Source organism: Lygodium microphyllum, chromosome 3, assembly GCF_053477565.2.
Source record: "Lygodium microphyllum isolate KBCC chromosome 3, Lygodium_microphyllum_v1.1.10, whole genome shotgun sequence".
Classification (NCBI taxonomy): domain Eukaryota; kingdom Viridiplantae; phylum Streptophyta; class Polypodiopsida; order Schizaeales; family Lygodiaceae; genus Lygodium; species Lygodium microphyllum.
The window spans coordinates 162,882,614-163,026,792 of record NC_141137.1 but is presented as its reverse complement, the minus strand read 5'-3'; the positions used below and the strand labels follow the sequence as shown (position 1 = coordinate 163,026,792).

The 144,179-nt window shown below is 42.4% G+C and overlaps 2 protein-coding genes across 2 annotated transcripts; one reads left to right on the top strand and one right to left on the bottom strand.

The window, feature by feature from the left end:
* Positions 1–50,850: 50,850 nt before the first annotated feature.
* Positions 50,851–115,205, top strand: LOC148039109 (uncharacterized). The gene is made up of 5 exons (XM_087674995.1): positions 50,851–50,931; positions 51,087–51,267; positions 73,639–73,891; positions 104,160–104,881; positions 114,097–115,205. Exons 1-5 carry the CDS (start codon positions 50,861–50,863, stop codon positions 115,003–115,005), a joined length of 2,136 nt encoding a protein of 711 aa, XP_087531121.1. The 5' UTR covers positions 50,851–50,860; the 3' UTR covers positions 115,006–115,205.
* LOC148039110 (uncharacterized) lies at positions 91,786–96,849 on the bottom strand. Its single transcript, XM_087675577.1, has 2 exons — positions 96,753–96,849; positions 91,786–92,276 (listed from the first exon to the last, which is right to left on the bottom strand). Exons 1-2 carry the CDS (start codon positions 96,847–96,849, stop codon positions 91,786–91,788), a joined length of 588 nt encoding a protein of 195 aa, XP_087531703.1.
* Positions 115,206–144,179: the final 28,974 nt, after the last annotated feature.

Here is a 144,179-nt window from a genome sequence, read left to right as displayed (position 1 = left end):
AGTGAGAGAGGCTTGCAAACATAGCGCTTGGGCCGTAGTTAGCAAACCACTGCCGGCTGTGACTAATAAGTCCCAGCTAATTTATCGACCAAAGGAATCGCTAAAATCCTCAAGCTTACCTCACTCAAAAGAGTTGAATACTTCCATGACTGTGCACTCAGAACCCAGCACAACTTCCATGCCACCAGAGCTTCCTACAACACTTCAAAGTGCTTCGGAGTGCAAAGCCACACCCGTGACACCTGCAATGGAGTCATTGCTGTCCAGCTCAATTGCACCATCACCACCAACAGGTCTTAGGCCTTCCTATGCAGTACGATCTTTTCTTTCCTTGGCTAAAGACCTTGCTGAAACTTCGAGAGATGACCTTGTGACCTGCATTAAGGTGTTAGACCACACTTTCACCACATTTGCTAGGAGTTATGAGCGGTTGGACCTAGGTCTTCTTGATGAACCACTTGCTTCCGATGTTCGTGCATTACCATGCACTTGGGAGGAATATGAGTTTATGACTGTCAAATTCCCCAAGATTGTTGCTGAACTAATAGCAAATGAAGAAATCTCAAAGGAGCAAGATATTCTTAGGTGACTAATCACCTCATATCGTAAGCCTCCTCGTTCTGCTCCCGAACAAGAATTACATGAGCTCATGCAACTTGCAAGCTCAACTTCCTCGTTCTTACAGCAGTGGTTCACTTTGCGGACCCAATGGGAAAAGAAAGGCTGTCGTATCATGACAAATGTTGAACAAAGGAGGGCAATCAAGACCATTGAGTATGATCCTACTTATGTGGCACCTCTTTCATTTAGAGTTTTGGCCATTACCCAGAACCAACACTTAGATGACCAGGTCCTAGCCCATCCTTACATTGACCAATTCCTTACGGAAGAAGAACTGCACGTTGCAAGCCGCCTTAATACCGGAGATATTTTTCACGATGTCTTGACCTATATCTCCCAAGTTTCTGTACAACCCTATGAACTCGGTCTTCACACTCAACTTGAGTACAACCCTGCATTTTTTGAGTGGCTGTTGGCCGGAACACCCCATCACAATCACCTTTGATATCCTCACCACTTCGTTCAATCCTAGGAAGGATTTTCATGTTTTTGAGGGGGAGGAATAAGGCTAAGAAGGCATAAATAATTGTTGAAAGGTTGAATTCAGTGATAAAAAAAAAAGTAGCAAAATGTTTCAAGTTCTTTGCATTCCTGTTTTGCGTATTTTTCATGCTTAGCTTCATTTAGCCATGTTTTCCTTTTCCACTTGTGATTAATGAAAAGTATTTTTGTTGGGCAGGAACCCAAGATGGCTCATCAAGTTCGCGCTCATAAGCTCCCCTTCACGGAAGAAGAAAAGCAAAAATATATGCTGAGTCTGCAAATTCAAGCTTACGGACGGCTGAATTTTCGAACTGTCCACAACCTATCCAGGGTTGTGGAAACAAAGGAAGCAGCTAAGCAGGTCATAGAAAAGTGCAATATGACCAAGTATGTGGAGAAGGCGGAGCAAAATGTGGATCATGCAAGGTGTGTTGAGTTCTTACGAACTTTTGACTCTGCCTCCAAGAGTGCCACGGTGACTGTGGGAAGGGGGGATGCTTCCAGGCAAGTCAGGGTACCCTTAAGCAAGGAACTAGTAGAAAAGGCACTGGGCCTCGTAAAGAGACCAAAAAGGGATGTCTTCACCATGCTAAAAATGGACAGGGTCCAGGTGCGGTCCAACGACAGAGTCAATATCCAGGACATCCTTGATGACAAAATCCGCATGCGTGCTAAAGTCATGCATACCCTCTTCTCTAGCCCCATCGATACATTGCCTATATGGGCAGAATAAATGTGCCTATGCTCGAAAGCCTCGCAGCCAATGCACCAGAACAGATCGACTAGAATGATTATGTAAGACACACAATCGAGAAGGCTGTCGTAGCGCTTGATCTGGGAAGTCAACCTGCTGGAGGTGAATCCCCAGCAGAGCAAAAGATAGGAAGAAGGCCGCCTCCAAAGCATCATTCATTGGATATGGAGGTGTACTAACCGCCCTAATTGAAGAAGCAGTAAAGGAGGCAGGAGCAGCAGAGGAGGAGCAGGAGAGACCGCCACCCTCACCACACAATGAAGAATCCTCTAGCTCTGACGAGGAAACAGAAACTGACGAGAGTAGTGATGGAGAAGAAAAGCAAGAAGAACAGTGCGAGCAGCAGCAAAGAAAGCAGTGCACTAAGCGCTTCCAACAGCAAAGGGAAGAAGAAAGGAGGAAGAAAGAGAAAGAAGAACTACAAAAAGCGCAAAGAGTGTCAAGAGCCCAGGAAACAGAGAGGAAAAGAAAGAAAAAGAGGATGCACAAAGAGTGGAAGAGGAGTCTAGAAAGGCAGAAGAGGAAAGGAAAAGAAGGGCTGAGGAGGAGGAAGAAGCCTTGAGGAAGAAGGAACAAGAAGATATAGAACTTGCAATTCACCTATCTATGGAACAACATCAACGACAAAGAAAGCAAACCCCGCCCCAAGAGGATGAGAACCTGGACACGAGCTTGAATGTGCCAGATCCCATCCCACTGCCGGTCGCAGAGGGCAAGGGCAAGGAGGCCATCACGCCTGTCCCTACCAGTTTTGTGCCAACTAGCCCTGCTGCTTCCATAATAACCATCCCCGCCCCAGGAACTTCACCAAAGGTCGATGAGAGCAATATGGTCACATGGCTGCAGTTCCTGGTGGAAAGGGAGTTAGCAAGAGAAGCTGGCGTAGCCACCCCAGTGTCAGGAGTGAAGAGGGTAGCCACGGCTGATGTGGAGCCAAGTCCAGAGCTTAAAAGACAACAAATAGAAGCTACTACCACCGCCGCCACCATGTCCCATCCCCCACCTCCAGCAGGCCAGTACAATGAGTATGTTAAAGAGCTGCTCTTGCAGCTAGAAAAGGCCAAGGAAGAAAAGAGAACTGCCATGGAAGAGTTGGCAATAGAGCGAGAATCAAGAGCCACTCTCCAGCTGGAGAAAACTAAATAGATAGCAGAGTACCAAAAGGAGATTGCTATGCTAAAGGAGGAAGCCAGCAAATAGAGATGCAGAAGAAGCAAAAACCCTAAAGGAACATGATGCTACCTAGGAGAAAAGAAGAAAAATCCTAATGGATCACCTCAATGGAGAGAGGGAGACCACTGCTCACTTGCGGCACAAGAACGACCAGCTCATTGCAGTCAACCAGGAGGCACAAGACCAGCTTGAGAAGATCAAACAGGAGACTGCAGAGCTAGAAAAGCTAAGAGAAGAGCAGGTGCAAAGAATGAAGGTGCAGTTGGATCAGCTCAGTGCGCAAATCGCCAATGAAGACCAGGAGCAGTCCTGTCTACACCGCGAGCTCGAAGACCAAGAGCAACGACTCATGGCTATGACCCTCCATCAGGAGGAGAGCCTGGAAGATATGGAGAAGAGAGCGAAGGAATGGGCTGACCACAACGAAAGGAGGATACGAGACCTGGCACATCGATTGGCCAAAGCAGAAGGAGATAGAGTGTTAGGGCTGAAAATCAGACAGAGGTTGCCCAGCTCTCTATGATGGCCCAGCAGCACACTTTCCTCAACACGCTGCTTCACTCCACCAAAACAGAAGAAAATGAGACCAATGATTAGCTCTGCAGAAGAAGCTAGCCATTGCATGCAGAGCCCTAATAGCAGGCCTGCACGTACCGCTGCAACTAGGCGGCCCACCGTAGTGCCTGGAGGAGCAAAGAAAATACCTTACACAGGTAGGCCTGACGGTGCAAGAAATTGACGAACTTGGTTTCACAGAAGAGAAGGTGCAAGAAGAAGTGCAAGTAGAAGGGGGTGGACCAGAGTGATCTGGGACCTCAGGAGGAGGACTACGTCCCACCACCCTCTCCTCCACGACATGATGAAGTGTAACCCACTGACACATCTACTGAGAGGAAAGCAGCCCTGGCTAAGCGCAAAAGAGAAATGGTGGAGAAGGCAAGGAAGAAGCTGAACGTTAGACCTGTCCCAAGGCAACTTGCTCCTCTCCCACCGTGCCCTGAGGACCTCCCCGCTGGATTCCATGCTGAGCTAATCATCTGGGAACATCAAGAATGTGCACGCAACCCCTTCGACTTGAGCTTCGAGCTTCCCACTAAACTAAATAGAGTAATGCCCATTGAAGTTGTAAACGATGTAATCGCTATGGGTGCAAGGCTCAAGGACAAGTGGCTAGCGGAGCGAGAGGCCAACCCAACTGCTTGGGGAACCGAGGACCGTGAATTTTGGCATGATAAAGTCTTCCAGGTGCCTAGATTGGTGGAGGGCTACAATTGCCAACCCACCTGGAGAAGACACATTTTTTATGTCAACCTTGATGCTTGGATGGCGTTTTGTAACACCCTTCCTTCTGAGAGAAACGACCCCACATTCATGCCGTATCCTCGAAGGGTAGGCATGGATTTTAATCCGTCCATCCATGGCAGGTTTGACTTCCGTATCATCTATAACGCCAATAGCACCTCCTATAAAGATGCCCTTGTATTTACCCTTCCTAATTTGTACAGTTCCATAGATAGATTCCTTAGTGAGTTCACATCCTGTCTTGACCCCGCCTTCATAACAACCTGTAATTATCTTAGACTAATTAGGATCCTAATCTACCAAGAGCCTGCACCTCAAGAACGCCACCTTCCACCCCTTTACTTCGACCCCAATGCCATAGATAGCAGCACCATGACTCGCCTCATGATGCGCGCTACTCTTTTGCCATCCTTCTGTATTGCACTGCTTGAGGATATGAGCGATAGTAAATTCACACAGTGCAACCACCCTTTCCTTTCCACCACCACTCTCAAGACCTGCCTCAATCTCAAGGGCTACATGCTGAGCCGCAGATTCCTTAACAAAGCCCCTCGCCCTCCACCATCCCCTACCCGCCATTTGGATGACGAGGATTAAACTCCCATCATGCCCTTGTATCACATGCATCTATGTATAACCTCTTTAAAAAAAAAAAGCCACAAGGCAACAAAAGAAAAGGTGAACTGGAAAGAAGGGACAATAGCAAAGAATAGAAAAGCCAAGGGATGAATCTACTACTAAGCAAAGATAAGAGAGAGAAGACTTCACATGATGAGCTTGCAACTTCCCTTTGCCTTGTTGTGCACCACAGTCACTGCATCTAGGGTTCTCCCTAGCCCCTTCCCCACTTCACACTTAGGGCACATCAAGGGCAGGACTTTCAGACCTGTCACCCTAAGATTTGCACCGCACCTCCAACGACACACGAACTAGGTCCTCAAGTGTGGGACATTACCAAGGGCTTGCCCAAGGTTAGACCCATCTCCCAGTTTCACTGCCATGGGCACCATGCACTACACGGTGAGGCAAACACACCCCTTAGGGAGTGCACAACTTTTCTTGCAGGTTATGTTCGTGTTTCAAGAACTGGCTACTCAGCTAAAGAAGATCATCCACGGCATCCTTTAATGACCAAAACTTTTTCCATGTGTCGGATATGACACCATTGCTGTTGTTTCAGGAGCTTTTCTGCATTGGATTGGATGGACCAACATGCTTCATGTCGCCAACCATCTGCCTGCTGATGACTACCATGACTGAATCAAATCAAGCAAAAGGAGTATTCAGTAATAGATCCGCCATTGGCATAGATTTTGGAACCTCATCTTCCAAGTTGCATGCCTGACGCCTCAAGATCTACGGAGCGCTTATTGATTCCACAAGCCTGAAAATTTTCAATGCAAGGTTGAAGATCTTCAACGCAACACTGATGATCTTGAAATCACAGACAAATATCTTCAAATAAAAGACAAAGATCTTCAAATCAAAGACACAGATCTTCAATGCAAAGGCAAAGCATATCTTTGTCAAGGCAGAGTTTGGGGGGGCTTCTCCAGGATAAATCCCTCCAACGCCATCCTCCTAAGGGATTGCTTATTGATCAAGCATTTCTGATGCTCAAGGGATGACCGGCTACATATTTTTCACCAGCCAACTGGAACCCCTATCAGCCATCGTAGAATGGAAGCCACAACTGTGTGAGAAATGTCGAGCATCTTCATGAAGCCTAAAGCACGCCGTAATCTCTCCTGGTCATCGTCATTAAACTCCATCACCTCTCATTCACACCCTCACCTTTGAATCAGTGTCATCTACCCACCAGTTCCGCTTAGCAGCAGACCCAACTATCCCACTACTTCCCACCGCAGTGCCATGGGACTGGGACTTGGCTAGGAGGGGGGTAATGTTTACCTCAGAGCCCCATATCGTGTTCAGCCCCTTGGAGCATCTACTAGCTCATCCACCTTCCTCAAGTCGCCCTCACAAGGGTCCTCCTCAGCATCCCCACAAGAAACGCAAGTGGAAGCTAAGTACTGTGGCCTTGAGAGAAATTAGAAGGTATCAATGCTCTTTTGATCTCATCATTCCGAAGGTGAGCTTCTTGAGACTTGTTCGCGAGATTGTGTAAAATCTCTACCGCACAGAAAGCAGGAGGTGGTTTTTGGTACAAGGTCAGGATAGACCTGATCGCTTCACAAAAGAATGTCTTCATGCTCTACGGTGTGCTGCATAGGCCTTTTTAGTTGACTTGATGATTGATGCTCAACGTTGTGCAATACATGTGAAGCGTATCACTGTAACTCCCAATGACTTTCAACTTGTAAGAAATCTTCAAGCAGTGAAGGATGCATTCGTTCCAATGGAATGAACATAGTTTGCAATGTTATCTTTTGGCATAGTGTTATCCTCGTGCATTGGACATATGACTATGTCCTAGTGCAAAACTATTGTATGCACCCTTAAAATATGAATTAAAATTTTACACTTGTCCTCGCTCTCAACTTTGACTGTGCATCTTCACTATATTTTCAATTTTTACTTACAGTTTTTGTTAGCACTGTCAATTTCAATATGAATAACATGCAAAAATTTGCCATTTCTTGTTGTAGACTTTACTCCTAATGCCTCTGTATAGTTTATGTGGTGCGAAGTTTCTAAGGGCCAATAGTCGTGATGTTGATTTCTCAATTATCAATCCATCCATAATTTTGGTGTGGGATAATTTTTAAAATACTAAACTGTATCGGAATGTGACCAAACTCCATACACGTACTCGTTGGGTGGCCAAGAGCCCAAATTATTATTTTTTTGAAAAAAAAGTGCCTGCAGACCCTTGGTCCAAAGTCTGGCGTCTAGAGCCGCTTTCCTGGCATGCCAGACTTCGGACCAGGGGTCTGCAGGCACTTTTTTTTCAAAAAAATAATAATTTGGGCTCTTGGCCACCTAACGAGTACGCGTGTGAAGTTTCGCTGCATTCCAGGAAAGCTGCTCTAGATGCCAGACTTCGGACCAGGGATCTGCATGCACTTTTTTTAAAAAATAATAATAATTTGGGCTCTTGGCCACCCAATGAGTACACTGTGAAGTTTCATCGCATTTCGATACAAGGTTATGGATTTACGATCACACGATGGACAGTGCGTATGAAGCTCCATTAACCCAGTTTTGGGGTTTAAATGGGTTAAAAGTTCATTCTTCTTCTCATTTTCACATCTTGATTTCTTTGCTTCCTCCATTTTCAAATCCCTAACCTCTGTCTCTTCTCCGTCTTGCCCTCCTTGAGCTTGCATGGTACGGACCAAGCAAGCATGTCGCTGTTTTGGCCCCAAGAAGACATCACGCCAAGGCCCGCCACCTGGAGCACAAGGTGGAGCCTCCTATAGTGCAGCAACAAGTGCTCCCCGTAGAGCACAAGGACCACCATAGAAGAAGAGGAGATGGAAACCGGGCACTATCGCTCTTCGAGAGATAAGGAGAATCCAATGCGGATACGAGCTTCTCATCCCAAAAAGTTCTTTTCATAAAGTTTTTCGAGAAGTCATGCAAGAATTGGAGCTGAAAGGGATGGGAAGATTTTGGGTACGAGTGCGGGATGGCCCACCAGTAGGAAGGTGGACTGTTACAGCCATGGAGGCCCTACAAAACTGCTGTAGAGGGGTTTCTCATCGACTTGTTCGATGATACACAGCTTGTAGCCATCCATGCAAAGCGTGTTACAATCACAGACAAAGGCATGAACTTTATCATTCGGCTTCAACACGGCAAGGGGACCCCGCCATAGTTTACTAGGTTAATGATGCAAGGTTTGTAATGAGTGTTACAATGCCATAACATCTTGGAAGCCCAAAAAAATTTGTACTCTGTCACATTTGAATATTTATTTATATATACATAATATCTCATGCGATGTGTACTAAATTCAAATAATTAAGTAAAGTTGTTTTGTTTTGTTTCTTGAACCGCATGACTCTTCATTTTTGTTTAACGTACGAACGCATCAAAAGTAGTAATACGTATGGATACAAGTTATGTTATTGCTTATACACAATCGCAAGTACAGTACTACGCATTGAATTATATTAATATATGCGGATGCGTCATTCACGTACCACACATTATCGTCACACTTAACACAATCACAAGTGCAGTACTAGCGTTGAATTATGTTAACATATGCGAATGCATCATTCACGTACCACACATTATCGTCACACTTATACGAACCACACATTTATTTAATAAATATTTATTTGTAGGGACAAAGTAAAGTATCTTATATTTATCAAGAAAAATACGTGTGATGGTTGTTAGTGATGGTAGATACAAAAAGCCGATAGCCAACAAGAACTCTCAATTGTTCCTTGGCTTTTTCTCCAGTGGAGAGGAGGGGCTAGCTTCCGATGAAAATATAAGTTATTTCTTTGCTTCAAAAATGATGCGCTCCCCCTTCATCTCTTTCTCCAGGAGAAGTGGATCCGACACTTTAGCGAGGTTGCCTAATGTCGCAAGCACACACATAGCTCCACCCCGCGTTTGATCAAAACAAATAAAGAAGCTTTGACCGCTTGATTAGCAACACCTTCTCTAAGCTAGATGTCACAGCTATCGCTCGAAAAGGTCCAAACTTGGTCAAAGCTCGAATTTTCATAATTATTTCTTGCCCTCCTGGTAAGCACTTCTTATGGTAGACCACCAAATCTGTAACAAGGTTACCAATATACTCCTTAAGAGCTGAATCCTTGCATCGGTCCGCATGTCGATCTCCTTCTTGCCTTGATGCAAAGTCATCTATATACAGTATGTCCTGAATGACAAAGTTAAATCAAACAATATATTTAGCGACTAACCTAGAGTTATCAAAAAGTGATGAAACTTGATGGTAGGGTGCATTGGGTCCCCCGGAGTCCACAGGTGAAATCTTGGCCAAAAATGATGCCTGCAGCTGTCCTGTCTGAAGTTTGGCATCTGGGGCCGCTTTCCGATGAAATTTTGGCCAAAAATGATGCATGCAGCTACCTAGAAAGTGGCCCCAAATGCCAGACTTCAGATAGGTGCAGGCATCATTTTTGGCCAAGATTTCACCGGTGGACTCGAGGGACCCGACGCACCCTACCATAAAGTTTCATTGCATAAAAATATATGGTAGTTAGAAATCTCACCTTCTCCAAATCATCTTGTATCTTCATTTTCTCGTGTGTCTGGGAGGCACCTCTTTGGGTAGAGGGATCTACAAACTCTTTGGTAAGAAGTTGGGGCCTTGATCCGAACAAATCATGCTATACTGCTTCAAATTCAGCATCAAGCACAAGGTAATCTTCTTCAACCAAGGTAATATGCTCCTGTGCTGCTATGATCGCACTCATAGTATCTAAGCTTGTGCCATCATATCTTCCAATCTCTGCCATTGTTGGACGCACATCCATGTAATCATAATCGATTAGGCTTCCATTGAATCCCTGACTAGGATAGAAAACAACTCTTCTTCCTTCATTTCCAAGTATTGCAGTACATCTGATAGAAGTAAGTATTGTACACCATCTACTTCAATGGGTGTCAAGGAGGCAAGGTTGGGTTTGTCGACTTGTGGCTGTTCTGAAGAAGATGGCACCATGAGAGCCAACCCTTGCTCTATCACCACTTGATGTTCCTCTTCAACATTTATGAGCTCTTCAATCGATTCTTCTCTCGTGTATGTGATAGAAACAACCTGTGGAGTTGTATCTTCATCTCTCTCCTCCTCTAGGGGTGTATCCAATGCAATGAGGTAAATTGCCAATGCACAATCACACTCCACACGAGATCCAAAGGTGATGTACCTGGTGCACTTTCCATGGGAACAGTGCATACTCTATGCGAAGGATCCACATGGGCCAGACACCTACTCACCACTTTTTGGTGATTCTTCCCTACCTAAAATACCATGAGCTATTCCAGAGGCACCCAAGTCATGTCGGATCCCTCAATGGAGTATGGGCATGTAGCAATGGTGCTCACAAAGTCTTACAAAACCTAAAGGGGGGGATCCAACGATGAGAGCACGCTTTCAAGGTTGAAGTTCTTAGAGAAAACCTGGAATATCTCGTCACCCTGGTTGGCAAAGACAATCTCGTGAATCCACTCATCAAAGTGTGTGCGAGCATCCATCGTAACAGGTAGAAGGGATGTGGTGGATATAAAGAGATGGAGAGAGAAAGTGTGAAATGAACAATGAAACAAGAACTAAACTAGTTCTACCTTAAAAACCTTAAGTTTTAAACCATTAAGGGTTGTTCGCATACGATATTTAGTTATGCCTTTACTTACATCTTTGTGAAGTTTACATGCATATGTAAATGTGTTGATGTGAAAAGTGTATAACAAGTGTATGATTTTACATAAATATCATAATTTTTAAATATTGTAAGTTTGTAAGCGACAATATTCTATTGGCTAAAAAAATCCAAAAATTTACAAGTGTTGGATATTACAACTTGTGGTGTTGGGATTTTTAGGGAAACTCTACAATTTCTAAAATATATGGAGCCATACACTTTCCGCTGGTAATAGTATCCTCAGCTTGGCTTCGAATTTTCCTACCATCTAGTTTAAAATAGAAGCTAACAGGTGGATTCTGCATTAACATTGTAATTTCCTGGCGCATTATACTCAAGGGCCAATCATCCTCCATTTGCAACACTTGGGACTCGCGACCCTCACAAATGACAGTAACATCCACAGTTGCACTTTCACGCATGTCTTGATCAAGGCACAACCATTTACCCTTGAGCATCCTCCATCTACAATACTTGAACACTAGGCATAAAGTTTGTCGTGCGACAAAGTACCTGTAATTGGAAAGGAAAGTTAGCCGATTCATCACAAAGTAAGATAATAGTCAGCTAAGAGAGAAAATTTTTACCTTGTTTTTTATGTCCAAGTTTTGCCTTGAATCCTTGTTACATAATCCTCTGATGTATTTTTTATGACATACGTGCTTTTGATACATCTCAAACCCTTACATTCCTTGAACATGTGTGCGAAAATTGCAATCGGTATGAACCAGCTTAGATATACATTCTTTGAGCCGGTGCTTGGCTTCATAGAATTCAATATGTCTGCTGAAATTTTTGTGCTATAAATGTGCAAAATGTCGCTACTACACAATGGCCATTCTATGCTATTGAGATTTGATATGTGCATATACTCAAGGGTTCCATATTCTCGACTCCCCTTAGGTAATATGTACTTGGAGTCATAGAAAAAAACAAGGTCATCTGCGAGTTGCTTAGCTGTACGCCCCTCAAAGAGCAATATACCAATTTCGAGGTGGTAACACTTAAAAGAACCACTGAAACTCTCAACATTTTGCCACTCACAGCAATCTGAAGGGTGTACTTCTGTAAATACATAGGTATCATGAAAGTTCTCATTCTCAATGAGTTGCAAATACTTACTGTTTGCAATGTTTTGTTGAAAGGGCACAGTGGACGCAATGTGTATTTGTTTTTGTATGAATACATGTTGTACAAACGCCTCTGTTACAAGGTGAGAATCAACATTCCTTTGTCTGAGAGCTAAAATTTTACCCTTCCAATGCTTTGATACATCTGCAATTGCAGATGCTTTCACCCTGAAAGCTCCCTTCATACTTGGACGCATACGAGCAATGATACACATCGGTGATCCAATTCCCTTCTTCATCTTTTTTGTTATGTACTTCTATCGAGAGAATGCTTGTTCTTCTCTCAGGCATTATAACCTACGCATTAGATGTAAAGAAGTATGTATTAACCACTAAATAATAAGCATTTTAAGTCTGTCTAGTAATCACCAATATGCCATATAAATCAACATGGCATTAAGATATGTTTACACTTTTGTAAATAGACATAAACATCGATATCGAAACGCATATGGATATATACATCAACAAAAGTATAGATTTAATTTCAAGACATCACTTTAATCATACCATTTACATGAAATATAATGAAAAGAATAGCACAAGAATACTCAAAGAAATTCGTAAAAATAAATTTTATTATAATGAAGAGGAGTCTGATTTGACTCAATACATTGTATGAAATGTGGGTATTATAGAGTAATTGTTATAAGGATAGCAACCACATGGCATGTAAATCTTAATACGCACATTCGATTGACACCTAAGATATTCTAAGACTCAACATATTGTGTGTTATATGGATGATATAATACAAGAGTTTCATGGATCATTGCCAATTGGCATAGAGATCCAAATGGACACATAGGACCAATAAAGCAAAGGATTTTTGAACCATCAACTTCCAACAGATCCAAATCATCCAACACAAAGGAATCACTCACCACATCAAAATAATTTATGGAAAATTATATGCTTCACCTAAACCTTGTACAATACCTGCATGTACAAAAAAACACATGCATGAATCCCTTTTAACAAAAATACTTGTATGAATCCCTTTTAGCAAAAAATATCTAGATAACTGCATGAATAGAAGCAATACAAAATAGGGCCAATTTACCTATAAGCTGATTTGATGAAGATACGATTGAATCATTGCTAATCAAAACCCATTGCAAATTATGGACATAATAAAACATCAATCCCATCAAATATAAAAGTCACTAATTAAATGAATAAATTTTGGCACCACAAAATATGGTAGATTTACCTGTAAATTGAGCTACAAAATATGTGCTCTACCTTGTGTTAAGTGGTGCAACAACAATTGATCATTAAGTTAGAACTAGCATAAAATCCTATTGTAAAGATAGTAGAAAAGGGATAATGCAGAGAGGAAGAAAGAGAGAGTTTGTGTGAGTACGTGGAAGAGAGAAAGAAATGAGCACCTATCCAATCTTGCCCAAATTGATCTCTGCAAAAGAAAATTTTGCAAGAGTTAGTATTTACATGAAGGTATACTGAAAAAACAGTAGAAAAGAGGAAACATAGATAGAGAAAGAGAGAGGGAGAGAGAGATAAGCACTTATGCAATGTCACCCAAAATGTTCTCTGCAACAAAACAACAACAAGGGTTAGAATTAACATTGTGTTGTATTGAAAAGATATCAGCAAAAGAAAAACCAAACAGAGAGATAGATTAACAAGGGTTAGAATTAACATTGTGTTGTATTGAAAAGATATCAGCAAAAGAAAAACCAAACAGAGAGAGAGATTAACACCTTTGCCTCTTGCTCCAAATAAACTCTGCAAGAAAACAACAATTAGAACCAACATCAAATTCTATTGAAAACACAACATAAAAGAGAAACAACACATAGAGAGAGGGGGGAAAGAAAGGAGAGAGAGATGAGCACCTCTGTCTCCTGCCCCAAACAACCTCTGCAATAAAACAACAACAACAGTAAGAAACGACATCAAATCCTATTGAAAAAATAGCAAACAAGAGAAAATGCAAAGAGAGATGGGCACCTGTGTTTTGCCCAAAATCTGGAGCTGGAGGTAAGCAGAACGCTCAAAACCCTAATTACTCTCAGCAGGGAGCTTCAATGGAGGACGAAAATTCACGAGAATAGAGAAGAGAGGGAAAGTGGTATGTTGCTCAACTTTTGGGTCAAATTGATTTCATGAAAGGGAAAAAAATCAAAATTGAAAATTCTCCAAAAAAGGGGGGAAAATACGAGGTGAGAGAAACTCAAATTTTGTGTACTATTCATTTTTCCTTTTTTTAATCCCCCACTACCCTTTTTTTAATAGAAAACCCAAGATTTGGAGAGAGAAGATTCACCCTCCATGGATGTCAACATCTAGCCTTCCAAAAGGCCCACATCTTAAACTATATTATTTTAAAGGGCCCATTTATGAGTTCATTTTTTTTCCTAATGTTGCTTTCTGCTTTGACTAGATGCCGTCTGAATGCAACATATACGCATTTTCGCAGTGTGGCCTTTTTTGCCCTTGTTGGCTAGATTGGTCCATTGAGGTTCTAGGGTCTCTGTTTGTCTTTGTTCGCGTATGGGCTTTTGATTGCTCCTTTGCAAGTGAGAATCCATGCTTGTGTAGAGCCATTACTACACTATTGTCTAATTTGGAGGACCTGTCACGGCGTGCATTTTCTCTCCAACCTACTTGGGGGAGGTGCAGAAGGGGGCAGAGCCCCCTCTGTGGGGGTCCGGGGGGGCAGTCCCTCCCGGCCCGCAGGGCCGTTACTGTAAATGCCATGCGCGATTTGAAGGACCGTTTATAGCCAAACTTTGAACTACTTGCTCTAAATTTTAGCCTAGTGATCAATCTATGATATGGGTTTGGCTCTATATGGTCTCTCGGTTAGTTTCAGGATCTACATGTTAAAATTTAGAACAGGTCCAAATTGCAGGGGCCGAATGCCCGATTCGGCCCGTTCGAGGGCCGAATGTAACTGGTCCAAATGTCAAATTCGGCCAGTCCGAGTGTGGTTGTCCAAGGGCCGAGTGGCTGAGTGGGCCGAGGGGGGCCGAGGGCTGAATGGTGAATTTGGTCGGGCCGAATGTCAACTTGTCCGAGTGGGGTTGGGCCGAGTTGGCAGGGCCGAGGGCCGAATTTTAAAGTTGGTCTGAATGCTTCACTCGGACGGGCCAAGTAAAAGGCATCCGAGTGTAGTGGACCGAATGGTTGAATGGTCCGAGGGTTGAATGGCCGAGCAGTCCTAGGGTCGAATGGCAGAGCGGCGGTCCGAGGGCTGATTCTGGGACTCAGCCCAGAATCACCATCACTCGGACGGGCCGAGCGTGACGCATTTTTTCACCGGGCTTCAAGGAATTCGTCGCGCCGAGAGATGGAGGCCTTCCTATTGGTCGAGCACCTCTAGATCCAACCTACTCATGTAGGGGAAGGTGTGGAATTACTGGGATGGCCAAATAACTCTTGGATGGCCAAATCGAAGCGGATCCACTCAACAAAGCTTTCTCCCTCTCTCGTGCTCTCCTGAAACCCTACAATGCACAATGTGGCCTTTTTTGCCACTCTTGGCCCCTTATCACCCTGCCCAGGCCTATACTCACCTTAGTCTTGCTTCCCTTGCTAACACCAAAATTTATTTATTTTTGCCCTTCTTTTCCCTATTTCAACCTATTATACAACAACAGAAAACCCTACTATTTTCTCTAATGTTTTGCTCCTAACCTTCCTAAATGCAAGAAAAAATCATAAGGAAAATACCTACACTACTCCATCATACTTTCCCAAGTCCAAAAACCAAAAACATACTTGCTAAGGAAATCAAATACCTCTTCAAACTCCCTTGCTTCCTACCTATCTACTTCAAGCACTGGTTCGGGGGAAACCCTACTTTAATGCTCGATTCGAAGCACACAAGCACTCAAGGCTTGAATTCGTTGGTCCTGGTAACAGAACCAAAATGTGGAAGCTTTCGCTCAACCGCTAAGACCCACAGACCACTTATTGTTTTAAGCATTCCAAGCCGAGCACTAATGGCTACCTCTCACATAGCCTATGCGCTACCTATCCATGAGTGTAGTGAGCTTACCTCCATGCCGATCAAGTTACCTCCTCTCCCGCGCACTCCGGTAGCTCCATGATCCAAGTACAAGCTTCAAGCAAGCTCCATTCCTCAAGCTCCATGCTCCAAGCTTCATTGCCGTGAGTAAGACAAGAGAAGAGAAGAGAAGAGAAGAAGAGAGGAGAAGATGGAGAGCTTCTCCTCCTCGGTCCCTCACCCTCATACACTCACTCCCTCACACTCTCACACTCCCCCTCTCAAGCACAAGCTTAAGCAAGCAAGAAGAAGAAGAAGAAGAAGAAGAAGAGGAGACCCACTTTTCACCACACACAAGAATGAGCTTCTCATTCACTTTTCAACTTTATATACAAAACCCTAAATCCCTTTTGGGCGGTCATCCCCTTATCCCCTTTTCTACATGGCTGGCCATGGCCTAGGCCCTTTTTCCCCTTGTCCTCCTATCTTCCTAGCTTCCTTCCTACCGCCCATCTACCTTTACAAATTGCATGGGTGAGAGCCCGGCACTCTTAAATTAAACCATGGTGTGCCTTGCGCTTTTTCTCATGTGCATTTTCCCTTGATTTAGGACTTTTCTGCACTTCTTATGTTTCCAAATTCTTCTTAGCGCTCCTTCGTCTTCTATTTCACTTTTGCCTTGGCCTTGTCTTCTGCTTTAGATTTTCCATCTTTTCCACCTTGTTCATTTGAGGGTTAACATAGGCAAAGGAAAAAGTGAAACAGAAGACGAAGGCGTGCCAAGAATAATTTGGAAACACAAGAAGTACAGAAAAGTCCTAAATCAAGGAAAAAGACGCACAAGAAAAAGCGCAAGTCAATACTTTTGTAAAAGAGGGCAAGCACATCATGATTTAATTTAAAGAGCGTCAGGCTCTCACATGTGTAATTTGTAAATGTAGACGGGCGGTGGAAAAGAAGCTAGGAAGATAGGAGGACAATGGGAAAAAGGGCTAGGCCACGGCGGGCCATGTAAAAATAGGGATAAGGGGATGACCGCCCAAAAGGGATTTAGGGTTTTGTATATAAAGTTGAAAAGTGAATGAGAAGCTCATTCTTGTGTGTGGCCAAAAGTAGCTCTCTTCTTCTTCTTCTTCTTCTTATTCTTGCTTGCTTGAGCTTGTGCTTGAGAGAGGGAGTGTGAGAGTGTGAGGGAGTGAGTGTGTGAGGGTGAGGGACTAAGGAGGAGAAGCTCTCCATCTTCTCCTCTCTTCTTCTCTTCTCTTGTCTTGCTCGCAGCAATGGAGCTTGGAGCTTGGAGTTTGAGGATGGAGCTTGCTTGAAGCTTGCACTTGGATCGTGGAGCTACCAGAGTGCACAAGAGAGGAGGTAACTTGATTGGCATGGAGATAAGCTCACTACACCTGTAGATATGAATGGCATGTCAGCTATGTGATGGGTAGCCATTAGTGCTCGGCTTGGAACACTTGAAGCAATAAGGGGTCCATGGGTCTTGGTGGTTGAGCGAAAGCTCCCACACCAATACCTCTACAACGAATACCCTCCTAAAGGAGATGGATACTACTACCCTGAAGATTTTCCCATTAACTACAAGTTAGAAGGAGAATACATCTACACCGACTACCCTTATCCTGAAGAATGCCAACCCAAAGGAGTCCAAGAAGAGGAAGAAATGATGGAGTATTATGTGTGAACGGAGAAACATGGAGAATGAATGTGCCTTCAAAGGAAGAAAGTATAATGATGTAGTTAGGATACAATAAAGAAAACAAAGATAGGTGGACATATCAAAAGAATGAACCCTTGCACCCCACAGGTTGCAGCTCAAGAAATGGAGTTTGAGAAGGGCGAGGATGAGATCGATCCTGATCTTGGAATACCTCCACCCATTGAGATTGAGGGTAAGGTGAAGTTGGTGCCCTCTTGTGAGGGACGAGATACCTTTGATGAAGAGGATGATGAATAAGTAGATGAGGAGATAAACTTGGAAGATGAGAATGGAAGGGCGAAAGAAACTTGGGCAAGGCATTCGTGACATGGATCCAAGACTTCTACTTTAGATGATAAGATAGGTGAAGGAGAAGAGAAAAATAAAGAGTTAGAAGATAAAGAAGAAGAAAAGGGAGAGGATGAGTTCAGCAGACCACATCTTGGAACACCTCTACCCCAACAATCCAGAAAGAAGAGAAGGGCAAGGAGGAGCTCACCCTAGATCTTGGAACACCTCAATCTCAATAGTCCCAACCCTAACAACCAACCAAACCCACAAGATTCAATGATGATAGGATAGGAAGAGAGTTGAAGAAGAGAATCATGAAAATTTGGGAGGAGATAGAAAAAGATGATAGGAAAGAAGAAGAAAAAGACTTATTAGATGGAGCCATGGAGAATATCAAGGAAAAGATGAGACAAGAAAAGAGATAGAAGAACAAGTAGAGTTAGCTAGGAAGAAGTTAGAAGAGAAAGAAAAGCTAGGGCAAAATATATGGAAATAAGTAAAAGAAAACAAGAAGAAGAAAGTTAGGAGCAAGTAAAAAGAGGCGGAGGAGCCAAGCTAGAAGAACAAGTGTGGAGAGCTAGGAAGCCAAAGGAAGAAGATAGGCTCGAACAAGAGCCAAGAAAGATAGATCAAGGCATGAAGGCCAAGGAACAAGAGATAGAAGATAACTTAGACTTAGGTAAAAATAAGAAGCAAGAAGCATAGCACATAGTCACTACTACTCCCTATATACATGTTTCTAGCTTCAACGCCATGGTATACTCTTACAAATTTCCAAATCCTCACCCAAAAAGACTTGAACAAGTTTGGAATAAGCTGGAGTGAGCAAAAGATCAATGTGACTTATTGATACCTCAGGGTTCATTGCCATGAAAGCTTGAAATGAAGCTTTTTTTCTTGCGCCTAAGCAAGTGATGAAAAAGCTCATTAAGTAATACTTTTTTGATTTGATTATATTTAGCTTTTGCAATCAGGTTATTTTTAGAAAATCTGATGCACAATTTTTAAACGGAGTGTACATTACATTGGTAAATGAATTATGAAAGAATATTCAATGTATATAGCTAGAAGGGTGGAAGGACTACATGCCCTGCCATCTAATTTCCCCCCTATAACCTTTACGGTTTGCATTGAAAATTTGATTTGCAAAAACCGTCGCTATTAGCATCGCTATTTACGTCCTTATGCATCATTATTTGTGTCCTAATGAGGTTGCAAATAGAAACGCATATAGCAATGCATATAGTGATGCTAATAGCAATGAAAATAGTGATGCTGGTAGCAATGGATCTATTGTGTTGCTAATAGCAACACGAATATCGATGATGGGGGTAATTGTTCCATGAATAATTCCATCACTTTAGACGTCGGTATTGGGTCCATGTGTTGTATTGCAAGTACACCTATCTCTTTACATACTTTATTTAAGATGAAAGGCTTTGTGACAGATTTTGATGTTACTATTTTGCATGATGATGGTAATTCTTATTATTTTATTTCAAAAAGATTGGTTAGGAGGTTGCAACTAGAGACTAGCCCTTCATTGCACAAGGTTAAATTTGTATTTCAAGGTATTAGATGTAATGGAATAGGAAAAATCAAAGGGTTAGAAAATTCTATGGGTGCATATAAAGAGAAACATGGTTTTCTAGCTACACCTCTCCAGTCCTCAGACATCATCCTTGATATGCCATTTAGACATCAATTTAACCCCTCGAGGAATTCACTATATGTATACCCTTTATATCACGTGAATTCAAGGCCTATTTATAGATATCCGTATATGTGAATTTTTTGTTAATAAAACATAACTATTTTTTATTCAATCTGTAAGTAACTCCTTTATATGAAACCCTTTTGTATGTAAAAATTGTGTAAAAATGGTATTTTAAAAATCTGTTACATTGAACCTACGTGACACATACATATATCTATGATTGACCTTAACCCTTGGATTGACTATCATCATACTTACACTATAACTTTTGAATTCCAAGGCCAAACTATTTCTTTGACTAGTGACCTTGAGAAAAGTCCACTTAAAAAGCAACATAAGGAATGCATCATTTTTGTGACTCAAGAAGAAACTCTTAAATATTTTGCATTGACCATTATGTAAAAAACTTCTTAGATTCATATAAATGTTACTTTGTAGATGATTATCCATTTGAATTGCCACCATCTTGAGAAGACCTAGATCATAAAAGTGAACTTTTCCTAGGGTAACTCCACCACATAAAGCTCCATATCGACATAGTCCTTTAGATCAAAAAGAAATTTAAAGACAAGTAACTAAATTGTTAAATAAGAGTTTCATTCATCCTAGTTCTCCTTTTGGTGAGCTTGCATTGTTGGTCAAGAAAAATAAAACATGTAAGATATACATTGATTGTAAAGCTTTAAATAAGATGATTATTAAAAATCGATACCCTATTCCAAGTGTCGGTGATTTGCTTGATAAACTTGGGGGGACAAAATTTTCAACAAGACAAATCTCAAATCAAGATATCATAAAATTCATATGGATTTTATGTACTTCAGATTACATTTGGGACACCATTTGGAGATTATGAATTTATTGTTATATCGACTTATGCACTAGCTATGTTTGTATGGATGATGAATAAATTTGTTTGGATCATCTACAATTTGTGATTGTTTTCTTTGATAATACACTTGTTTTTTGCAAGTCAAAAGAGGAACATAAGAAACATCTTAATATTCTCTTTGTTTTACTGCATACAACCATGTATATGCAGATCATGATACAAGTTCATTCTTTCAAAGTCAAATTGATTATTTAGGATACATACTTTTCACTAAAGGTATCATTGTTGGCTCTATAAAGATTCAAATAGTTAAAGATTAGCCTAATCCTAAGAATGTGCATGAAGTTTGATCTTTTCTTGGATTAGTAGGTTTTTATTGAAAGTTTTTTTATAAAAAAATTGATTGATTGCTTTATCTTTAACTATGTTGTTGTGTAATAATATTATTTTCCATTGGGACCCTAGCCAATAAAAATCTTTTGACACTTTGAAATATTTTTTGACCCATGCAACTATCCTTCAATTGTTAGATTTTTCTCGGACTTTCTTTCTTTTTGTTTTTGATGCTAGAGGTTGAGGCATAAATATAGTTACACAAAATGATTACCCACCTATGAAATTCGTAAATTGAAACCTTCTGAACAAAAGTACTACAATACTTATGATGAAGAATTATTTATTGTAGTTCATGCTTTAGATAATTTGGGAGTATTACCTTATGGGATCTAAAGTTCTCATTAAAATAGATCAATAGGCCATAAAATATTTACGGAACCAATCCCTTAATTCAAGTCAACACATTAAATGTTCTTCTTTTATTCAAACTTTTCATCCAATGATTCAATACCAACTAGTTCATATTAATGTGGTTGTCGATACATTGAGTTATAGACCAATAGAAAATATTGCCTCTCATTATTTGATTGGTTCGATAAGATTAAAAGTGTGCATTTGAATCATGTTTCTACTATTAAAATTTAAACTTTTGATTTAATGATTCCTACTTATGCTTTAAATTTTAATTATCCTTTCATTTGGCAAAGATTTTAGAATACTAACATCATTGTTTTTTATAATTAAACTTGTGTAAATGGATTTTTGCATTATTAAAGAAAGTTGTCTCTTATTGTACCTTTTAAAAATATTAGAAAGACTTAAATGCATACATGTGCTTATATGAGATATAAAGAAATTTGGTCTACTATAGCTACATGTAATGAATATTTTTATTGGCCTACAATGAAGCATGATTTTGCAAAATTTGTGTTTGAATGCATTGTGTGTCAACACATTAAGCATCATCACAAAAAATCTTATGGATTACTTATGCCTTTACCTATACCTAATGAACCATGGGAATGAATTTCTATGGATTTTATTATTGGTCTCTTCTCACAACGTCAGTACATGATGACATGATTTAGATAATAGGAGATAGATTCAATAAACATGTTTGTTTTATTCCTTACAATCATTTCTGGGTGGCATTTCTTAAAAATCTAGGTTCTAAGATGGACTTCATCTCATTTTTTCACCCTAAAAGTAATGGTTAAACTAAAGGAACTAATACTATTATCCTTGACCTTCTTAGATTCTATACAATTGATAGACCAAATGATTGGGATCAACACTTGTGTATCCTTCAATTCACCTTCGATAGTATCCCACATTCTACTCTAAGTAGAGAACCTTTTGAAGTTGTTTATGGAAATAAATTACCTATTCCAATGACCACAATTGCTATTGATATTTTGTCTATTGATACTTCAGTTAGTGACTATAGAAAATTTCTAGAAGAAGTGATTGAAAAGATTAAGCACTCATAATTGAGATATACAACCTAATCAAACAAGAAATGTAATGTTATAGAATTTAAAGAGAATGATTTAGTGTGGATGTGTGAATTGAAAAGAGGAGGTTAAAATCCATTAAAAGATATTCAAAAATTAACTAACTTCGAGGTACTCTGACAATTTCATATTTCTCATAAAATTAATGAGAATGCATTTAGATTGGGCATTCCTCCTCATTGACAAACTCATAATTATGTCCATATTAGTTTGTTGAAACCTTTTAAGGGAACTTCTCTAGTTACACGTATTATAGATGACCCTCCGTTGTTAGAGAAAGATATAGAAAATATAATTTAAAGTAATTCTTGACCAAACCACATCTAGAATTGAAAATCCATATCATAGGTATGTAGTAAAGTACATAAATCATTCTTTAGAGGAATCTCAATGGATTTAAAAATGTAGTGCTAATTCTAACTTATGACTATCTAATAAATGTCTATGATTGACAATAATTAAATATCCCATGGACATATATTCACTACATGAGACAACGTTTTGTTAAAATCCATGGAACTTTATTTTCATAGAAAGGTATAGATTTGTTGCATGAGACAACACTAGCATGTGATTGGCCACCCTTGCAGTTTTCTTTGTTTTATCGACTCGGGCTATGCTTGTTAACCCCCAAGAAATGTTATGGAATTATGATATTTACTAAAATTCACTCAAAAAATAATATGATTTTTTCTTTTATCTAAGTTGGATTTTTTAAATTTATCACATGATCTATGACTTATTACATGAGTACACATGTGTGACACTAGTTGTATTATGCCTGGTAGATAGATGGAAGAATACTTCCCAAATGCTTATGTGTTTTGTGTTGTGGTGTGAGTAGATTATTATACAGAGTTATGTGGAATAAATATTTTGAAAAGCGCATTTTAGCATGTGAAAATTATGTGCTTCATAACATGGAAATATTATTAGAAATCATGTGCTTCCTTGCTTGGAAATATTTTTAAAAATTGTACTCTTCATAGAGTGGAAATACTATTATTATTTAGGCAATCCACGAGTGCAAGAACTTTTGCATGTGTATATGCACAATTGGTTTATTTATTATAACATTTTAAAAAGGCTAAAATATTATTTTTAGATGTAAAGCTATTAGAATATGCTAGATTTATTTTATTAAAAAAAAGTTGTGCAAGAAAAGGAAAAGCAACAATAGAAAAAGATGCCTTCAATGTATTTGAACATAGAAAGCCTATTATAATTTATAAATACATGCATGGGGAAGGTGCTCACCCATGAATGGGGGGAGATTATATCTAATGTCTTATATCATGTAAGTTTTATTTACCCTCTCTTATAATTTGTTCTCTTCTTATTTTCTTTCAATTTTTGGCTATTGTGTGATGAAGGCTTGCAACATTTTGATCGTAATTATTAAGATATGTATTCCATGATTTATCATGCTTATGAATATGCTCAAACTTGGATTGCTCACAGTGGTTATGTTTCCTCAAATTATATTGATGATAATTGCATTTATGGTTTTCTTAGATGATTGCATACAATGACTTATTAGATATGTATAGATATAATATGTATTTATTTAGTATTGATGACTACTATCACTACCACCACTATTACTATCACTTGTTTTGAGACAATGTGATGTCCCTCTTTTTAAATTCATTGATTATCTTGCTTGGTGAGAATTCATTATTTGAGGGGGATTGATTTAGTTCTATTGTTTTTGGTACATGAACTCCAACATAACAAAGTACAATTGGTGGCATTTCAAGTAAGGTAGAATCATCATATGATGATTGGAAAGTTCTCTTTCTTTGTGGTTTAGAAAAGAGAAAGCAACTTGCTAATATGGTTTTAGTGCTATTAAGAAACAAGACTATCATAATGTTAAGATGTCCTTGGAAAAGCTCTATAAAAACTCTTGTTATGGAAGTTTTACATCTTAAGAATGTTCTTGAGAATCTTTCTCACTCAAATATTGGTTGGTTTTCAAGGTTCACTTAGATAAACTTAGGAATATTATGAGTAAAGTTATTGTTGTTAGTGCTTATATTCCAAGGGACCAACTTGTTCCTAAGGTTTCAATACTTCAAGTTGATAAAATTCGAATTATTTTCGTTGACACTGAGACAAAAAGGATGGATTGAATTTTGACAATGTATATTCTTCTTTGCTAGAACCTTTTAATGACTTTTACGAAGGCCTTAGATACTGCATTAAAATATTTTTATTAAAACTTTTGTCATCATAATTTTTAATATTTGTAGTATGATAGAAGACGCATTGTGGCAATTTTGTACATTTTACTACAACGTTATACATCCATTCAATGATGGTGATGGTGACAAGATCACTCTTGTTCTTATTGCAAGCTATCTAATCACACAAACTCGACTTGCCTCAACATTATGATGAAAAGAAGTTGAATAGCTCTTCAAATGGGCATTAACATGTCTTTCATTAAAGAATTACTAATGCATGGAAATCCAACATCCTTATACCAAACGTCTATTTGGTAATTTTTTGCAATCACTTGGGTTTCTTCCCTTATTTCTCCACAAGGGGTATTTTTATTTGAGTGAAGGCCAAGGTATCTAGAGGGGGAGAGAGGGATTGCACTCTATTTTACTTCATATTTGGTCCTTGTATACAATGTAAGATTACTAAGAGAGTGTTGGAAAGGAGAGCTAAATGTTGCTTTTCATGTGGACAAGCATGTAAGTAAGCATTGTGATTCTTGGGAGCATATCTCTCTCTCTCTCTCTCTCTCTCTCTCTCTCTCTCTCTCTCTCTCTCTCTCTCATACATACATACATACATACATACATACATACATACATACATACATCCTCCACATGCATGTAAGTAAGCTTTGTGATTCTTGGGAGCAGCGCGCGCGTGCACACACACGCGCGCGCGCGCACGCACACACACACACACACACACAGCCATGTAGTTGGAAATAAGGATCATAAAATTGCAATAAGAATGAATAGAACATTGATGCTATTGGTTTGAGATGTTGTATTAGCCTCATATATAACTTGGCTCATGGTGGTAACTAACAATGATAATGTTGATTGTCACAAATTGTATACCTTATGAGACCATCTCTACCATATCTATCACACAAAATAATGTTCATTGCTTCCATAATACCTCTAAACAACACCTTATGAGACTCTCCCTACCATATCTATCACACAAAACAATGTTCACTAGTTTCATAATGCCTCTACAATACCATTGAGTCCCTCCATAAGTGCATGTATGTTGATCCTAGAAGCAAAAGAGAAGTAGTGGATAAAAGCATAAGCTATATTAGATGGTTACCTTCTGGCACTACAACATAGGCTCAATACTAACGTTTAAAGCAATGGAATAAGTCATGTCCTCCATTGTCACTATTATCATGTCTAGAAAACCTTCACTATTTGCATCGATATTGTGTTGGTATTTGCATCACTATATTTATTGCTATATAGAGATGCAAATACTAACCTATATGCTAACAAACATGCTGAAATTGTAGTAAATTTGTGAGCTAGTAGTGACAGTTGTTTACATGTAAATTTTTTATGCAAATGAAGATGGTTACTGTGGGAGCTTTCACTCAACCACCAAGACCCACGGACCGCTTATTGTTTCAAGCATTCCAAGCCGAGCACTAATGGCTACCTCTCACATAACCGACGTGCCATCCATATCTATGGATGTAGTGAGCTTACCTTGATGCCGTTCGAGTTACCTCCTCTCCCGCGCACTCCGATAGCTCCACTATCCAAGTGCAAGCTTCAAGCAAGCTCCATCCTCAAGTTCCAAGCTCCAAGCTCCATTGCCGCGAGCAAGAGAAGAGAAGAGAAGAGAAGAGAAGAAGAGAGGAGAAGATGGAGAGCTTCTCCTCCTCGGTCCCTCACCCTCACACACTCACTCCCTCACACTCTCACACTCCCTCTCTCAAGCACAAGCTCAAGCAAGCAAGCAAGAAGAAGAAGAAGAGAGCTACTTTTGGCCACACACAAGAATGAGCTTCTCATTCACTTTTCAACTTTATATACAAAACCCTAAATCCCTTTTGGGCGGTCATCCCCTTTTTCCCTTTTTACATGGCCGGCCATAGCCTAGGCCCTTTTTCCCATTGTCCTTCTATCTTCCTAGCTTCCTGTCCACCGCCCGTCTACATTTACAAATTGCACGGGTGAGAGCCCGGCGCTCTTTTACAAGATTTCAGGGTGCGCCTTTTTATTTTAAAATGCGCCTTTTCCCTTTTGCCTTTGCCTTGGACTTTTAAGGTTGCCCTTGCGCTTTTGGCCTTTTCTCCTTTTCTTTCTTCAATCGGGCTACCTTTTTTCCGCCTTTGCCCTGCGTCTTTTCCACTTCCTTTTGCTTTCTTCGTGTTGGGGTTAACATTACCCCCCTCCTAGACGAGTGCCAGTCCCATGGCACTCACCGTCGTAGGTAGCAGGCTGTAGCATGCACCGAAGACGTGGGTGACAAGGACGCCTGTGGTTTCCGTGGAGGAGTGTTGGTGGTGGTGTGGCAGAAGGTCCTGGGGGCCTGGTGGTGGCCAAGGTGGCTGGTGGAAGGTTGTTGGAGTTGGTGGTAGGGCGATGCTATGTTGGGGATTGCATTGATGGCCAGCACAAGTGTTGGTTTGTTGGGAATTCTGCACATGACGATTCTTTGCGGGCTTGTCGGATGGTAAGGGACAAGCATTCAAAGTTGAGTGTTGATGAAGAGCGAACAACACCTTATACCTGCAATTGGAAAACCTCACATGTGGTCTCTCCTTAAGGGGTAGTGCTAGGCTTCTCATCGTGCACAAGACATATTTTGATTAGTTTGGGAGACAGGTCGAACTCTAAGCAAGCCTAGAGTATTGTCCTGCACTTGAGGACCCAAACTGTGGATACACTTTGGTGCAGATATTATGTGAGTGCTCGTGCATACTTAGATATTACATAGTTAGAAGACCGTGGGCTAGTTTCTCATAACAATGCGTGGATGAAGCAAAGTTGTCCATGTGGAGAAGGAGTACACGTGAAGGTATATGAGACATCCTTTGCATTGTGACTGCACGATGTAGCATAATTGAATACAAGGACACCACACTTTCAGTAGCTGGAAACTATTGGACTTGCTTGATGAGTACGGTGTACTTTTCATGGCCAATCGTGCGGTGCTTATCACCACTGATTGCAATGGTACTAAGGCAGAGTGCAAAAGAAAATTGTGCAAGTGGGTCAGGGTAACAGGTCTAACCCTAGGCGAAACAAGCTCCCCAGGTATGTCCTGCCCTTGATGTGCCCTGAACAATTGTGGGTGATTGTAAGGGGCTAGGGGACTAGGGACGAAGCCGGTCGACCAAGGTCACCAGACGTACCTAATTTGAGGACCCCTAGGTGCTGTGCTGTGATCGTGGGTGCTACTTATCTTTCCATTCTTTTTTTTCTTTTTTTTTGCCTGAGTACAACCATTACAATATGTTGAGGCTATCAGCCTTTCAATGGGTTGGATAAATGTCAAGCTTCAAAGGCTCAGAAAATGGATAGTACAATGATGATTGTGCCCTAGTCTCGTTGTTAGAGAAGCAGTTGGCGAAAGGAGGAGATACACTTGAGATATTGCAACCCTCCTTGCGGCACATGCGATGTGGGTACAATTGAGGTAACGACTGCCGTGAGCCAACTATAGAGCTTGACCCAGAAAGGGGGCGTGGCCCAGGAATGTGTTTTGGGCCATGCAATGTGGGCGGTTGGCAAGGGTGATTCGTGATTTCGGCAGGGTGGCTTTGCCGCGGCTCCTTGGGGGGTCGATGGTCTTGCGGTAGCATCCACTTGTCGCTTCATGAGAGTACAAACATGGCATATGCCGCAACTATAATGAGCCAGTGCAATGCAAGGAGACATCACTAATCTGAATTCTATGGTGTTGACTTAGACATTTATCACCTGCGCTTGATTAGCTTTGTCTTTTGCTAAAGGCGTAAAATATATTAAACGCAAATATGAAACGTTCATACAAGTCGGGAGCATGTCAACACTTAGCAAGTCGGGAACACTTAACCATTTAAAAACAAAAAGTTATGGCCAGCTATCATTTGATAAGCCCTTTATGCATCATGGGCTACTTGATTTGTACAAGGCGGGGCGAGTTTGGGTGGCCGGGTGATTGGGGCTCTGCTGGTGTGGGGCTCCGGTGGGGATGAGCAGGGAACATGTCGGCCGGGACATGAATGGTGTAATCCCGGCCCGCTACCGTCTCCAGAATGTCTTTAAATAAATCATTAAATTCTTCTCTTTCCCGAGCTACCCTTTCTGCCTTTGAGCATCTGGGGCCCGAGCAGAAGCTGGGAGTTCGTGCCACTAGTGCTGCCACCTATTGCGCGTTTCGAGTCTCGACTTTCTTGACTCGAGGATTCTTCGGCCTTCGCCCTGGGCAGTGTCGCTTAGGGCCTCGCTTCTTGGCATACCTCTTGATGGTGGGCACATAGCGCTCTGGTGGAGGGGCGCGTACCACATGCTCCCGCCTTCTGCGAAGAGCATCCTTGCATGCTAGATCTCCATGATTCTCCATGCGTTCCGCCGCAAAAGGAAACCTGCACCAAGGGTTAGACCTTGATACAGGATGCAATTGTTTGCATGGAAGGGATTTTAGTGTGGTTTATGAAGCACAAATGACAAGAAGGGGAGGGGTGAGGCATGCGGTGTTTGTTGTAGAGGAATGGCCCCCATGCTGATGTTCGCGTGGCCTCCAGTCATTAGTGGATGTTAGTTTATGCTAGGTCACGTGGATGGTTATTGTGGAGTGGGACAGGGCACATCCTCGAAAGAATAGACCAAAAAGGGAAGCAGGTGTATTGGAAAGAACTACACCCTGCCTACATCATCAGAGTTGTTGGTCAAGGCTTCTTATGGTGGCACTGTGGGTTGCATGCTCTCACCTAGAGGTGGGGCTGGTCACACACTTTTAAATGCATGATGAGAGGAGGACTTGAGGAGCTTAGTTTATCTAACCCCACTCTTCTCCCTGCGCCTGACTATCATTGCTTGTGTGTGTTGACGTTGTTTATACACGGTGACACAAAAAGCAGTGTTTATTTATATACATATTTATGAATCCACGTCACTTCACGAGGATAAGAACCAAGTGTAGAACTCGGGGTTGTACCGGAACGTGGCACACGCATCTAGTATTCGTGGCAGCTTACTTAATACCGATAGATATTTTGCCACATCGAGTAGCATGGAACCTTGTCCGAGTCTACTGGCTATATGTAACTCCTCCTCAGTGAAAACCTTATCAAACAGAGCGTTCTCTTGGCTAGTTCTAGCTAAGTCCATACCCCGAATGGCAGTCAGAACTCGAAGGGATGTTGGTGCCACATAGGTTGGGTCTCTTTGAGACCGCCACTTGGCCAATCGCTCCTCTGAGACTGTCATGATCTGAGCCCCTAGTTCGGCCATTACAACGCGGTTTTCGCACCAACGCTGCTCAAATTGACTCTGGCCTGCTGACAGTCGCTTTAGTTGCTCTATGTCTACGAGATTCGGTCGGCATAGCATTTCATTGAGCGTGATGGTTAAGCGCAGTTCATCAGTCTCCTCGTCAGGGATGAGTCGCATGCGTTCATGTAGGAGCCTGTCGTAGTGCCCGTTAAGATGTTCTTGTTCTTCCCATGTTAGAGGAAAGGTCAAGTAATCTCCGAACTGCTCTTTGGGGATTGTTCCCATGTCCGCAAGGACGTAGACACGTGCGACCACTTTGAGCTTAGCATCCAACTCAGTTAAGCATTCTGTGACACTCCTATGTTCAACGAGGGCTTGCTCGGTTGCTATCTCATGCAAAGTTCTAAGAGTTTCCTTAGGCTTTAGAATGGCTGGGGGCTCAGGCCTAGATGAGCAAGATTGGTCAACGCTAGGATTTCTTATGCTCTTGGGGTTCTCACGTTTCTCCTGAGGTTTTGCTGCTATTTCGTCATGGTTCTTCTCAGATGTGACTGGCATAGATTTGTCACCTTATTGTGACAACGTTGTATCCACTCTTGATTGATCAATGTGAGTTCTATTGTCAGTGGATAGAGTGTTGCAAGCAACTGTTGATGGCAACTGTTGCTTTGGTTTGTCAGAGCACACAGATGTGTCTAAGGTTTCACCGCTCTTAGGAGAGGCATCAGTGGGTTCATTGGTGGATGGACTCGATGCTTTATTCATCAGCTCTCCAGCGCCCTTCGTCTCAATACATCCACCTGCAATTGTTGTTGTTTTCTCTGCTTTCTCCTCTTTTTCTTGGTCAATGAAGGTGCCTCTCTCAACGACTCAGAACCCTGGACTAGGTCAGCCGTTGATGTGCTTGGTCGGGCCTCAGCATTCTCTTTCTCTAGTGTGTCCTTATGGGACATGGCTGTGGCTTGTTGAATAGCCTCGCTAGGTTGTGAGAGCACAACTACCTCCCTTTTCGGAGATTCTAGCTCTTCAGCCAACTCCCTCGAGTTTAACTCCACCAACCTAGGCTTTAGGCACTTTGAAACTGCTGGAGTTGTCGAGGAAGTTGGTTGCGACACCTCCTCCACAGGTAAACTACTAAGGACACGTTCCGCAAGGGGTCTTGTCACAGCCAAGGGCTGTGACTGCTGTGGTCCCTGATTGGAAGTAGTGGTGGCTAGTTCAGTGGACTGGCTACCATTGGTAGACTGCGGTGTCAAGTCCTTAGGCAGATCAAAAGTGGCCGTGCCTTTTTTTGCCCTTTGCGTATTCACTTGTGCAGATTGAGTAGTGGTTGAGCTAGCCATGGTGGATTTCACAGGCACATCCTTAGGCTGAGAGCTAAGGGTGGTGTCGTGTCGTGCCTCCTGGACATTTGGAAGCTTTGATGTGGGTCGAGATTGGGATCGAGTAGCTACACTTGACAATTGTTGTGCTTCCTGTGTCCATTTGAGGGAAGAGGGTGTAGGAGACTTGGGACTCCTAAGTGGTTTTGACTCTGGCTGGGCGATTTGCTCATGGCTGTTAGATGATTTTGCTATTTGCTTTGTTGAGCATTTAACCTTGCCATGAGCAATGTTGTGCCTATGATGCCTGCTATCCTCTTGGGGGATCAAAGGCTCCTTGGGCGCTAGTGGCTTTTGCGCATCCTCAACGATTATATCTGATGTCTGCTTGTCAAGCACACTAGGCTAAAGATCTACCCTTCGATTGGTCCCGTTTCGTTCCTTGATTTCGACCATGAGGGGCTCGGTCACTCCATTGTTGTTAACTTGAGGCTTGGTTTTCCGTTTAGATCTCCTCCTACGCTTCTTTGCTCTTGATATGACCTGGACTTCAGTCGACCAGGGAGGTTTAACAGGGGGTTTTGGTACCCAAATCCATCGTTTGCCTTCATAATACCCTTGAGCACGTAGCAACGCTTTGGATATCCATCGTGGCATTGTGCTAGCTCCCCATCAATGCCTTCGCCTATAAGGCTTGGGCTTCTTTCGTGGTCTTCTATGATATTTGTAAGTCCAAACCCTATCCCTGGCCTTGTCTCCTGACCTTTTTGTTTCAAGTATGGCCTCACTCACTGGTTTTCTTCGTTCGACTTGTGCTTGTATCAACTCTTCCAACAAGTCCTCGCCCTCATTTGTAGGCTTGACTGTTATGTCAACACCTTGCTTGCCTTTCCCTCGAGGTTTGATGAGGTCACCCTTGCAAAAGGTTGTGACTATCCTCACACCCAGTAGTGTCAGGTGTATCCTCTATGCTACATAGTCGGCCTCACACTTGGTCGCCCTTTTGAAGGGTCTACCTAGGAGGGTTTCTTTCCCGCAGCTCTACTAGCACTATTTGGAGGAACATGAAATAGGATAGGCAAGCTTTCTGTTTCAATTGTCGCAAGGATTTTGCACTTCCCTATGAGTACTTGTGGGTGTTCCCCATAAGGGCTAAGAGTTGCACTAGTCGGTGTGAGCTCTGGTTGGCCTAGTAGGGTCCATGATTCATAGGTCAAGATATTAAAATCTGCTCCCTCATCAATTAGAGCATCAATAGTATGCTCTCTTTTCGCGGTGAGTTTGACCCTAAGATAAGCAAGTGGTACTATGTCTTCATCTTCCGGGTCTTGGCTTGTAAATTTAAGCCTTCTGACAAATGCCCTTGAGTCCCCGACTACACGATCAGACGTGGATTCTCCACCAATGTCTTGGGTTGTCTGTGCAGTGTTGCTCAAGGTACATCTCTTGTCAAGAGTGTCATGTCTAGTCATCCTGGCATTTGTAGCTTGTTGATGTTGCATTTCGCTCTGACTAGACATGGTACGAACACAATGTACATGTGTTCTTGTGGTGTGGCCTTTTTGCCCTGGATGGTTAGATTGGCCCATTGAGGTTCTAGGGTCTCTGTTTCTCTCTGTCCGGGTATGGGCTTTTGGTTGCTCTTTTGCAAGTGAGGATCCATGCTCGTCTAGAGCCATTACTACACTAGGGCCCAATTTGGAGGACCTGTCACGGCACGCATTTTCTCTCCAACCTACGCGGGGGAGGTGCGGAGGGGCAGAGCCCCCTCTACGAGGGTCCGGGTGGGGCAGTCCCCCCCGGCCCGCAGGGCCGTTACGGCAGACGCCATATGCAATTTGGAGGACCGTTTATAGCCAAATTTTGAACTACTTGCTCTAAATTTTAGCTCGGTTATGGATCTGTGATGTGCCTTCAGCTCTACATAGCCTTAGGGGTCAAACTCGGGGTTTAGATGTATCAAAATATGTGTTCTAGACACGTGTCCGATTTTGACAGTTTTCTGTCCGATTCTCAGATGTCCGATTTTCAGGAGTCCGATTATCAGAATCAGACGTCCGATTTTGGGTGAGTCCGATCAGACCAGTGGTCCAATTTTGGTCGCGTCCGATTCTAGGAGTCGGATCAAAAAGCGGTCCGATTTTCAAAGTGGTCCGATTCTGGGAATCGGAATCGGACAGGGTGGTCCGATTCTGGCAGGTCCGATTCTGAGCTGGTCCGATTCTGAGTGGTCCAATTGTGGATTGGTCCGAGCGTCCGATTCTCAAAATCGGACGGGTTGGTCCGAGTGGTCCGAGTCCGAGTGGTCCGAGTGTCCGAGTGCCACGTGGCACGTCCGATCGGGCTAGTCCGATTCTGGGAATCAGACCAGACTGGTCCCGACTCACTCTCAGTCGGGCGGTCCGATTCTGGAAGTTGGACGGTCCGACTCCAGAACTCGGGTGGTCTGACTCTGGGAATCAGACCACTGCGAGTTGGTCCGGACTGCATCGGCGGCGAGCGCGATTCCTGCGCGTTTGACCCCTCCTCACTGTCTGCTGCACACAATCACCACAGACTTTCTAGATCCGATTAGGGCACTTGTTGGAAAACACCAGACTCACCTGGAGCAGCACGAATCCCCGGCACCTAGAAATCAAGGTAGCGCTTCCTCGTCCTGTGAACCAGAAGTTCTCTCTCTCTCTCTCTCTCTCACAAGGCAAACCAAGGAACTGAGGTCTGTCCTGGCCTCCCAGGCCTCTTAAGGTCCTTTCCCAGCACTGCAGAACCTTACAGCTAGTTCCCTGTCCCTGTCTCACCCAGAAACTTGAATCTGGTCCCCTGTTTCCCTGTTTTAGCCTGTTATACAGCAATAGAGAACCCTACTGTTTGCTTGTTTTTTTTTTCTTTGTTTTTTCCTATCCTAAATGCATCCAAATCACAAAGTAAATACCTACACTACTTCATTCCACAACATAAACCTCAAGAAAGCAAAAAACCTACTTGCCAAGGAGATCGAATACCCTCTTCAACCCCCTTGCTTCCTACCTATCTACCTCAAGCACCAGTTCAGGGAAAACCCTACTCCAATGCTCGATTTGAAGCACGCAAGCGCTCAAGGCTTGAATCCGTTGGTCCCGGCAACGGAACCAAAATGTGGGAGCTTTCACTCAACCGCCAAGACCCACGGACCGCTTATTGTTTCAAGCGTTCTAAGCCGAGCACTAATGGCTACCTCTCACATAACCGACGCGCCATCCATATCTACGGGTGTAGTGAGCTTACCTTGATGCCGTTTGAGTTACCTCCTCTCCCGCACACTCCGGTAGCTCCACGATCCAAGTGCAAGCTTCAAGCAAGCTCCATCCTCAAGCTCCAAGCTCCAAGCTCCAAGCTCCATTGCTGCGAGCAAGAGAAGAGAAGAGAAGAGAAGAGAAGAAGAGAGGAGAAGATGGAGAGCTTCTCCTCCTTAGTCCCTCACCCTCACACACTCACTCCCTCACACTCTCACACTTCCTCTCTCAAGCACAAGCTCAAGCAAGCAAGAACAAGAAGAAGAAGAAGAAGAAGAGAGCTACTTTTGGCCACACACAAGAATGAGCTTCTCATTCACTTTTCAACTTTATATACAAAACCCTAAATCCCTTTTGGGCGGTCATCCCCTTTTCCCCTTTTTACATGGCCGGCCATAGCCTAGGCCCTTTTTCCCATTGTCCTTCTATCTTCCTAGCTTCCTGTCCACCGCCCGTCTACATTTACAAATTGCATGGGTGAGAGCCCGGCGCTCTTTTACAAGATTTCAGGGTGCGCCTTTTTATTTTAAAATGCGCCTTTCCCCTTTTGCCTTTGCCTTGGACTTTTAAGGTTGCCCTTGCGCTTTTGGCCTTTTCTCCTTTTCTTTCTTCAGTCGGGCTACCTTTTTTCCGCCTTTGCCCTGCGTTTTTTCCACTTCCTTTTGCTTTCTTCGTGTTGGGGTTAACAGTTACATACCACAAAAAAAAAGGGATGGCAGGGCATGTAGCCTTGCCATCGTTCTAGCCACATTGATTGAATATTCCTCCATAATTCATTTACAATCTAACATATAGCCAAGTCCCAAAAATTGTACATTATAATTCACAAAAAACAAGGAATCCATTGATTGAATGTACAAACAAGTACAATGATAACATCACACTTTATAGTCCTAAAGCAAATGATAGGGAAGAAAAACAACAATAGAGAAAATTTTCTATAAAAGTTGTTCAATGTGATTTGCATATAATGAAGGAAAAATGTATATGAAGAAAGCTAGATACAATCAATTGGAAGAAGTATTTATAGAGCTCTGACAATAGTTGGCGATTGCCATTCGATAGCTCTCTTGATGTAACAAATCGTTAAAAGGAGTCTATAACATAACCAACGATCAATTCCAAAGTACTCAATGTATTGTAAGAACTAAAAATTGAAAATATTAAAGAGGCATGATAGATCGGACTACTGTACATATATAGCTTGTCGATAAATGTAGTTAGACCATGTCTTTCTACATATCGTATCTCCAAGTCTATACAGTTGTGATTTGTAAATAATAAAGTGTTGCAATGAAAAAGACAAAGTAGCATTGTTAGAATTAGATTATTACTACAAGCAACACATAAAATAAAAAAGTTAGTAAAACTAATAGAGAACTTACAAAATCCTCCAAGTAGGTCTTGTGGCCGCCACTCCCAAGGTGATGCATAACTTTTGTCTCCAATCGTGCCCTCTCAACCTCCTCCTATTGCCACCATCACCCTGGAGAGTCCATGGTCTCCTCTTTGAGTCTTCTCTAGTCCTCTTGGTCTAGACACTTGGGTTTTCCTGTGCCACTCTTTACTGCCTTTCATGCGTCCGACCATTCGTGAGACATGTAGGCATGCATAAGCTCCATCATACATTTGGTAGAGAAACGATTGGCTGTAGTAGGTGTTGGAAACTCCTCATGCAAGGATACTATTATATAGTCCTTGCTATCCTCTAGTACATTCTTTTAGTGATCCAATATATTGTGCCAAAGACTTGCTAGCACAACTCGTGTATAGGCATAATCAATCTCTTTCCCTCATCATTTATATATCTAGTACAAGTGCTATGCTCCACCAAGTATTTGTCACTGGTGGGGTAAGTCTAGTGTACGCCTTCTTGCATCTACAATCACACTCTTGAGCATAACTAGGAGATCCCTATATATATAATGTACCTATAGGAATGGCACCTATAGGAATAGCACCCATAAGAGTGGCACCTACAAATAGTTAAGCAAATCCTGACCTCACAGGAGTGGTGTTTATAGGTGTAACCATGCTGACAGATGATGTGCATCCACTCTATTGATGAGAGGGGGATGTTTTATCAGTGTCTTCGCAGCAATCACTAGAGTTTCCTCTCTAGAACTATGAGGGGAGTGAGGTGATATATATGCTCAATGCCCTACCCTTGTAAGATGCCATCAATAATCCATGGTGCTCAAAATTGTAAGGCCCCCATTATGAGGAGAAGATATGTGTAAGCTTGGACATTGGTGGGTCCTGACTTGTATGTCAGATGAGGTCTATGTGACAACTGGATGGCCAAAAGGTGACCGTCATTGCAAGTCTAGCCTTTAGGTTAGACAGAGTAGTTAAAGCTAGTCGCAACTTGAGGCACACCACATTGAGTTGCAGGCTAAGGAAGTTATTAGGGACCCCTATTTTGGATTAGAGAGCTGTGGAAGTAGCCCTTGGCTAGGGATAGGGAATATTCCCTGGCTAACTTGTGGAGATGCACATGGAAGGTCAACAAACACATGTATATGGAAGGTCAACATACACATGTGCACATGGAAGGTCAACAGATACATGTGCATATGGAAGGTCATCCATCATGACTCCCTTCATAGGCTATAAAAGGTAGTCCCCTTCATAGCTTTCATGATCCATTCTTTCACCCAATTACAGTTATTCTAGCTAGCCTTAAGCTCTTCACCTATCTTCTGTCTAGATTGCCATCTAAGCTTCATGTTGGAAGCACACAGGTGGATAGAGCCATCTTTGCATTAGCTTGTTTGGAGTTAAAGATTTTTTTTAAAAAAAAAAAATCTACTGTGCACTCTCTTTCTCTATCTCTTGCTCAAATTCTATTTGTTGTTGTGCCATGTACTTTTTACATGAGGAGTATCAATTGATTGTAGGTTGCAACATTCATATATCTGAATACCCCTCAGAACCACTCCTAATATGAGGAGAGAAAGTTTCCACCATAGCCACCACCTCCACTAGTTGAGCGAGGTGTACTCGAGCTATCTCCTTTCACAAAGCTAACTTAAAGTGTTAACTCCACTTACTAGAGATTGATGCATTGAAGCATACCAAAATAGAATGCCTAGATGTCGATTAGGACAAGTCCACATTCGTTATCCCTAAAGCACACCATTTGATCTAGAGACATACGCATGAAAATCTCCTCTAGCTCCTCATATTGTCGACTCATCCTACTCTCTGGACAGTTTGTAGTGACCCATATAACAAAAAATAGATGTCAAAGCATTTAATACAAAGGTAAAAGTAAATCACAATAATAATATATATTTGTGGACTTACAATTAAGTTAAAAAACATATAATAATGTATCAACATAAGTGAATAGTTAATGACTCTAACAAGTGGATGTAAATATGATCAAATTTACGCCTTCATAACAAGCTCTCAGCACAGCTCAACATACACCAAAAGGTTTGTGTAGAGGTCTCTGCAAAAAGAAGAGTCTATTTCTCTCTCAAAGAATTCTTGTACACATGTTTCCTCCATTTGATTGCCTATACTTATCTCTTTCATGTGCCACAACCCTCGTCATCCTCCACTGTCTACAATAACAACTCACTTATCTACATACTCTCCACGTCCACACTAGGAACATTGTTTTTATCATACACTTGAGACATCTGAGGTGTTACAGGCATAATATATAATCGATGAGGTTGTTATGGGTTAGAGTAGAAGATCACTTGTTTAGAACCAATTAAGAAATTGTTGCAAAATAGAAGGTAGTTGTGGTCTATATTTTGCTAAATTAAAATGTTTAAAAAAAAGGCCACGCACCTGCTCATAATTACTCGACAAGACAAATGGGTCTCACCAATTGTTCTATCTTTTCTCTTGGAATAATCTACCTCTAAGAACCTAAATAATCCTTGTCGAATAGTTGCCCCCACTCCTTCCAATACCACTTTAAACCATTGCATATTAAATATGATCATAGAGAAGATACAATAATATACTAAAATCGTACTTTACAAGTTGCCAAAGTACTCCATCTTGTCCACTACAATATTCAGATCTATGGCCCGTTATCGGCTTTCTTGCTCAAACTTTACCATGACACTAGAATCCATTGTCGGGGGTAATTTATCGATGTCCTCTACTCGAAAATATCACCCACATGAACATGTTGCATTGTAGACTTTGTACATTGCATTGAAACTTTTAGGTTAGTTGTCACTTATAGCTGTTAGATAGAAACTAGGATTTAGGAAAGGTTAGGACCCAAATAGCAAGTCGAAGGAGGAAGATCAATGGATGCAAAATCAAGAGGAGAGAGAGAAGCCCAAGGTAACCAAGGGAGAGTCCATGTAAAGATGACTTGAGGAGCAAAAGGAGAGAATGCAGAAGACAGGGAAGAAGGAGAAGACCATAACACTTTTTCCTTGATCCTTGTATAGCTTGCAATGCTCGTTCTATCATGAAGTCCTTTTGTCATAATCCTCAGCTAATGGTGCTTAAGCCTTGAGTAGTTCTTTGAGGAGAATATCAACCCCCCTCCTTGAAAGGTATACTAAAAGATGTTGAAGCAGATGTTTGCCTTTGGACTACATCCCTTAGAGAACTCCCACTCCTGTTCTCTAGTGGCTTTCTTCCCTTTGGGGATGTTGTGTTGTTAGTGTATCATGCAACAATCTCATAGCCATAAATAGTGGCAACTCCTCCAAGCCCTCGAGGTATTGAACATGTCACTAATGCATACTATGCCGAAACTCCAATCGTGTTATCTCTCATTGCGTTTTGGTAACCTTATACCTATTCAGTCGCTTCTCCATGGATGCATGGTGCAACATGCAAAAATGATTCACATTCTTCTCCATAGTTCCATCCATCTGCTTCTTTATCCCATTTCCAACTACACTACAAGGGACTGGGGCAATAGCGACGCCGATTAGCGACGGCGTTTATCGGCGTCGCTATTGGCGTCGCTATTGGCGTCGCTATATGCGTCGCTATACGCGTCGCTATTTGCGTCGCTATTTGCGTCGCAATAGCGACGCAAATAGCGACGCGTATAGCGACGCATATAGCGACGCCGCAGGAAAAAAAAAGCGCGGCCGAAACCAGAGCGCCGTTTTCATTTTGTTTTCTTCGCCTTTTGAGAGCGAGAGCGAGGGAGAGAGCCAAGGCTTTGTGAAAGAAGAGGAGGAAGAGACTTGTTGCCGCCGCCGCCGCCACCGCCACCGTCGTTGTTCGCGAAGGAGAGGAGGAGCCCTCGTTGCAAAGAGAAGCCGCCCACGCTCGCCATATCTCATTGGTGAGTCTCCCTCTCTCTTTCTTTTACTTGTTGAAGGTTTAAATCGTTCTCTTTTGTTTATTTAGGAGAGGAAAAGAAAGAGAAGGAGAGGGAGGGGGAGAGAGAGGGAGAGAAAGAGAGGGAGAGGGAGAGAAAGAGAGTGAGAGTGCATTCTCTCTCTCTCTCTCTCCCTTTTGCTTGTTTAATGTTTAAATTACTTTCTTCTTTGCTTGTTTAGGAGAGGAAACGAGAGAGTAAGAGAGAAAGAGAGGGAGAGGGAGAGGGAAAGGGAAAGAAAGAGAAAGAGAAATAGAGGGAGAGGGAGAGGGAGGGGGAGGAAATAGGAGAGGGAGAGAAAGAAAAAGAGAGGGAGAAGGAGGGAGAGTGCATTCTCTCTCTCCCTCCCTCTCCCTTTTGCTTGTTTAATGTTTGAATCACTTTATTTTTTTCTTGTTTAGGAGAGGAAATGAGAGAGAAAGAGAGTGAGAGGGATAGGAAGGGGAAGGAAATGAGAGAGGGATAGAAAGAGAAAGAGAGGGAGAGTGCATTGTATCTCTCCCTCTCCCTTTTGCTTGGAGGATGTTTAAATCACTTTATTTTTTGCTTGTTTAGGAAATGGGAGAGAAAGAGAGATAGAGAGGGAGAGGGAGAAAAAGAGAGGGAGAGGGAGAGGGAGAGGGAGGGGGAGGGGAAGGAAATGAGAGAGGGAGAGAAAGAGGGAGGGGGAGGGAGAGGGAGCGAGGGAGCGAGGGAGAGGGAGAGGGAGAAAGAGGGAGAAAGAGGGAGGGAGAGGGAGAGGGAGGAGGAGGGAGGAAATGAGAGAGGGAGAGAAAGAGAACGAGAGGGTGAGGGAGAGGGTGAGAGAAAGAGAGGGAGAGGGTGAGGGAGAGGGAGAGGGAGAGGGAAGGGAATGAAATTTAAGATAATATACGTATCGATAATGGTATGCAATGTGCTTTGCATACGGCCACGTACTTCATCAAAATTAACCCAAAATTATTGTTATAGAAGTGGAGATCCCTTAAATTGAGTATAGGATAATTTCTCTCAGGTCTTATGACTATGAGTAGAATTGATTGAAATAAATTTTATTACTATAGTTGTAAAATTTCATAGATGGCGCGCATTAATTTTAAAATGGATTACTTATACTCAAAGCCGAGATATAACAAAAAATTATCTACCGGGACAAACAAATCGTTGAGCATGATACAAGGCCGAGATATAACATCGGAAAATCTCTCGACTACTATATACAATGCAAGGTTTATGGTCAACTTGCAAGTTGACGTACATCTCCAAAAAGCTATCCATTTAAGCCTCGTTTGCTGTAATGTAGATAAGATGGCAAACGAAGAAGGTCCTATTGTTCAAGACCGCGAGTCGTATCTTAATCAGCGTGTCCCATGTCCTTGCTCTCAATGCAAGTTGGCAATTAGACGAAAACGTCGATTGTCTATAGAACACGTACGACGATTTGGCGAGTTTCAACCTGAGATTATTGATCAGGCGATTGCAGATTTTCAGCAAACGGTATTTTCAAGTTAGCATTTTTCATGCATTGTACTCTCAAGCTAATTGAAAACCATACACAATAAGATTGGGTCTTGTTGGCAAATTTTGTGTCCAGGGGGGTGATGTCTCGACCCAAGGGGGAGAGCACCCTTTGCGGCCAATTAGAAGAGTTCGTGGACGTGAGATGGATGGATGGCAGGAGCCAATAGACCACTCGCAAGGCCCATCTATATCGTCAATGCCAGAGGAGACAGACAACCTTCCCGACTTGCCTACAATCTTGGAGCCTGAGATGGAGGCAATGATCGATGCATTGATTCCCATGGATGTTGAGACATCTGACCCGCTTAGAGAGGAAGCATCCATACCATTATATGATGGGTGCCGAGTATCTCGGTTGAAGACATTGCTTGCACTCTTAAGTGTGCAAGCGAAATACGGTTGGAGCGATACGAGTGTGACTGAGTTATTCAGGTACCTTGCATACAGACTTCATTGTTTTTTTTTAAAACAGTATTATTGTAAATATGGATGGATTTTTCAAGGTGTTTTATGATGTTTTCAGGTTATTGAAATATCATATATTGCCACCTGCAAACACCATGCCTGAGTCTCGTGATGATGCACGACATGTTTTACGGAAGCTTGGCATGGACTACAATAACATCCATGCATGTATCAACGACTGCATATTGTTTCGAGATGAATACGAGACTATGGAGACATGTCCAAAGTGTGGTGCTCACAGGTATCGACAGGACTTGCAAGGGCAGACCATCCCTCAAAAAGTCCTCAGACACTTTCCGCTCATCCCCCGCATAAACCACATGTTTCGCACGTCTGCCATGGCAAGCTTGACAACGTGGCATGTGCAGAATAGGTCTACGGATGGAGTGCAACGAATATCAGCAGATTCGCGCGCATGGAGCCACATTGACTCTACCTTCCCAGGCTTTGCGCGAGAGCCAAGGAATCTTCGGCTCGGTCTCGCCATGGATGGTGTGAACCCATTCGGTCTGCGCTCGACTTCTTACAGTGTGTGGCCTATAGTGCTTGTCAACTACAACATTCCTCCATGGCTTTCTACGAAGAAAGGACATCTCATCCTTAGCTTGCTCGTCCCGGGCCGCTACAAAGTAAAAAATATGGACGTGTATCTTCGTCCATTAGTCGATGAGCTTAAGATTTTGTGGGAGGAGGGGGTCACGGTGCAAGATATGAGCAGGCGCGATGGTCGGCGGTCAGCCAACATTCGAGCCATTCTCATGTGGACGATGCATGACTTTCCGGGATTGGGAGAGTGCTCAGGTGAGCAGACATTTGTTCACGCCGGTAATATCTATATTTTATTTCATTCAATCAAGTATTCACTAGGTCGTGGATCGCCTTGCAGGTCTCGTTACCTCAGGTTATCATGCATGTCCATTGTGTGGGCCACAGTTAGACGCCCGAAGGTCACGAACCATGAAGAAGATGGTATATCAAGGACACACCACTTTCTTGCCGGAGGATCATGAACTCAGGGAAGGTTTTCTTGGACGACCTCCAGCACGTATGAACGCTGCAAGCTGGTACGAGCTGAAAATGGTAAACCCGGAATCACATCCAAATGGAATGCGACGGTTCTCAGTTTTCTACGAGTTGCCATATTGGACCCACTTACAGGTCAACCACTTGTTGGATCCCATGCATATTTTCAAAAATGTGGGCAGCTTGCTATGGGACCACATCACAGGAAAGAGAGACACTATAGGGTCACGAATGGATTTAAAGGAGGTAGGTAAGATGGAGGCGCTTTGGCCGCAGTCGAGTGCTGAAGGGGGAGTGCAGCTTCCTCGCGCTCCCTGGGTTTTGTCTACCAAAGAAGAGCGCATTGTGAAGCAAGTAATCAAGTCTATCCGCACTCCGACGGGTATGATGCGTTCTCTCAGGTCCGCATTTTCTAAAGATGACCAAATGTCTGGGCTAAAATCCCATGATTGGCATAAGATATGTCAGGTTTGTGAACAGAATGGATTTTAATAAGCGTGGACATTTTGAAATTTGAAAAGTGACCATTATTCTTAATGCTTTCTCATTTGTGGCAGTTTGTCCTACCGATCGCGATCGCGGGATGCCTAACTCCAGAAATTCGTGGGGCCATTTACAAGCTGTCGACTTTGGTGCAATGGATCTCACAGAAAGAGATTAAGACGTCCTCTATTGAATCCGCAAGGCGGGGAGCAGTTGAGACGGTCTGTCTCTTTGAGAAATACCTGCCCACTAGCATGCTCACGATACAAGTTCACCTTCTTGTGCATCTTGTGGACGAAGTGGAGATTGCCGGACCTGTCCATACGCGATGGATGTTCTTCCTGGAGCGCTTCATGAAAACCCTGAAAGGCTTTGTGCGACAACGAGCTCGTCCGGAAGGTAGCATGGCGGAGGGTTGGTTGGTGTCAGAGGCATTAGTGCATATCTCACAATGGCTACCAACGGTGGAACCAGACAATGAAATGCTATGGACGCTCAAGGACGATGACAGGCTGACTGGAGATGTGGTGGTTGGAAATGGGGTAGAAAAAAGAATGGATGCCTCAATGGAAGAGAAAGTGAATCGCTTTTGTATGTTGCACCATGCCTCCATGGAGACGTGGCTCGCCAAGTACCAGATTGCAAGGCAAGATCGAGAGGAAGCGCGAGCTGAATTCCGACGCAGTACGCGTCACCGACCGATTCGATATCCCGAAGGCATGGAGGAGATGCCGCGGTTTATGTCAACACGATGGTTGCATGGAGCCTTGATCGCAGCATCCAGCGAAGGGGCAGAGGTCTCAATGGAGGAGTGGGAGTTCTCGAGGGGATGTAGTCCAAAGGTAATGAGGGGTTTAGAATGTGTCGTATCTGAATTTGTTTGCTACATCTAATTTGAGTGTTTCAATGTGCAGTACAAAATATATAGTGCAGCGTGGTCGCGCGGACGGCATTTTCGGGTGGAGCGTATTGACAAAATGCGCTCCACAATGGACTGTGGTGTCATGGCAAGGTTTGAGCAAGAGAGCCGGCGACGAGCAACGGATCCGAACACGGTTGTGGATGAGATGGAGTATTTTGGGAATTTGCAAAGTATTATTACGGTGGATTACCGTAGCTTCTCCATGATAATATTCGATGTGCAGTGGTTCAAAGTGGTACTTGGAGGAGCTGGCGCAACGGTTCGACGAGGTCCATCTGGATTTCTCGAAATAGATTCCGAAAAAAAATGGATGGATTTGCGCGACACCTTTGTGTTGCCGGCACATTGTGAACAGGTAATCTTCTAGTCATTTGCTTGCTAATTGTAATACGACATGCTTTATGTCACAATGGTTTGAAGACGGTTTGTAAGTGTTTGTGAACAGGTAATCTTCTATCCAAATCCCCGACAACCTCGATGGTGGTATGTTATACCTTCAACTCCTAGAGGTGCGAGAGTATACGATCAAAGCGATGTTCCAGGCATAGATGAAGAATATATGCAAATAGAGGGATCGAAATTACAAGGGGTGGAGGCCACCGCAAGCTTGGAGCCCGCATCGGCTAACAATGATGGAAATACAGAAGTCGTAGAATTTTTTGAGAACGAGGCAGACTCGTTCTTTTGTGGTGACATGTCTATCGACCTTCCAGTGTATGCAGAGTTATGTCATGAGATTAACATGGGACCATAGAATACTTCATTCTTGGAGAATTGTATTACTCAATTCGTTGTTTAGATCTTCCATAAAGGTAGATAAGATATGCATTTTAAGATGGATTTTTCAAAAATGATTTATATTAATGCGCTTTGTATAGTTTCAATTGATTATTCTAACATTATTTTTTATCTCTGCAGGTATCTTTATTTTCAGGATGAGTCGAGGGATGAGCGATGAGGAGTTTCAGGAGATGATGGCACGTATGTCTCCAGATCAGCTCGCGAGATTCAGAGAGATAGCAGATCAGGAGCTGTCTCGTTCTTCGTCAGGGCGCTCTGCTAGATCAGCTTCAGTGCGATCAGATGCTTCAGCTTCGAGCAGACGATCTCGACGCTCGCGACTTGGGCCAGAGGGAGGGACTGCGACTGCAGGAGGATCAGGGGGGTGCTGCTGTGGAGACACGGACGCGGTGTCTCCGTCTCGTCGTTCAGCTAGAGCTCGGTCACCTCCAGGATTTGTCACACCTGTGGGGACGTCCACTCCAGTTACTCCGGCTTTTGCGCAACCGTCGGCAGATGTCACGCCTTTTGGTGGCACTCCTTTTGGGGGCACCCCCTCTGGTGGCACTCCTTTTGGTGGCACCCCCTCTGGTGGCACCCCTTTCAGTGGCACTCCGGGAGAGGGTACCCCCGTCGGTACACCGGATGTTCAGGGGTCTCCTGGATATGCCCAGGAGCGTGGACGGAGATGGGAGAGGGCCCATACGAGGCACACTCCTAGGGATTATGGATACCTAGTGGATGGCAGGTCAGGAGCTATCATCATGAATGATGAGGGGAGGAGGGTGATAGCTCGCATGAGGGAGTTGTGCCAACAAGTTTTTCGGCACAACGTCCTGGATCATTGGAGGAACATACCGGAGGGGAGCAAGGAGTACATAGTAGCATCCTTGCATGAGGAGTTCCCGGTGCCAGCCGCAGTGGATAGATTCTCTACGGGCTGGATGATGGATTGCATGCGTGCATACATGTCACATAGACGATCCGACGCACGCAAGGCAATCAAGAGTGGGGCTCCAAAGCCCGAGTGGTTAGATGCAGAGGACTGGCGCCGACTGAGGGAGGAGGCTACAAATTCGCCAGGACGTTGGAGTCAGCAGCGGGAGGCGGCGAGGGCACGAATCGAGGCCGGATCGGTACATCATCTTGGGAGTGGCGGCCACAGGACATATTTGGAGGACTTTGTAAGTTTCTCTTTTGTTTTGCTTATTTGTTTTTTTGAGATATTATTTGTACTGACAATCATATTTCTAACAGTTAGCATTTTGTTTTCTTTGCAGCACTCCATTACAAATCGTGATCCGCAAGGCCTTGAGACTCAATATGCAGAGAGGCACGGTCTCAGATCATTGATCGACCGATTGTACAGACGCGGCGGCCCAGTAAGTCTCTCATCTTTCATGTCCGTAGTTACCATGAGATATTTGAATGCATTATTGTATGGTGGATTGATATGTTGTTTCTTTTTCTGCAGAATCCGTTTGATGCTCCTTTGCAGAGGGACGAGCTTTCGGGGGACGACGATTTGTAGCTCGCCCTCGGATCCTTAGCGCTCACATACCTTTAGTTTTTAGTCGCCCGATCTATGTAGACATTTTCTATGTATTAGTGATATTGTTTTATGATTGTACCAATCGCATTTTATGCGATATCATGTATTTATTTCATCTATCAGTTTTATGATTTCAGTATAGATTCTTTTTGTTTGCAAACGCTTTGTATGCAGCAGTGCAGAAACTATTTTGTATGGCTCTCATACAGCACACAGTGCTATATGTGGCAGGGCAGCTTGCTGCCCTGCCACAAAATTTTTTTTTCCTCTGTTACCGTCGCTATTTGCGTCGCAAATTTACTGCAGGCGTCGCTATTGTCGTCGCTATCAGCGTCGCAAATTCTCTGCAACCGTCGCTATATGCGTCGCTATTTGCGTCGCTATATGCGTCGCATTTGCGACGCATATAGCGACGCAAATAGCGACGCAAATTTGCGACGCATATAGAGACGCAAATAGCGACGCAAATAGCGACGATACCATGGCGTCGTCAATAACGACGCTTTTTCCGACGACGGGGGCAAATTTTGTTGTTTGTATTTTCGTCGCTTTAAACGTCGCTATAAGGTCTATATCTTGTAGTGCTACCATATCTCTAGGTAGTCTATCATCATCCATAATATTCTATTATGTGTATCCACTGTTGGTAATGGCTCCAAAAAGAAGATCCATTGGGTATGGACTGTGATCCTACAATCTCCACTTTGTCTAGAATATGTACTAAGAGGTGGATCTATATTGTGAGTATGCTTGTGGGTGAATACTTCTCAAAGAGATAGACTATCTATACTACTGTCCTTACTTTGTGGATTTAATTGAGAATATCCTTATCTCCTTTTGCAAGATCAATAGCACTAAGTTTGACAAGATGGATGCATGGTGCAACATGCAAAAATGATTCACATTCTTCTCCATAGTTCCATCCATCTGCTTCTTTATCCCATTTCCAACTACCATATCTCTAAGTAGTCTATCATCATCCATAATATTCTATTATCTGTATCCACTGTTGGTAATGGCTCCAAAAAGAAGATCCATTGGGTATGGACTGTGATCCTACAATCTCCACTTTGTCTAGAATATGTACTAAGAGGTGGATCTATATTGTGAGTATGCTTGTGGGTGAATACTTCTCAAAGAGATAGACTATCTATACTACTGTCCTTACTTTGTGGATTTAATTGAGAATATCCTTATCTCCTTTTGCAAGATCAATAGCACTAACTTTGACAACTTATAAATCGTTGAACGTACCTTTGGAGTGAGGCAACATGTGATTGCAATCTATAGTATAAATTGCCACAAATGTAATGTATTATATACCATAGATTGATGCAAAATCGAAAATACAAGGATAACTTAATCAAGTTAGTGACTATGCATATATTATGCCAGTCATGGAATTTGAGTCTTATTAGTTGGTCATCTTTAGAAAATGTAGACTAAGAGAGTGCATCACACCTGTCGGCGTGTGGATAGACTTGATGATTTGCTTCACTGTGTGCTTCTCTTTAGTGGACAAGACCCAAGGAGCATGAGGATGGCCCTTATATTAGTGGACTGCCTCCTAAGATGCTTGCTCATGTCTTTCACAATGATCCCCTCCTTCCACAACATCTTAAGCTCCTTAATCAATAAATAGAGATTGACATCTTCTTGACTTTATAGCATCTAGGCACAAGCAAGTGAAGGATAAGGTATTCTTTCTTGGTGAAAACCATGACGAAATGTTATAGTTAATAATTGACTATAGACTATAAATGTTATAGTTACACATGGTCTATGGACAAATGATATTTTTGACAAATTGCAAACTTACATTGTGTGTAATGACATGGGACATATTGATACGCCTCTTGATCTCCAACATCATGAATGTGGTCATTCGTTGGTCATTTTTGCTATACTACAAGTAATACATCATCAAATTCAATAGATTTTCAACAAAAACTCTAGAATTTAACGATAGACATGTTTCTATTCATAGGCAAGCAAGTATTTTTAATTTTTGATTGTAAAAGAAACCAAAATCTATAATCTATGTTCAATTTCGCTCTATCATCAATCCCATTCCTTGATTCCATTGATAACTCTCTAAGTCCAGACTCTCCATCCTCAAAAGCTCATGCATGAGTAGTCAACTCCTTTGTTTACATTCTTCAAAGTCAAAAGCAAGTGACTCTCTCTCTCTCTCTCTCTATCTCTCTCTCTCTCTCTCCCCGTTCTTCATCTCTACTTTTTCTCTCTTTTTCAAAACTTATTTTATTTTTATCTCTCCCTCTGTATTTTATTATATCTCTCTTTCTCTATTAACTAAAAATTAATAATTTTTCTCACTCTCTCCCCTTCTATCTCCCTCTTCTTCTCTGTCTCTCTTTCCATATCCCTTTCCCTCTTTCACTACTTTCAAAACTCTCTCTCTCTCTCCCTCTAAATTTCTCTCTTCATCTCCTTCTCTCTTTATCTCTCTCTCTCTCTCTCTCTCTCTCTCTCTCTCTTTAATTAACAAAAAATTAGTAATTTTCTCTCTCTATCTCTATCTCATTTCTTCTCTCTCTTTTTATTTCTCCATGTATCTCCATCTCCTTTCCTTCTCTCTTTTTCTTCCTTTGTCTTTTCCCCTTTTCTTTTTTAATGTATAAACATTTACTAATTTTCTCTCTCCATCTCCATCTCCATCTCCATCTCCTTTCCCCTCTTTTGGTCTCTCTCTCTCTCTCTCTCTCTCTCTCTCTCTCTCTCTCTCTCTCTCTCTCTCTCTCTCTCTCTCCATCTCCTTTCCCCTTCTCTTTCTCTCCCTCCCTCTCACAAGCACAATGCACAAAGAAAACAAAAGAATAAAAAAATAAATCATTTATCACTCCCTCTCTCCTTTTCATTACTTTCATAACCCTCTATCTCTATGCATCTCCATCTTCTTTTCCCTCTCTTTCTCTCTCTCCATCTCCATCTTCTCTCTCTCTTAAATGCAATGCAAACGAAAAATGCAAAAAGAAGAGAGAAAAAGACTTACGTGAAAGCTCAAAGAAGCATTCCTTCACCCTCTTTTTCTTCTCCTCCTTCATGATCTTCCTCCTCCTCTTCTTCTTCTTTTCCTTGGGTGATCTTCCTCCTCTTCTTCTTCTCCTTCATGAGATTGTCCCCATTTTCTTTATTTGTGTGTGTGTGCTCCTTTTTCTCTTTGTCTTCACACTCGCTTGCTTGGACTAAAAATATCATGCTTTGCATTTGGCATTTCCCCCCCTCCATAGTTAGCCATCGCTATTTCTATCGAAATGCACATTGATAAGACCGTTGTATCAACATCCATATGACGATTGCTATATGAGAGTAGTGGTCATATCGATGCTGAGATTGATGTGTATGCAAGGACAATGAAAAAAAGCATCATTGTAGTCTGTCACTATGCTCTCATTCCTTTATAGTGTAGACAATTTGCAAAATGTTTGCAAATTTGAGATTGGTTAGCAAGAGACTCGAGCACATGCAAGAGGCAGCCTCATGCATGCTTTCACTACATTTTTGTGACAAGTTTATGTCTACTTGCCACATAGGTTGGGGCACATTTTTGCTTATGTGGTGGTTATGGATGTAATAGTTAATAGATTCTATGTTGAATTTTTATATAGTTGCCATGTCATTTGGAGGTAGACATGTGCTTCATTTTCTCCATGGCTCACATTTTGAATACCACTGAAGGTCTGTCAACAACATCTACTCTATTTAGCAAAATCTTACACTTCTATGCATAATCTTGCACAAGCTTGGATTTTTGTTCGATTTGTTTTAATTTCTCTAAAACATTCATGCCTATTTTATTCTTCCAACAACTCCTTCAGAATACATTTTTTAGTGCATCATAAGTTGAAAAATGAGGAAAATCATAAGTACTATATGTATCCATAGGTTTCACCTTGAAAATCGAAGCAAATTGTTGAACATTAACTTGATCCTTGTACATATTATTGAAACCATAGGCAATCCACCTTTTTTCAAACTCTTATTTTGAGCTAATTACACAAGAGGTTTCTGACATTTTTCCAAGTTGGGAAAGGGGCTCTTTTTTATTAAATTTTCCCTATAGTGTTCAACATTATGAGCCCCTTGTGAGGGAAGCATTGCATTAGTGAGGTGGGAGTTTGTGGTTAGGAAGGGGCTATCTATGACTTCGACATATGACTTTTTCTCAATAAGCAAGCTTTTGAATAGAAAAAGGTTGCTTATTGAGATCCACTTTTCTTTTCCTTGTTTGGAATAGATACTATTTCCTAACTAACTCTTACAAACCGGATATTTTGTGCCTTTTGCCCCTATACTATTCACTGAGGATAGAGGGACTTGAGTCCTCAAGGTTCTACAATAACTAACCGTTTTTCCTGCCGTGTATCCGACAATCGGAAAATAAGGCCTAAAATAAGCAGGAATAGTGCCGGCAAATAAACAATAATAAGGAGAGGTGGTTGACCAAACCCACCTAGCTTGGGGAAGCTCATAATGATGGTGTTGTTGAGAATGTGAGAATTATAGTGGGAAGTTGGAACGGATCTAAAAGTTATTGTGGCTCACATTTTGGAGATCGATATAAATATTATTCGAGCCTCTATACCAACTGCCTTCAAATTTGCTTCGTCGTCGCCATGCAGACCCAGGAGGGTGTCGATATCTACACTCGACACGAGCAGCTCTTTAAAGAGCGTCGCTCTCTCATGTATGCTCACTGCTCTCTCCCATACCTTACCAGCACGCACGTGCGCTTGCACGCGCTCGTGCGCACACGCACACACGCGGAGAGAGAGAGAGAGAGAGAGAGAGAGAGAGAGAGAGAGAGAGAATGCATCCAATGATTATCCCTCCTAATTACAGAAGGGCGTCTCAAGACCTTGTTGAGAAAAGGCAGAGGCTAAGGAAAGACAGGGCTTCTTCCGATCACGGGTTCGCAGCGATTCTCTCAAGATTGAAACAGAATGAGACAGAAACTGAGTTTGTCAAAGGGAAGCATTTGCAGTTGCATCGAATGGTCGAAGATATGCTAGCAGACAAAGAGGTGTGTTCTAACCTAATGCCAAGGCCATTTTTATCAGTGGCTCTCATCTTCGGAGGTGTTCTTGATAAGCAATGGCTTATAGACATGTATAGCGTAAAATCATCCAATCAATCTTCATGTTTCAAATCAGTGCAACTGACCTTGTCGTTTCATGTTTATTTACATTTTTCGTCTGTTACACTTAGATCTTCTTTCTTTCATGACCTATGTTGGTTGCCCTACCATATGCCAATTTAGACATTCACTTGGCAAGCCGGGTTGGCCTTGTCGTCAAATAGCCATGGTGACATCCGCAGCTTGGACCGTTCGAGGGTTTGAGTTCAAAACTGACTTGCCATTGAAGAAGGCCTTGTCCAGAGAGTTCTTTTCTTTTCCTTTTTTTTTTCCCGGGGGAGGTGGGGGGGGGCGCCGTTTGGTTGGGTGTGTGATCATTATACAAGAGAACACAATGGCCCCGTAATAGCATGGCTAAAGCTAAAGGGGTGACGTGGGGAAGAGAGCAACGCAGGAGAGTGTAAATCTAGCAGGGGATTCCAATAGCACACAGAAAAGGCTATGCCTCCTATAGGTGCAAAAGAAGATAATGAATCTCCTTGGCTTGCTGATGCCCAGAAACCTTTGAGGCTATGGAAGATGGAGCTTGAGTGCTCAAGTTCTACTGGCCAATGAGACATATCCTCTTGCTGAGCTTGTTGGCAACAGGCTAGTACGCCTGCCAACTTGCTCTATAACCTTCCTTCAACCGAAAAGCATCCAATAAAAATCAAGCGCTTTTGGAAATCTTTCTTTGCCAGCTGGAAAGATGATAACACAACCAACATCCAAAGAAACTATTAGCATTGTCAGGTACATAACCACGAATAAAGTACACTGATGGTAGACTGGCATACATAAACATGATTGATGGCTGATGGGCACACCTAACATACATTGTAGGAAACTTGTGAACTGATGTCATCCGATGAGATGCATGAAGTGAGTCTGTGAAGAACCCCTTCCTGTGCTCTGGCAGTGATCTCCCCTAACCAAATGTCTAGATTGAGTACCCATTGGAGTACAATGCTTCCCAGGGTTTGTATGTTGATGAATTGAAATAAGATTCTTTGCGAGTTTAGGAATGTAAAGGACATCCTGAATGTGCATGCACAAACCATCAAACGAGTCCACTGGAATGCCACCCTCTTCAAGTAGATTATAAATATCTCCAAACTCGATCTTCTGGTGTGTAGAACTAATCTGATGAAATCAATGACTATGTGTGCAGTTGTGGCAGGTAACACTACTGTCCACCACTCAATTGTCCTCTGTAATAGGCAGTGACTAAATAAACCTGGTAGGACAGCTAGTCTCCATAGGAATAGTGAAAATCGGAATCTCTGTTAAGTGCCAGGATTCCACTTTACTTCTGAAGTTTTTCATTGTTAGGTTCATCAATCTTCATATCCAACAACTTATCCTTGAATTAAAAATAAGGAAGGTTGTGCCTACCTTTGAGCTTATCCAAGGTGCCATCAGTCAGGTATTTGGTCTTATAGACCCACTTCACCCTCTTGATGCTGTAGAATCTTGGGCGTAAGGGCATAGTTTACACAAAGTGAACGACCTTGCTGTCGAGCTAAAAAATGCATTATAAACTGATTAGCTCCTTATTACAGCTCCAAAACTCAATTATTACCAAAAGTGTCATTAAATTGACCGCTCTCCCAGAGATTGAAAACAACAAAGGTTGTTTGTATTGAAAACTGACCCTCTGATTGAAAACAATGAAGGTTGTTTGTACTGACATAGTCTCAAGATAAGTTTAGAGTAAGGAATTAGTTTTGTGTTTATGTGCAGATGCAAATGCCTTCTCTGAAATGACAACAATAAGAGCAGCTAGGTCTGCCTGATTTTTCCAAGTCCTACTCCTGAGCGCACTGTGATTCTGGGGTGCTGGCTCCTAGCCCTTAATCAGTTCGTGGTGCTGATGCATCTTCAGGTGGGCTTTTACCAACACCTTCTGAAAAGTCTAGTTGCCATCAGTGAGCTTGATCATGAGTATTAGTGGGAATTCTGCCATGGTTGCATGGCCAAGTATCTGCAGTAAAATGCAAAACAATTGAGAAAATTCTGCCAAAGAAGCAACAAACTATAGCAAGTTGCAGCTGTATCTAGCTGCAAATGACCTTCAAATAAGGATCTCAGTGAAGAAAGTTGGCTGATGCAAAGAATAAGCTGGGACAAGTAAAAACACAGCTGGACAAGCTTGCTACAAAACACAGCAGTGTTTACCTCAAAAACTGTGTCGTTGATCTTGAAGAAGCTACACCAGTGAACTCAATCAGCTAAGAAGACTTTTGTTGTGAGAAAAGCAGGTTTGGATTGCATTATTCCGATTTGCACTAATTCCCTGTGCTTGCTCCTCGTGCTGTGATCCAATCCGTTTGCAATCCTCTGTACTCCTGCACTTTGAATCCATGGAATCCACTTGCTCTTATTGTAAGCACATATGCTGAAGTTGAACGCAATGAGATAGAAAGAGAGAACCAGACAAGAGAAGAACCACAACCTAAATGGAATGCTGAAAAGCAAGCTGCATGCAGTTGACAGTGTCTCTGCATGGGTGTCAGATGGACACATCAATGAGGGAGTAGGATAGGACAGCGGCATGAGAGTGTAATATTTCCACGCAATTAAAAATTAGTTGGTTAGTTTGAAAGTTAGTTAGTCAATTAATAAATTAGTAAGATTACTAACTAAAGACTAACTAAGGTAAAACTAACTAACATTAATGACTAACAATTTTTATTTAATTAAAAATATTTTATAAAAAAAACAGAGAGTCGTAATTCGACATTTTTCTCGGATCGACAAGGACTGTGACCACCCTTCACAGAAGTTACAACGTGAATGAGAGTTATGAGCCATATTAATCACTAGTGTTAATATGTATAGTATGGATGGTCCAAAACTATTGGATTTTTGGGCAAAACTAGCATATTTTAGATATTTTAGATATTACTTATTGAAAATATCCTAAAAAGATATGGAAGTTTCTAGAACTAGATGTCATGTAAAAAAAAAAGCAAGTGATTTTTAAGCTAGTTTCGGAGATTTAATACAAAAAAAAGAGAGATTTACGAAATCGCGCGTGCCGTAATTGCAGTCTACAGGCAGTGAACAAGAAGCAAAAGAAAGAGTGATCTAAAAGATTTCTTATCAAGTATCTTAGGGTTTTACCTCCCTTTCGGAGTCAATGGAACCATCAGATTTATGATTTGAGCATTAGATCCCTGATTTTTCCAAGATCACCTCCACGAAGAGCTATTCTTCTCAACCACAACCCTTCTTCTCTTGTTAGCTATAAATATGAGGCATGGGGAGCAGTTAGAGAGACACAAGGAAGCAAAATGAGACCCCGAGAGGCTCACAAAGAGAGAGAGAGAGAGAGAGAGAGAGAGAGAGAGAGAGAGAGAGAGAGTATATTAACGTCTCTAAAAGGCCAATGTGGCCTATGAGACCAAAGCAGTACATACAATGATGGTGTGTTTCTCATCTAGAACGAGAAAAAAGATGAAAAACATGCCTATAAGACTGAAAAGGAAATGAAATAGTGTCCCATAAAAGGGAAACATGTCAGTGATCTGAAAGTGAGAGTAGAGAAAGGAAAACTCTCCATCAATGATATGTCTGTTCTCTAGGGAGGTGTATCTCTGCATAGCTGAGGCGTCTTGGCATCTGTCTCCTGTGGCGCTCAATGATGGCTTTAATTTGTCTGTGGTGTGGATGTCTAGGCCTTCGTCCGGGTGGACGTGGGCGCCTAGACCGGCTAAGTGCCACTGCTCTATCCAAAGGGACACCTACGGAAGATGAGGTCCAATGATGATGTACTCCTGTAGGCTGTGTGGCAGTAGTAGTGGTATCTGCCATACTCTGTCGTGTATCCATGAAAAAGTCAGTGACTGCTCTCTGTCTATGTGAGCCGAGCTGTGGGGGCCTCCTACTCCGTAGAATTGTTGCTCTGCGCCTCTGGAGCTCCAAGAGGAAAAATCCCAAGCATCTCTGATCCTCATACTGCATGATCCGTCTCAGGGGTCCAAAACCCTCTCGAAACAGACAGTGGTATCTACCTCGTATGTCGTAATATACAGTGCATCGGCAGATGTAGTGTTTCTCTGTCTCTGGCTCTCTGTCGCATAGTGGGCATATGCGTTCTTCTGTCTGTATACCCTCCCATCTGCCTGTCTCAATCCTCAGGTGGTGGGATGAGGTGTGGATTTGACCAATAACTGTGCGTAGTCCATGAGGCAGCTGTGTGTCCATGTAATTGGGTCGGGTGATGAAACCATCCTCAGATACCTGGAGGAAGTGGGTCTGGTAGTGTGCCATCCTCGTGCCATGGGGCGAGGGGGGTCGGATCCAGGTCTTCTCTGTATCTAACTTCAGTATGTCTGCTCTGATCACATGGTTTAGCTCTGATCGGCTTAGGTCAAGTGTAGGGCAATCCAGGCTATAGTCAAAGGGGGGTAGTCTGTCAATCTGCAGACCATGTAGACGCATCCATGTACTCATCTGAGCATACCAACAGTGTCTGTCACCGTCTGCTGCTAGTTGTCTAGAAGAGGCCAAGGCTAGCCGTGGGTATCTATCTTGGGGGAGCTTCCATAGTCTATGTATGAAAGTCACTGCCTGAACCAAGGCCTCAGCCACCATGGGTGATGCCCCCAACTCAGCTCTGATAATCTCATGTGGGGTCGAGCTCTTCGCTCGTATCATGCGTGAGATCATCATGACCAGTGGTCTTTCCATATGCTCCCATCCATCATAGTATTCCTTCTCTGGTCCATCCTGGTCTCCCAAAGGCTGTCTCCTCGTGTGAAACAGACTCGGACCCCAAATAGCTGCCCCAGATAGGAGTGTGGGTGTAACCAAGGTGTCAAAAAAGCCACAGTTTGGTGCGCGGCTCATGAAATTGTATGTGAGCACATTGCCTCTCCAATGCCCCTAAGGCTGCATATGCTTTTGCTAAACGAGCCTCTGATGTCTCTCTCCAAGAGAACTGTGGTCCCTTCAATGTGACCCCCAAATAAACATACTGCCTAACCATCTCCACTGGCTCTCCGTCAAAAGTAAACTGGTGCTCAGCTCTTGTCACCCAAGCAGCTGAAGTGTTAAATACCATAACTTTAGTTTTCCCAAGGTTCACCTTAAGATCTCTATCTCTGCAAAAAGCTGATAATGCATCCAAGTGTCTATTTAGTCCCTCAGGTGAGTCAGATATAAGTACAATATCATCGGCATAAAGCAGTAATGGTATCAGCACTCCAGCTAGGCTGGCTCCGGCCCCACCCGTCCTATCCACATATTCTGAAATTTCATCTATATACAGCCCAAAAAGTGTCGGTGAAAGTGGACAGCCTTGTTTCACCCCAATGGTGCTATTGACTGTATCTGAGATGCCCTCAGGTGTTCGTACTCTGCCTGTCACTGTCTCATATAGGGCATAGATACTCCACTGTATCTCTACGGGCACATCAATGTTTTGCATTCTTTTCATGAGTCTAGCACGTGGCACTGTGTCAAAGGCCTTGCGAAAGTCCACAAAACAGCAATAGATCTTTTTCTTGAATGCCTTGCCTTCTTCAATGATTGCCCTCAACGTAAAGATATGGTCTAGAGTTGTATATCCCCTCCTGAAGCCAGCCTGGCCTTTTGACCTCAGGCCATGCATCTCGGCCCATTCACTCAACGCTTGTTCCACGATAGAGCCATATATCTTGGCCAGCATGTGTCCAATCATGATAGTTCGGTAGTTACTAGGTAGCACGGGGTCTCCACTCTTAAAGAGCGGCACAATAATATGGTCTGACCAACAGGTTGGAAATCCCTCACAAACTGTCCTATTAAAGATGTGAGCCAGCGTTGGTGCCAGAATATCACAGGCATGCGTGAAGTGTTCAGCCACTAAACCCTCATGGTCTTGGGCTCTTCCATTTTTCAGCTTCCATATGGCATTCCTCACTTTTTTTTCTGTGAAAAATCTGCAATTTGCTGGTCTTGAGGTTGAGGGGAGTGGCATAGGCTCTTGGCCAGGGATATCATAGAGTGTGCAAGCATATCCATGCCAATCATCCGGTCTAGTAATTTGTAGGGGTGGCTGGCTCTCATGCATCTTTTTCCATGCTCTCTTGCTGTCCTGCCCCAAGAACATGGAATACATTTCTGTTTCTAGTCTGCTCAGGTATTCCTGCTTCTTTTTGCGTACCAACCGTCTGAAGAGTGTTCGAGCATGCTTATGGGTGCATATACCAAGTGCCAGCTCTCGCTGAAAACGTGCTCGTGTCTCTCTGCACTCATCATCATACCAGCCATTCTGTGGAGCATTACCTCGTGGAGGTTTATCTGACGGTGTAGTGTGTGGGAAAGCGTATGCTGCTGAAGTGTGTATTATCTCGGCCAACTGTCCTGTAAACTCATCCAGAGAGGCCTGTGTGTCTAGCTCCCTCAATGCATCTCGCACAGTAATGCTGTATATGTGTGAGGTCGCTTCCACAAAATCATAGCGTGGTAATTTTGGTATATGTGACTGTGCTTCATGTATATGCCCATATTGCATTGTGAAGGCTAGAATAGCATGGTCTGCTACTAATCCAATTGGTCTGTCTGAGATTTCAAAACTTTTTATGTCAGGTAGCAAGTTGGGTGATCCAATCAAATAGTCCACTGTGCTTGACCCCTTCTTGTTATTCCAACATGTGAAGCCATTAGATCTTGGCCACTGTGGTAGCCCGTTAAGGATGGCCAAACCATGTGCACTTCCCAGTGCCAGTAGGTGTGTTCCATATTCTGTTATCTCTCTATCTTGGGCTGATCTAACTAATCCCACTTCATCTAATGCAATATCTCTGAACATCTCATCACTAGTGTCAAAGAAAGCAGATTGGTTGTTTCCTGTGCGTGCATTAAAGTCTCCTGCTAGTAGAACATCCCCAATTCTCATGTATCCCATTATGTCCTCATATAGTGGTGTATACGGGGATGCCTCTTTAGGGGAAAACTTAGAGTATGCAGGGGGAAAATAGCATATGGCAATATACATGTCGCGAGTTCTGCTTGTACGTAACCTGATCCACATGTATCTTGCCTCTACATCTCTATGTACCACTTGGACTGTATCTCGGAGCTCTTCTCTAAATAGAATTGCCACACCTCCTGATCCCCTCGTCCCTCCAGGCCGTCTAGGCTGAGGGCGATATACACTTTCCCATCTATATCCATATACATCAGGTAAACGGCTGTCTTTACATTGATGTGTCTCAGTATACATAGCAATGTCTATACCTTTGAAAGTATCCTCAAAATAACCTACATCTGTCTTAAGGGAGCCATTGCAATTCCATAGTGTGAACTTCAGGGTCTCATAGGCCGCGCACCGTCATGCCGTCCTTTTCTCTGTGATGATGACTCTTCCATCTCTGTATACAGCCCATTTACCTGCTTTCCGTGCCTCTAGAACACGTGGCATATTTTCCCTCCTGTGGGCTAACTGGGCTGGGGTGAGGTCTTCATCTAGGTAGATCTTTTCTCCTTTGAGAGCGATCCTCTTAGAGAGGAAGGCTCTCTTCTTTTCCAGGTCTCCAAACTTCAAGATGAGGACTTTGTTTTTGTGTCAGCCTTCCCGACTCGCCAAGCCCCAATGATGGGTACATTTGTAGCTCCAATTTTGGTGGCAAGAGTTGTAGCATCTTCAATTGGGGAGCTTTTCTCGTCTAGTCCAACCACTCTTACGTGGAGTGCGCGTACCCGCCTTTTTGCCTCTTCTTCCAAGGTGGCATTCATGACTTCCACTTTGTTGCCATGCGTTCCTTTGTTCTTTTTTGCCACATCTATCCATTCTGCATTTTCTTTGACGGTATTCTCAACATTCTCCATTTTCTTTTGGGTGCCTTCCACCACACTTGCATAGGTGTGCATGTCCTTTTTTAAAACATCCATTTCTTTTTGTAGTTCCGGTGTGGTTTGTGGTTCCTTTTGTGTGTCCAGTTTCTTTTTGCATTCGTCTAGTTCTTCTTGTAGATTAGAGATCAATGAGTCTTTCTCTGCCATGCGTGCATCCAAAGTTTGTTGCATCTCCTTTTTTAGTTCTTCCATCATTTCAGCTCGAACCTGCTCTTGTATGTCCTTTTCCATTTCCTTCCTCATGGTACGTATTTCAGCACGGAGTATGGTCAACATCTCCTCATATAGTGTTTCATTAATTTTGCGGGATGTCTTCCCATATCTACTCGACCCTGGAGAGACATTCCAATCTCGGGTTTTACGCCCATAGGTTTTGTATCTCGTGTTCTTTGGCGGTGTATGAAACATTGTCTCCATGGTTGGTTTTGTGATTCCTTCATTGTCAGTTTCTTCCATCGTAATTATAGTATGCGCTATAGCATAAAACTGTTTACAGTCTGGGTAGAGTAGTAAACCAGTGACATAAACTATCACTCTAGCATGAACTAGAGACAGTATATCATAGACTGTCAATGTGACTGCATCATAAGATATGACTGTAGCATGAGATGTTAATGTGCGTCAGTCTGAGATCACGCAGGTTTCCAGTCCACACAGCATGCAAGGTTCACATCAGTCTGAGTACATCTGCAATCTCAGTGCATTCACAGCGTCTGCATTCATGTCAGTCTAAGAGAGTGTCTGCAATCTGGGAGAGTGTATGCATACGTCACTGCTGCCACGATACATTCACAGTGTCTGCATTCATGTCAGTTTGCATTCATGTCAGTCTGAGAGAGTGTCTGCATTCGTCACTGCTGCCACAGTACATTCACAGTGCCTGCATTTATGTCAGTCTGAGAGAGTAAGTGCAATCTGAGAGTGTCTGCATTCGTCACTGCTGCCACAGTACATTCACCCAGGACACAGCAGACAAGCCAGCATTCATGTCATTCTAAGTACATTCGTGTCCTGCAGGACAGTGGTTGTCTCCCTGTGTAGAGACGTGACCTTGCAGAGCAGCTCCTTCGGGTCAGCCCTCACGACAGTCCCGCCAGACTATTGTCACTACCGTTGCTCCCACTAGACTGCCGCCTCTTGTAAGACAGAGACATGACAGTCACGTCAGCTCTTATCACTCGCGCCAAACACGTCCGTCACGCCAGCATCCCGTCGCTCACGCCAGACACGTCCATCACACCAGGTACGCCTCGTCACGCCAGCATCACACTAGGTACGTCCATCACGCCAGACACGTCCGTCACGCTAGACACGACTCTTCACGCCAGCATCCCGTCGCTCACGCCAGCATCTCGTCACGCCAGAGAGAGAGAGAGATACGACGTAGACTCCCTCCGTCACGCCAGCATCCCGTCGTCACACCAGCATCCCGTCGTCACACCAGCATCTCGTCACACCTTCAGCTCACGCCCGTCACACCTTCAGCTCACACCCGTCACACCTTCAGCATCCACACAGAGAGAGAGAGAGAGAGAGAGAGAGAGAGAGAGAGAGAGAGAGAGAGAGAGAGAGAGAGAGAGAGAGAGAGAGAGAGAGAGAGAGAGAGAGAGAGAGAGAGAGAGAGAGAGAGAGAGAGAGAGAGAGAGAGAGAGAGACAGAGGCTGCCTCGACCCTTTCCACGCGTCGAATCTCAAACGGCAATTGTTTCTTCTGTGCCACTACTGTGGAATCGGCCCGACATCGATTTATTTCTTGCCTGCTCGCCAAGAATATCTGGTCGCTCTTGTCACAGGTTTGGCGCGCAGTGGCGGGGTCCTCACTAACCCCTTTCGATTGGGTTTTTGTGCGCCCAAAATACCCCACGCCGCCACAGTTGCATATGAAGATCTTATTCCACTTTTTCAGATACTGGGGATGCTGGCACATTTGGACCACTCGGAATGCCTTTCTTTTTGATTCGGCCTCTAATGTACCGAGACACATTGCTCGGCTTAAAGGTCTCTTGCATTGGCAGATAGATCTCATTCGGCACTCGGACTTGCTCCCTCGGGAGGACTTGCTTCCCTGGCATATGGCAATTTCCTCTACGTCTTTGCCATCACTTGTGTAACTTTTTCGTGGCCTAGTACTGGGATTTTACACATGTTGGCTTAGGGCCCTCGTGTATCTTGTAATCATGTAAACTTGTACCTTTTTTTCGTAATTAATACAATTACCTTTTACGAAAAAAAAAGAGAGATAGAGACTGCAAGGGAGAGTTAGCTTAATTTCCCCTATCTCACTCTTCGACTAAGCCATCTTTTCTTGCGCTCTCCCATCTCATATTCATTCCTCATTCTTTATCTCTCGAATCTACTTTGCAGACGATGGCTCCCAAGCGAAGAATGTTGCATGTGGATGGAAATCCCACAACCAGCAACGAAGCTTTGGGTGAGGGCATCACTGTCAATCCAACTACGGTAGGTGTGACAAGAGCTGATGGAACTACGAGCAACACCCCACCTCTAGCCACACAGGTCCAAGTTCTTCGTTCTCTCTAATAAAGTATTAAGCATTGATAAGTCTTCGATTAGTCTTTACTCAGGACAATAATGTTTAAGGTTCGCAAGGTTATCTTGAGGGTTATGCACATAGACGGTACATGCATGGGAAAGATTATATAAAACATACATCGATGGTACATGAAATGATCTTGCATTAAAAGTCTTGCATCCATCCTATGAAGGATTCGCATTAAATAATGGTTAAAGAGTTTACCTTGTGTTGCCAAACCATGAGTGATTACAACTTGCACAATAATTCGAGAATTATTTTACATTGAAAGATAGTTTTGCATTGTTACAAATTTGTCTCGTATTCCTTGCCTTGGGAGAAAGGAAGATAAGGTCAAGTTAAAAGTTTTGCATAGTATTGCGTTAGGGAAAGGCTAAAAGATAAATGTCACTTAGAGAAGAGGTATAAAAATTCTTGCCAGATTGATTATCTCGCATTGAAATGATAGGACTTACGCCTTGTACAGTGTTTGAAACCTTAGCATATGCCTTAGCCGAAAGAAGGAAGTGTTAAGTAAATTTTACATAGAATCGCTCTTTGATCCCAAGGGGGAGAGCAGATATGCGATGAAAATGTTATCGCATCTATTCTTGCATTGTTTGGAAAAATACAATTGGTTTTATTGGTTGATCAAACAACATCTTAAATACTTTCACATTCAACAGCTTGTTGGATTGTCGTTTGGATGATTATTCCAAGTGCTTGTGATTTATGGTAAATTCATGGTAGGAGTTTGTGATGACAAATTGCCATGAGGATAAATGAATGTTTTCCTGGAAAATGATATTAGGGTTGACTGCCTTGATTGTGCTTGATTCTTAACTGTATTAATTAAGGAAGGATATTTTGCATGGGTGGATTACCTCCATGATCGCACCGTGGATAAACTCGAGAAGAGCACTGCTCGATTCATGGGCCGAAGGTTGAGTGGTAAAAAGACCAAACCACGGGAATAATATTTCACTCTTAAGACAGCTTGCGGGTCAGGTGGAGCTTTGGACACCCCTTACCAAAGTCCAGACGGAACTGAAGACCTCCGTGGACCCTAACATCTGAGGCGTTGGGAGATTCTATTCTAGATAAAGGATAGAAATTGTTGTGCCATGTGATTTGGACCAGTTACTTCTGCAAGAATGGATATATAATTTCTCCTGTATGGGCAGGAGACAAAGATTAAGTCATAGTTGCACTCGTACGTAGTACGAACTGGTTCGTACTATACGGTTCGTACCGTACCGCACCATACGAAATCGTACCAAAAAACAAGTTTTTTTGTTTTTTGTTTTTTGTTTTGTTTTGTTTTGTGTTTTTTTTGCGTGGTTGTTGTTGTTTGTGGTGGTTTGGGTTGTTGACTGTTGTTGTTATGGTAGTGGTGGTGATTTTGTAGCCTTGATCGATCAACCAAGAAAGGGGGTGGAAGCTTGATTAGACTCCTCATACATGTTTTGTTATGAGCCAAAGGCCATACATAAGGTATTCAAGCAGTTTCAAACGTTTCTAATTGATGTCTCATCATTTTTCACAATATGTTAGTGTCATCAATAAATAAATTTAGTACCATTTGAGAATCATCAAGTAGCTTAATCCTATTGATTTTACCTTTGTTCACAGCTCATTTTGCACCACCCAACCCAAAGCATTAGTACACATTGCTAATAAAACTAGGCCAGAGGATAGCTTGGCCTAATGTACCTTCTGAGAGTACACGAATTAGTGAATGTACCATCGGTAGCTTTAGCCTTAGCAATGCCAAATAAAACCATAACAAATTCATAAATCTTTTACCAAAATCTTTGGTGGTTTGTTTGGTAATTGGTGGTCTCACAGGTCATTTTGGCCTCTTATAGACGTTAATAAAGTATCTCATGTCATTTCATCTCTCTCTCTCTCTCTCTCTCTCTCTCTCTCTCTCTCTCTCAACCTTCTCTCTCTCAAGCAAACATGCCTCTTATTTGTATGATCATTCATACATGATGTATCCACTCCTATGTATGTACTTGTAAGTTGTAGCGCATGTTGCGCATGAGGCATATGCCATAGAGGTTTTGGCGTGCTACCCTCAAATATTCATCTTATATACTCCAATAGCATTGCTATTTAGACTCTTAATATTTGTTCTATCATCTATAGTTCAAAATAATGAAGTTAATTTTTTTTTTGTACTAATATCGTATCGTACCTTATAAAATCTTAAGGTACCATTTAGTATCATATTTTATCGTACCATACCGTACCGTACTTTTTGTACTTGACAACTATGGATTAAGTTGAAGATAAGTTAAGAAACTTGTTTGAACTTTTTTGTTAAAGGATTGCTTGCTCTGTATTCGTGTTTGTGCTATAAATTATGCGAATAAACTCTGTTTCCTAAAATGCTTAATTAAGGAAGCTGATTTTAAATGTCATACATAAATATGATAGGACCTAATTAGATAACTAAAGAACGCCCATTGAGGGAAGCGGGTGGGTGGAATGGCAGGGTGGTCCTAGAGAACTGGGAGGCTTCTCACAAGGTTTTACCGACAACTGAGCCTTAGTAAGTGTTATGTTAGAACCCTGATTCATGTTGTTTTAGGGGACCGGAATGGGACTATGCCCTACGGGTAGAGAGTTGAGCGGTACATTCCTCTTGTTTTCCATTCTCTTTGAATCAAGTGCGGTATGGATCTACTTCGGCTTGGATATCTTTGCGTAAAGTAGGATGTCTAAGACCTGACGCGAGAATGCTATCAAGAGACCTTGACCACTAGGGACCCAGATTTCAAGTCGATCCCAATGGGTTCGGCCGCGAACGTTCCATTGCGAGGCAGACTTGAGAAACCCTAGGTGACAAGCCCCGTAACATTCCATGGGAGTGCTGGGCGGCGTCGCTTAGATTTGTCTCTCGATGGACCGCTAAAAACGTACTTGGACAACCGATAGGCGGGTACCTTACAGTTGATATATTAGAGCAAAACTTTGTAATGATACGTGATTGATTAATGTATGGTTCGTAGACATATTCTAAAACAGAATAACCTAAGTGGTGTGGCTTGATTGCCATGCATCTTCTGCACCCACGAATATTGACATGCAAGAGAAGAAATTCCTTCTCTAGCAGATTAAGGCACCGGAGTTTGGTGGAAAAGGGATAGATGTCGCAGCGGAGGCAGAGATATGGATTGAGTCGATGAATGATTATTTTTCTGCTGCAGGAATTGCTTCTACCAATCAAGCAATGATAGCCAAACTTAAGTTAGTTAGCCAGGCTTGAATATGGTGGAAGCAATGGTGCAAAGATCAAGGTTTTTCTGAAGCCGCTGTCACTTGGGCTCAGCTGAAAGATGCTTTACATGGACGATACCTTCCGCCAATCTACTAGACTTTGAGGATGAATGAAAATTTCAAGCTCAAGTAGTTGGAATTAACCCTTGGAAGCCTACTACTTAAAGTTTGTAACCCTATTAAAATACGCACCACCTATGGATATTGCGCAGCAAGTATCCAAGTTTTGCCATGGCTTGAACACTCCTCTGAACCACTGTCTTGAAGCAATACGTCCAACAGACTTGCAAGATGCATTACTTCAAGTAAAGCCAATCATCCAAGAACTTAAATCGGGCAATTGTGACAAAGATGATTCCTGAGGTCAGGACAAGAGATGCTACACGTGCAGAGAGATAGGGCACATCCATAGGAGATATCCCAACCGTCGATGCTTCCACTGCAATGAGCTAGGGCACATCTAAGCAGACTACCTTGACTTAAGCCCAGAAGATATTGAGCCTCCAAGAAAACAAAGCTACACAAGTGCAGTCTTTGGATATATAGAGGAATCAGATGAAGAAGAAGACCTAGAACCTACTACATCTCTTCAGGATGATTAGAAATCCTAGGAATTTTATCGACATGTAATAAAACTTGTATTGGAATAAACCTTACTCTTGTAACTACAGTTAACTTGAGTAAAATAAGTTGCCTAAATTTTGAACCTAGAACTTACAAGTGATTAGAGATACTTTAGCAAGGAATGGCAGTTATAACTTACAATGAATTTCTCTTAAGTTGTGTTCTTCTCAACTAATATAGATTGGGTCTTACCAGAATGTCGAAGCTTGGGAGTATTCTTTAGTATTACAAGCAAAGCCGATTGTCCATGGATCTCAATCCAGATCTAAAAAGATGACAATTTGGAAACGGAGTTTCCCAAATAAAAAACCGCTTTGGTCCGCTAAAAGGATCCTAGGGCAATTTGGTCTAAATAAGAAAATCCTGCCAAGGACAACCAAGGATCTTGTGACCACAAGTGATAAAGCTCCGTGCTGTTTCTATTGCAAGGAGTTAGGTCATTTCAAAAGGGAATGTCCAAAGCACCCTAAACACCGATGCTTCTAGTGTCACAACATTGGGCATATCTACGTCAATTGTCCCAACAGGACTCAAAGAGAACTTGAACTTATAGGAAATGAAGTTGTACAAGCTTCACTGATCCAGAACCTACTAGAAACTTATCAGATACTTAGAAAAAACCTAGAAGATATTCATAAGATGTAAAGAGAATAAATTTTCTCTTGTAATCTAGACTTGGATATATCAAATACAATAAGTTATTGTCTTAAAAGACTGCATATTGATGAGTGGTCAGAGTGTCGCAACGAATGTGTGATGGGTCTTACCCCACAAGTTCTAGAATGAAACCCCTAGTGTCTCTCGAGATGAGGATATATTGATTTCTTTAAGGGAAGGAGGATGCAATATTTCCACGTAATTAAAAATTAGTTGGTTAGTTCGAAAATTAGTTAGTCAATTAATAAGTTGGTAAGATTACTAACTAAAGACTAACTAAGGTAAAAACTAACTAACATTAATAACTAATAATTTTTATTTAGTTAAAAATATTTTATTAAAAAAATAGAGTCGTAATCCGACATTTTTCTCGGATCAACAAGGAATGTAGCTACCCTTCACGGAAGTTACAACGTGAATGAGAGTTATGAGCCATAGTAATGACTAGTGTTAATGTGTATAGTATGGATGGTTCAAAAATATTAGATTTTTGGGGAAAACTATAATATTTTAGATATTACTTATTGAAAATATCCTAAAAAGATATGAAAGTTTCTAGATCTGGATGTTATGTAAAGAAAAAAAGCAAGTGATTTTTAAGTTAGTTTTAGAGATTTAATACAAAAAAAGAGATGGTGATTGCCTCTTGGGTGGGGCGTATCAGGATGTCGTAGGGGGGAAATAGCATATGGAAACATACAAAGTGCGTTTCTCACCACGCACTCTCATCCACATGTATCTGGCCAGCTCATCTCTGCAGACTACCTAGATCATCTGCTGTAGCTCCTCCCTAAATAACACTGCCACTCCTCCCGACCTGTGATTACTATGGTCTGTATGTGTCTCCTTCCTGCAAGCTGACTCCCACCTATAGCCCCTCACCCGTGGAAGTGTAGTATGTGGTCCTTGATGTGTCTCTGAGTAGAACACTATATCTCTCCTCAAAAGCTCCCACATCCAATTGGAGGGCTCCATTACAGTTCCAAACTGCCTATGCAAGGCTAGTCCCATAGGTCTCACACTGTCATTTGTGGCGCCTCTCCATGACTGCCACTCTCCCTCCTCTGTAGAAGGCGAGTTTGCTCTCCTCCTTGGTTGCCTTAATTTTTGGCATGCACTTCCTCATGTGTTCTAGTTGGGTTGGTGTGAGATCGTCACCCAAAAACACACCGGTCCCCTTCAATGTACGGCGTTAGGCTAGGAAGTCTCTCCTAGCCTCCATGGTGAAAGAGCGGAGAATGAGTGCACGCTCTTTTGAGCTCTCCCCTTCTGTGCTTTTCTTGCCCACTCTCCAAGCGGAGATATGTGTGTCTTTCTTAATATTCATTAATGTGTATAGCACCTTGGTGTCCTCATTCACTTTTTCATGCATCTTCAGCCCCGTCACCCGAACATGGAGTGCCCTCATTTTCCTTTTTTGTTTGTCCTTCAATGTGTCATTGATTATGGTTGTTGTAGGTGCATGTGCTAGGTGTTTTCTGTTCTTTGCAATTTGAATCCATTGCTCCGCCTCCTCTACTTGCTGTTGGGTTTTCTTGAGCATCTTTGCCCAAGAAACTGCCTCCTTCGTCGTCTCCTCCTTTTTTTGGAGTTGTTGTACTTCCTCTTTGATGTGGGTGAGCTCCTCGGTCATGTTAGATTGAATTTCTCCTTCCTCTAGCTTGGGGTTGAGCTGAATGTCAGTCAGTAGCTACCTAAGTGATTGAATCTCTCCATCTTGGGCTTCGTTCTTCAATTCCAGCTTTTTAATCTTATCGTTCAGCTGCCTGTTCACTATGCTTAGTCCGTTGTTATACTCCTTCTTGACTTTGTTGATGGCACTGGTAATCATCTGCTCTATCTGGACCTTCTCCATTTTGGGGGCAAACTCCGTCTTATTTTGTTGGGCCCATGGGGAAGCTCAATTCAGAGTTCAGAATAGAGGATAACCATTTTAGTGTATGTGAGGAATAGCCATTTCATGACAGGTTTACTGTCTGCAACAGGAGGGACTGTGGGACTAGGAGATGGCAGCACGGAACTGGGGGTTACAGAGGTGGTGGGTGGGGAGCTGATGGATGGTGGGAGAGGCTGGCGTTAGGTGGCGCAGATAAAGCAGGCGATGAATTGCAGGATGGCGAGGGATCCGACTGCAGGGTCGACGGGTAGAAGCTGGCTAGCAGGTGCTGTTGGCGGAATGGGATCGTGACTTGATGTGGAGTTGTAGGACGAAAACAACCTGTCCTGTTGCACGTGTCCAGTTGATGTGGCCTGAGAATAAGAGAGAGAGAGAGAGAGAGAGAGAGAGAGTATATTAACGTCTCTAAAAGGCCAATGTGGCCTATGAGACCAAAGCAATACATACAATGATGGTGCGTTTCTCATCTGGAACGAGAAAAGATGAAAAACATGCCTATAAGACTGAAAAAAAAGAAATAGTGTCCTATAAAAGGGAAACATGTTAATGATCTAAAAGTGAAAGTAGAAAGAGGAAAACTCTCCATCAATGAGATGTTTGTCCTCTAAGGAGGTGTATCTCTGCATGGCTGAGGCGTCTCGGCATCTGTCCCCTGTGGCGCTCAATGATGGCTTTAATTTGTCTGTGGTGTGGGTGTCTAGGCCTTCGTTCGGGTGGACATGGGCGCCTAGACCAGCTAAGTGCCGTTGCTCTATCTAAAGGAACACCTACAGAAGAGGTCCAATGATGATGTACTCCTGTAGGCTGTGTGGCAGTAGTAGTGGTATCTGCCATACTCTGTCGTGTATCAGTGAAAAAGTCAGTGACTGCTCTCTATCTATGTGAGCCGAGCTGTGGGGGCCTCCTACTCCGTAGAATTGTTGCTCTGCGCCTCTGGAGCTCCAAGAGGAAGAATCCCAAGCATCTCTAATCCTCAAATTGCATGATCCGTCTCAGGGGTTCAAAACCCTCTCGAAACAGACAGTGGTATCTACCTCGTATATCATAATATACAGTGCATCGGCATATGTAGTGTTCCTCTGTCTCTGGCTCTCTGTCGCATAGTGGTCATATGCGTTCCTCTGTCTGTATACCCTCCCATCTGCATGTCTCAATCCTCAGGTGGTGGGATGAGGTGCAGATCTGGCCAATAACTGTGCGTAGACCATGAGGCAGCTGTGTGTCCATATAATTGGGTCGGGTGATGAAACCATCCTCAGATACCTGAAGGAAGTGGTTCTGGTAGTGTGCCATCCTCGTGCCATGGGGGGGGAGGGGGGTCGGATCCAGGTCTTCTCCATATCTAACTTTAGTATGTCTACTCTGATCATATGGAGAGAGAGAGAGAGAGAGAGAGAGAGAGAGAGAGAGAGAGAGAGAGGAGTTACCCCGAGAGGCTGCAAAGGAGAGAGTTAGCTCAATTTCCCCTATCTCAGTCGTCGACTAAGCCATCTTCTCTTACGCTCTCCCATCTCAAATTCATTCCTCATTCTTTATCTCTCGAATCTACTTTGCGGACGATGGCTCCCAAGCAAATAATGTCGCGTACGGATGGCAATCCCACAACCAGCAACGAAGCTTCGGGTAAGGGCATCATTGTCAATCCAACTACGGTAGGTATGACAAGAGCTGATGGAACCACGAGCAACACCCCACCTCTAGCCACTCAGGTCTAAGTTCTTCATTCTCTCTAATAAAGTATTAAGCATCGATAAGTCTTTACTTAGGACAATATTGTTTAAGGTTCACAAGGTTACCTTGAGGGTTATGCACATAGACGGTACATGCATGGAAAAGATTATATGAAATATACATTGATGGTACATGAAATGATCTTGCATTAAAAGTCTTGCATCCATCCTATGAAGGGTTTGCATTAAATAACGGTTAAAGAGTTTACCTTGTGCTACCAAACCATGAGTGATTATAACTTGCACAATAATTCGAGAATTATTTTACATTGAAAGATAGTCTTGTATCGTTATAAATTTGTCTCGCATTCCTTGCCTTGGGAGAAAGGAAGATAAGGTCAAGTTAAAAGTTCTGCATAGTATTGTGCTAGGGAAAGTCTAAAAGATAAATGTCACTTAGAGAAGAGACATAAAAGCTCTTACCAGATCAATTATCTCGCATTGAAATGATAGGACTTACGTCTTGTACAGTGTTTGAAACCTTAGCATATGCCTTAGCCGAAAGAAGGAAGTATTAAGTAAATTTTACATAGAATCGCTCTTTGATCCCAAGGGGAAGAGCAGATATGCGATGGAAATGTTATCGCGTCTATTCTTGCATTGTTTGGAAAAATACAATTGGTTTTGTTGGTTGATTAAATAACATCTTAAATGCTTTTAGATTCAACAGCTTGTTGGATTGTCATTTGGATGATTATTCTAAGTGCTTGTGATTTATGGTAAATTCATGGCAAGGGTATGTGATGACAAATTGCCATGAGGATAAAGGAATGTTTTCTTGAAAAATGATATTAGGACTGACTGCTTTGATTGTGCTTGATTCTTAACCGGATTAATTAAAAAAGGATATTTTGCATGGTGGATCACCTCTATGATCACACCGCGGATAAATCCGAGAAGGGCACTGCTCGATTTATGGGCCGAAGGTTGAGTGGTGAAAATGCCAAACCACGGGAATGATGTTTCACTCCTAGACAGCTTGCAGGTTAGGTGGAGCTCTCGACACCCCTTGCCAAGTCCGGACGGAGTTGAAGACCTCCATGGGTCCCAATGTTTGAGGCGTTGGGAGATCCTATTCTAGATAAATGATAGAAATCATAGTGCCATGTGATTTGGACCAATTACCTCTGCAAGACAGAATGGATATATAATTTCTCTTGTATGGGTAGGAGACAAAGATTAACTTGAAGATAAGTTAAGAAACTTGTTTGAACTTGTTTGTCAAAGGGTTGCTTGCTTTGTATTCGTGTTTATGCTATAAATTACGCGAATGAACTCTGTTCTCTAAAAGACTTAATCAAGGAAGCTAATTTTAAATGTCACACATAAATATGATGGGATCTAATTAGATAACTAAAGAACGCCCATTGAGGAGAGAACTGGGAGGCTTCTCACAAGGTGGGAAGGTTTTATTGACAACCGACCCTTAGTAAGTGTTAGGTTAGAACCCCGATTCATGCTGTTTTAAGGGACCGGAATGGGACTATGCCCTACGGGTAGAGAGGTTGAGTGGCGCATCCCTCTTGTTTCCCATTCTCTTTGAACCAAGTGCGGTATGGATCTGCTTCGGCTTAGGTATCTCTGTGTAAAGTAGGATGTCCAAGACCCGATGCTAGAATGCTATCAGGAGACCTTGACTACTAGGGACACAGATTTCAGGTCGATCCTAGTGGGTTCGGCTGCGAATGTTTCGTTGCGAGGTGGACTCGAGAAAACCTAGGCGATAAGCCCCGTAACATTCCATGGGAGTGCCGGGTGGCGTCGCTTAGATTCGTCTCTCGATGGACCGCTAAAAACGTGCTTGGACAACCGATAGGCAGGCACCTCAAAGAGAGGAATTGGTGACAACAAAGAGTTAGAAAGCTGATGTTGAAGATAATTAGTGAATTGCATAAAAGTCCCAGCTTTTTAAATAGGCAATGGAAGCACAACTTGTCGACCTGATTTAGCGCAGGTGGGACTTGCCAAAATTAGCGATTGCATAGATATTCTAGGTGACCTGGTGGTTGGCTTGGTGGTGGGAAAGGGCTGAAATGACCAATGCAGTTAGTGCTAGAGCTTCTAATGTCTCCATTTGACTTAGACCAAGGCTCACAAACAGGAGATGATGCATGAAAAAATTGAAATAAATTATGAATGCTAACACGCCCTCTCAGATCATGGGAGTGGCTGAAGGCTGAGAAAATTCATGTGATGATGCATAGAAAGCCATGAAACTTGGAAGGACTTTCGCGAAGTTTGGATCCAATATTGCAATTGGCTCAACATAAATCCCAGAAACTATATCCAAGAGCTCATACAAGTCTAGGATGGCATTGATCTTGAACTTCACACGGTATAATTGGTTCCATAAGTTTGCCTTTGTGATGGTGGGTGGACGAAATTGTAGGGCTTACATTGGCCCAATGACATTGCTGCTCCTTCCATAACTTTTGCCACTTGCCAAAATCACTCCTAGTCTTTTTCTACTATAAAAGCCAATTCTACTCATATTGAAGTCATTTACTTAAGGCACCTAGTGCTCTAATACCATAAAAGAAACCATAGCACAATGGAAGGTAACAATTAACACAAGTACATGAGAGAGAATAGGAGAGAATAGAAGATTTCCATTACACAAAATTAATACAACTGATGCTAAAGACTTTGTCCACTTGTGCACTCCTACGAGCTTCAATGATGTTCTAGATAGTGTTGGATGGAGGACACTAAGTGTAGAAGGTGTGAGTGCTGAATAGCTATGATGTGGTGGAGGGTAGCATTGCCTATGTATATATGTAATGTTGGAGGTTGACTAGTCATAGATGCCATGGGCGGTTCATCTTGACTCACTGTCCATGTTGTCTGATTGTCCCACCAACCAGTTCCCACATATATGATATATGATAGTCCAAGGAGTATTCCCTATAATTGGCGGGGTTAACTCTTTCCCACTTGACGCAATGGTCAAGTCCACATAGTTCATATTATAACCATTTGATCTGTAAGGCCAGATCCCTTCCAACTTCTAAATTGGGAACCCCACCAATGTTTACCACCTATTATGGCTTCTCCTTCGTTGGCGGCCTTACAACATTCAGCACTCTGGCAATTGAGTCGTGGGCAATGAATTTTGAGTGACCTCAAAAATAGGTCATTATGGCCTGCTAATTCAAAGTCCCATAGGATGTACAAGATCTATATTTTGGCCCTACCAAAGTGATAACATGAATTTAAAAGTAAAGCACTTGGTTTAAGACTACAGATATTTAGCTCATATGACACCACACCTTGAATTTGGATGTATGTTTCTCTCTAGCCCCTATTTAATTACCATGGTTTCATAGTACCACTTTAGGCCAACGATGCATCCTCTTCCATATGATATCCCTTCTAAATCTTAATATTTGTTGGTAATAGTTTAACTGTCAAGTGCCTTTTCTGTAAGGGTTGGAGTAGAAAGATTGCTTCACAGAGTGTTGGGAGTATAAAATTCTTGGCTTGACTGGCTGCTGCCCACATAAGCTTGCACTACGTGGATATAAAACTCTAGAAGTAGAGCTTTAATGCTCAAATAATATAATCAGTTTGAAATTGACCTTGTAATGGTCTTTTACTATGCGATTTGAAGTGCTTTTTGAGATCAGCCTTGCAAAATTCATTTCAAAACCTTGCCTTGTCATTTATTTCAATGTTGATATGTATCTTGGATGAACATTGTGCTTGCAGGTAATGGAAAGAGAAGAGAAAACACTTCAGAATGGTCCTTTGGATGAGGAAACCAATAGTACCATGAAGCTGTGTAGTTGGAACTTAACAACTCAGGAAGACATGGCAGTCATGAATAGAGGTGACCTGAACAATGTACCGACTCTGAGAGAGAATGATATGAATTGCCCATCATCTCATACAAACAAAACACCTCAAAACTCAAGGTTTCCTACTGAACAAGATGTCACAAATCAATGGCGACATGCAAAAGGTATCTTGATACTATCATCAGGGATTACTTGATAAGAAAAACGTTAATTTTAACCTTTTATTAGATTATAGTTAGATATTTAGAAGATTGAGTGCAGTTCGTTTTTTGGTTTTCAAAGATAAGACATAGAACCTAAATAGCTATAAAGAAAGCACCGGGAAACCCTATAATCACAAAGAAATGGTAGGGTTTGCAATGGCGACAATAGATTGTATGACAAACATTGATCATGAATGAAACCAGAAACACAGAGAATGGAAGAATGATGAATCAAATCCAATGACAGTACAATAGGTGCCCCTGGCCTTTGTGTCTCTGGGACCAGGGACAGGGCATGAACCATGGAGTTTGGAGTTGCCAAAGTGGCTTGAGATGATTGCACCATCTTGGCTAATCAGGTGGTAGCACTTGTGAAAGGGAATGCTCTGTGGAGGGAGCAAAATGGAATCTTTTGGGTAGGGGGAAGTTGAAGAAGACACTAGATAAAGATGGAAGATAGTGAAGGGGGTTAAATGCAGTCCTCCATAGCTGCGGGTAAAGATGAGGATGATCTCTAGGGGCAATAGCAACAAAAATGAAATTGTCTGCTGATGGAAGGACTTGTAGCAGAAAAAATGCAAATGTCTGCTGTCTGGAAAAGCCACTTGGAAGGTCTCTAGGGGCATCAGTAGCAAAGACGAAATTGTTTGTTGATGGAAGGATGTGTAGCAGCAAAAATGCAAAATGTTGCTAGTTGGAAAAGCCTCCGGGAAGGTCTCCAAAGGCATCGACAGCAAAAATGAACTTATCTATTGATGAAAGGTCGTGTAGCAGTCAAAATACGACAATGGATGAAGATTAGAGCACCTAGATGATGGATGCAGGTGGGTAGCAGCAGTTGGGAGACAAGCAATTTGAGATGGCAGCATCCAGAATGCACCAAATAGGGCAGCAGCAGCTTAGTTGTGATGGCATCCACTAGGCGCCCATAGGAGGAAGGGGCAGCATTCAGAGAAGAGGAGAGTGGCTAGGAGAATGAAGACGAATGATCTAAAAGTAAGAGAGAATGGGATGCCCTAACATGCCCTTTTATAGGGGATTTTTGGGCATTTGTGTCACTATGCAGATAAATGCCTTTTATACGTGAATAATGCTTTTGAAGATGAATTAAGGAGCAATAATTAGGCAATAATACACTAACTAATTATTAATGCTAGCCTTGATTTTGGTTTCTCAACACCCTTCTCAAGCCCGAAAAGGTGCCTAAGATGCAGAGAAAGTCATGCTCCACCCAGTAATTAGCTTAAAATTTCAAGGCAATAAATACATACAGTAGGACCCCCCATGAAGGACACTTACATGACAAGCGAGTTGGTGAAGAAAATTGTTAGTGCTTGAGATGGCAGTGAAAGGCACTCCACTCCTCACATCCAAGAGAGGAAGACTGAGAGAAAATACATGTACCATAGTAGAAAGCTTGAAGAAGAACAATAGACAAGATGATAGTTGAAGTTGCCCAAAACTAAACCTTGGGAGCTAAGCCACTAGCTTCATCGCCATGCTAGACAAGATACAAAGGTTGTGGTGTAGGTAGGTCCTATAGATCTTCGGTGTTCGTGTCCAAAATGGTAGAGAAAAAAGCTAAGGCACTTGTCAAGGTGTGCATATGTTCACATGTGGAGGGAGCAAAACACTATCCTCCAATGAGTGAGGCTGGGATGGAAGAAGTGAAATGTAGTCCTCTAAAGAATAATGATTTGAAGGTCAGTGACCCCCTTTGAAGCCTCCTCTAAATCGCTCTCTGAAAGAGATAGGAGATTAAAAAAACTCATAGGTCATTGTACTAGAGGTGGCCTTTTGATGCTAGAGGGTTTGGGGGAGGGGAATCACAAATAATCTCCTCGATGCTCATGGTGGAACTTGTACCCATGGAGTCATATGAGGGAGTAGGGATGTGCAACTCATGTGGAGCCATGGGTGGATACTAGCCTCTATCTCTCAATGGAATGGACTTAGAGTTGAATTTGATGGTGAAGAATTGCGAAGCCGAGGATCGTGGAAGCCACTAAATCCAAAAGTAGGTGGGACAAACCTTTAGAGTGCATTTTGGCAATCTCTAGGAGAGCTTATGCCTTGTGAGGTCTTAGAGCACTTGTTGCTTGTGGCTCTAAGTGTGCTAGGCTTGCGCTGAGTAGTATGCTCTCTCCTTTGTTGTTGGAGTCTCACTAGAGTGGAGCTAAAGAAATGCTACAAAAAAGTTGTAGGGGTGCAGATGAGGGTCATTGAGAGTGTGAGTAGTATGTAGTGGATGTGCCATGAGAATGCTAAATTGAAGGCTAGATTGCTAGTTCCTAGTGCTGAGGGAAAGCTAGAGAAAGCATGAAGATAGAATGAGAGTTAGAGAGTACGGGTGGGAGTGACCTAGAGACAGGTGATAGGGAGAGGGGAAGATGTCAGAAGTGGTGCAGCAATGGAAGTGTAAACATAAGCTGTAATAAACTGCTGAAACACAAGACAAAAGAGAAAGGGAAAGAAAGAACACAATACAGATGATAACTTAGATGTATGCTCAGGAAATGGAATCCATATACCAAGACATGAGACAATACAGAAGCAATGTGAGTCACCGGTTGCGGAGGCACTGGCACATGCTCCCTCCCTCAAAGAACTGTCAGATGATGAATGAATGAGGAGGAGGGAGCCTGACAATAAATAGGGCAAATAAATGCCAAAAATATGACTAGTTGGCCAGCATTAAATGCTGGCCGACCGGCTGCAAATAATGCCAAACCACACTACATAATGGCAAATAAAATGCCTAAATAATTTTTGAGCCCAGCTTGTTGTACCACAAGTACAGACTCAACCATAAACTAACTAATCTGCTAACACCCTCTCTCAGATCATGGGTGATCTAATACAATATAATATACAATGATAATGTCGCATCATAGTACATACAACAATGTCCATCATAACCATGGATACCCAAGCAGTGGGTGCGCAAGCCACCATCAAGGTGCCTTGGAGAGAACCTGATGTTGATGTCGATCGTACCAACTCCTGAAGATAGAGAAGATCATAGCAACTCTCAATGTCTTTCAACAATGCCTTTGATATAGCATATGTGACCATGAATTCCCCTTCTTTGGCCAGACCGCCAAAGTGTCCCCTCATGTGAGCTCCAGACAAAAGCCACCCGCTCTTTGTCAAATAACTAGGCCATCATGAATCTGGATGTCAATCCCAGCTCTAGGATTTGTACTTGCCAGACTTCGGTGGATGCGCCAGACTTCGGTGGATGAACCTCCTGTAGTAAGAACACAAACCCAAGAAGCTTCTAACATCATGGACAGTCTTCAAATCTGGCCATGTTCTAATTGCTTCAACCTTAGCAGGATCCATTCGGACACCATCCTTTGACACTATGTGCCCCAGAAACTGGATTTCTTCCAAGAAGAACTCACTCTTCTTGCCATTGATAAGCAACCTATTACTGCAAAGCTCATCAAAGACTGCTTTCAAGTGTTCTCTATGCTCCTGTTCATTCTTTGAAAAGACAATCATGTCATCAAAGAATGTACCAACAAACTGCCTGTATGGATGAAAAATCCTGTCCATCATTCGATTAAACGTAGCAGGAGCATTAGTAAGTCCAAATGGCATTACCAAGAACTCATAGAGACCAAACGTGGTCCTAAATGCAATCTTATGCACATCCTCTTGCTTAATCATGATCTGATGGTATCCACTCTTCAAATCTATCCTGCTGAAAATTGACGCTTCTTCCAAACGGTCAAGGATGTTGTCAATCCTTGGAATGGGGAACCTGTTCTTGATGGTACTCTTGTTCAACGCACGATAATCTATGCACATGCGCCAAGAGCCATCCTTCTTTTGCACTAAGAGCATTGGTGAGCAAAAAGGAGATGAACTTGGTTGAATCAGCCCTTTTTCTAAGAGCTCATTCACCTGGCTCAATATCTCTTTCTGTTGGGCTGCACTAACCCTATACGGAGGTCTATTTGGTGGGGTACTGCCTGGCACCAAATCTATTGCATGATCCTCAGACCTCTCTGGTGGCAACTGTGATGGTAATGAGTCAGAAAAACAATCACTGAACTGAGACAAGAAAGCAGACCTGTCTCTATCTAACATAGAAAAATTTGACTCATCATTATCCTTGACATCACGTGCAAAAATCAAGTATGCAGAAAGATGATTCTTTATTACAGATGTAATGGCAAAAGCCGATACAACAGGTACAGACTCTCCTTTAAGCTTCACATCAAGCACATGAGTCTTTCCCCTATGTTCCAAAGTCAGTGTCTTGTTAAAGGCATCCAACACACCATGCTTTTTGAACATCCATGGCATTCCCAACAAGACATCACAGCCTTCAAGTGACATGATATAAAAATCTTCTGCATCAACATAAGACTGTACATGAAGACATAGCTTTCCAAGAATGGGTGTCACAGACTCTGAGTGGCCAGGACATGCCAACCCTGCCTCTGCTGTGTAGCCCATCTCATCTGCTCTGATGCCCAAAGTAGAAGCCAACTCTGGTGAGATAAAGTTTGCCTTAGCTCCAGGATCAAAGAAAATAAGTACATGTTGATCCCTAACTTTACCCCAAGCTCTGCAAAGCTCATTAGCATCCGAGTGTGGCTTGTCTCCCAGCATGTCTGGTACTAAACCTGCTGAAGGTCTGGGCTTCTTTCCTTTCCTGTCCTCTTTATCATCATCAGCTGATCTCTTATTCTTGTCCGGACAATTAGACGCAATATGACCAGTCTGCTCACAGATAAAGCATTTCCTCTCAACCATTAAAGCCTTTCTCTCTTCAAGAGACTTGCGCACAAAAGGTTTCTTCTGGTCCTTTGGCTGCTGTCCAAAGGACTTGGATGGCTTCTTCTTGAACTGCCAAGATTTACCTGTGCTTTGAGAAATCTGAGAAACCTGTTTACCAAATGGCTTCTTTGCTGAAAAATTTTCAGATTTGTCCTGTTTAATGCTGCCGCCAAAACCACTTGACTATCCCAACAATAATGCATTTCCTGTAGTGGCATTCTCAATTAACTGAGTCAAAGTGGTGACCTTTGTCTTTGTACAATAATTTCGGAGTTTCTTGTGTAAGAAGTGACTGGAAGCAAAGCCTCCCAAAACTTCTTGTTATAGTCTTCCAGATCCTTGCATTTAGATGCATCCAAATTATGCCAAGCTGACATAACATCAATCTCAAATTCATTGGTCAACCAAGCAGAAGCAAATACTTGCTTAAAGTAAGTCCAAGTGGCAGGAGCCTGTCCTTGCATCAACAGTATACCCCACCACTGACTAGCATTTTCCTTAAGGAAAGTGGCAGCTTTTCGGACATTAGAAGGCTCTATAAAGTTCCCTCCTGCAAATGCGGCATCAAACTGCTGTAAGAAAGAGAGTGCCTTAGTCATATCTTCAAACCCTCGAAAGATATCAAACTGTATGGCTGCACCCCCTTCCTTGTATGGCTTTGGCTTCTCATGAGCCATCAAGGGATCCATAGGATATGCCTGTAACATAGGAATACTAACAGATGGCATAGGAGTTGCCGGACCACTGAATATAGGGCTTGTAGACACAATACTTGCTTGCTGATTTTGATAACCAGCCATACCAAAAGTACCCTATGGCATCCCAAAACTGCCCTGAACTCCTTGAAATCCAGGCTGCATGCCTATATTACCATACATGGGGTTTGGCATAAAACCCTGTGTACCCCCAAACACTATTCCTGGTACATAAATCTGGTTTCCAGGCGCATAACCAGCCATACTCTGAAATATAGATCCACCTCCAAAGTACCCAGGATGTACAGAGGTCGGTGGGAAAACCTGTGGTAAAGCCTGAAAACTGTTTCCCTGTCCATTTAAACTAACATTTGGCTGCTGTAAAGTGGCGAGCTGAACTGGCAATGCCTATGTAACTAGTGTTTCCGCCACCTGTTCCTGGACAGTCGGAACCAATCTTGGAGTCTCCATTGACTCCGTAAGCTGTCTTGGTGTTTCCACTGAATCTGCAGCATGCTTACCCTTATCTTGGACCTCTACTGGATCCAAAATCTTTGCAGATGGCTGCAAAAATGCCAAAAACCTTGGATTCTGTATCACTTGAGTAAACATACTCACAGCAGCAACTAACTGAGTCTTGAAAGTGCCTTCATCCATAGAAGAAGCCATAAGAACTTGTGGCTCAACCATAACAGGAGGAGTAACAAACTGTGGAGGTCTAGAAGACTCTCCCACCTCATGAACAATAGGAATCTCCTGTGATGCAGACGCTTCCTCTCTGGTGTCTTCCTTTCTATCAGCCATAATGCACAATTCTGTGTTTTACACCCAAATAAACCCTGGCTCACTCTTTAGGGAAAAAGTGATTCGGTCCCGGCAATGGAACCATGTAACCGGCCTGTTCACTGGAAAGGGCGGTAGTGTACAACCAAAATACATAAATGCTTTCACCCAATTTACAGTCGTCCACTTTACCTGAACTTAAAGACACAAAATTATGAAGAAAATCAGGAAGCTAAAATGCTCCTGTTGCCAAACCGACACCCTGTTGGCCCCTAAATTAGGCGCCCCTTGCGGTATTTCTTTATTTTTAAAAGGAGAGAGAGTACAATGGGCTGTCTTTCACCTGTTCTGGGTGAAATTTGGCAGCATAACAGTACAATTATTGACCCAAAACAAGCCGACCAGGAGGGGAAACTCTGCCCAAGTCTGAAACTTCTGGTTGGAGTGCAGAATTGACCATTTCAGCCTGCTGTATTTACTGGTTCAGACCTGTTCTGACACCTATTTACAACTCATACTGTTCCCTATACTGTTCAGCCCACTGTATTTACTGGTTCAGACCTGTTCTGAAACCTGTTTTCAGTTCATACTGCTCCTTGCACTGTTCTGCATCATCTGTGCCAAGTGCCCCTTCATTCTGGTATCAATTGGGCTCTGAATTAACCTCTGAACAGTCCAAAAACAGTACTGATTCAGTGCTGTTTCAGACACACACTTGGTGAGGTTACCACCCTCACCTGTCCCTGCTTGTGGGCAGCAAACAACTGCTCTTGTTCCTGGAGAAAAGAGGCTCTTGCCTCATGCAAAAACAGCATATTCCACACAGCTGAACCTGAATCAGAAGAAAGGCCCTTGATTTTGCAGCATAACCATACTGTCAGGGAGAGAAAGAGAGAGAGTAGGAAGCAAGCTCAGCCCTCTGTGCATCATAGACAAGGTAGACCAGTTCTCAAGAGCTCTCCATCTGCAGCAATCCATCTCCCTTTCACAAAATGAGCCCCCCATGCATTGAAACTCGTTTTTGTGCTGCCCTCTCTCTCTCTTTTGGGAATTTATGCCCAAATTGTGACACATGGCATACATGTAACAATTTTCCTGTTTAAACCTTTCGGTCTACAATGCTCCATCCTCGGTTCAAAATTTGACCTCGGCACAGACCAGAGGATTAATCCTCGTACAAAAATGAAGATAATGACGCGAACAGATTCTGGGGTCCAAAAATAGTAACTCCCTAAATTTTAGGAGTTGCTTCCATTGCATCCCCACTAGTCTTCTGACCATCTTTGCAGACTATGGCTACATCCAGATTTGCAATGTAACTCAACTGAAAGTGAATTTCCACTGATGACCCCACATGGACTAATCTCTTAAAGAATTGTCCATCTTCACTTTGAACTTGTCTCTTCCAGGCTAGTTCTTCAACACACTTGTCCATATACACTTTCACAAGTCTCTTCTAGACTTATCAATCTACACTGCCATCAGTCTCTCCCAGACTTATACTGGACCTTAACTGTCCAGTCTTGACTCACTAGACATTCTTGTCCGTTTCACAAACTGGCCATGCAACTCAGGCGTTTAGATTTCAAGAGGGATCCTTCCAAAAAGAAAAACCAAATAAAATATGTAATAAAGAAATCAACAAAAAGGTAATAGTTGTCACAGTCTTGTGACAGAGACAGCCAGTGTGACTCAACGAGAGAGAGAGAGAGAGAGAGAGAGAGAGAGAGAGAGATGCTGTCTTCAGAGCACACTTCTCATGCTATGGTTTCTTCTGGTCCTCGCAATCAGCCCACTAGGAAAGTATATACGGATTGTTCGAAGGGCCCACCTGCTAAGTTGGCTTTTGATGCTAGAGGTAATGTGATTACTCCATGGGATTGTCGTTATCCCCGTTCCTTTCCCAAGATAGTGGATACACCGTCTACCTCTAAATCTGGTCGTCGAAACTCTTTTGCCATGTTAGCTGATTTTTTGGATGAGGGAGTCCTTGACATTCTAGCAAAAAAGGTTAAATCGAGACAAGCTTTGCCTTGTTCTTGATTTTCTTTTTTGAATACACATGAAGATAGCCACGTGGAATGTGTGAGGCATTTGTTCTCACAATAAGCAACATGCCATGTGGAGTTTATTGCATGAGAATCAGTGGGATGTCTTGTGTGCTGTTGAGCACAAGAGTCACGGTGAAGCAGGCAAAGTTATGGATTTCGCTTGTTCTATGCAGGGACACATGCCATACATTATTCTGGTGTGCTTATGATTGTACATGAGAAGCCTGTTCTTATTAAAAATGATGTACATGGTCGTTTTGTGGTGATTGAAGTCTTATTTGAAGGAGAAATCTTATGGTTACTTGGCCTCTATGCTCCAAATGACCCTTTATCACGCCGGGATCTTTGGAATACTTTGCAGACCTCCTTGTCACTTGGCAGACGGGGTTTTTTGATAGGGGATTTTAATATGTGTTATGATCCTTCACAGTCCACATCAGAGCATTTGGTGATGGATGCTCCGGAACGTCGTACGTGGAATGCGTTTGCTCTTGCCGTACTCAAGCAAGATCTCTGGTCATGGCTACACCCTTCTTCTAGAGGGTTTACTTTTCATTTTGCGCAGTATACTACTACATGGTCGCGGTTAGACCGCATGTACATCATGCAGGATGATGCTTTTCTTCCTGAGATGCTGGAAATGAAAGTGTTGTAGCAATATGCCTTGTTGGACCATTTTCCTCTACAGCTGGAGATGATTGCACAACCCATTGCACCTTTTAAGCAATTTCTAGATACTCCCTTTGCGTTTCAACTCTTCTTATTTGAAGCATTCAATCTTTCAGGGTTATATGCAGCAATTGATTGATAGATTTTTATTGGATTTCTCCTTTGAGGGCAATGCTTCTTTTGAACGATTGCTCTCTAATGTGCAGCGGGTTGTTCGCCAGTATGGGATCCATCATGCCTCCCTTTGTCGGTGGCGTCGACAAGCAGTGGAGGAATTACTGGCTTTGGTTCGTTCCCTACTGGTGGAGACTCCAGATGATGCATTTCTGGTGCCATTGGCTATGCGCTTCATTGATCTTATTAAAGAGTTTCAGTTGAAATCTTATCAGCAGGCCAAATTGCAAAAGTTGACTGAGAATTTACAAGATAGTGCTTGTTAGACTCATAAGTTCTTTCAAGTTCTCCATGCATCCCCTGCTCGAGAGAATATGACTAGGCTCCAGGATGCAGACAGTCAAATGGTCATTGATCCTCAGACTATTGTGAATATGTGCAGGAATTATTTTCTAGACCTTCTTGGTTCTACTTCTCCATCTTCTGACCAAATTACTCATGCCCGCTCAGTTTTCTATGATTTGGTCCGCAATCAGGTTCCGCATGACATGCATACTACATTGGAGACAGATATTCGTGAGGAGGAGGTTATGGATGTTTTGTTACACTTGCCCAAGGATAAAAGTCCCGGTTGGGATGGTCTCACCAATGAATTTTTTGAGGTCTTTGCTACCTGCTTGGTGAAACCATTGACGGCTATGTTTCAACAGGTTTGGGAAATGGGGTTCATGCCTTCCTCATGGAAAGAAGGACTTATCAAAGTGCTTCCAAAAGTTCCTTCGCCGTCTATGTTGAAACATTGGCGTCCAATTTCTTTGATGGGTTCTATGTATAAAATCTTTTCCAAAGTGATGGCAAATCGGCTCCACAAGTATCTTTCCACCATTGTGCATCCTCTTCAATATGGTTTCATCAAGGGCCGAAACATTTTGCATAATGTCTTAAATGTGCAAATGGCTATTGACTATGCAAGGCACTCTCATCAAGAGGTGGTATTGATCCAATTGGACCTGGAAAAGGCTTTTGATTATTTAGACTGGTCTTTCATTGTAGAACTTATGTCTACTATGGGCTTTGGCACTCGGATGTCTCGTTTAATCTACACCATTAGTGCTGCGGCTTCTTTGCGAGTTATGCTGAATGGTGGTGTTACCAAGCCTTTTGTCCTTGCATGCTCTGTGAGACAGGGTTGCCCTTTGAGTCCTCTCTTTTTTGCCCTTGCGACTCATTCGATTCTTTCAATGTTATCCCATATAGTAGCTTCTACTCATTTGGCTGGATTGTCCCTTCCTTTTGGACAGCACTTCATTAGTCAATCCTTGGCTGATGACAGCTTTATGATTTTGTGTGCGGACAAGGATAATCTTCGCAAAGCATTAGATGTTTGGAATCTCTTTGGTCATGCTTCTGGTCTTCATATCAATGCTTTGAAATCAACCATTCTCAGTTGCATGGAGTCAGATTTGCAGTCATTGGACTGGCAGGGAATTGTTGTTCCCCGTGGTTCCATTGTCTGGCATCTTGGGTACCCTTTGGGTGTTGATGTTCGGCCGAAGCAACTACTAGATTGGATTTCACAGAAACTGGCAGCTAAGTTTCTGTATTGGAAGTCACAGGCTTGGCCCTTCCATGTTCGCCTCAAAGTGGCTCAGACAATTATGTTGCCAATGCTCACATATTTCTTGCCATTGCTGCCTTGGACTACTACTACATTGAATGCTCTTACTCAGTACATTCGTTTCATGTTATGGAAGAAGGACTCCTTGCATGCAGGCATTTCATGGATTTCTTGATCGCATGCATGTACCCCTAAACGCATGGGTGATGGGGCTATTTTGGATGCCGAAACTCATATACTGGCACTCCGTTAGTCTCTTTTTTGTGCCATGTGCTTGGATCATCACCCGTGGGTCTTTATAGCCTGTTATTTTCTTGAGGATCACGGGCTTGTGCATGGTAATATCCAAATTCGGAGCTCTTGGTGGCATGTTCTTAATGCAGATTCTCGGTTTTCTAGTCCTTCATTATCCCTGCTTGCTCATTTGGTATGTTCCTGGAAATTGGTTCTCAAGAAGGTTCAGTGGCATCCAGCGGAGGACCGCTTAGCTACTAACTCTTTTCAACTGGAATTGTTGGCAGCCTTGCAATTACTTTCTTGGGAAGGCAAACATGAACTCAGACCAAAATTCAACCGTATGCCACGCTTGGGATTGACTTCAGTTGCAGATGCCACCCTTGCGAGTCGTAATGTGTTGATCTCCTTTCGTATAGCCAGGAGGCTTTTCAGGATCCCTCGTGGATACTGTGATTTATGGGGACAGCTTTTGATGGCGCTCCAGAGCAGACAACTCTTTCTTGCCCTTGCTTCGGATCGTCCCTGGCAAGATTGGGACCTTGTAGGCCGTTTGAATTTGGAAAAGGCCTCAGCTAACCAGGTGTATCATCTTTTGATTAAAGATCATCAATGGCTGGCTACTAAAGCTAATACTGTATGGGGATTGCGTAAATCTTAGTCATGGTGGAAGGTAACTGCGATGGAGGGCTGGTTGAACAAGACACCGTTCAAATGCAAGGTCTTTCTTTGGAGGGTGATGATTGGTGGTCTTCCTCTTGCTTTAGCCCTTTCCAAGCGTCGAATCTCCAACGGCAATTGTTTCTTTTGTATCGCCAGTCTGGAATCGGCCCGTCATCGATTTATTTCTTGCCCTCTCGCTAAGAAAATCTGGTCACTCTTGTCAGCGGTTTGGCGGGGGGTGGTTGGTTTCGCACTAAGCCCTTTTGATTGGGTTTTTGCGCGGCCCAAATTCCCCACACTGGCACAGGCGCATATGAAAATCTTGTTTCACTTTCTTAGATACTGGGGCTGTTGGCACAATTGGACCATTTGGAATGCTTTTCTTTTTGATTCAGCCTCTAATGTACAGGGACATATTGCTAGGCTTAAAGGTCTCTTGCATTGGCAGATAGATCTCATTCGGCACTTTGACTTACTCCCTCGGGAAGACTTACTTCCCTGGCATATGGCAATTTCCTCTACGTCTTTGCTATGACTTTTGTAACTCTTTTGATGTTTAGTACTTTATAAATATAACATCCATTACAAAAAAAAAAAGAGAGAGAGAGAGAGAAAGATCAATTAACGTCTCTAAAAGGCCAGGATGGCCTATGAGACCATAACCAATACAACGGGTATCATCATCTCTCACCAGATAAGAAGAGATAAAATTTATGTGTAAGAGAACTGCCATGTAGGTTGCTGTGCCCTCCCTATCCTATGCCCAGTCACCAACAACTTGTTTTCTGTGTGCTACGAAAGGAGAGCTGCACAGATTATAGCAAGAATGTGTGATCAGAAGGGTATGACTTGCAACCAACTGGCGACTAGATGCAGCATGTTTGAGCTCAATACGACATTTATAGATTAGGTGGTTGATGCTTTGGGACCCTAGTCAGAGGGTGAGGATGGGATGGTCCCATGCATGGAGGAGATGGCTGAGGAGGCGGCTCCAAGCTCTGATCCACAACCTATAGTGAAACATAGTAAACATGATGAGAATGCTCCAATGATGACTCTTGATAGCTTGGCATCTTTAGAACCCCCACAACATTCGTATGCGTAGGCTGTCAATGCTCTCGACGATCCCCAAGAACTGGATTGGGAACATCTACTAGAGTTTACTAACTCACAGTCTTTTGGACAAGAGGTACAAAATATCCCCTTTTTTTTCAAAAAAATAAGATTAAGAGGGAGGAGTACTCTATTTAATACTATACAAGTGGCCGTACTCCCTTCTTTGCCCAAAGAAGACCGACTTGATGGTTCCAACTACTTGCTTTGGTCGTGTAAGTTGGAGTGCATCCTTGATACCTTCAATCTTTGGGAGTTTGTTACCCATCCTATTCTTTGTCCACTCGAGGATCCCACCGTTGGATCATTATTGATGGATTGTGCGGCCTTATGGGATCAGCTCAACTCTAGAGCCCGACATTTTCTCTTTATGAACTTATAGGATTTTGTCCCAATGCGTGTGCATAGGTTGTGGATAGCAGCGGAAATGTGGACAAAGCTTGCTTCTTTGTACCATCAAAAGACATTTGCCCATTACTCTTGAGAAGAAATTACGGACGCTCGCTATTGATGATTGTCCTTCCATGAAGGATCATATTAGCAGGTTAGAGGATATGAGGGATGAGCTTGTGTCCCTTGGTAGGATGATCTCTTTAGATGATATGGCTATGATTCTTTTGACTTAGCTGCCATCTCCCTAGTTTGATGTCTTCTACACCAGCCCTCTTACATCAAGGACTCCTGAGAAGTTTCAATGGGAGGAGCTTGCCTTGCTTGTTTTGGAGTATGACGAGCGCGCCAAAGAGGTAGCTAGTAGATCCACCTCCACCAAAGCTTTTGTTGTAGGTTTGGAAGGGGGGATGAAGAAGAAAGGAAAGTCAAGGGCTGAAAGACAGAAGAGTTCTTCAGCTTCTGACTTTGACTTAGAGAAGCCTAAATGCCCATATTGTGGGAAGGGGATACATCTAGAGAAGAAATGTTGGAAGAAGTATCCTCACCTTCGTTCGGAAGCGAAGGATGGAGCTAAAACATCCGAGCCACCCCAATGGTGGAGCAAATAGGTGCCGAAAGGCCCTAAGGTGTCTGGACTCTGCCCACAACTCTCTCATACAGTGCCAAAATACCCCAATTGAGCTCTTTTGGTACTCCCATGGCATGCAATCTATGTATCAACGTGTGTCTCGGTACTGTGTAAAAGGGTTTTGCGGAAGTCCACAAAGCAGCAGTAGGTACGTCGGCCATGGGCCCTTCCCTCCTCAATGATCACTCTGAGTGTGAGGATGTGATTCAATGTGGAGAAGCCTCTCCTAAAGCCAGTCTGTCCTTGTGCTCTAAGACCCCACATCTCTGCCCACCTACTTAACTCATGCTCAAGGATGGAAGCATATAACTTAGCCAATGTATGCCCAACCACGATAGTACTAGGTAGAGTAGGGTCCCCTGCCTTGAGGATAGGCACAATAGTGTTCGTGCTCCAGCTTTTTGGTAGGCCTTCACACATGGCTCTGTTAAACATGTAAGCTAGGAATCATGCCACCAAATCTCTAGCATGGATCAAGTGCTCGGCTACTAGCCCATCATGATCTTGTGCCTTTCCTTTGCTAAGTCTTTCAATGGCCTCTCGGACCCTACTTTTTGTAAAGAAAGTGGTGGTCTCTAGACAAGGTTCAAGTGGGCAGGAAGAGGTGGCTGACCCTCCATAGTATAGAGACTAGCTGCATACTCCTCCCATACAACAGTGGACGTAATAGGTATGGTCAGGCAATGCTCTCTGAAAAGACTCCAAGCCTCTCTAGAGTCTTGGCTCAAGAATAACTGATATAGGTATCGCTCCAGCTGGGCCAAGAATGTTCTCTTTTTCCACCGTGTGAGGTGTCTAAAGAGTATTTGTGCCTGCCTGTGGGTAGTGGACCTCAATGCTATTTCTCTCTGTAGCCGTGCTTTGGTCTCACGGCACTCATCATCATACCAGCTGTTCCGAGGTGTTACCCTGGTGGAGGCTCTTTGTGTGGGTCATGAGTGTGGGAAGGCTACACCTGTAGCAATGTGTAGGGCCTTACTGAACTGCTGAGTCAGCTCCTATAATGGAATATTGGGGTTTGCATCATGTAACAATCTAAGGATCTCCGCCTCATAGATATCTTGTGTCTCTCTGGAAAAGAGGTATTTGGGGTGTCTGTGAGCTGCATGATGGGTCTGCGTGTCAGTGAATTGGAGGTCGATGGTGAATGATAGGTAGGCATGATCTAGTGCAACTCCGAGAGAGCGTGGGGATACTGAGAGGTCTTGGATGTGCAAGAACATAGTCTACTATGCTGGCATCGCGTCGATGAGGATAACATGTGAAGGCGCTGGATAGGGGGTATCTAGCTAGGCCATTGAGAATGGCCAACCTGTGTGCTGTGCCCATCTCCACAAGGTATCTCCCATATTTGGTGACTTTCCCCATATCTTGAGATGTTCTCTCTAGTTGTAGCTCTGACACATCGTGCTCCTGTAGCGTCTCCTCAGATGCATCAAAGAAAGACACTTGATGGGCGGCTGTCCTCCTGGCATTAAAGTCTCCTAGTAAGATAACCTCTCCCTCCTTCGAGAACTCCCAAATATCCTCTTTTAAAGCCACATATGGTGATTGCCTCTTGGGTGGGGTGTATCGAGACGTCATAGGGGGGAAATAGCATATGGCAACATACAAAGTGCGTTCCTCACCACTCACTCTCACCCACATGTATCTGGCTTGCTCATCTCTGCGGACTACCTGTATCATCCGCTATAGCTTCTCCCTGAATAACACTGCCACTCCTCCCGACCCATGATTACTGTGGTCTGTGTGTGTCTCCTTCTTGCAAGTTGGCTCCCACCTATAGCCTGTCACCCGTGGAAGTGTAGTATGTGGTCCCTGATGCGTCTCTAAGTAGAATACTATATCTTTTCCTCTGAATGTCTCCTCAAAAGCTCCCACATCCAATGGGAGGGCTCCATTACAGTTCCAAACTGCCATTGCAAGGCTGGTCCCATAGGTCTCATGTCACAAGACTGTGACAGCTATTACCTTTTTGTTGATTTCTTTATTACATATTTTATTTGGTTTTTCTTTTTGGAAGGATCCCTCTTGAAATCTAAACGCCTGAGTTGCATGGCCAGTTTGTGAAACAGACAGGAATGTCTAGTGAGTCAAGACTGGACAGTTAAGGTTCAGTACAAGTCTAGAAGAGACTGATGGCACTGTAGATTGATAAGCCTAGAAGAGACTTGTGAAAGTGTATATGGACAAGTGTGTTGAAGAACTAGCCTGGAAGAGACTAGTTCAAAGTGAAGATGGTCAAATCTCCAAGAGATTAGTCCATGTGGGGTCATCAGTGGAAATTCACTTTCAGTTGAGCTACATTACAAATTTGGATGTAGCTATAGTCTGCAAAGATGGTTAGAAGACTAGTGGGATGCAATGGAAGCAACTCCTAAAATTTAGGGAGTTACTATTTTTGGACCTCAGAATCTGTTCGCGTCATTATCTTCATTTTTGCACGAGGATTAATTCTCTGGTTGTGCCGAGGTCAAATTTTGCACCGATCATAGAGAATTTTAGACCGAAAGGTTTAAACAGGGAAATTGCTACATGCATGCCATGTGTCACAATTTGGGGAAAAATTCCCAAAAGAGAGAGAGAGAGCAGCACAAAAACGAGTTTCAATGCATGAGGGGCAGAAGAGGGGCTCATTTGAGATGGATTGTTGTAGATGGAGAGCTCTTAGAGAGCTGGTCTACCTTGTCTATGGTACACAGAGGGCTGAGCTTGCTTCCTACTCTCTCTTTCTCTCCTTGACAGTATGGTTATGCTGCAGAATCAAGGGCCTTTCTTCTGATTCAGGTTCAGCTGTGTGGAATATGCTGTTTTTGCATGAGGCAAGAGCCTCCTTTCTCCAGGAACAGGAGCAATTGTATGTTGTCCCAACAGTGACAAGTGAGGGTGGTAATCTCACCAAGTAAGTGTCTGAAACAGCACTAAATCAGTATTGTTTTTGGACTGTTCAGAGGCTATTTCAGAGCCCAATTGATGCCAGAATCAAGGGGCATTTGGCCCAGATGATGCAGGACAGTGCAGGGAGCAGTATGAACTGAAAACAGGTTTCAGAACAGGTCTGAACCAGTAATTACAGAGGGCTGAATAGTACAGGGAACAGTAAGAGTTGTAATCAGGTTTCAGAACAGGTCTGAACCAGTAATTACGCAGAATTGCAGGTCTGAACCAGTAATTACAGCAGAATTGCAGGTCAGAACCAGTGATTATAGCAGAGTTGCAGGTCTGAACCAGTAATTTCAGCAGGCTGAAATGGTCAATTCTGCACTCCAATCAGAAGTTTCAGACTTGGGCAGAGTTTCCCCTCTTGGTCAACTTGTTTTGGGTCGATAATTGTACTGTTATGCATAATTGCCGAGGCAAGAGCCTCTTGAACAGGTACAGGGTTTGCTAACTGCATTCCCAAGCAGATACTTGTGTGGAAAACGCTGTTTTCCTGAGATTTCTCGCGTGAAGTCTCACAGGATTCAAAGGGCAAGTGGCCCATAAGGTGCGGGAGCCTGTTGGCTACGCACACAAGTGATTGGCAGGTAAAACAAGGCCCAAAACAGGAAATTACAGCCTGCTGTATATTTTTGCAGGTTTGGGTTTTTGGACATTTTTGGTGTCTATTTGCTCCAGAAGCTTCAAGGAAGCTCCAGGGACACTGTACATGTATTTTGGAGCAGTTTAAAGACAAAAACCAGAAAATGCAGCGTGCTGAATTTCTTACCAGGCACTTCATTGAGTGTGTTTAGGTGTATGGAGGCACCAATTGAGTAGGGATAATGACCAGGTCAAGTTGTACTGCCATTATGGTGTCTAAATCGGGTTGGAACTGTGTTTCCTTCTCCACTTTGTACAGGGACAGCTTGTAGGTAGGTTATTGTGGGATTATCCCTTTGTTAATGAATAAAGAAATACCGCAAGGGGCGCCTGACTTAGGGGCCAACAGGGTGTCTGTGATGCAACAGGAGCATTCTAGCTTCGTGTATTTCTTTTTGATTCTATGTCTTTAAGTTCAGGTAAAGTGGGCGACTGTGAATTAGGTGAAAGCATTTATATATATTTTGGTTGTACACTACCGCCCTTTCCAGTGAACAGGCCGGTTACATCTCACACCGTCATTTGTGGCGCCTCTCCATGACTACCACTCTCCCTCCTCTATAGAAGGCGAGTTTTCCCTCCTCCTTGGCTGCCTTAATTTTTGGCATGCACTCCCTCATGTGGGCTAGTTGGGTTGGTGTGAGATTGTCACCCAAAAGCACACCGGTCCCCTTCAATGTACGGCGTTGGGTTAGGAAGTCTCTCCTAGCCTCCATGGTGGGGAAGCGGAGAATGAGTGCACGCTCTTTTGAGCTCTCCCTTTCTGTGCTTTTCTTGCCCACTCTCCAAGTGGAGACATGCGTGTCTTTCTTAATATTCATTAACGTGTATAGCACCTTGGTGTCCTCATCTACTTTTTCATGCATCTTCAGCCCCGTCACCTGAACATGGAGTGCTCTCATTTTCCTTTTTTGTTCCTCCTCCAATGTGTCATTGATTATGGTTGTTGTAGGTGCGTGTGCTAGGTGTTTCCCCTTCTTTGCAATTTGAATCCATTGCTCCGCCTCCTCTACTTGTTGTTGAGCGAGAGAGAGAGAGGAGAGTAGATCAAATCAGATTAGACGATTTGGAGTAGACCTACATGATCTAAAGGGTGAACATAACCCGTATACTTTGCTGCTACAACAGCCTTGTTTGACTATGTAGCAAACATGCTTTTGATGCTTTGATGGAAGATCTTGAGGAACCTTTGCTAGAGGATTACCAGGCACACTCCTATGCACAGGTCATATCTACCATTGAGGAATTACAATATTTAGACTAGGAATATTTGCTGGAATTTGCTAATATGTTACTAGCAGATTATGTCTAGCATAACCATGAGACGTTCGATGTCCAAGATTAGAATGATATTTTGGAAGATGATGTGGATACAAAGATAGTGTCGTGTTCATATTTGGCATTTTATGAATTAGGGGCTATTCTTTTCTTTATAGGCCAAATCCTGGTGCTTTCATGGATTCGCCAGTTGTTGAATTCCTTTCTGTGAGTGATTACGTGGAAGATATTTTTGTAGGACCACGAGCCTTTTTTGAAGTAATGTTAAAGTCAACCATGCTTTGTGATAATCTCTTAGCCAAAGTGCCATTGTTTTTTAATCTCGCTGCCTTGTTCATGTTGTGCCTTGGCAACCGTTGGCTGATTTCCAGCGCTTGCTTCAACAAGAGTGCCTGGTGTGGGTAGAAGTGGAAGCTTGCCTTGCTATGTATTGGCCTTTGCTGAAGGAAGCTATGGCAACTATTGGTACGATCTTGGTGCCTCCCAATTTAAGGGCCACAAATTGTAACTACATGTGTATATTATGGGATACCTCTCGCAAGAGGCTTAACTAGCTGTGGCTAAATTGCCCTGGCATGCTATCATTGCATTTTCGTTTGAAATGGGCACCTTTTTTTGGCCATTGTTTCTCTTGTGGGCAGTTCGGGCATTTTATGGCTGAATGCCTAGAAAAACATGTAACTCCAAAGGTTGGGAGTGCCCTGGCTATTAATGAGGACCTTATGGTTGACAGTCTTCTGGATGATGAGACCCATGCCCTAATCAATACAAACAAGGGGCAAAAGCCTATGTAGTCTTTGGATCACCTAGATCAAGGTTGGATGTATATACGCCCTAAAAGAAGCTAGAAGAGTACTATTGACTTTTCAACTGCTATGTGTGGCCTTGCCCAAGACTCTCTACATACTTATGTTTGACGAAAATAAGAATAAGGTGCGCCAGTGGCATGTCCAAAGAGTGACACGGTCTCTTCTGCTCCTTCGACATCTTTTACACGAAAGGTTTGTGGACCTTTTTAAAGATCTCCCAGCAAGACTTGCCTTTGACACATGGGTTAAGGTTATTATGCCATGGGATCACAGTTATCCAAGGTCTGTCCCAAAAAAGAGAGAGGATCACACTACCTCAAAATCGGCAAGTTAGAGGATGAACTCATTTGTAGTGTTGGTTGACTTTCTTGGTGAGGGGACTCTTGAATTGCTAGTAGAAAATGTTAAATCAAGGCAAAACCAGCCTCGGGTCTGATCTTCTTTCTATGAATAAATATGAAAGTTGCCACTTGGAACATGCATGGCATTTGCTCGTTGATGCAGGCAAGTTTGTGGACTGCCATGGGTTTTACTTGTTTTATGTTGGGAGCTTTGCACAACATTACTTTGGTGTGCTCATGGTTGATTATGAGAGATTTCAGTCGGTTCTTATGGATAATTTTGCGTATGATTGTTTTCTAGTGGTTGAAATCATGTTTGAAGGGGAGGTGTGAAGAATGCGGGATCTAGAGCATGACATAACCGGAAGCTATGGAGGATGGAAGGAGAAGTGTAGACTCATGATGGAATGGACACTGTTTGTTACACAAGTGAATTAGGTTCCAAGATTGAGACTTGGACTCATAAACACAATCTTGTGTATGTGGACAATGACATTGACACTTTACTGAAATGAAAAGAGTACTATCATTGCATTAAGAAAGGAAGCAAGTACAATGCTTTATAGGAAGTAGGAAACTGCAGTAGGCACCATTGTGCATATGGGATAAGTTAGCGTGCATATCCTTGACCCTGAGATTCCATACAAAGAGGCTGTTTGAGTGTGATTGCTGATTCTCAACACCCCTCCTCAATCACAACTAGGAAAGGCACAAAGTGTGTAGAGGCTGTAATGAGAACCACCTGCAAAGTGTGGGTATACCACAGACATGGCAAAACACCAGAGGCTGTTGCAGAAAAAGCTAAGTGTGGGTACCATAAACATGGTGGACATCCAGAGGCTGTAACAGGGGCCTCACAAAGTGTACAGGGACTGTAATGCCAAGTTACATAAGGAGTTTACAAAGCTTATGGCAGGAAGCATTAGGGTAAGGAAAATGCAAGGCTATTAAAACAGTCTATCAGAATTATGAGAGTACAAGGACTGATGAGTCTTGTCCTTCCGATCCTGGTGATCTTCATCTTCATCTTCTTCTTCCTTTGCTCCATTTTCTTCTTCTTCTTTGACTGCGACTAGATAGGCCTTTTGGGATCTCTTTCTTGCGTGGCAAAACTTCTCGGTGTGTCCGGTCCTTTTGCAGAAGTCACAAAAGAGCTGATCTTTCTTGCCTTTGTACCTGTTGCCAACATATAATGCATGCTCATCTCTAGAGGTACTTGGTTCTTCTTTGGTTTTTAGCTTCTTTTCTTCTTCTAACAGTGATGCCTGGATATCAACAAGTTCAGGATTTGGCATGTTGATTAAAGTTGTTGATACGTTATTATATTCAGGAGGCAAGCTCTTAAGTAGAACACCGATGCAAACATCTTCATCCATTTTAATGTTGATTCGTGCAAGTTGGGTTAGGAGTCCTTCCATGTAATTGAGATGTGTGGCAAGTGATGTGCTGGACTTCATTTCAAGCCTGAAGAACTCAATCAGGAGACCATACTTTGATGATTTAGATTGTGCACCGAACAGGGTGTCAAGTCTTTTCCATGTATCCTGTGAGGTCTCACAGTTATCCACGTGAACTGGGCTCTGATACCATGTTAGAAATGCGGGATCTAGAGTATGACATAACCGGAAGCTATGGAGGATGGAAGGAGAAGTGTAGACTCATGATGGAATGGACACTGTTTGTTACACAAGTGAATTAGGTTCCAAGATTGAGACTTGGACTCATAAACACAATCTTGTGTATGTGGACAATGACATTGACACTTTACTGAAATGAAAAGAGTACTATCATTGCATTAAGAAAGGAAGCAAGTACAATGCTTTATAGGAAGTAGGAAACTGCAGTAGGCACCATTGTGCATATGGGATAAGTTAGCCTGCATATCCTTGACCCTGAGATTCCATACAAAGAGGCTGTTTGAGTGTGATTGCTAATTCTCAACAGGAGGTCCTATGGCTAGTGGGCTTGTATGCCCCCAATGATCCCTTGTCTAGACGTGGTTTGTGGGACAGACTAACAGCTTGTTTGGCACTTGGTTGTAGACCAGGTTTGTTGAAGGGAGATTTCAATATTTATACTGATGCATAATAGTCTACCTTTGAGCCTTTGGTGATAGATTGTCTCGAGAGTCATGTCTGGCGTGAGCTTGCTTTGAATGTTCTTAAACAAGATCTTTGGTCGTGGCTGTGCCCATTAAATCTGGGATTTGATTTTCACTCAGCACAGCATATCACTACATAGTCTAGACTGGATTGTATCTACGTCATGCATGATGATGCCTTCATGCCAGAGAACTTGGACATGCAAGTCTTGCAATGCTATGCCTTGTCAGACCATTTTCCTGTGTAGTTTGAGATGCTTGCACAATCTGTGGTTCCTTTTGGGTAGTTTTTGGGCAAGCTTCCATTCCTCTTCAATTTGTCTTATTTAAAGCATTTTGTTTTCAATGGTTATATGGGGTAACTACTTGACCAATTTGTGTTTGATTTCCCATCAAGAGGACCTCACTCCTTTGAGCAATTATTGGTAATGTATAAAGGGTTGCTCGATAATATGGCATCCATCACGCATCCCTTTGTAGACAGCATCAACAAGTGGTAGAGAAACTATTAGCCTTAGCGCATTCATTGCTTCTTGAGTCCCTGGATGATACATTCTTGTCCTCATTGGCTATGCAATTGGTTGATCTTATCCAACAATTCCAATTGAGATCTTATTAGCAGGCTAAATTGAAATCTTTGACTAACAATTTGCAAGATGCCTCTTGCCAATCTCATAAATTCTTTCGTAGTCTACATCCTTCCCCTAACTGTGAGAATATGGTTAGACTACAACATCCAGATGGGCACATGGTTACAGATCTGTAGTTTATTGTTCGGTTGTGTCTCTACTATTTTCTGGAGCTTCTTGGCTTGGCCCAACACCCTTCTGAGCATATTACTACCACCCGTTCAGCTTCTTATGGTTTGGTCTAGAAACATGTTTCATCTCGCATACAAGTTGCATTGGAAAGTGACATTTACGAGGATGAGGTCATGGATATCTTATTGCACTTACCATGGGTAAAAGCCCGAGTTGGGATGGCCTCACTAATGAAATTTTGGAGACCTATGCCACTCATCTGGTGAAACCTTTGGCTGTGATCTGTCAACATGTTTGGGAGATGGGAGCTATGCTAGCATCATGAAAGGAGGGAGTTATAAAATTGATCCCAAAAGTGCCATCTCCATCAATGTTGAAAATTGAAACATTGGAGATCCATCTCCTTAATGGGCTCGATGTATAAAATTTTCTCTAAAATGCTAGCTAAGCGCCTTGATAGGCATCTCCTTGCCATTGCGCACCCCAATCAGTATGGCTTCATTAATGGTAGAAACATTTTGCATAATGCACTGAATGTGCAAATAGGAATTAACTATTTGTGCAATTGGATTTGGAGAAAGCTTTCAATTATTTGGACTGGTCCTTTTTTTGCAAAACTAATGCATACTATGGGTTTTGGGTTACGTATGTCCCAGTTGATCTATACCATTAGTGCTAATGCTTTGTGGTCCGACATCCATTGCCACCTTGAATGGCACATTGTACTTCTTTTTGATTGTGGATGATCATTCTAGATACATGTGGGTGTATTTTCTCAAGCATAAGTTTATTGCCTTCACTTAATTTTTTGCTTGGGTATTGCTGATGCATAACCAGCAGATTGGTCATTATGTAGGACGCATGAGGAGTGATAGTGGGTGGTGAGTTCACCTCCCACGAGTTTCTTGACTTTCTATAGGAGCATGGTATTTCATGCCAACTTATCTCTACCAACTTTCCTTCAAAGAATGAAGTCGTAGAGTGTAGAAACTAGACTATTATGAACATGGCACACTCTATGTTGTTCACAGCAAAGCTCCCTAAGTGTCTTTGAATTGAGGCTGTTAACACTTCGGTGTACATCCTCAACCGGTGTTCGATTGTGACTATCCCTTGGAGGACTTCACATGAGGCATTCTTTGGCTCTTAGCTTGTAGTTTTTCACTTTCAAGTCTTTGGGAGTTGTGCTTATATGCACACCCCTAATGATAAGATATGCAAGCTCACTCCTTGGGCTGATCTCCTGATTTTTGTTGAATACTTCTCCAAAGTGAAAGGTTATCATTTGTTATTCTTCGACAAACAAGGTGATCATTGGGAAAGATGCACTATTTGATGAGAGGGACATTGTGTAGTCTTTTGTACCAGATTCCATGCCCTTTCTTCACATTATTCCTTAGAGATAGTGTCTTCTGAGCTAGTTTTACTACCTGCTCTTGACCCATCTATAGATTCTTCACCTCCTAGGTTCCCTCCGCGGGACCTGTTACCTTGTTGGTACCAGCAGGCCATATGGGATTCGGGGATTTTTCCACCAGATTCCACTCCAGAGAGCTCTCAAAAATCTGTCCAACTTGTACCTCAAGCATCGTTTGTGTTGCTATTTATAGCCGATTACATAGTGCATTTCGAGCCAGATAGTTGGCAGGAGGCTCTTTACCACCTCCATGGTAAGAGGCCATGGAAAAGGAGCTAGAGAGTATTGATCAAAATGAAACTTGGACCTTGGTGGATCGTTCAAGCCACAAGAAAGCCATTAGGATGAAGTGGATTTTTAGGACTAAGCTAAAGCCTTGCCTTGTGGCACAAGGATTTTGACAGAAGCAAGGTATTGACTATGAAGAAACCTTTGCTTCTATTGTACAATTGACATCATTTTGTCTGTTGGTTGCGTTGGCTGCTTACTATGGTTGGCCAATCTATCAGATGGACATCAAAAGTATCTTTCTGAACGGTTATCTGAAGGAGGAAGTCTATGTGGAGTAGCCTCCCGGATTTTCTTTTACTGACTAGAAAGATAAGGCCTTTCGCTTCTGGAATGCTCTTTATGGGCTAAAACAAGCATTGCGGTCTTGATTCCAAAGCATGGATGAGTTCATTAGAATTCACGAACACCATTCTATTCCTTATGGCTCGAACTTATATGTTTGTACTACATAAGAGGAGATAAGCTATATCCTATTGCATGTAGATGATTAATTTATCAACACTAGCTCTGATTTTGTTGCTATAGCAGAAATTAAGGCCTAGATTTACTGTACTTTTGAAATGACAGATCTTGGTTTGTTGTCTTATTTTTTGGGGATGAATCTAGAGGTAGTATTTTTGTGTCATACCAAAAATACGATCTTCAATTTAGTGGACCAGTTTTGCACAAATCAGACACGGCTTGTAGCCATGCTTCTTGATCCCACTCTCCATCTTTTTAAGGATACCCTAAGTTAGCCCTTCGACGAGCACACCTATAGGTCCATGGTAGGAAAGTTTTTTTGGTTGATCCATAGTAGGCTAGATTTAGCATACTTAGTTTGCTTAGTCAATCTTTCACTGCACCTAGAATGTCACATTGGGTTGAATGTCTTCATGTTTTGAGATATTTGTGGTGTACCTATTCTTATGGCCTAACTTATGGATCTCGTTTATTTTTATAGAGGTATACTAACTCTGATTGGGTAAGAGATCATGATACTTGGCATTTTCATGGAAACTATCTCTTTACCTTGGACACGACACCCATCTCTTGGGCCGGCTTAAGCAGGACACAATGGTGGCTTCCATGGCCTAGGTTGAGTATTGGGATTTTTTTGATGGTACCACGGAGGCTATCTACTTGAGAAGCTTACTGGTAGCACTTTAGTTTCCATGCGACTCTTCCACCATTGTCTAATGCGACAACTAGAGTGCCATTGTCCTTGCGGGCAATTAATCATTACACCACAAACGCGGCATGTGGGGTTTCACTTCCACTTGAATAGAGAGCAGGCTGAGCTAGACACCATACGCCTAGAGTTTGTGCGTTCAGAAAACTTTGTAGACATATTGACCAAGGCGGTTAATCGGCTAGTATTGCAGTACATTCTATAGGATTGGCTTGGATACACTCTCCCCTACTTCTTCAAATTACATGATTGCAAAAGGACACTTGGGCAAGTGAACAATTTCCCTGCGAGGGCACTGTCCAAGTGACATAGTTACATCACATTTTGCATGAGCATGATCACACCTGCATTGCCTCTTGTATCACTTCAGCACATTGACATTCTGTCTTGTAAATATGTATCTGTGCGCATTTATCTCTTTTCGGTCTTTTTGAGTGGTCGACTTTGGATCCACCATATTTGCAACATTACACATGGCAATCTCCAAGGCAGTCTCCCTTGGTTGCTTAGCTTTGCTAGGTTGCTTTCCATACGTCTTTTTTGCCTCTCCATATACCCATTATATTTGCTTTACTCACCTCTAGCCTCTTCCTTCATCATCATTGACACCCAATAGTGGTAGAAATAGCTTGCTTATTTTGTAAAAGCCTTTGGGTTTGGCTGCTAGTCTCCCATCCATTACTTAATCGCCTACCATCTCTACTTTTGAAACAAACACAACTAAAAAAAAAAAGTTTATTGTGGTTCCCTCTACCTTTGCAAAACTTGGTAGGCCACTAAGCAGCTGACGTGCACCCTTTGTCCGATGCCCTAGCCTCTCTAGGGTGACCACTTGGACTCCCTTGGTGAGATAACCATTGTCCCTGTAGTCTTGGTAGGCCACTGAGCAGCCATTGTGCACCCTTTGTCCGATACCTTCATTGCTTTGGGGTGGAATGCCTTTGGGTAAAAACACATTAAAGCAAAAACACTCAAAACTTTTGGTTGGCTTCTTTTCTAACTCAGCTTTTGGGCCTAAGAGGGGGTCTTGAGTCAACATAAGCATTACGTGCTGAATTAGCCTCTTAAATAGCCCCAAAAATGCTTAATTAATGAAAACCTTAAAATGGTGCACAGTCCGAGAGAGTTTTTAAATGGTGCACAGGTGTCCATGATGATAAAGCTAGAGTATCCTCTCCAAAGCTCAGAGTTGGGTTGGTTTTTTTTGTGGGTGAAATGAGGTCTTGAAACTTTCTATAAATAGGCATGTTGTCCTCCATTCAATCCAATCTCGCTTTTGCAGGTTTTAGGCCCTCTAGCTTTGCTGCCCACACCCCATTCATAAAGGACGTTTCAGCCGAAGCTGTGTGTTGCCATCCACATTGGTTAGAGGCTTGTTTCTAGCCTCTCGCACAGGTTTTCTACCTTGTTTTGCTGTCGCCAGCAATCAACTCTTCACCAGAGAGGCTGTGTTCACCCTGGTGGACAGTTTGCAGGCTGTGTTTGCCGTCCACACTCCATGGCAATCATCCATAGGCTGCGTTTGACTAGTCCAGCTGTCGTCCTGCAGTCCACATCATCATTGCTATTGTCTTTGACCAGTTTCTGCTGCCTCCTGACAGTCCACATCATCACATGCAGCTAGGTTGACTGTTTTCTCTCTGCTCTGCCTTTTTGGCACTTATTCGGCACCACTCATTGCTACATTTGTTGCTGTCCGCCGACAGTTGGAGGCTGCCTTGCTGCATTTCAGGATCCGACACACTCTCCCACCACTGAGCACCTTTGCTTCGATCCACAAGACACGAGAGTTTGGGGTACATTTTTCATTCTTGCATGGTTTGTTTGCTGCATGAGCATTGCGTATTCAGTATTCAGTCATTCATTCAGATTCCATTGTGTTCATTGTCTTTGAGTTACCCTAACCCTAATTGTGTTCAGTTGAGTTTATGCTTTGTTGTAGGCTTTCATTTATGTTTCTACATTAGGGAATTTCTTCACACATAGTACTCCATGAGGAGCTATCTTTGAAGTAGAGATTCCTTGATTTTATTGCTTAAACTTTTCTATGCTTGCTTCTCATCAAGGAGGGTGGATGCAGTGTTGGAGAGTTGTGCTCATCTAAAATGGATTGGTGCTGTAATACGGTGATACGTGCTAGCCATGGACAACTCCACTAGTAGTGATGCCAAACCTCTTAGTTAAGGATGAAGCAACAAGTTGGAAGTTCAGCTGGGGGAGGTGGAGGTAGGCATAACAGTAGGTGGCGATGGGATGCAATGTCTAACTTGAGCTCACTTTACAGTGTACACTTGTTTCAAGTGATAGCAAATGAGACCTACAATGTGTAGGAATGAATGTGTGGCCCACTGTCCATGCCGTCCCTATTTTTTAAATATTGGTATTGTTTGAGAGCGTTATGCTTTTATCTAGTCTCTTGTTGATACTATGTTCTTCCTAACAGAAAAGAAAGTTCTATTAATGACACCTTCGAGAAAAATCTACTTGAGATGAATTCTTGCAAATGGTTTCTTTTTCAGAGAAAAGAAAATTGTATTATGACACTCGGGGGAAAATCCCCCTGAGGTAAAACAAAGTAAAAAGGACCTTGCAAAGAGTAGCTAAGTAAATCATAAATACAATGGCTATGTGAACAACTACTCTAGTGGGAAATATGGTCAGACCATATGAGGGGCTAGTGAAAGAAGGTGCCAGAGTCCCAATTCGATAGAAGGTATCTCTCTTCCTCCTTATTCTCTCAAAGCCACCCTCTAGTGTCTCCCATCTTCCATGTAGAGAATGGATCATCTGCATCCAAACCCTCTACATTGGAGACAACTTGGAGGTCTAACATGGCTACACCTCACAGTCCAGATGTACCAAGCAATGATGCTAGCAATAAGCACCCAGCTAGTGTCCTTGGGTCCACTGTGCTTGTGAGTAGTGGGATCTTGCTTAAGTGCTGGCAATGGTGAGAAAGGAGTGGCTCTTTTGAAAATCCTCATATCCACATGCTGGGTCTTTGTTAGTGACCCAAGCTATGGCCCCCGAGGTTGCAACCATGGTCTTTGTGTGCCATGAAAGACCATCGTAGGGCTCTCCTCCATATCTTCTACTGCCTTTGCATCTCTTCTGGCTCACTGCATCTCACATGTCACTGGGACCCAGCTATATCCCAGCCATGTACTAACTACTAAGTTCTTGTGAGCTAATAGCCATAGGAAGAGGGATATCTTCTGCCTGGAACCGTCATCTAGCCTGCTTATTCAGGTCCAACCTGATTTACGCTTTTAATAGTGTGTGCCAACCAGATATGGTACTCAAAGTGTATCTATAGGCTATCTATCACATAGTTGTGGGTATTCATGGATGTATCAGGTGTGTGACTCGTTCAGATCAGTGGACATGAGTGTGGGCTTGACCTTTTTCCAAACTGCTAAGCATTGAAGTAGATTGTACACATGGATCAGTTCTTGGTTTTCCTATCATGGATTGAGGATGGATAGCCTTCCATCTTTTCCAGTATGGTTTAGATACATATTTTTCACTTTTCATGCATACAAAATATCAGCTGTAACATTAGGATGGACCTCTTGCTCTTGCAGATGCATGACACCTGGACCCACCAAGGAGCTCTCTACCAAATTCCAGTTCTACAAGGATCCTTCCTATACTTCACGTGAGAGAGGCTAGGTTTATAATTTCTCTCTAATGGTCTATGCCACCCTTTTGCTTTTGAAAGGGATCTATATCCACCAGGACCGAAAGAATGTATCAAGCCTAATATTGTTTCCATTCATGATGTTTTAATTGAGCTTTTTGATCTCAACTCAGCGTATTTTGCTCCTGATGATTACCCCTGAGAAAGAGGTTACAAGCACAAGGTTATCTGGCTAACTTTTAAGGCTACATTATGCGTGCAAGCTTCCTGTTTGAATTTGTTTGAGTGGATTTAGAAAGGATAGAGATGAGAGTCCAATATGAGGAGAGGAGAATTCAGGTGAGGAATGGCATTCCACAGCACTCTGAGTGACCTGGGAGGCATTGGTCATTGGTCACGGACAGAGGCCTGCTTGTGGATATGAGGAATCCTATGGGAGGCATAGCCCATGAGATATTTGCTCAGCAGAGCAGAGAGCCATCCCCACTCCAGGCTTCTCTCAGACAGATTGGACCACTGGCCATTGTCATGAATGGGAACTTATTGGCAGCATATAGCTGGGTGCATCTGGACAACAATGATGCAGCCAGTCTTAAACATGTATGTGGTGTTTTTAATTAGAATGTCTCTTCTAGGAAAAATAAAGATTGTGTGGTATAGACTAAACTGTAATGGGGATGGCAAGCTTTCTGGACATGTATGGTGAGGATAGGGTGTTCAACTGCAGGAATGGTAAAGGGAGATGATGAGTATTCAATTTTCTAAATACATGCAACAAGATAGTAAGAAGAAAAAGTAACAAGGAAACTGAGCTAGAGCAAGGAGAACTCCCAGTCTTACATTGCAATCCCATACTATATTCAGGCTTTCTCAATCATCATAAGAAAGGAATACACTTTAACTCTAAGAATAAGAAACAAATATATAAGTTCTCCAAAAAAAAGAAAAATTTTTGTTGCCTCCAATGCAAAATATGTTTCCTGAAGGGGTGAATTGAAAGGGTCCAATTTGGCATTGTCCTGAGGTTACTTATTGATAGAATCATTCGTTCCTCTGAAAAAAAAGTTTCACTTGGCATTGCAGATCTGATGAAATCACATCAAACCAGTAAATCTTTCATAAAGTTGCGGGAACTGGGGCCTTTATCTGTAATTGCAAATATTGACCATGCTGACCAATCAACCCTGAATTTGACTTCTGGAACATGTGAAACTGCTAATACCAAAACTGGAGTCTTAGTAGAAGTGAAGGAATTAGAACAATCGACACAGAACAGTGCAAGCTATGTTAAGATGTTGCAGCCAGTAGTCTGCTCAAATATTGGTACCACCAACCTACTTTCAGCTGACATGGTCAATGAAAGAAGAAATTATAATGAAGGATTGGATCTCATGCACTGTATGCCATTGGAAAATGATAAGGACCTAGTAGTACAGTCTCTTTATTCTTCAAATCTGTTGGCAAGTGAAGACAATGTCAAAACTGAAGACCTTTCCAAAGGTACTTACGAAGACTGCTCAGTACAGGAATCAGAAAGTACATTTGTAAATGTAGCCAAATCTGATACATTTGGAGATGCTTCCAAGTTTGACAATCTTGAAAATCAACCAATCCATGACACACATGTCAGTTCTGACGATAATGGTCTAGAAAGAGTACTTGGTAAGAATACTAGATGGCAGATACAGGAACAGTTTAAGCATTTTGAGGAAGAAGGAACTATGGAGCCAGTCATTGATCCATGGGGAAAAGTTGTAGGAAGTGATTCATCACGTGAGGACTTAAATGCACCATGCAGATTTCTGGTAAAACTTTTAACGGTTTGAATTTTAAGTCATCTATTGTTTATTTTCTTGAACCAAAAGGCAGTAAAGGATGGGCCAGATTTGATTTGCTGCATAGGTTTTTCTTCTCTCTATTACTAAATCCCCTCGGGACAAAACATTCGAAGGCAAGATATAAAGTACAAAACAGCCCTGTAAGGGTACAAAAACTGGAAGTTCTCCCAATTTGCTGCATGAAACAGCTCCCCCACTGGGAGCATTGCAACTTTTTGTCAATTAAACAATCATATAATATTCAATATTGAATTTAGAAAATTTATATTAATAGAATAACAGCCATATGCGTAGGTAATTTCTCAATTGGCACTGGGAAGACAGAAAAGGCAACAAAGATGGAAGTCCTTCCAACAGCTTTCTGAAGTTCTAAATGCTGAATGCAAAAATTTTCACAGTGCTTATACCTGATGGAACAGCTTACATGTAGATGTTGTGCATTAGGTGCACATGCACAATATAAGTAGCTGTACCGTAGTAGGTTTTCAACCTTTAAAACTGCAATTCGATATATTTCTAGTGTGGTTATATTTAATGGATGTTCATTGTTCAACTAAGTGCCTCTCACGTCAGGTGGAAGTCCCATTCAGTCATCCCAACTCTTTGATTTTGCAAGTAATCTTTGTGAATGTATGTCACTTCCTCTTTGAATGCTTAAAGTCACCTTGTAACCTCTCCCATCTTGTAAGTGGGTGGCTCATAGATGTTTACTTTTGTGTTTTATGTCATTATAGGACTTGTATATTTTATGTCGACCTGAGTGTATTTCGAGTGAGGTGGTTTTAATAAAATTTATTGTTTCTTAGGAAAAACAAAGGGTAAATGATATGATAGAATAGGAACGGTTTACTTTCTTTTCCACCTATCACTTTGTTTAGAAATTGCTTACAAGGTTCTTGCAAATGCTTTTCTTTCCTTTTAGTAAATTCCCTTGAGACAAAATATCTAAGGGAAAGTGCAAAAAGTACAACTAAGGGACTTCCCAACATAACAAATATACAACAAAATCAAAGTCTATTACAATACTTGAATGAATAACCAATCAAGCGGTCTAAAACACCAAACTATGTGTAGCTGACATGTGAAAGAAAGTGCCAAAATCCCAAATCTTGAGAAAAGCATCTCTCTCTGTAGAAAGTTTTTTGGGTCATTTGCCCCTTGTTTCACCCAAGACTTCTTCTCCAATTTGACCCTTGGCTGGCCAAATGATGCCCCAAATCAATTCGGGATGGGCTGGCTCTTGAAATCCCTTGATAATCTTCAATTATCAGCTCTGCTGATTTCAGTCCCTTGAGCCTTCAATCTCTGGCATGGATCCGAAGGTGGCTGCTAAACCCTAATTTCTGCTATGAATTAGGGTTTACTACAGAAATTACAGATCAGCCCACCAAAAATGACTGAGATCTCCTCTAAATGGCTGAGAATTGCTGAGAATGGCTAAGCATAGCCTGAAGGAGATGAGAGAATGCTGTAGAGAGAGAAAATTTTGAGATTTGTTGTGAAGAACTGATCAAAATCAGTTGCTGCCGTGCTGTACCAGCCCCAAACAGATGCATCAACAACAATAAGAGCATCAGAGACTATGATCTTCAAGGGAAAATGCATCAGCAGCAAGTGTGAGATGGAGGGATGCAAGTCTCTAATGACTTCTATGGATTTGAATTGGAAGGTTACAGCTCATTCCGATTTTCCCTTGGTGGATGCTACCCGTTATAGGCAGTTGGTTGGCTCCTTGATCTTGCTTCTCAATACTCGTGTTGACTTATGCTATGCTGTAGGTGTGCGGGCCGGGTTCATGAGTGAACCCAAGATGGTGCATTGGCAAGTTGCTCAGAGGATTTTGAGGTTTCTATGGGGGACCCTTGATCTTGGGATCTATTCCAGCAAGTACAGGTGATGTAGACTTGGTACTTGTAGGATGGAGTGATTCAGATTGGGTTGGCGATGTGGATAATCGAAGGTCCACGACAGGTTATTACTTTACCTTGGGTGTCGGTGCTATTTCATGGAGCAGCAAGAAGCAACCCACGGTTGCCCTATCGTCAATTGAGGCAGAGTATTGGGCGATGTCTTCTACCACATGTGAGATAGTGTGGCTTTGCTGGCTCTTGGAGGAGCTTGGTTGCTTGCAGACAAGTCCTATTGTTCTTCAGTGCGACAATGAGATTTGGATTGCCTTGGCCAAGAACCCTATGTTTCATGCTCGGACGAAGCACATTGAGATCCAGTACCATTTCATTCAGAAGAAGATTCTGCATGAGACTATTGCCTTGGTCTATTGCAAGAGAGAGGACAATCTTGCAGACTTGTTTACGAAGGCGCTTCCTCAGGCTTTACTTCGACAGCACTCCAGATCCTTAGCCTTCTACCTTGCCTAGGATTTGAGAGGGGGTGCTAGAGATTGGCATTCCCTGGACAAGCAGTTCTAGATCTGAGCATTTTTCTGCAAGTGCACCAGGCAGGCCACGTGGTAGACAGTTCGTATAGAGGGCACTAGGGAACGCAAGTGCCATCTGGCACAATAGGACATGTCGGAAAGCAGCTGTACAGCCAGCTGAGCCAACCTGCATTAGTTCTTGTGTTTTTTGCTGGCTATTTATTGGTCCCAATCTCCACACACTTCCTCACTTCTGATCTCAGGTTTCCAGGCTGCTGATCATGAAGATTGCCCTCCGGGTTCACCGAGTGTGAGATCTTTGAGGTGGAGGCATATATAGACATACTCTCTGCACCCGTATACATATTTGCATCCTTATACAACATTTTTCACTGTAGATTTTCTGCGTTCCACTCTCTCTTTCTCTCTCTCTCTTCTCTCTCTGTTCACTCTTTGTCTTGGTCATACGCTTCAAGACTACTTCACTCTGACATTGTCATCATGGATTGTATCAACTAGGGTTTCTCATTTTATCGTAGCTCATAGTCTTAGCCTATAGTTGATTTTCTTTTATGCTTATTGTTCTTCCAAACAATTGTATCATCACATAGTTGGTTGTAACTTATGGTCTCATAGGTCACTTTGGCCTTTTGTAGACGTGAATATATCATTTAATTTGTGTGTGTGTGTGTGTGTGTCTCTTTGTGACTCTTTTGCTTTTGTATTTGAGGATCAACACATGCCCCTCCCTTTTATCTTTTTTGCTTGCACTCTCTACACTACTTGCCTTAACATGTGTCCATCTAACTTTACTCCACTCTAAGAAGGCTCGAACGGTAAAGGAGTAGGCATATTGCTTGGTGCAATTTGATATAGTCAAAGCCACAACAAATCAATTTTTGAAATTTGGAGATCCTGCCATAGGCACCATCTTTGCTGTGTTTTAGCCCTCTAGACTTGTCCTCTACATGTCAACCACCCACTTTGGCAAAACCATATACCCTTGATTTCTGACTGATTTATAGAGACAAAGGCTTTGAGACATTAGGGGGACCATGGTCATTATGGAGAGTGTTATGGAGGTAATATCCCCAAATTGGAGGTCTAATATAGATGTCGTGCAAACCTAGATTGGTCTCTTTACCAGAGGAGACACTCCTATTATATAGGTCGCACCAGTGGAGAGAAAGTGTTTACCTCCTCAATATAGGAAGATGGAAAGCCTAAGAGAGGATTTGGATTGGTTGAAGTTCATGCGATGCTCTTGACATAGGCTCAAAGTGATGGCTCGGCGTGAAAAGAGTTGGTCACACCTCTTGTAGTAGTTGCACTAGTGGAGAGAATGTTTACATTCTCAATATAGGAGGATGGTAGACTTAAGAGAGAGAATTTGGATCAGGCGAAGTTCTTAGGATGCTCTCAACATAGGACTAAAGTTGTGGCTCATTGTGACAAGAGTTGATGCTTAGACCTGTATTTGAAGATATTCATGATGAATGGTTGAAGGTACTAAGCCTATTGAAGTGGCTTACTCCAAATATTATAGTAGGACACTGTGGAGTGGAGGGATCCCTTTGAAATGAGATGTAGGAATGTCCCCTTTTCTTGGATACATCACTAGATGGGGACGAGGATCAAATGAGCAAGATTAGAGTGATACTAGTTGGTACTTTGCATTGCATTGGATAGGGTATCTTAACAGCTTTCTTGGTGGACTTTTGGAGGAGATTGGATGATAACTTTAGACCTAGAAATATTTCACTCAATCTGTGGTTACCAGCGCACAAAAACTTAGAAGTTGGTACTTGGCTTGGTTATGGTAGGGATCTAGTCATATGTGCTAGATGTGGAGAGCCAAAGGAGATGCAGAGACATTGTATACAGGATTGCCTAGAGCTCATGAGGTTTGGAGGAGAGCCCTGAGGATGGCATTTCATGACACAACAGAGACTTCAATAGTGACATTGCCCATACTCTGTGAATTCCCCCATATCATCCTGCTCTTGTAACATCTCCTTTGATGCGTCCAAGAAAGACACTTGATGATGGGCCGTTTTGGCATTAAAGTCCCCTAGTAGGATGATGTCTCTTTCCCTTGAAAACTCCTATATATCCTCATCCAAGGCCATATATGGTGATTGCCCCTTGGGTGGGCTATATCAGGATTTCAGGGGGGGGAAGTAACATATGGCAATGTAGAGAGTCGGCTCTTTGCCTTGTACTGTCACCCACATGTACCCGATGTCACGTGGTTCTGTGTCCACAACTTCAAAACTTACAAGATCTTTGATAGTGTCAAGATTTCATCTGTTTGCCTATGGGATCTATCTGTCATTGTTTATGTTGAAAATCACTTTATCTGTGATCAACTGTCATGAATTTTGGATCAGTTTTACACCTCTGTTTGAGTTCAAACTGGTAGGACCTTTGATGGGCAGTTCAATGGCCAATTTAAATGACATAGGACAAAGTTTGGGGCAGGGATCAAGGGCAGTAGGGCTGGACCTGCTTTTTGTGCCGCAAATTGCGGGTGCTTACAGGAAGCCTACTACTGAATGCTTTGGGGGCAGAGGTCTCATGCTTTTTGGTTGGAGAAAACTAGGAGAAAGCAAAGCATAACTGAAGGATGCATGGAGAAGACTGATAGATGTGGTTGTATGCATGAAGAGGGATTGATCTGGGTATCTTTGGACTGCTGTGAGGATTGATCTGTGCAGAGATTACAGGTTGTTCACTGCTTGCTCAGGGAGTTCTACCTTGAAATAGGTGCTATCTATTGCTCTGGTGCCGCTCTGCTCAAGATCCCACTGCCACCAGCTCCTGCTTGTGCGCCATGCAAGGAAGAGAACAGCTGCTGAAGACTGAGCTGTTGTATACACAGTTGCCAGCTCCACCTGTTCAGCCACTCTAGCCCGACATTGACCAACACAACTGCCAGAACCACCGACTGCTCTTGCTGCACAAGTAGGTGTGCCAACTCAGCCTGCAGGTCATGCCAACAATGCCTGTGCTGCCAGAGGCGTTGCCTGCTGCTCCAACTCTGCCCACTGCATTCTGCCATGCAGCACCAGTTCTGTCGCTAAAGGCACCAGTGCTACCACCTGCCTGGTTTGCCGGCTGTACTTGTGAGCACCACCTCTACCCACTTGGTTCGCCATCCTGCGTTGTCTCGCTTGGAGGAGCCACCTGCTGTGCTTAATCTGTACTACGCCTGCCTAGTCCTGCACCCCTATTGCTCAATATACCAGTTCGCCTGTCAGCACTCTAGCCTGCCTTCCTTGTCCACCTCCAGCCCTCCTTCTGCTCTATTGGACACAACGCTAGCTCTGCCTGGCTGTTCTGCCATGCCTTGCTGCCTCCTGGCCACTGCTATCGCCACAGTCGCCGCCTTTGCCTCTTGGCCTCCGTCAGCCAACGTGCCGCCAGCTTCCCCCAACGGTCTCTCTGACGTTGCCATTGCCACCACCTGGACTGCACACTCAGCCGAAGCTGCCATTGAGTCCCAAACACAGTGCGCACTTTGCGAGGTGCCCAAAATTTGGGACTTTCCATCAATTCGGCTTTCAGCGTGCGAATCGACACTCAGCAATCCGACGTTGTGCAATTTCTTCCCGATTTGCGTAAGAAATTTTGGGCTTTTTGTTCTAGAGTCTTTGACACACATCATGAGGTAGATTCCAACTGCTGTTCATTGTTGGCACACATCCCAAGGTGACATTGCTGCAAAAATTTGAATTGCAAGGTGTAATTTTCTTTGATTTCCTTGAAATTTTGTGAAGAATATTGGGGCTTTTTCCCAACATGCATTCCAAGGTAGAAAATAGGTGGTAGAACAACATTAAATTTCTGTAACATTCAGATTGGACAGCAAATTTTGGGGAAATTCAGTACATTTTGGTGAGACTCAGCATTAAATTACTGTAAACTGTACTTTTGTGGGCATGCACTTTGAGGCACGTGTGGTACAAGAGTGCATTGCTGTCATTTGCAGGCTAAAGTGTTGATTTGTGTGACATGGGGCACATTTGGCATATTTGTGACAATTTGGTACTTGCATTCTAATCCTGTGGGGATTTTTGGTTCTTAGAGAAGTACACTCTATACTTCACCTTTGAAGTATTTGGCTGCTGTTTTTGTGCATTATTGACAGCATAGCACATCAAGGGTATAATGATCAGAGCAACATTCTTGGTGTCCTCACTCAGGGGGACAAACTTGATGGCACAAACTACCTGTTGTGGAGTTTTATGGTAAGCAACCTTCTTGTGGTGAAGGACTTGTGGGACTATGTCATTGGTGATGTGTAGTAACCACAAGGTCTTGCACCTAAAGACACCTTAGCATAATGCTTGAGGATAGGTTGCTAGTGTTGCTTCCATGATTAGAGGAAGTGGGACTCGAAGGATGCACATGCAATAGGTTGCCAGTGTTGCTTCCTTGATCAGAGGAAGTGGGACTCGAAGGATGCACATGCAATATCTTTGATTACCTTACCAGTGAAAAGTGAAATTATTCCACACATTCGGTCTTGTAGGACCTCAAAATGCCCTGTCAAATCCATCATCCCCTGGGCACTTCCCTGATGGTAGTGCTAGCAAGGCCTTGGCATTGTCCTCCTCTAAGAATGGGGCCATCTAATGTGTCCTCATGCTCTCTATGACCACTCTCCTGGTACTTTGCCACATAATCTCTCTATGCCCCTCCAATCCTGGAGGCCTCGTTGTCGTGCCCAAAATAGCAATTAATAATGTGTGGCCACCTGACCAATCTCTTGTGTTCCTTGGACAAGGGATCCATTTGCTCTTCTAAGTTGTCTAACATCCTATCTAGAGTGTTGGGAACTTGTGATGCAAAAGAAATCTTTGTTCACACTATCTCCTGCCTATGTCCATAAAGAGGCCCTTGCATGGTACTTGTACTCTGATTTGGTCTCCTTCATAGCATCTATTTCCACTTTAGCTGCATATATCCTCTTTTCCACCAACCTACATCCTCGTTGTCTTTACTCCTCCCTTTGAAGTGCTACTGCTAATGAGGCTCTAGGGGCCCTCTCTTTCTCTAAGAAACCTTTCCTCTTGCTCCTAGCCTTCTCCTTAAGAAAGGAGGTTACCTCCTGCAAACTCTCAACCAAGTCTCCAGTTGCCTTGCTCACTGAAAATGACTTGGCCCTCCAAATCTTGGTAATGTCCTTCCTCGATTCCTTGTCATAGTACAAGTGTAAAGGAATTCTGATGCTGGTAGCTATTCCTGTGGTCCCCTCCATAAGAATCAATTGTATCAGTGCATGATCTAATAAAATAGTTCTTGGAACAATACTGACTAGACCCCCCTTGTTACAAGCCCAGTCATCTATATGAAATCTGTTCAACCAAAGAAGATCCTGGCACCAACTATCCTATCTCTTCTGGAGAACTGCAAAGAGCCTGTAAATTTTCCAAACTCTACCATGAACAGAGGGTCATGTCCTCTAATATGGAAGATAAAATCCTCCCAAAGTACTTGCTCTCCTCTTCTGATAGTGTCTATGCATCTGGCCCTTCTATCCTCCAAGGCCCCAACTATATTAAAATCCCCACCTACAATCGAGTGGTCAACATGAGGTAGAGATTGAGTTAAGTGTAGTCCAAAAAAGTCTTCTCTCCTTTTGGCGATTAGGGGCATATATGACCAGCAAGCCTATTAATGCCTCCTCCACTCTCACAGATACCTAGAGTGCTCTCCCTGCTATAAGGATGCCCCAATTTTGTACTGCATGAAGCCAATGCTCACTCATACAAAGGCATACTCCTGCCTGTATCTTTGAGGCTTCTATAGTGGTCGCCCAATACATGAAACTTCATCCAGGCAAGAGCTTCCTATTGCCTGGGAAATCCTCTCTTTCAAGAGGTGATGCTCCTGTAGCATAAGAAAATCCACTGATCCTCCAACTAGTACTCTATGGAGATCCTATCTCATGAGGTTCCGTCCTTGGCAGGAAAGTCTTCCACCAAAGCCTCGAATGTTCTGTGAGAGGATCCTGATGGAAATATTCTAAGTCTCTCAGGTCGGCGTGGCTCCATGGACCATGTCTGTCTCTTCTGCTGCCTAATGTATACTGTGTCCTGTCTCATTGCTGCAATTTTTGCAGCTTCGTGAAGAAATGGGAACTCAATGGAGACTAAAGAATCATCTGAATCTGTGCCAAACTCCTCCTTGCTCCCTCCTTCCCTTTGATGAGTAACTAGATCATCTCTCTCTGCATGGGAATCTCTCCCTCCTGCTGAGTATGAGGGACCTTAGAAACAAATTGCTTGATGTGGATTTGGTTATGTGTGATAAATATATAAATTATTATCATGCAAACACTGCCAACTTACAAGCTGAAGATTGTGAAGAACAAAAAGCTGGATAACTGGCAATGAAAAATTGCCTAGGTGCAGTTACAAATAACTTTGTTGCGAAGGTTGCAATCCCACTGCCATGGGTTGCTGCCCTGCCTGCTATAAGTCTGTTTCTGGCATTTTCAGCTGCATATGAAGAAAACAATACAATATAAAGCTATACACATTTTCTAGTGAATGATTCGATAAAAAACGTCTATGAAAATGAGTTTTTGTTGCATACAAAAACATATTCCAAAGAAACAGTATTAAAATGTTTTCCAATAGTAAATCTATGATTTATAGTACGAGTATCTCATGACAGATTTTCTAAGGAGGAAAATTGTGTGCACTCAGCTGGTTAAGCTTATCATCCACACTAAGTTTTTGGTCAAATGCATAAATGTTTCAATTATAGAGCAGTCTTAAGAAAAATCACTTTACAGGTTTTTGTAGGAGAGGCACCAAAATTGTGTGAAGAAGACAAAGAAACTATCAAGAGAAAACGAGTGGCACTTGCTTCCTTTCCCTCCAGAGAAAAGTTGACTATCCTGGGCAATATCTACAACACAATGTTTCAATGTGAGAACATGTCACGACCCAGGAGAAGTGAGCAGAATTCATGGAATCCATGCTTGGTATTTTTGACCATCGATGCTGCAAGAAGAGGAGGAGAAGTAATGGAAATTCTTCGAAGTAAGGAGTGTGCTTCTCAGTTGCTCATTTGCTGTGAAGCTGTTTGTGAGTTAATGCACGCATATCCACCTGATAACTTACTGCCAGATAAGTTTGTCAATGAGTGCCTGAGATTATGTACATCCAGAGCAGACATAATCAAATGGGCAGAGACTGATTTACTTGAAGCATACCAAGATTCAAATTCAGCACAGTTCTGGGACATGCTTACTCACCATGCTTTTTTTCTGACAATACACAATCTTGCCACTGTGAAACAGATAGCATCAATATTTACTGACATTCTTTTGCCTTCAGCAAGATTGCAGGATGGCTCAATAGAAGAATATGACACTGCAAGGTACAATCTTACACTGTTTCTTGAGTTGCTTTTAGGTGCTAGGCACCTGCCAAGAGACCACAAACCTCAACTTTGTGGTTCTGCGGATCAGGAGTGCCAGTCACAGCTTGCATTATGTGAAGCTCAAGACAACCGTAAAGAGGTTGCTTGGATGCCTGTGCTTCCAGCCCCAACTCCAAATTCTGTCTTGATTAAAGATGCCAAAGCATTGAAAACAGCTCCTCCAGCCCATAAGAACAGTGTCCCATGTATATCTTGTGCTATGTTATCACACTGTCTTCCATGGAGAAGAAATAGGCAAAAAGAGAGTTTATCCTGATGTTGCATTGACTGTATAACAGCACTTTTGTAGAAAGTTGTAACAGTATTTTTCTTCCATGTAGATCTGATGGCATGTTCTGTCTCTGGGTTTAAAGAATTGCTTTTTGGTGGACAGCTGAGAGCAGATGTGTAATAGCTACAAGCTTTACCTCCATTTGTAGATCTCCAAAATTTGCGTGCTATAAATTAAGATCAGAACTCTTCATCACTAATGCATTGAAAGAAAATGATAAAGCACCAGCTTTTCAATGCTTTTTCTATGCATTGTGCCAAGGAAAGGCAGTGTTCAATCAAAGCTTTCAGAGTAGAGGTTGAAAGCCCAAGTTTATCGCTTTCTGCACAATGTGAAGACATATTTGAGAGTTACAGCCCTTAAAAACAAGACTAGCATTGTTGCTTCGTGGCTGCAAAGCAGTATTGAAATGGACGCAAGACAACTTTACTTTCCTTGCTTCTTCCTCCCCTGTGTCCGATTTGGGTCTTATGATTTTCCATTCTCTTTCTCTCTCCAAAAAAACACACACACACACACACTCTCTCTCTCTCTCTCTTTTTTTTCGTAAACTCTCTCTCTCTCTCTCTCTCTCTCTCTCTCATAATAGGTAATTGTATTAATTATAGTTTTGAGGCAGCCCACCAACCATGACATGCCAAAGGAAGACTTTACTTTTGTATGGTGTCTTATTCAACCAACCCTCCATAATAGTCATTTTTCACCAATGTTGAGATTTGTGTATACCCCAGACAATATTGGCCTTGATGACTAGCCAATGGTGGTCCTTAATCATAAGATGGTATATACTTGATTTACCGAATTCTTTTCCAGTTGGAGTCGACTTGCAGGGTCTCAAATTTTTAATAAAGGCTTTATTAATTACCAAAAGATAATCTCAAATTTATAGCATGACCATGAGTACAAAGATATAGCATGATCAAAAGTACAAAGGAAGTAGATGGCCTGTAGGGGAGTTGAAGAAATTACAGTGTGCTAAGAAAGCAAATCCTATCTAGGGAGAATATCCATCTTTTCACTTTTCTTATTGGGAGTAAAGGTGCATGTAGCTAGCCACTCGTGTATTACCACACTGACAGTACCCGCACACATGTACACTGCAGGTGGTAGGCACCCATCACTGCCACTTCATTCTTTATTCTTTCAGTGACATTTGAATAAAGGGAAGGTTGGCCACACATTGAGATTGTTGGAGTTCCCACATATTCTCTCTCTCTTGCTCCTCCCACCATAGCTCTTGCTTCCACTCACTTGCATGCTTCCACTCCGAGCTCACGCCCTTCAACTGGTATCAAAGCCAGTTTCTTCGAGAGCTTGAGCTTGACTCAACTTCCATTTGAATACCTACAGTAGGGTTTCCCATTGGTAGCTATAGCTTCACCTCTTGAGGTTCATATTGGCCTTCCATTGCTTTAGCATTCATCAAGACCTTTTGAGGCTTGATCTAGGGCCTTGTTAGAGGCCATTGAGCATTGCCACAAGGCCTATTGAGGCTAGCATTTGAAGCAGCCCCTCCATCAACAGTCCATGTGTTTGCGCCTGTTTAGGCAGCCCTCCGCCCTGTCAGATTTGACCCCTCTCCCACCTCCCGTGTGGCCTTTGGCATTTGGATAATCATCTCCGCCACCCTTGGCATTGGCATTGAGCTTGAGATTTGAGCTCATACACTTTAGTTCCCTGCTATATACAGAAGTAGACCTGTTGCTTACATGTCTATGAAGGCTTTACTTCATTATATTTGGAGCTGATTTGTTGTTGACCTTGCAATCTCAACATGGGCAAGGACTCATTGATATCCCGATTCAATGGTGTTGGATTCCATACATGGCAAACTAGGATCAAACTCATCCTAATGAAGAAAGGCTTGTGGTCAATCATAAGTGGTCAAGAGAAGAAACCAAGGGAAGCTGCATTTTCAGTCGTATGGGATAAAAATGATGATAAGGCTCAAACTATTATCAAGCTCGAACTTGATGACAACTATAAGTCAAGATTGTGGGAGAGAAGGAAGGAGTCTCACTTGTAGCTTTCTTGCTTGCACAATGGGGGAATACACACAGAGGTGGAGGCTGAAAACAGTTTTTCTCTTCTTAGTTTGTGTAAGCAAAAAAGAACTCTAGTACAAAGAAATAAAAGAACCCTATATATGGGTCTCAAACCAAACTCAACTAACTAAGGTGGCATACTAACTGAGCCATGAACTAGAGTAGATAAGGATAGCTATCATGTAGCTATTATTCATGGGCGGTGTACCAACCGCATCTGCAACTGACAAGTCGGTGGCATAAATACACAACGGTCACCCTGGCGTATCATGAGTGGAGCTCGATATCTCAACACTCCCCCTCGAGCTCAATCCCAATTCCTGCACACCAAGCAGGTCTCTGAACTTGCGCAGCTTCTCTACGCCCAATGCCTTCGTAAATATGTCAGCTACCTGATCCTCTGTGCTGACATAAACTAGATCAATAAGACCTAGTAAAACCCTCTCCCGCACATAGTGATAATGCACCTCAATGTGCTTTGTTCTAGCATGATAGACTGGGTTATTTGCCAAGTGTATACTACTCATGTTGTCACAATAAATGACAACTGACCCATCTGTAGGCTGATGCATATCATAAAGTAGCTTATGCAACCAAGCTACCTCACATGCAGCCATTGCTGCACCCCTGTATTCAGCCTCTGTGCTGGACAAGGCAACTGTAGGCTGTTTCTTACTGCTCCAAGTGACTGCAGCACTCCCAAAAGAGAACACATATCCACTGGTAGATCGTCTATCAGAAATGCTACCAGCCCAATCAGCATCAGTGTATCCATGCAACTGTATCTGAACCCCAGTCTCATAAAATAGTCCATACTGCAATGTGGACTTCACATACCTGAGTATGCGTCTAGCCGCATCCAAATGCGGTTTCCTTGGAGCCTGCATAAACTGACTTACCAATCCAACAGCATAGCTCAAATCTGGCCTGGTAATAGTCATATAAATCAAGCTTCCTACTATGCGTCTGTACATAGTAGGGTCTTCCAGAAGCTCACCTGCATCTGCGCTCAGCTTCACATTCTGCTCCAAAGGAACTGAAATAGGCTTACAGCCTGTCATCCCATATTTGGACAGCATGTCCAATCCATACTGCCTCTGCAAGAGCTGTATCCCACTTGGTGATCTAATCACCTCAATGCCCAAGAAATAACGCAGCTCTCCCAAATCCTTCATCTCAAACTTCTGCTTCAAGAGCATTTTCACATTAAGGATATCTTCATCACTGTCACCTGTCATAATCAAATCATCAACATAAATGACAAGTAGCATAATACCTTTCTTTGTTTTTCTCACATAAAGTGAGAAATCTGCCTTGGAAATCTGAAAGCCAATAGTGACAAGATACTGTCCTATCTTGTCAGACCATGCTCTAGGTGCTTGCTTCAAGCCATACAAGGCTTTCTTCAACCTGCAAACAAACTCAGGATGAACAGCATGCACATAACGTGGTGGCTGCTCCATATAGACATCTTATTGCAAATCACCATGCAAGAAGGCATTCTTTACATCCATCTGATGTAAAGACCATCCCTTTGATGCAGCCATAGCAATGACTGCTCTTACGGTTGCCATCCTTGCAACCGGACTGAATGTTTCTTCATAGTAAATGCCATATGTTTGTGCATACCCCTTGACTACTAATCTTGCCTTGTATCTGTTCACAGAACCATCTGCATTGTGCTTCACCTTATAAATCCACTTACAGCCAATTGCATTCTTACCTTTAGGCAAAGGTACCAATTCCCATGTAGCATTTGCTTCCAAGGCATCCATTTCTTCATCCATGGCTTTCTCCCATTTTTCTTTTCCCATGGCTTGCTCAAAAGAAGTGGGTTCTGGTTCCTATATCACTTTGACCATATATGCATAGTGAATGGCTGTAAATCCATCATATTTCAGCCTATCCACAGGATACCTAGCTCTCCTAGACCTGTGCAAAATAGGTTCACTCCCAGGTGCTCTCAAAACATCCCTGGTCTTCCTTACTCCAGGTGTAACAATAGAAGGAATACCCAACTCATCATTAATGCTCTGTTCTGAGCCACTGGATTCACCATCCACATAAGAGTGACCTGGATTCACATCAAACATGGGCTGATCAACCTTCTCTTTTCCTTTTCGTGATACCTGCATACCACTATCTGCATTGCTTTGAGAAGATTCTCCTGATCTCAATCTGCCTGTCCATGGCGAAGAATGTGAACCACTGCTAGAGGACGCTCCAGGTCCACTAATATTTTGTGACTGCTGCTGTGAATTCTGTGCAGCATTACCATTTTGTGCATCTACATCATCAATCACATTTACTGGTTTATACCAACTACTCATCTCATAAAAAACAACATCTCTGCTCATTGTAAACTTACGAGTAGAAGGGTTATGGCATCTATACCCTTTTTGCTGCAGAGAGTAACCAATAAAGATGCACTTCTCAGCTTTTGGATCCAACTTGGATCTCAACTCATCTGGCACATGTACATAGGCAATGCAACAAAAAATTTTCAAATGAGAAATATCTGGTTTCCTACTAGTATACCTCTCCTCTGGAGTCATCCCATGTATTGCTGCAGTGGGAGTCCTGTTCATTATATAGACTGCCGTAACAATTGCTTCAGCCCAGTAAAAATCTGGCAAGTCTTTTTCGTTGAGCATGGCACGAGATACCTCTCCAATATGGTATACATTGTCCAACGAAGCCAAATCCAGATCCTTGTCAGTGGCAAACCAAACGCTACCTTGAGCCTGAATCTTCACCGAGGAGTTGTTTCCTACGCAGACCTGCCCGGTTGTAGGGGCTCGGGTATAGAAATTGTTCTCTATAGGAGTCATATGATGTGTAGCTCCACTGTCCACAATCCAAACAGGAGCTGAAGGGCTCGGCTATGACGAGTGGGCCTCTGCGGTAACCTCGTCAAGAGGCAAATCACAGATGTGGACGAGACTTGCATCTAATGTCTCTATGGAGACGATCAAGGCCTTTGCAGACCAGTCAGACAAACCCTCTGGAGTTGAGAACTTTGTCGACTGAGATGGCTGAGCGGTGGCACTATGAGTCTGACCTTTAAGCTGCCCGTTGCCATCGCCATGCCTCCCTTACTAGGGGTTACCCCACTAAGGAGCGGGGGTTTGAGTTTTAGATTTGGGTGTTGTGCCTCTGGCCTTTGAGCGACATTCGTCATCAAAATGACTAGCCTTTTCACAATGTTGACAATACATATTCTTTTTAGGTACATTCTGCCACCCTTGTTTGAGTTGTAACTGGGAGTTTCCTTGTGATTTCCCAGATTGAGTTTGTTTTGGATTTTGAGTGGAGGTTTGATTTTGTTTGCCCTTCCCTTGTTGCCCCTTCTCAGAATGACCAACAAGAGCCCCCTCTGAGGAAGAGTTCATATGAAATTGATCGAACAATCATGCATAACGCAACAGCTGACACTCAAATTCATAGAAAGTAGGCATGATAGACTTTGAAACTATACCTTCCACAAAATTGAAGTATTTCCTAGGGAGTTTGTTTAGAAATAATGTGACTTAATTGTCCAAGGACTTGGGAGTCCCTCTAGTGCCAAGAAGTCGCCGATACTTAGTCAACTTAACGTTCAAGTCATCCCTCACTGATTTTAAAGAGTTGGAGCTCATAGTCAAGATTTATACGACATGTCCTATCCCGAGCCGCATAGTGGTCAGTCAAGTGTGCCCATCGTTCTAACGCTAAGTCAAAATGCTGAAACTGAGAAGGAAACTCAAACAATAAGCCCTGCATTAGCTCGACAATAGTAGAGGCATTCCTAGCCTTCCATGAGCGGACAACCTCGTATGGAACAAGTGCGGAATCGGGTTGGGATTCCAATCCTTACACAAGATCCCATAGGTTCTAAGAGTCAAGTACATGTCTCATCAAGTTCGACCGAGTGGTAAAGTTTGACCCATTAAAACGAGTCTTATCATTGAAAGCATGCTTGGCAGAAGATAAGGTGGAACCATGAGGTGTCGGGAAAGTGGGATAAGATGGAGGTGGAGGATAAGATGGCGGTGGTGGATATGTCTGATAGAAAGAATGAGGGGAAAAAGGTGGATAGGCAGAAATGAGGAAGAAAAGGTGGATAGGCAGAAATGAGGGGGAAAAGGTGGATAGGCAGAAATAGGCTGGGAGTGCGGAGGCCCTGGAATGAGGGGGAAATGGTGGATAGGCAGAAATAGGCTGGGAGTGCGGAGGCCCTGGAACATGAATGTTTCCATAAGGTGCCGATAGAGATGGAGGCATTTGGACACAAAAGCTGCTAAAATATTGAGAATGCATGCTATGGAGGATCACTGATGAGCAAATAGACAATCATAATGAGGCAAAGGCATTGACAAAGAAGAACAACTAATATTATCCAAGCATAATGCAAGTACAATTGAATGATAATAACTGATGGAATGAGTGTGGGGATGAGTGCCTTTTATAGGCTTACAGTAGGTGATATTGGTAGGTGGAGAAAGGTGGAAAGTGACCATGGTATTCACCAACTATGGTTTTAATAAACCATGCATACATGACCTAGTCTAAGGCTTTATTTGCAGTCTGTTTCTTTGCCTTGTTTGTTCCAAACAAAGAGGCTATGGTGGATGTGATTGCACATTTCTCAATATCCCTCCTCAATCACAGCTAGAAAAGACATTGAGTATACAAAGGCTACCGTGAGTAGAACCTTGCTAAGTATAGACATGGAAAAAAAACAACCATACAAAGCTAGAGGTTGTTATAAGGCCTCACTAAGTGTGTAGAGGCTGTAATGTGCAGAGGTTACATGAGGAGTATAGGAACTTATGGTGGGAACATTAGGCAGGTCCACATTTTAAACTTAAAAAAGTCTATCAGAAAATGAACTACAAAAGAGGGACTGGTGAGTCCTATCCTTTTGTTCTTGGGTTCTTCTTCTCCTTCTTCTTCAATGTTGTCTTTATCTTCTTTGACTGTAGCAAGATATGCTCTTTGAGACCTTTCCTTAGCATAACAAAATTTCTCAATATGCCCAGTTTTCTTACAAAAGTCACAGACTACGCTCTTCTTTCCTTCCACATAGAGGAGTTGTTGGTCTCCTCTTGGGATGCTTGTTTCTCCCTTGTTCTTGATCTTATTTTCCTCTTCCAGGAGAGAGGCTTTGATGTCCACAAGTTTCGGCTTCGGCATGTTGATTAATGTGGTAGATACATTATCAAACTCAGGTGGAAAACTCTTGAGAAGCACTCCAATGCAAATGTCTTCATCCATCTTCAAGTTGATTCCTGTAAGTTGTGTCAACAAGCTTTCCATATATTTCAAATGAGTTGCAAGTGAGGTATTACTTTGTATGTCAAGTCTAAAAAATTTAATCAGTAAGCCATATTTGGAGGATTTAGAATGAGCTCCAAACAGGGTTTCTAATCGATTCCATGTCACGTAAGAGGTTTCACAATTATCAACGTGATGAATATAGTGTTGAGATATCGAGCTCCACTCGTGATACGCCAGGGTGACCGTTGTGTATTTATGTCACCGACTTGTCAGTTGCAGATGCGGTTGGTATACCGCCCATGAATAATAGCTAGATGATAGCTATCCTTATCTACTCTAGTTCGTGGCTCAGTTAGTATGCCACCTTAGTTAGTTGAGTTTGGTTTGAGACCCATATATAGGGTTCTTCTATTTCTTTGTACTAGAGTTCTTTTTGGCTTACACAAACTAAGAAGAGGAAAACTGTTTTCAGCCTCCACCTCTGTGTGTATTCCCCCATTGTGCAAGCAAGAAAGCTACAAGTGAGACTCCTTCCTTCTCTCCCACAATCTTGACTTGGTATCAGAGCCTTGTTCATGGTAAGGAGCTCAAGAAAGCAAGCCAAGCTCGTGGTGTTCTGGTAAGAGGAGCAGTGTTGCTTTCATTTTCTGTTTTGGGAGCAAATCTCTGGTAGCACAGGTAGCACAGCCGGAAATTGCAAGAGTGCATTGTCTCAGGTTGAGACGCCCTTCGCTGTGAAGCAAGAGGGCAGTATATGCTGCGGGAAAGGGCTTTAGCCCTTTGCGACCCTGTTTTTTTGATTTGAGGCCATTTCGGGGCCTGTTTTGGAGGCGGAAGTTTTCTGCACGCACTCAGGAAAATGCCCAGTTTTATGCTGTGTGACTACTGTTTTACAGGCCGGTGAAAAGTTACTGTAGAAATTGCATCGTATGCCTGTGCGCAGAGACATTGGGAGTTACAGAATCATCCTTGTTGCCTGTTGATGCAAAATCGTCACTAGGAAGTAACTGTGTGGTTAAATACCACTTTCGTCAGTTTTGCAGATTTGCCCTTGTGAGGCTGAAGCTGTGTTTTCTGCAGTGAAAGAATTTTTTGCAGTATTCTATAATGGCGTCTGATTCTCTTTCACAGATTGTAACTGAAAAGCTTGACAAGAACAACTTCTAAGCATGGAAGTTTAGAATGACGAATTTTCTTATGGGAAAAGGATATTGGGAATTTGTTGTAGGAAATGAAGAAGAACCAGTTCTTCCTGATGTTCCCAATCAACAGCAAATGCAGGCATTCAAAGCATGGCATGAGAGAGCTAGGAAAGTTATGTATTGGCTGTCTATCAGTATTTCAGACTCTATGATTGTGCATATTCAGGATGCAAGTACGCCAAAGGAGGCATGGGATACTTTGTCAAAAATGTATAGCATAAATACGCAAGCCAGGAAAATGCAGCTCAAGCAAGAGTTGCATAATGTGCAAAGAGAAAGTATGAGCATCAATGATTACCACATGAAGGTGAAGAAGATTCCAGATGCACTTGCTTCCATTGGGTCGCCAGTGGAAGATGATGATTTAGTTTCTGTGACATTGAATGGTCTAGGAAAGGATTATGCACAGTTTCGGACATCTATTTCAGTTCGTGAAAGATTTCCTGATTTTGAGGAGTTAATTGCTCTTCTAATTTCTGAGGAGCAGAGAAATGGTGGTGCATCTTCTTCAGGAGGAACTTCAAAAGAAGCTGTCTTCTACTCAAATGCTGGAAGAGGTAGAGGCAGAGGTAGAGGAGGCCGATTTGGAGGCCGTGGTAGAAATCAGAATATGCAGCAAACTCAAGAAAACCAATCCTATGGAGGAGGACGTGGTAACTCTAGAGGCAGGGGGAGCCAAAGAGGTCGTGGTGGATGGCAAAGAGGCCAAAATGCAAACAGTAATGTTGAATGCTACTACTGTGGTAAAATGGGTCATATGGCTAAAGACTGCTATAAAAAGCAGAATGACATCATGAATGGGAAATTGCAACAAGGGAATTATGCATCTTCTAGTAGACAGGGTGATGACAGAAATGAGCATTTGTTTATGGTGCAGCACATGAACAATTCTGTGACAAGTACAGAAGAAAGCAATGATGTATGGTATGTTGACTCAGGTGCATCAAACCACATGACAGGTCATGCAGAATGGATGGAGGATGCAAGGAAAATGGAAAAACCAGGATTTGTGGAGACTGGTGATAATACTGCACATCCTATTGTGCAGATTGAAAAAATTCCTTTGTCTATGCAGGATGGGAAAAAGAAATACATGTCCGATGTATTTCATGTCCCGAATATCACCAAGAATCTGGTTTCTGTTGGTCAAATGGTTGAGCAGGGCTTGCAGGTCAGATTTAATTCTCATGGATGCTTTGTTAAGGATATGAAAAATAAAGGTTGCTTGATAGCAAAAGGAAAGAAGAAGGGCAGAATGTTTACGTTGGATGCAGACATGCCTGAATTGAGTGCAGCAATGTTTGCACATGGGACCGATGTAGTTGCAGATATTGATATCTGGCATAAACGCATTGGTCATGTTAATGTACGGCGACTTAAATCAATGCAAGCCCAAAATATTGTTGCAGGATTGCCAAAATTTAAGGTTGCAGAAATGCATAAGGTATGTGAAGCCTATCAGTTTGGAAAACAGGCAAGGAAACCATTTCCTAGACATGTTCAAGAGAGTGAGAAGCCATTGGAATTAATCCACTCTGATGTGTGGACTACTAAAGCTGCATCTCTTGGAGGCTGTCATTATTTTGTCACTTTTATTGATGACTATAGCAGAAAAGTTTGGGTGTATTTTATGAAAAAGAAAAGTGAAGTTTTTGGGCATTTCAAAACTCTTAAAGCTATGGTTGAAAAAGAAACAGGCCTGCAAATAAAATGCCTAAGGTCAGATGGAGGGGGAGAGTATCTCTCAAATGAGTTTGCAAGGTTCCTGCAGGAGCATGGCATAAAGCAGCAATATTCATGCAGTCATACCCCACAACAAAATGGAGTTGTAGAAAGAAAAAACGGTTTAGTGATTGCTCGCAGTGAGGTACAGCCTAATGGCCACTACCACATGACTCACTTTCTAATCGAGCCGACATCCGAGGGCTCCGTGTTCCACAGCTTCTAGGCATTAGCCACATCTCCGGAGTCTATGAATAATGAGCGTCTTTGGCACTTTCACTTGGGACATATTGGTTATGACTCTCTTTATGAGTTATCCCGCCATTAGTTGGTTGAGGGCCTTCCCCTTCTTAAACTAGCTCGCGATGTCTGTAAAGCTTGTCAGCTCGGAAAGCAGCACTGTACCCCATTCCCTCAGTAGTCCACACATCGTGCTGAGGAGTCTCTTAGATTGATTCATGTTGATCTTTGTGGGCTGACATCCACTGCCGCCTTGAATGGCGCGCTGTACTTCCTCAAGCATAAGTCAGATGCTTTCACACATTTTTCTGCTTGGGTACTGCTGGTTCATAACCAGATTGGACGTTGTGTTGGTTGCATGAGGAGTGATAGCGGTGGTGAGTTTATCTCCCACCAGTTTTCCGAGTTTCTACTGAAGCATGGCATCTCTCGCCAGCTCACCTCTACTAACTCCCCCTCTCAGAATGGAGTCATAGAGTGTAGGAACCGGACAGTTCGCAGCAGAGCCTCCTGAGTGCCTTTGGGTTGAGGCTATTAACGCTTTGGTGTACATCCTCAACCGGTGCCCGACTGCGGCTCTTCTTTAGCAAACCCTGTATGAGGCATTTTTTGGCTCTCAGCTTGTCATTTTCCACTTCAAAGTCTTCGGGTGTCGTGGTGCGCAGATCGGACGCAGGTAGCTCACGTAGTGAATTCCCAAAGGTCCCCAAGAACAAAGTACTCTACTTTTTAGCACAAAAACCAATGTAAAAGCAAGCACGACATGAGACAAGAGACAAATTGGGTTGAATCTCCCCCATGCCTTGTGTGAGCGCTTCACAAAGCATGTATTTAATGTATATTTCCAATCTTTATGCTCAAAAATAGCCCAAATACAAAAATATGACAAGCTTTTAGCTTTTGAGTTTGCTTTCTACCAAAAATAGGAAAATAAAGCTAATGGACGGTGCCCATAGTGTCTGGCACGCCCAATCTCAATGTCCAAATAGAAATAACATATCCAGGCGCATAAGCGCATACAAAATAATAATAAATAATCGATGTCTCTATAGACATAACAAAATATAGGCGTGGCGCCTATCAAAATATAGTCCAAAGGTCGAAAACCCGCTAGACTCCAATGCTTTCCTCCGCCACTGCTGCTATCTCTACACATCAACTGAAGCATTCACAATCGTTAGTAAAATAACACAATTAAACCGACAAAAGTGAATACCTAGCAGTCTTCAGCTACATAAATAAATCAACTGGTTAGAAATAAATCCTAACCTTAATTTATTACGAGTGCGCACTCTAAACTCATAAACGTTTATTAATTTAATATGCATTTTGCGGAATCACCCGCTATGGAATCACCCATGTACACACTAAATTAATGAAACGCCCGAAAAGGACAGGCATCCCCATCAACTTCTTGCACAAAGAATCCTCTTTGCGTATGAGCCCCGGTCATCTAAGTTTACGGAATCCACCGTAAAACCTCACGGAATTCACCGTGGAATATGCCTCCTGGCATCATACCCCCGGGGTGGGATAGCAATTGACCTCAATTGCTATTAGCTCAATGTGGAGCTAACAGAGTGGGGAAAGCATTTAAGTCTCTAGCGTGCATCCATTGTGCTTCTTCTACAGGATGGTTCTTAAATTTCACGAGATATCTAGAGTACCTTCGGCCAGTTCTAGTGGTCATGTAATCAGTGTCTATGCAGTGTCTATGATGGCTTCTGGTTCAAGGATTTCAGTCTCTTCTTCTAGTAAAGGTGGGTTTTCATATACAGGGTGGATAGGTAATTGTCCTCTAAATGGTCTCAATAAACTAATATGAAATGTATTATGAATTTTCCAATGAGATGGCAATTCTAACTTGAATGCATTGTCATTAATCTTATGAATGATTCTAAATGGTCCGTAGAATCTAGGGGCTAATTTAACAACTGGATGTCTATCTACACTTTGCAGTCTACGCTTTTCTATTCTAAGCCAAACATAATCATCAACTTTGAAATTCATGGCTTGTCTTTTCTTGTTGGCTTGTTTGGTATATGATTGTTGGGCTTTAGCAATCATATCCTTTACCTCATCAAAAATAGTGTTATGCATAACAGCAATATCATCGGCACTTTGTATTCTATTAGACAAAGATGCAACAGGTGTAGATAATCTATGTCCATAAATAACTTCAAAAGGTGCTTTCTTTGTAGATGTGTGCGGTGTATTGTTATATGCAAATTGTAATAAATGTAAATGAGTATCCTATGTCTGAGGTTTAGAGATAGTGTATGGACGTAAAAGATCTAAAATAGTGCTATTTGTGGCTTCTGTTTGTCCATTTGTTTCTGGATGAAATGCAGATGAAAAATCAATCTTTGTGCCTAGATTTGCAAACAGTGTAATCCAGAAATTATTACAAAATCTAGAATCTCTATCTGAAATAATCACTTTCGGCAATCCATGGTTAGTAAAAACAGTTTTCAAAAATAACTGTGCTGCTTGTGATGCTGTTAAAGTTTTCTTACATGCAATGAAATATGCTTGCTTACTAAATCTATCTACAATTGTCCAAATCATGTCATGGTTAGATTTAGTATTTGGTAAGCCAGTAATGAAATCCATAGATATATGTTCCCAAGGTTTAGATGGAATAGATAAAGGCATTAATAACCCATACTGTTTACCATGATGTCTTTTTATTCTTTGACAAATCAGACATTCAGAAACAAAATTAGACACATCTGCATCCATATGCGGCCAATAAAAATCTTCAGTTAACATGCGTAATGTAGAAATGATACCTCTATGACCTTGATATGGGGGACAATGAATTTCATTCAAAACAAAAGATCGGAATGGAATAGTAACACACAGTCTCTTTTCAAAGAACATGAATCCATCATTATATGACAATGAATCAACAGGAATGAAATTATTTTGAACTAATTTTTGCCAATCAGAATGAAAAGTAATATCCTGGTGATATGTGTCTTTCATAGCAATCAAAGAATCAAAAGATATGATAGAAATGTTATGAATTGCAGGTCTTCTACTTAATGCATCGGCAACTACATTTTCTTTTCCAGGTTGGTATTGAATGATAGGATGGAAACTTTGAATGAATGAAGCCCATTTGATATGACGGTCAGAAATTTGGGGTTGGCTAAGTAGATGTCTAATGCTTTGCTGGTCGGTCTTTATCATGAATTCTGAACCCATTAAATAATGCTTCCATTGTTTTAATGCTTGAACAACTGCTAAGAGTTCCTTGTCATAAGTGGAATATTTAAGCTCAGAGGGTTTCAGCTTAGAACTAGAATATGCTATTGGATGGTTGTCTTGCATAAGTACAGCTCCTATTCCTGATCCGCTAGCATCAGTCACAACTAAAAAGAATGGTCTATTAAAGTCAGGCAATTGTAGGACAGGGGCATTGGTCAATGCACGTTTAAGTAAATCAAAGGATTTCTGCTGGTTTTCAGTCCATTGATAAACAATGCCTTTCTTAAGAAGTTTGGTCAGTGGTAAAGCAAGTAATGAGAAATTACGTACAAACTTCCTATAGAAACTAGCAAGACCAAGGAATGAGCGTAATTCATGTACATTTTTAGGAATAGGCCAATGCAATATTGCGTCAATTTTCTTAGGATCAACTTTTATTCCTTCTTCTGATACAATATGACCTAGATATTCTATTTCTGTCTTAAAGAATTCACTCTTGTCAGGATTTGCAAACAATTGATTTTCTTTCAGTAATTGAAAAACTAATGATAAATGCTCATAATGCTCTTTTTCACTTTGACTGAATACTAAAATATCATCAAAGAAAACAATCACACAGTATTGATATTTTAGAAAGATACGGTTCATCATTCTACTGAAAGTTGCAGGTGCATTAGTTAATCCAAATGGCATAACTAAGAATTCGTAATGGCCAAACTGTGTCCTGAATGCAGTTTTAAATATGTCGGATCTATCTAGCCTCACCTGATGATATCCAGATTTAAGGTCAATTTTACTAAATATAGAAGATCCTTGCAGTTTGTCCATAAGGTCGTCAACTCTAGGTATAGGATACCTATTCTTTACAGTGATCTTGTTTAATGCTCGGTAGTCAATACACATCCGATAAGTATTATTCTTTTTCTTGACTAGGAGCACAGGTGCACCGAATGGGGAACTGCTAGGTCGAATTAAACCTCTATTTAGTAATTCTTCTACTTGACTCTGGATTTCTTTTTGCTCTATTTGATTGTGCCTATATAGGGCTTTGCAAGGTGGTTGTGTGCCAGGTATTAGGTCAATCTTATGGTCTTCTGGACGTGATGGAGGTAAACCTGGTGGTAGGTCTTCTGCAAAACAGTCCTTAAAATATGCAAGAAATTCCTTATGCCTAGGGTGCATATGAGTTTCTTTTGCGTATAATTCATTCACCCAAATGAGATATGATTTAGTATTCTTGCGTAGTGCACGTTTTGCTTGAGTATGCGAAAGCAGTGGAAACATATGAGATGCATGCATACCAAATAATGTAATAGATTTTCCTTTAAAATTTATATTCATTGTGTGTGTGGAATAATCTATATTGGGATTATGTTGGTGTCTCCATGGCATTCCTAGAATAATGTCGCTAGACTGTAATGGGACAACTAAGAAATTTCTTCTTTCAATATATGGACCAATTTGAATTTCTAGATCTTGAACTTTTTGTGTACCATTGTACCTAGTGCCTAAAAATGTAGCTTTTATGCGATAGTGCGTAGGTACTGTATGCAATTTCAATTCCTTTACCAATTTTGCTGAAATAAAATCATGCGTACTACCGTCATCATGCAATATAATTCTTTCTTTTCCATGTACCATACATTTCATAGTCAACAATGAATGTGAAGTAGGCATACCTGGTAAAGTGTCGGAAGTAGTAGTAGGATCATCTTCTTCTTCAGTGAAGTCCGGCATATCCTCATGCTCGTCCTCGTCCATAGCTCCAAGGTAGTTGATATGTGCTGATGGCTTCTTTGAATGACAATTTGCTGCGAGATGGCCTGGCTGGTGACACTTGTAGCATACGATGGGCTTGGCTTTGGTCACATTATTTGCAATGGCTGGGAGTCTGGGTATATTTGGATTTGCTTGTTGGATAGGCTTAGGATTTGGATTGACAGTGGATGGTAATGCAGGTGGTTTAGGCCAATTCTTGCGGAAAGATGGTGATGAGAAACGACCTAGATTAAACCTTCTGAAATTTGAATTGAATTGTTTAGATCCATAATTACCGTTTGCTTGGAATGGCTGTGGTCGTCGATCTCTTCCACGTAACTTATCTTCAGTGTCGTGAGCTAAGGAGATGGCGTCTTCAAGGGTAGCAGGTTTGAACATATTCACCTCAGCGTAGTAATGTCCAAGAAGTCCAGACATGTACTTCCGCTTATGTGTCGTCTCTGGTACGTCTTCAAGCATGCGTAGCTGTAGGAGTGCATTCCAAAAACGCTCTGTATACTGTGGAATAGGCTCACGATCGCGTTGTTGAAGTAAATCCCATTGCTTGATAGCCTTCTCATGAAATTGCGGTGGTAAGAAATTTTGCATGAACTTCTTCTTGAAATCTTCCCATGTAGCAGGACATTCTATACTCTTGCGGACAACAGTCTACCAAAGTGATGCTCTATCTATCAGATGATTAGTAACACACTTGATTTTATCTTTCTCAGGATAAGTTTCCTCATGGAAATAGTCATCAAATTGGCTAATGAATGATAAAACAGTCTTTCCTTCTCTTATGCCATTGAAAGTGCGAAACTTGAAACTTCGTTTACTTATCTTGGATTCCTTGCGAATGGTTTGTGCTTCAAGAGTGGCGTCGATGGTACGGCGAATCAGATCTTCAGCTTGAGGTTCTTCTTTATCAGTGGACGCTCCTTGTAGCTTTGTCAATTGCGCTTGCAAGGCTTGCCTAGCTCTTCGCTCTTCGTCCAATTGTAACATGATAAGATCCAGCTTTTGTTCCATGGTAGGCTCGGGTAGGTCGTCTTCAGCCATAGGATCATCCATATGTGGGGTAGTCATCCTGTAAAACTCAACAAACCTTTCTCACTCAAAATCAGTTAGCGGGATGAGCGTAGCTCAAATTTGGGGTTACAAGGCTATGTATTTTTGGGTATTTTCTTCTTCAATTTTCAGAAATTCTGAAATATTTCTGTCTCCGTTTGCTGAAAGTACTTCAACGAACTTGTAGATAGATAAAACAGCTTGCTGCGAACAACTTTCCAGTTCTGAGTTTTTGCAAACGAACAAGTCTTCTAGGAGTTTCGAGCGTTAGTCAGTTCTGATTTAGTCTGACTTGCAGAGTTGCAGACTTAACAGACTTGCAGGGTTGTGAACTTGCTGAACTTAGCCGACTTGCAGAACTTGCAGGACTTGATTAGTGTCGACTTGCGAAACTTGACTTCTGGAGTGCGTGACCCGGAGTTTACAGACTTCTCTGCCTTGTCTGCCCAGTAGAACTTGCAGAGTATAGAAGGATTTAAGCTTAATTAGTTAAGCTTAAACTTAATAAGCTTAAGAAGAAGGCGCCGTTTTTTCTGATCGTGGGGGGGGGGGGGGGCCGTTTTGTCTCCGCGCGATTTTCGGGGGCTTCCCTTTCTGATCGATTTGTTGATTAGAAGCTTGTTAAGCTTCTCAAGCTTTGTATTAAGCTTTTACACTAAGCTTTTTTTTGAAGAAATAGATATGGCTCTCTTACTGTTTATCACGACTTGATGAAGAGAATTGATGAGTGGTCCTCCGCCGACAGAGAGTGGTCCTTCGCGATCTGACAGTGGAAATAGGGGTTCTTGATCGCCAGAAGTCTGCCTGTATCGACGGTTCGCGACGAGATTGACTGTAGAGGCCGTTTGTTCCTGGAGCTCCGCCTTCGCCCGAGATTGGTAGCGATTGGAAGCCCTTGATCTCTGCTCCGCTCTGATACCACTGGTGCGCAGATCGGACGCAGGTAGCTCACGTAGTGAATTCCCAAAGGTCCCCAAGAACAAAGTACTCTACTTTTTAGCACAAAAACCAATGTAAAAGCAAGCACGACATGAGACAAGAGACAAATTGGGTTGAATCTCCCCCATGCCTTGTGTGAGCGCTTCACAAAGCATGTATTTAATGTATATTTCCAATCTTTATGCTCAAAAATAGCCCAAATACAAAAATATGACAAGCTTTTAGCTTTTGAGTTTGCTTTCTACCAAAAATAGGAAAATAAAGCTAATGGACGGTGCCCATAGTGTCTGGCACGCCCAATCTCAATGTCCAAATAGAAATAACATATCCAGGCGCATAAGCGCATACAAAATAATAATAAATAATCGATGTCTCTATAGACATAACAAAATATAGGCGTGACGCCTATCAAAATATAGTCCAAAGGTCGAAAACCCGCTAGACTACAATGCTTTCCTCCGCCACTGCTGCTATCTCTACACATCAACTGAAGCATTCACAATCGTTAGTAAAATAACACAATTAAACCGACAAAAGTGAATACCTAGCAGTCTTCAGCTACATAAATAAATCAACTGGTTAGAAATAAATCCTAACCTTAATTTATTACGAGTGCGCACTCTAAACTCATAAACGTTTATTAATTTAATATGCATTTTGCGGAATCACCCGCTATGGAATCACCCATGTACACACTAAATTAATGAAACGCCCGAAAAGGACAGGCGTCCCCATCAACTTCTCGCACAAAGAATCCTCTTTGCGTATGAGCCCCGGTCATCTAAGTTTACGGAATCCACCGTAAAACCTCACGGAATCCACCGTGGAATATGCCTCCTGGCATCATGTCGTGCCCACACACACACACACACACACACACACGCTTGATGATAAGATAGGATAGTCATTCGATATACATACCTATCGCTCTGTTACAGGAAAACTTTTTTGGTTAATTCACACTAGGCCATATTTAGCTTACTCAGTTAGCATACTCAGTCAGGATTTCACAGCACCTAGGATGTCACATTGGATTGTATATCTTCATGTGTTGCGTTATTTATGGTGTACTTATTCTTATGGCCTGACTTATGTTTCTAGTTTATGTTTGTAGGGATATACTGATTCTGATTGGGCAGGAGATCCCGACACTTGGCGTTCCCATGGCAGCTACATCTTTACCTTGGGCACGGCTTCCATTTCTTGGTCAAGCTGTAAGCAGGAGACAATGGCGGCTTCCACGGCCGGAGGTTGAGTATCTGGCTCTCTTCGATGGCACCACCGAGGCCATCGACCTGAGGAGTTTACTGGTGGCACTTCATTTCCCATGCGACTCTCCGACCGTTGTCTACTGCGACAACCGAAGTGCCATTGCCCTTGTAGACAATCCGATCATTACACCATGGACTCGACATGTGGGAGTCCACTTTCATTTTTCCAAAGAGCAAGTTGAGCTAGGCACTATCTGCCTACAGTTTGTGCCTATATCCGACAATTTTGTAGATATTTTGACCAAAGCTGTTAACCGACCGGTTCTTCAGTGCACGTTACCCAGGATCGGTTTGGGTATACCCTCCCCTACTTCTTCAACTTGACGGGGAGAGGGTGCTTTCCTCTTGCTTTCCCTTCCAGTTTGAGAGAAGGCGGATTCTACTCTTGATAGTGACAGTGATGCTGCTTACAGTTTTTTGACATTCATTCATTCATTCTTTTGTATTGTATTATGGATATTTGTAACTTCATCCGTACTGTTAGGATGATATGATTGTGAAAGGGTGCTTGGGCAAGTGAACAATTCCCCTGCGATGGGACTGTCCAAGTGGTACCATTGCATTGCATCTTGCGTAAGCATGACATCTTATATCGTCCTTTGCATTATCCCATGCATTGGCATTCTGTTCATATAAACATGCATCTGTGCACATTTATCCCTTTTTGGTCTTTTGGCGTGGTTAATTGTGAATCCACCATATTCGTGGCATTTCCCATTGCAGTCTCCAAGGCAATTTTTCCTTAGCTTGCTTGCTTGCTTTGCGTGTCTTGCTTGCTTCATATGTTTACTATATGCACACCTTAGCCTTATTCTTTTTCACATTGACACCCAGTAATGGTAGTTTTAGTATGTTTGTTTTGTGAAGGTCTTGGGTATGACTATCCTTTATCATTTTCTTGTTTGGGGCACGGATACTCAATAGGACGAAAACTGATTTGAACCCCCACTAAATGCTACATCTATCAAATTCAAAAATAAATAAATAAATAAATAAACATAGTCCATAGCTGATTCCATCCGCCTTTGTAGGGCTTGGTAGGCCATTGGGCAGGCAACGTGCACCCTTCGTCCGATGCCCTATCCTCTCTGGGGTGATCACTTGGGCTCCCTTGGTAAGATAACCATTACCTTTGTAGTCTTAGTAGGTCACTGGGCAGCCGACGCGTACCCTTTGTCCGATGCTCCGATGCTCTGGCTGCTTTGGGGTGGGACGCCTTGGAGGTAAAAGATCTTTCCTTGGAGGTAAAAGATCTTTCGTGTGGCACCATTGTTGGGCTTGAGAGGGGGTGTTGAGCTAAAAATGCATTAGCTTTACTTAAAACAACCCCAAAACTTGCTTAATTAATGAAGAAACCTTGTTTATTTAAAAGAAACGCAATCCTAGAGAGTTTCTGTGTCCCATAAGCACAAACCTACTTGGGAGGGCCCAAACTTTCAATAAATATGTATGTTGCCCTCCATTCAACCCTCAATCTCGTTTTTGCAGATTTTAGACGTTTCAGCTTGCTGCCCACACCCCGTTCACGGAGGATATCTTAGTCGAAGCTGTTCACTGCTGTCTACATCAATTGCTGCTTGATTTCCAGCCCTCTTCTCGTAGTTTGGAGCTGATCCTAGCGAGGCAGTTGTTGTTCCAGCACAGACCTGTTGCCGTATGCCTGCCACATCATCTGCAGCCTATGTTTGGCAGCTTTCTCTCTCCTATAGACTGTCTTGCTTGCGTTTTTAGTATTTCTCTCTCTTGCAGGCTGTCTTGCCTGCGTTCTTAGTCTTTCTCTTTCCTCATTATCGTCTGCATTAGATCCAGCTTCTCATTGCTGCGTTTCCTGGTGTTTGACATCTGGAGGTTGCCTTACTGTGATTCAGGATCTGTTCAGAGTACGACACACTCTCCAGCTCATTACCCCTGCCCTGATCCTTCAGATACAAGAGTGCGAGGTTCAATATTCATTCACTTCATAGTGTGTTTGCTGCATGAGCATTGTAAATTCAGCAGTTATATCACTTCAATTATTTTCTGTGTTCATTGTCTCTGAGTTACCCTAACCCTAACTGAGTTCTTTTATCAGTCTATGCTTTGTCGTATGATTGTTATTTGTGTTTTTGTATCAGAGTATTTCTTTACAGGTTATGCATCTGACGATTTTTTTCATTTATCCTTGAGACCTACCTTGTGCATGACGTTTATGCCTATTACATATATGGTTTTTGACACACTGCAGTTGTGATAGTCTTTAGTGCCAATTGTTCCTGGCTTCTTCCCTCTTGGTTGCTCATAGTTGGTTGTGAGCATATTGCTGCAGTTTATTGCAGAAACACTTTTCATACGGCTCTGTGCTAAGATGGGCTGAAATTCCAGGATATTGAGAGTGCTCTCTTAATAGAAGAGGTGAACAGAAAGAATATGGATGTTTCCCATATGTCACATGCATTGACTGTGCGAGGCTGGCAAGATGGAAATGGCCGTGGTAGAGACTCTAACATGTCTCAATCTAGGATACGTGGATAGTCTCGCACTAAGTCCCATGGCCGTAAGTCCGGTCCTACTTGTCATTATTGTGGGAAAGCATGTCATATTCAGCCACAATACCACAAAATGTGTGAAGACAAGCGTAAGGAAAAGGGAAAGAGTAAAATGCAGAACAAGAATGATGATCGCAGCATTGTGCCTAGCAAGTCTAGTGTCAAGATTAATGAGAAGTATAGCTTGCTATATCTGACCATCAGCTTTTTCTTTGGATGCTTCACAGTTGATTGATGCTCTGTGTTGGTCGATGGATTCAGGTGCTTCCTTTCATGTGACCCCTCATAAAGAGTGGTTTCACTCCTATTGTAGTATAACTGGATTGTCCGTTTGGGTAATGACGTGGCATTGGAGACAGTTGGTATTGGTGATGTCTAGCTGCGTTTTGGTTCGGGTAGCATGCTCACTCTTCATGATGTACGTCATATACTGGCTCTCATGAAGAGCCTTATCTTTGCTGACACCTTGGATGATACAAGTTATACTATCTCTTTTGGAGATTCCTCATGGAAAATTACCTGTGGAAATCTTGTTATTGCACATAGTGCTAAGTCTAGTACCCTCTATTCTTTGCTTGTATCTAGGTTAGTTGACCATGTTCCGGTTGTTCCTGCAGTTCCATATGTATCTCTTTGGCATCGTTACCTTGGGCACATATCTTTGAAATGAATGAAAATGATTACTAGTTTGTAGTATCTTCTGTTCCTAGATTGTAAGTGTTTTGAGTCTTGTGATCATTGTTCATATGATAGGCAAACACGTAGTACGCATAAAAAGTCTTGCATTAAGTACATGGGTGAGCCTTTGGCTCTTGTTCATTCAAATGTATGTGGTCCTATGTCCTGCGAAGCACTTTGTCACATTCATTGATGATTATTCACATAAGGTTTGGGCTTATCCCTATTAAATAGAAATTTAATGTCTTGTCTATCTTTCAGTATTGGCTTGCTCTTGTTGAGAACCAATCTGGGTATAGGTTGAAATGCTTAAGGTCACGTTATGGGGGTGAGTATGTCTCGAAAGCTTTTGAGCAGTTTTGCGATGAGTTGGATATTAAGTGTCAGTTGGCTGTTCCCTACACCCCTTTCCAAAATGGTATTGCATGAATAGGATGATTCAGGAAAGAGTCAGCAATATGCTTAGCCATGCAAGTTTATCCCAACACTTTTGAACTTAGACAATTACTACTACCGTATACTCGATTATTTGGTCCCCTTGAACTACTATTGATTGCTAGGTTGTAGAGGAGATATGGATTGGAAAACCTCCATCCTATGCTCATTTGCGTGTTTTTAGTTGTGAGGCATTCTACCATGTTCCCAAGGACAAGCGTAATAAGTTGGACCCTAAGTCCGTGAAATGCATCTTTCTTGGTTGTGGGGATGTAGATGAGATGGGCTATCGCCTATGGGATTTGCAAGCTCGCAAGGTTATCCGTATCCATGATGTCGTTTTCCATGAGGAAAAGATGCATAAGTAGCTTGAGAAGGTGATTGAGGTACGTAGGGTGATCTTTCAGGAGGAGTCATTTGCTCCTATACAGTCAGCTAAAAAGCTTGCAGCAGTTGATATTCTAGTGGTCTAGGCCCCGTCTATTATGCAGGATCAACCTACTTTGAGATGCTCTACTAGAGCTAGACATCAGCTTGAGTGCTTTACGCTCTCCATGGATTATGTTATGGTGATAAATACAGGTGAGCCTCTCTCTTATGATGAGGCCATGCACACAGATGATAGTCACTCATGGGACAGGCCTATGTAGTCGGATTTTGACTCCTTATAGACTAACCATATGTGAGATTTGGTTCCTCTGCCTCGTGGCAAGAAAGCATTGCCATGCAAGTGGGTATACAAGCTGAAAGGTATCCTTGGACGCCCCAAGCTCGCTTATAAGGCCAAATTGGTAGCTAAGGGTTTGAAGTAGAAACATGGTGTTGATTTCAATGAAGTCTTTTCTTTTGTAGTCAAAATGACGACCCTATGCTTGGTGCTAGCATTGGTTACTCAACTAGATTTGGACCTTTATTAGATGGATATAAAGATGGCTTTTCTACATAGAGACTTGCATAATGAGATCTATATACAACAGCCTAAGGGCTTTGAAGAAAAAAGCAAGGAACAACCCAATGTGCAAGTTGAGAAAGAGCCTTTAGGCACCTAAGGAATGATATTACAAGTTTGATGATTTTATGCATTCACAAGGATATAGTCATAGTGTTATGGATTCATGTTTATATACAAAGAAGGCTTGTGATGGTAGCCGTATGATTTTGGTACTCTATGTGGACGATATACTTATTGTTGGGAGAGCTCATGATGAGTTGGATGCCTTAAAAACACAGCTCAAAAAGAGCTTTGAGACGAAGGACATGAAATAGGTCTCATATATTCTTGGGATGCATATCACGTATGATCGCTCTCAAGGGCTTCTTTATCTGTCACACGAGTATATCCAAAAAGTCCTTGAGCAGTTTCATATGCAAGATGGTAAGTCTATTGGTTATTCTCTACCTTCTCATGTAGGTTAGTCAAGCTGATTGTCTGTAGTCTGATAAGCAAAAGACCAAGATGACTAAGATCCCTTATGCATTGTCGTGGGCAGTTTGATGTATGCCATGATAGCCGCTCATCTTAACATACCATTTGTAGTGGGAGTTGTGGCATGCTATATGGCTACACTTGGTAGACGGCATTGGGATGCAGTTAAGGGTATTATGAGGTACCTGAAGGACGTAGCAGCTATGTGCATATGTTATGGTGGTCAGGATATAAAAGTTGTGGGGTATACTAACTCTGATTATGCAAGACATGTAAACAATAGGAAGTCCACCTTTGGCTACATCTTTATCTTTGTTGGAGCGAGTGTTTCTTGGATGTCGAGGGTGCAGAAATGCACAGCCCTCTCTATTACTGAGACCAAGTATGTTACAGTCACTGAGGCTTACAAGGAGTCTCTCTGATTAGGCCAATAGACCTTGGTATTACTGATGTGGTCCCTACACTGCATTCTCATTCTATGAGTGCTATTTAGTTAGCTAAGAATCCGGTCTTTCATGTAAAGACAAAATACATTGAGGTGCGTTACCACTTTATCAGAGAGGTTGTTGAGGACAAGTTTGTTGACCTTGTCAAGATCTTAACTGACCAAAACCCTATAGATTTGCAAAAAGTCTCTCCACAAAGCATTTTGCATTCCTTAGGAAGTTGACAGGTGTTGGATAAGATGACGTCTTTCCTCATCTTGTTGTACTAATGTGCATTTGTACTTTGTCACTTTTTTCTTGTTCTTTTCTCAGTAGGGGCACATTCGCCTTTAAGTGTGAGGTTGTTGGAGGTAAAGGCGCTCGTGCCTAGCTGCCCGTGTATTACTACACTAACAGTATTTACACACTTGTACATTGTAGGTGGCGGGCACCCATCACTGTCATTTCATTCTTTATTTTTTCAGTGATATTTGAATAAATGGAAGGCCGGTTACACATTGGACTGTGGGAGTTTCCACATCTTGGGTGTGTCTCTCTCTTGCTCTTGCTCTTTCCACCATAGCTCTTGCTTTTGCTTGCGTGCTTCCACTTCGAGCTCACTCCTTTCAACTCTCACTCACACACACATAGGGTTAATTCTTTCTTTTCTTCTTGTTCTACCTCTCTCTCTCTCATTTAATTTTTCTCACTTCTTTGATACTCTCTCTCTCTCTCTCTCTCTCTCTCTCTCTCAATTGAAAGGCATAATGCAGCAGGCCTTACATGAGATTGTAGGCATGATGCTGTCCTGATGTGATGCTGTCCTGGGGCATGAGATTGCAGGCATTTTTCAGTAGTGAATAAGTGAATGCAGTGAGAGAGAGAACAGAGATCAAGCTTATGCAGGCAGACATTGCAGGGATGATCAGGTTTATGTAGTAAGAGAGAGAGAGATCTCTGCTCTGAGATGTATGCAGGAGTGCTCTCAGGCTACACTGGAATGCAGTTAGGGAATGGAGTACAGGAAGTCGTGATGCAGACTAGACTGTTCTCATGATGTAGTGTTTGGTGTGTGACACTCTGCAGTTGGCTTGGACAGTGATTTGATGCACAGTAGTAAGTGCAATGCTGAGACACAACAACAAACAGTTTGATCACTCAAGGAAGGCACCTAGTAAACATATACTGCAAGTTTAACCTGGGCTTAATATAGATTGCTGAAACATAGCAGTGAGCATTGCATACCATAATATTGTGACCGATACTTGTGGATGGATTAATCCTAGAGGATACATTTGCAAACATGGATGAACCAGCATCACCAACAAAACAAGGCGATTTCCCGGTGGAAGAATAATCCTTCCAAACCCCACCAAAGCTGTACTAGAGATGTGGATGCGATGCACTCGCACCCACGAGCATCAAAATATGCTCTAAGGTCACAAGAATACTGAAGACAATATGCAGGGGGTATGGATGACATGAGATCTCTCATAAAAACCACGATTAAAGAAATGTATACATCAGTACACAAGAAAGTGCTGTTGGAGATAAAAGTAGACATGCATGCATGCATTAGTCAGTGGGAGAATGGGAATATAGTCAAATAAAGACAGAATTTTAGGATGAAATGGCACATAACATGGTGAAATTGGATACAACTTGGAAGAATGAAATGGAAACTTTGAGAAAATACACTAATACATGTATAGCAAACAAAGAAAAGAAAATTGCTTAGTTGAAATCTCAGCTAGATGTTTGCAAGAAGGACATAACAACGTATAGCCAGAATTGGAATAAGAGAGGGAATGCCTTAAAAAGGTTGTGTGTACATGGGGTAGATGTAATTGAAGGAGCAAGGAAGAAGATGGAAATAGTGGAGAATATTGCTACAGAAAATGCTCAATGGATTGAGGTTGCAAAAAAGAACAAAGCACGGTATGCAGTCTAAGTAGAAGTGATAAATGCCACCATAGAAGAAGCAAGATGGAAAATTCGAGCACTCCAAACATTTAATTATTTTTGTCATTAACCCAGGTCCAGCCTTGGAATTCAATTAGTCATTTGATACATGAAGGTTTCTAAATCTTACTTTTATTAGGAAGTGTAATTAGAAAAGTTTACTTACTATTTTTATAAAAGAGTTATTCCTCGAGTGTGTTTATCAAGGCATCAAGGTTCACAACAGTCTGAAAGCATCAGGGTTCAAAGCTGCATTGGTTGTCTATGGGTTGCTCTCAAATGCATTAACCGAATCTGTTTGTTGTGGGCACTAGAACTCCTGCACTGCTGATGGTACATACTGCACAATAAGAATTCTGCACTCTTGTGATGCTTAGTGTGCTATACAATCATCTTCAACAACCTAGACAAGTACAACATTTGTCACAGCCATTCATCACTGTTATTTGTCATTCATCACAGCATTCGTCAGTCATCACAGCCATTTGTCAATCACTGCATAATTATCCCAGCAGGTCCAAGGCACAAGTACAAGCCTTCTACACCTTCTGCTCCTTTTGTTGAGGGTCAACAACATTAACAATGTCAACTGCAGTACTCAGACGAATGGCGTTACTGAGGCAGGCGTGAATCAGAGAGAGAAGTGCATTACTGCATTAGTGCATAAGGCCTATGCAATTGCTTCATTACCGAAACGTGCTCCATTACTGAAACGGGTGTCATCACGCACTGCATCATCACTCAGACGGGTGTCATTAGTCTTGATGGAGAGAGGGAGAGAGAAAGAGAAGAATAAGTGGGAGGAGAATAGAAAAAATGAGAGAAGAAGAAAGAAAGAAATATTAACTTTTGCAAGAGGCCAATGTTGCCTATGAAGCACATTTGTATCCAATGTCATCTCATCATAAAATGAAAGAAAAATGCATCCAGTATAAGGCTAACATCTAGAGATCTCTCAGTTTGAAAACTATATGTACAAAATATACAACTATAATTGCTCCTCTCTAAATCTAAAGGTCAACATACATGATCCTAGCTATGATGTGGTCTAGGGGGGGGGCCACTCTATTGATTTGTCAAGGGATGAGTCTTCTATGCGTTGTAATAATGGCTTGATCTAGCTATAGTACAGGTCCCTTAGTTGTATGGGGTGCTTTCAAATGATGATTAAACCTAAGGTGCAAACTCTTAGTAATGAAAGCTTCACATTGCACCTTATTCACTTTGCCATTTCCTTGTACCACATAGCTTGTACACTTGCCCACTACATGCCGTGATATCAAATCTTTCACTTTCATGCGCAATGGTCATTGTGCCAAGAGCTAGGGATACTAAAAGTAGAGTTCATTTTAATTTAAACATGAAGCCCATTTCTCATTCTAGTGACACAACCTCTTTAGAAACATTGCAAGTGACCCCAATTTCATGTGGATCCAACACGGTATACAAAATGACCAAGGCATGTTTACTAGTAACCGAGCATAATGTTGTTATTGTATGTGTTCTCAATGTAAAGCTGTCCATATACGTTTCCAAGTAACCAAGCGCATTGCTATTACTCCATGTATTGGTAATATAAATGTATTTATATATAGTTGCAAGTAACCTTGTTACTCCATGTATTGACAAATGTACAAATGCCTATGTATGGTTTGAAGTAACCAGGCATGTTGCCATTACTCCATGTATTGCAAATGTATAATTGTGCAAGATGGTACTGACTACATTAGTAGAAAACCAATCACAACTAAAAAAATCCATGGCTATCAAAGTGACTCACTGCACTAGTGAATAACCAAGCAGAGCCATGGAAACATCGAGTGTCTACCACACTGATCATAAAAAATCTCAAAGCTCATTGTCTCTACTGAGATAAAAGTGCAACACTACTATGTTGATGCTTTGCAACTGTAGACCACAAATGTTTTTGATGCCAAAGATGGCCATACCTTTGAAACAATCAATCTCATTTAATAGTTAAACTCAACAAAGTATATGCTTTATGTACTAAGGTCCAAACACACCAAGCTACCACAATGAGAGATTCACCTACTACCATATCATCTATGTATCATCCTCGACACTCACAACTACAATTAGCAAAATAGGTGTACCAAAGCAAGCAATTAGCATATGCAAGTTGCCCTCAAAACAAGTCCATAATTGAAGTCTACAAGATCATGAACACAAGCTTTGGCAAGCAATAACCAATTGCACAATAACAATTCATGTCATAATGCCATGTCTCTAATCTATGGCCTAACATGTGGCCATCCTAGAGCCATACTCTATGTAAACATGCATTTTTCCAACAACACAAATAGAAGCAATATGCTCAAGTACATTCCAAAAAGCATAGCAATGGTCCATGACAAAACTGTCATGTCCCTTGCTTATTGTTCAAGAACCAAAGATAATACATTCCATGAATCCACATGCCACACTCTAATGCTTTCATAAACACTATGCTCTACTAGATGCCTCAATCACTCATAATAATGGGCACTTTACAAGAATTATGGTCCATCCTAAGAGATCCACATTGGTAATAGACCTTAAGCATAAAAGCATTCCATTCAAGATAAACAAATATGCACAGTGCCTTGCACTTTGCATACCAAACAAAATACAATGATACATAACACAAACGACTTGGAATAAACATATTCTTATGTGTATCCACAATTGTCCATAAAGTATGATACTCGGTGCTGAAGTAAGCATCCATGCCCAACTATGCGAAACTATAGTGCCTAGTTTACTAATTAGAGTGAGTCCCAAAGCAACCACTGTATGGCTTAGCCTATCTTTGTTGAAGGAGTAAATATGCTATTCCCCTCTTGAGCATTAGGCAATGCTCTAAATTTGTGCATCGGTAAATTTGATTGAGTCACAAGCAAGCTTGGATCTAATTGAAAAGCCTCATGGTTAAACTTATAGCAACTTTTCAAGAGCAAGAGTTGCAATAACATTTATGTTCTTCTATGCCAC

Coding starts and splice junctions, on each gene's coding strand:
- LOC148039109 (XM_087674995.1), top strand. CDS start 50,861: ATGCAGACCCAGGAGGGTGTCGATATCTACACTCGACACGAGCAGCTC. Junction 50,932..51,086: donor AAAGAGCGTCGCTCTCTCAT/GTATGCTCACTG, acceptor TCCTAATTACAG/AAGGGCGTCTCAAGACCTTG. Junction 51,268..73,638: donor ATATGCTAGCAGACAAAGAG/GTGTGTTCTAAC, acceptor TTGTGCTTGCAG/GTAATGGAAAGAGAAGAGAA.
- LOC148039110 (XM_087675577.1), bottom strand. CDS start 96,849: ATGTTGACAGATCACAGCCAAAGGTTTCACCAGATGAGTGGCATAGGT. Junction 92,277..96,752: donor AACTCGGGCTTTTACCCATG/GTAAGTGCAATA, acceptor AACAACAAGTAG/AGGAGGCGGAGCAATGGATT.